Source organism: Ciconia boyciana, chromosome 4 (genome assembly GCF_034638445.1).
Source record: "Ciconia boyciana chromosome 4, ASM3463844v1, whole genome shotgun sequence".
Taxonomy (NCBI): Eukaryota; Metazoa; Chordata; class Aves; order Ciconiiformes; family Ciconiidae; genus Ciconia; species Ciconia boyciana.
Genome location: NC_132937.1, coordinates 87,297,169 through 87,428,058, shown reverse-complemented (window position 1 = coordinate 87,428,058; position 130,890 = coordinate 87,297,169). Strand labels below are relative to the sequence as shown.

Sequence of the window (130,890 nt, the reverse complement as noted above, 5' to 3'; positions counted from 1 at the left end):
ATTACTAACAAAAATACCAAACGGCATCAGATGGCAGGAAGAACCCTGCAAAACTCTTCTCAATAAATCCTCACATTTTGATAATTAACTGTCACATAAGGTCTCCTGTGTAGTTTCCTCACCAGATTTACATGTACCTTACCATAGACAGGTGTATCTAGTGCATGTTCCCGTATATTAATTGTGTGGGACAGCACTGAACATTTTCCTAAAGTCAAGATAAATGACATCTCCTGCTTCTCCACATCCACCGGGCTCACCACCCTTTGCAAGAGGAAATCAGCGTGTGTTGACGCGATTGGTTTTGCCATGTTCATTCTGCCTCTTTCATCTCATTATTTCTCCCATGGTGCGCTTTTTCTTGTTGTTCTGATATTCTCCTTACGGAGAGGCTCAAGCCTCCCTCTATCTAGAGCTCAGGAATCTCCTCCACCCCCTCCAGAGTCCTCAAAGACAACCTGCTAATTGCTCTGAGTTAATTTTGGACAGGTCTTCATGTGTCCTGCAGCCCACACTGACTGGGGTCCCCACACATCTGCCATGAGCACTGCCTAGCCTCACCCGCCCCACTGTAGCCCAAATTACCACTCATCCTTTCTTGCTGCTGCAGAGGAATTTATCCAGGTTTGGGAAGGGCTCTGCATTTGTCCCTCCAAGAAGCCAGTATGGTTGGAAGCTGTGAGTCCTGCCAGCCAGGACTGTGCTGCTGAGGTGATCACAGAGCATGCCAAGCCTGCTAGATAGCAACTCACTGGCTAAGCAACCAGTACGCCAGTACCCACTGGGGTCCAGGGACTGGACTGCATGCGGGACAGAAAACGGCCTGTTGTTCATAACAGCCTACCAGGGCTGCAAGTTCTTCGGGATCTCCAAGCTTTTGTTCTCATGGGGCTTCAGAAACAGGTTTTTCCAACACACGAGACAGAGCTCCAGGTCCAGCACACTAAATATCTGTGTTGTCAGCAGGTCACTCATGGAAAGTCTTACCTGCAGCAGGAGGAGAGCTCCTGTCTCCCCTGTGACTGGAGATCTGGAGGAACACCCAGGAGTCCAAATTCAAAATCAGTGAGCCAGGACACCTCCTGTCACAGCACACCTTCTCCGGCTGCACAAAGTCTTGCTGCTCCTACTGTGGCAGGTCAGGCCTGCAGTGCTGTGCGTCCTGGCAGCTCTCTGCAGGACAGGCTGTCTCACACCCCTGCCTGCACTGGGTTTTGCTCAGCACACCAACAAATGCTCCTGTGCAGACATGCTTATCTACAGGCAAGATGGGGATGAAGAGCATCTTCACCTTTTCCCCTGTGAGAAGTACCCCTTTTGGATTAGTTTCTGCATGCCAAGGTGGACCAGCAACACTGGTGAGATTGTATTAATATAATTACAGGCTTTAGCTTCTACTGAAAAAGTATGTCCACATAAATAAGCCTGGAAAGCCCATTGGTAGTAACAGGGTAAGTAAAGGTGTCTGTGCTTTCCAGTACATGGAAAGCAACAGCTCTAGAAATCCAAAGAGCAATCACAGCTCACACTTTACAGCTCACCAGATAAACACTACCAATCCCATTTTCTTTTCTTCTTCTTTTTATTCCAGCCATAGCTCTTTAATTTCAAAACAGAAGTTGTCTTTTCCTGCACAGGAAAGGGGTGGGAGAACCTTCTCTGGGAGAAGCCCAGAGAACACTTTATTCAGAAAATGTACGCATGCCTGCCAATTTGATTGCTTTTGCAAGTGATCTATCAACCACCTCTTAGGTCCAGCATGTCTGACTGTTGCCTTTGCCAGTCGTTTCCCTGCACCCAGCAGCACAGTCAGAGCACACAGCAGCTATGCCATACGGCCCTGCTGGTCTACGCTAGGCATTTCACTTGCCCCGGTGTGTGTACTTGCCACAGCCATGCCACAGGCTGGCATGCTGGCTCCAACCCTCATCCAGGCAACATTTTTCACTAATTCAAGGCTCTCAGGTTTACATTTTTGAGTTTGCATTTTTTTTTTTAAATCCACTTACACGCTTCCATCCTCAAAAGTTTCAGAACCTAGGACGACTACGTCCTCAAAAAGGCAACCCTGAAGGCAAACAGAGGAATGTCAGTGTTACCTACAATTTGTAAGACACACACATATGAAACAGTCTCCTGCCTTTTACAGATGTTTTATCACAGTTTGTGTTGAGCTACTGCTTCAAGACAAAATCGAAGCCCTCAGAACTTTGACACCAGCCATGAGTCTCCTGGGTTGGGTGCCAAATAAGCACAGACTATTTCATTTCTGGTCCAGCTTCTCTCAAACCTGCCACACCAAATGGTTTGTGAGCCTCAGAGCTTAAGCTGGGCTCTCCTCCAAGCTGTGGATGCTCTCCTAGGCACACCTGCAAGAGAGCAGGTCACGCACCCCTGGACACACCTCGCCGTCCAAATTCCACTTCTGCTGTGTAATAACACTATCAAGGAGAAATTATCAGTAATAAATTCCTTTGGATCCAAAGTCAACCAGATAACATGTATGCAGCAACCCAGAGCTTTGAATACCATCTGTACCTGTCATCTCAAACAATACTACAAGCTCAGAAGCTACAGATTTATTGTTAGGAGAGTAATAAATGGTACAGATACAGTGGTTTTCACCTCTTGCTTCACAGCTTGGTTCCACCTAACGCAGGGCAAACAGAGGCAGTTGCCTCTTCCACAGCTGTAGACGGAGAAGCAAAATCCTGCCTAAAAGGATGTTGCCTTGGAGGTGAGGTTTGTCAGTTCAGAGTCCCCAGACAGACAGCCTGAGCACTGGACCATGGCCTTGACCATGTCACTTGACAGCCAGTTGCTAAAAGTCGGCAAAGGAGCTGCAGGAAGAGATATGTTCCCAGGCTGGCTTTCTGCACATTCAGCCCACAGACTAGTGCAACTACATTCAGTGGCCACAACTGGGAAACAAAGCCTGCCTTGCTGAGTCCAGCAAGGTCTTCTCCCTACCAGATGTGGTGCAAGCAGGAAAAGCATTTTGCATCTTTGACTCCAGGGTTTGCAGTATAATTTAAAGCTGTTTCTGCAAGAAGTGCACGCTGCTGGCTGCCAGCAGCTCAGAAGGGGGCTCAGGCAGTCCACGCACAAGCACGCATGCTGCAGTTGTGCCTCTTCCCACAAAAAGAGGGCCCTATATCTCAGAGCATGGCACCCTGAACCCTGTGTGAGGTCCTCCCACTGCAGTCAGCATGCAGAAACGCAGGAGCTGTCTCCCACAGCCCTGCTGCTGGTGGTGGGTGCCCCAGCATCTACCTTCAACAGCAGGAATCTTCACAGGTAAGATTACTGAATATGCATTAATGGAGAATCCAACGTGGGGCACTGTTACTGCAGACACTCGGTTTTCAAACTGCGTGTTGGCATGCATACCGCACCTCAGACACTTGAGGCCCGTCAGGGAAGCAGTTTAAGTTGGTGCCACAAGAAAACTGAGTTACTGGTGAAATCTCACAAACAGGACCAGTCTAGCAAGCAGTTTTGTATGAATAATGCATTTAAAAAAAAAAAAAAAAAGCTGGTAATAGTTTGTAAATGAGAAAGGAGGTGGAGAACCATTAGCTAAGTGATCTCGGATTCCTCGATTTGCTTTATCAATCTCAGTATTCAGAAAAAGCTGAAAAGCAGTCCAGGCTCTCCAGTGAATCAACAAAACCACACAAAGGACTGTACCACTTCTCACAGCCTCCAGGCTGTGCATTAGCTTTTAGCAAAGGTATCTACCACATGAATAATGCAGCACGTCTTCCAGAGCATCTGTACTCCAATCAATCTACAGTAGCAAATAAAAACCTTTCAGCACGCCTTTCTATCAGGCAGCAGGACCTTTTTACAGCTGCTCAGAGGCATATCCTTGGAAAAACAACCCTATCTGCTACCAGAGCTGGAAGCCTTTAAATCGGCCAGCTGGGAGCCAGCCTTTTAAATCAGCCGTCCTTGCGATGGGCCTTGATGTTATCAATTGCCTTTGTCTTTTGTTCCTAAAGGATCCACACCCACCGTTACAAGGCTCAGATTAAGGGAGCTCAGACTAAGGTTTCAGTCCATTTTCGGAAACAGACACGGGACACCCCAAAAAAGCAGCAGCTCACAGCCTGCAGCCTGCCCAGGTGCCCTCTCCTTCCCCAGAGGGACAAGGTAGCCCCACCAGCCACACAGCACGCACACCGCATCCCTCTCCTGCACTGCAAAGCAGCCTCGTAAATCAAAGTACCCTTCCCCAATGTGGCCATACCGCCAAAGAGCCTTCACCAAACCAAGCCTCAGTCATACGTATCCTCAAACCTCTGTATTTGCAGAGGCAAAGCAGGTGATGGAAAGCACTGCTTTGTCCATGTCTATCACGAGCGACAGTTTGAACATCAATCCTCTGCAGAAGCACGAAGGTCCCTTCTCCTCGGCAGCCCTGGGAGCTGTGGTGCTTCTGTCACCTCATTTCAGCAGCACAACCTGCAGGCTGCTGGCTGCCTGAGGGAGGGCGTGCTGCTGGTGCGGACGGATAGGTGGTGTGGGACAAAATGACAACAGCGAACAAGATCTCAAAGGAGGCCATATTCTAGAGATGTGTTATCTTTTATCAGAAAATCCAGCGCTAAATAACACTCCAAAATGTTTGCAGTTCTCCAGCATGGCAGAGATACTTAAATATAGTGTCCTGGAAAGCCGGTTGTGAAAAAACACCTCTGCCTGTAGTATAAACATTGCACAAATACAGAGGACGTGAAGCAGGGTGTGAAAGAGTCACTCAAGATGGAAATGAGTTGATTTCCTCATCCACAAAACAGCAAGGCCCAATCTTTCTGTGAGCGGGCACAGCAGCCCCTCTTGCCCCTTGTTTTTGGTGCACGCCGGCCAGGGCAGGACGCGGGCTCTCACACGTGTCCCTGGGAGGAGGCATGTCAGACCTTTCCCCATGCTATCAGTAGGTCAAAGCTTATGCAGAGGGTACCAGCTGGACACAGCCCCGAGAGGCAAGACAGTGGCTCCTCTGCTGACAAAGGCATCATCTGCTTGGACCACAAGCAGAAGGGGATTCCAGTACTTCTGCCTCCCCTAAATATCTGCTTGGGCTGGGGAAGGCAAACATCGCATAGAGACCTGGCCTGTACTGACCAGCAAGACTCCAGCAGCCCACTGCAGCCCTGCACCCCACAGACATCATCACCACTTGGTACCACATCGTCTCAGAGCATCCTTCCAGTGAGGGACCCCAAAGCAGCCCACCAAGGGCCAACGACGTATCAAAGCCCCAAACCTGGCAAAACGCACATCGTGCAAATTTTGTTCATGTTAGAAGATACACCAAGTGTTGTGAACCTCAAAATAATTTTAAGCACATATGTCCAGGGGCAGGCTACGACTGCCACGAGTGAAACAAGACCACTCTCCACAAGGCAAGGTTGAGACAGCAAAAATCCAGTGGCCATCCTGGACGAGCTTTCTGACTGCTTTTGTATTCAGTCAAAGCTGAAGCCACAATGCACTCCCCAAGGCAGGCAGCAACACCCAAGAGGGTCCAGCATAACAAGTCCCTGATGGTGACACCTGCTCATGGTATTGCCACATCCCCACCACCTGGTATTACTCCATGGCTGTGCTCTTCTGTCACGCTGGCACAGCAGGGAGATGGACAAGGGAGCGTATGTGCCTCACAAAAATAGCTCAGCCAGGTTATTTTTAACTGGGTCATCCCAGCACAGCCAGCAGCAATGCCAGGAGCAGGTAAGAAAGCAAAGAGAAAAACTGGCAGAGACCACAGCCTTGGGCAGCTCCCAAAAGGCTCAGACTCTCCTATCACCTGACCTGACGAGGAGCCCAAGACTGTATTTTGGGTAGGATCCCCCAGAACATTGTACAGTGAAGCCACGTCATGAAGTACTGGCTGAATTGTCACCCGTTCTTTATTTTATTGCTGGGATCACTTCCAAGCCTGACACTGAAGGTGTACTTGAGCCTCCCCTGGGACAAGTGGGAGAAGCAAAAAGAAATTACAACAATAAAGCATACAGAATCACAGGAAAAAATTAGGCCAGAAAGCACTTCTGGAGGTCCCAAGTCCTATCCTCAGCCCCCAGCAAAGCTCACTACAAAGGCAGGTCATGTTGCTCAGACCATCCAGCTGAGTCTGGAAGACCGACGAGGATGGAGATCCCGCAGCCTCCTTGGGAAACCTGTCTGCCTGCAGTCTTGTGGAGAAGCCTAGGCTGCAGTTGGCTTGCAGGGCTTGCAAAGTTACCCAGATGACCCTGGTCAAACTCGCTGCCCACCAGGACCCTCGTGGCCTTCACTGAAGAGAGGCTCTCTTGCCAGTTGGACCTAGCCTGCATCACTGCAGGAAGCTGCTGCAAATCAGGGGCAGAACGTTTATCTTTATTGAAGTTCATGAGGGGTTGTTTTTCCCCTCATGAGAGGCATAAAGCAGGCTGGGAGCCTCCAGGTTGCTTAGGAAGCCCAGGGGCTGGGAAGTGCCCATGGAGGGTCTGTTGCCAGATCTTGGACTTCCCTGCAGTGGCCAGACAAGCATCACTCTTCCCATGAGCAACCAAAGTGATTCACCCTGGAGCAAGGGAGCCTGAGGCACCTGTGGCACCTTCACTGTCACCCCGCTGACAACGGCACCTGGAGCTCCACGTCCTGAAGGTTCACACCTCTCACTCAGGCACGGGGAGCGAAACACCACCTCGCTGCACATTAATTCCCCCAGGCCGCAGGAGAAGTTGCTTCATGAATATTTTTGAGCCTAGAAATCAAGCTAGAAATAGCTAGATAGCTAGATAGCTAGAAATCAAGCTGAAGAGCATGGCCCACCCTCCAACAAGTGTGAAGAAACTCGTGGTCGGTCAATGCAAAGTCAGTTTGTGCATCCCAGGAGGGACAGGGGAATCCTCCAGGGATGATCCCACACTCGCTTGGCAACACCATTTTCTGGCAGTTCAACCTCCCCCTTCACCACATGCCCCGTGTCTGCTGCATGTGGTGCCCCTACTCTGCAAGCTCTGACAGAAAGAAAGATGACGTGTTGAGGACACAAATGGCTTCGGTCAACATGGCCTTTAAGAAATACAGTAGGGGGTCGGAGGAGTGTGAAAGGCTGGCAAAACCCAAAATGACCCCAAAACTCAACTCAGTTCATTAGACTTATCAGAGATCCCAGGAAGGGCAGGAGGCAGTATGACTGAAGCAGAGGATGGGGCCACCCCAGCCCCTTTGAAGAGCAAGCCCCTCCTTCCTCTGGTTCACCTCCAGCTTTCCAAGATAGCCTGTGTACTCCAGCAGAAAGATAAAGCCGACTTGCCTGCATTCTCCAGAGACAATACCCTCTTTCACTCTGCCGGTTACCTGGGCAGCAAAGAAAATATTATTGCTTATCAACTTCCTTGTGAGTACTAACATGCTTCTGAATTCAATGAGAGGGCAAATTCCACCTTACAGAGCTTTTCTACCCTGGCAAGATCCTGCTCTGTTACGAAAGAAAAGCAAATACAACAATCCCGGTTCAAAGAACAATAAAAACTGGAAGCCTCCTCTGCCCCCCGACCCTGCAAACACTCATTACAAAAAGGAAGTGGTGAAACGCACAAACTTTAAGAGACATTGCCACATTTCTTGTCAGAAAGGCAGCCTTGAAAAACTCATCATCTGACCCTCTGCAAGTTCAGCAGTTTCTCCTGAAACCAGAACACCATGCTTTCACTCTCCTATTTCACAGGAAGAAGCTTCCTGCTATTCAAGGCCAAGCCAGCTTCCGAGTTTCAGGAACCAAAGTTCAGCTCCCCATCGAAAACATGCAGCTGGGTCTCAGTAGCCTGCCATGTTGTTTGGGAAGATAGGGACGCTTGGTCCCGCTGCTTTTTATCATGAGGTCTAAGCCTGCCTGCAGACATCTGGCAGATGGGGTATCGCTGCTAAAGGCTACCATACAGAAGGCTTTCCTTGCAGCAAAGCTGAGCATTCACTGCCCTGGGGGGCTTGGCCACCTTCAGGGAATCCCAAGACCTTGGTTAGTTGCCCACAGGAGTCCAAGTGGGGTACACTGGGCTAGCCAGAGTTCTTCCCAAACCTCTTCTGCCTATCTGAGGAGTTGTAGCTGCAACCAGGACATATCTATGTCAGGAAGTGGCCAGCAGGATGGCAAGGCAGTGGAAATAGACCAAGTGCAAATGTTTCTCCTGAGTTCTGTGAAGGCTTGGAGGCTACATGCTTCACTTGAATGTCTGAAGATACAGCCCTTACATCTAATGTGATCGAATGTAACCACATTCCCCCATGACTGAAGGTTTGTGCACTAACCAGCCCACAGGCTAGAATGCTTACAGGACATGAGATTCTGGCCAGCAAGACCAAGCGTGGCCTTAGGATCTCATCTCCAAAGCTACCTGGGAAAAATGAGAGTCTGATCAAGCAGGTGAAAATGGAAACTGCTACAGCACTGGGGCATGAACCAGGCTCTGACTGCCTCGGCAGGAAAGCACAAGCACAGATACAAGGACACAGTCTAGGGGACCCCGCCTCTGGTGGTCTCCAGTCCAGCCTCGCAGTGAACCTGCCCATAGCTCTAAATCAGGGCAGATGCAGAGCCTTCAAAACACCCAAGGATGAAGGCCTCCACCTGCCTGGCCCCAGGGCTGCACCTCCCTCCTGGGGATGCAGGTTCTCTAACGTCTGACCTACTTCCCTCCAGCTGCAGCTTGCGTCCTTGTCTCCTTGCTACGCTATCTGTCACTGCCAAGAAGAGTCTGGCTCTGTAGCTGCCCTTCCAGGAGTTGTATCCCGCTGTTAGTAAATTGGTTTGGCAGCAAAAGACACAGGTACCTACTACCATGGACTAGAGAAGAACCAGCTGTGGGTTTCCCAGTCATGAGCCAGGAGCAAAGGGAAATGGTCCCTGTCCTTCTGAGAGCAATGACAGCAGGACCTTGTTCTTTGAAAGGTGGTGGGCAGCATCAGAGGTCTTCTCTGAAGCCCATAGCTGCAGAGTTCTTCCACCTCCCTTGCAGCATCATCTGCATGCAAAAAACGTTTAGGGGGCCACAGAAAAGACAAGTGTGGGGAGCTCTCCCGCACCCATGCAGTGCCTGTGGAATTGCTTTATGATTCCAGTTGAGGCTTTTCTCTTTGACTGGCTGATTAAATCAGAATTGACATCTCTCTGTTCTCCAGAAAACTCCTAACACACTTTTGAGCTCTCTAACAGCAGGCCCTATTTATCTGATGCATGACAAGCCAGCAAGAGAGTGTGGCAAAGGCAAGTGTTCCAGACACAACAGCCAATGCTTTCTTCTACTGCATCACAAGTTTTAAAATCAATTCATCATTTACAGCAGAGATAGCGGGTTCAGTTTTCCTCTTTTTGGTTCTTAGTCTGGCTTTGATTGATGCTGACTAAGTGGGAGGACTACCCATGCTTTCCCTGCCAGGGAAATTAGATTCTGTGCCCGTTCATTCACCCGCTGGGCTTGGCAAATGCACAGTCTCTGGGAAGCCAGTGGCATCACTCTGAACCAAAATCCATCGGTGCAAGTGCAGAAGTAGTGTTTGGTTCAGACTGGGAGAACGCTTTTGAAGCCAATCTCCTTATTGCTGCCATTTACTGCACTCCAGTTTGCATTGTAAAGCCGCCTTGGAGCACGCAGACAGGATTCCCTCCAGATGAAACTAAAATCAGAACCCAGTGCACTCCATCTGCTAATGGGACCAGCTGGGTCAAATTAAAATGTCCAGAATGCCTGTGGATATGAAGTCCTGGTACCACCTCTTTCACTCCACAGGTCTACTCCTCTTGCACTGTAGATGTGGCTATAGTTAACAGAGAGGTGAGGTCAGTCACTGCACAGACTTTTCCATAGACATCCCTCTCTGTTTGACCTTCAGCCTTGCCTTGTCTTTAGATAGACTATTTTCTTTACCTCCTCTCCTCCAAGTATTGCTATCTTATACTGGTTTTGGGTGTTCCTCCATCTCTAATCATTTCATTCAGCATCACTGCTCTCCTCTGTGACCAGTCCCCCTCTTCACACCTCCCATCTATCAGTGATGAAGATCAGCCTCTCCTCAGATATAGTAGTTTATTTCCTGCGTACTTCATTCCTGCCAGCCTCTTTGCATCTCTCCTCCAGTACGAGTTTTGATTGCCTTCCAGCTCTGTCCCTCTGCACCACCCCTCTTTCCAACCCTTCCAGCTGGGGAGCACGCTGGGGAGCAGAACCTGCACATCCCAGCTGAGCTCCCTACAGGCTCACTCTCTCTCCCTCTACCACTGCTGCTTTCCATGCCAGCCTATTTCTCCAGCATAGCTGATATCCACGCTGGCAAGCTGATCTTTTCTCTGCCTTTGAGACAGCTCTGGGCATCTGTGCCTCAGGGACATTTTGAGCCAAAGGTTTATCTGTCTGTTCAGCCAGCCCTAATGGATTTTCCGCCTGCAGATTCACTAATGGCTTTTCTTGAACCACATCCCCAACATCCTGTGTCAATGAGTTCCACTGTTTATCTGTATCCTGTAGTTCCTGGGCAGTGATAAACAGAGGAACAATCACTCCCTATCTGAACTCTCCATCCCATCATCCTACCATATGTCAAAGGCCATATGTCATATCCCTTTTCAAGCATACCTTTTCCAAGCTAAACATTTGTCCCTCCCTGCCTTCTCTTCTGCACTACCAGGTCCTCAATGAGCTGCAGAAAGCTAGCATTGCGTGAGGCATTCAAGACACTGCTGCACTGTAGATGTATCCAGACAGTATTTGATCTTTTCGCAGTGCCAGTGGAAAGGAAAAAAAAAATTGGGAGCGGGGGAAGGAAAGGTAGCACAGCCCTTGAAGCCTGGCTGTGAATTAAAACAGCATTTGAACTCCTGACATAATGCAGGCTAGGCAGCTTGGGACGCGATTTCCATGCCTTAGGCAGCAAAAACAAAGACTGTCTGTGTGAAGAAGAGTGAGAAGAAAAGCACTGGGTAGGACACACTGGGCTACACTGCACCTGACTGAATATGCAGTTTTCTATGGATATCTTGTATGCGTTCCTGAAATCACATCTGCATCTAGGGCTTTTCAGTACCAGAGAAAGTCTTCAGACTCCAGGAAACTTCTGCACATTGCTCAGAGCCAGAGCAGAGTCAGCACCATGCTCCCAGCTCTTGCTCAGCCAGAGATGACAGCAAGTGGGAACAGTCCCACAGAGGAGTCCCCGAGCAGGCTTGAGGGCCGCAGGTGAGTGCTACCGCTGCCCCACATGACACCCTAGGCACCCCACGATGCCAGGGAACTCCAGGTACAGGAAGGACAGCAGACAATGACACAGGCAGATATGGAAGTGAAGAAAGGGAAGAGAACGTAGAGAAATTGTCACTTCAGTTCCCTCTTTACACATCAAACAGATCTACTCTCAATTAAGCTTAAGAAGTCCTGTTCCACTAACAGCCCGCAAAGGGCTGGGCACCAAAACCAAGTTCTCAACAGTAAGAGATTCCTCAAGCTAACAGCAAGATGAGCTCTGTTGAAAGGTTTTTTGAAACCTCAAGGATGACCACAATATACTCAAGGACATCTTTTGATATTTTGCCTCCATCCAGTGGGGGATCCATAAAGCAGGTATGTGTGCTGCAGCAGAAAGTTAGCTTTTGGCTGTGAGCGTTGGAAAAGAATCATGGGAGATAGAGAGCATGGTAGACTTTCCAGGTGGACTTTAGCTATGGGTCTCCTTGGTTTAACTCCTTGGAACTTTGGTTCCTAATATCATTACCAGGTTTTCACTTCTACTGTCATCACAGAATCACAGGCAAATTGAGCCTGGAAGGGAGCTCTGAGGGTCTGTAGCCCAAACTCCTGGTCAAAGCAGGGTCAGCCCCTAAGTCAGGCCAGGTTTCTCAGGGCCTTGTCCATGTGAATTCTGAAAATCACCAAAGGTGGAGGTACTACAGGCAAGCAAACCATCCTGCTAAGCCCCTGTCTGGCTAGTAACTGTGACCTCAGTCAGCCAATGCACACCAGCTGCAGAGGCAGGTACCAGTCCTACGCAGTGCTCTGCCTCCATGAGGATGAGTCACCTACCCCTCCCTCTCCAGATCTCCAGCCGACAAAGTCAGCGAAGTCCAGTTTCACTTACAGTCAATGTCCAAAGTGGCTCAGAGGACTCCTGCCTTCAAACTGTCATCCCTCCAGTGACCATGAAACATAACTCAGGAGAGAAAGTTAGCTGTCATGTTGGGGAACAAGAATACCACCTTGGGGCCCTAAAGGTAAAGCCCAGCAGAACATGCTGAAAGCTTGGAGAGAGGAGTATATGCTCTCCACCGTGGTGAGACAGGATGCTTTGGGGGTGACAAGCCGGCGAAAGAAATCTCTGCAAGATGCCAGGTAGCTGCTGTTCAGCTAATGGCAGGCTGAGAGATGTCACCTACTTCCAGAGAACACTGCTGTCTGCACTGAGTGACATTATTTAGAAGATCATCCTGTTCAAGTTTCTAGCAATGCATCATCCCGGGAAGCTCTTCCCACGATTCCTCCTCTTTGCTGCTAAAAACACAACTGCCTTATTATTTTGCCAAATAATAACTTCTGCTTCCAGCTAGCGGCTCTCGTTCTGGTTTGTCAACCAGATTGAAGAATCCATTATCTATAAAGATACAGAAGGCTTCTGATCTTTTCAACTCCATAGGAACCAAGAGTTCACCAAAACACAACCTGGACACCAAGGAAGACGAAAGTGTCAACTTTCCAATTGAGCTTTTACTTAGAAAATCTCAGTGAGGGGTTGGGTTTTTCTGCTCCAGGACTTGGTTTGCCTGGCAGGGTGCATCACACCCATAGCTATTGCACAGGGCTTAATGTATGGTGGGGGGCATGAGCCTCAAGTAGATGGAAGGGGCCGTAAAGTCAAGCCCTTCAATCCCTATTAAGCCTTTAAATGAGTGCCATGATTTTTAAAACTGTGAGACACTGAACTCCTATTGATTTCTATGGAAGCTGTCAGATGCCAGGCTATCATTAGCAAAATCAATCTTTTCAATTAAGACTTTAGGCATCAGTTACTGCCATCAAGACCTTTGCAAATTGAAAGAGAAACATGAGCCACAGCTATGACCACAGGCTGGAGGGGTCAGAAGAGAGACTCTGATCCTCCCTGACTGTAAGGAGAAGAGCCTCTATACGTAGGAGGAGCTGAATATTATGAGAGCAGGAACTTGGAGCAATGCTATTCTGATTTTGTTTTTGTTCCTCTGTGTGTGTATTTTGGTATTCAAATTAAATTAGAGAAAATGGCAGAGAAAAGTAATGTGAACTAATTACATTTAAGTAGATGTTAGCAAGGCAATCTTTGACTTCTTCTATTTGTCTATTGCAATTAAAGAGCTGTCTGGGTTCTCTGTGCCTATTACCCTGCAATTTTGTTGCCAGCACAGGCTCCTTTTAGGGGCCAGATAGAATGGAAGAAACCAGGGGATGACAAGGAAGATTGATCCTTCCTGGCATCGTTCACGTTACCAGTATTCCCAATAACATCAATGTGAGGTTCCTTAGAAAGGAGCACTGCAACTGTGCCAGCAGTTCAGCCAAAACGGTAGCTACACTTTTCTAAGGTAATACGTTTTATATTTTTCAAGGTTTGTGTATTCTTGCTCAGGGCAAACACTGTGAAAAACTGGTTTAAATAACTGGTTTTAAATAACCTCACACGTAACCATGTGGAAGGTGGCTGAGAGCTGAATGGTGCTGGCAGAGCTGAACTTTCCACAGCCTGGAAAGCAAAACTCCACCGAAACCCAACGGGAGATCTACCGTGCTACAGAGGGCGGTGAAAAGCCTATTGCTGGATTCAGCACAGATCGCCGGTGTGACAATGACACTGGGTGGCATTCAGGGGCAGCACCACTTCAAGGGTGCTTTTGGCAGATAGGCCAACGTGCTACGTGTAAACGCTCCCTGGCTGTACGAGACCCAGGCAAGGCTGAAGTAGGACAGGCAGCTTCGGGAGAGATCCGCTGCTCCCAGTCCCGCCCTTGCACATGCTCTCATTCACCTGCTGCATCAGTCCGTACCCCAGCCCAGGGAGAAACGACGTCCGAGAAAAAGGCACTTGCCTACCGAGCACTACTCATGGACCCTGCTTGTGGTTCTCCAAAAACCTGGGATGGGACCCAGAGCTTTCTGCCTCTCTCAAGGAGGATTTCAGCCCTCTGCACAGGCACCCTGCAAGGAGAGTTTAAATCATGGTATCTGTACAGCAAGGATTGCTTAATTTCTGCTCTTGGGAGTAGGCCCAGTACTTGCCTTGGCTCCTGCCTGCACATTTTTTCTGACCATCCCTGCTCTACTCTGTGTACAAGCTGGAGCCACGAGGCTCATATTCGCTTTACTAGTGTAACCCTGACCTGGAGAGCCTTGCCCAGCCACCTTTTCCTGGGAGGAGCTCTTCCCCAGCATTCCCTCCTCTCCTGTTTAAGCACAGCTCCCAGAGCTGCAAGAGGAAGAACAAGACAGAGTTTGGCCTCTCCTGCTTTCCTGGAAGCTATCTAATCAGTTTCCATGGACTTTGTCTCGATCTCAGTAATAAAAATATCACAAATGCTGGGAGTTTCTGCTGCTTTGTCGTTCTTATCATTTTCCTCAGTGACTTTGTCCCACAGAGGGAGAGAGGCAGTGCAGAGTCATCGGTGCAGAAGACCTCCTCTCTGCAGGTAGGAATGTCCGTGTTTCCTGGCACAGAGATAAAGAGCACAGCGACTCACCAGACTGGAAAGAAACCCTTGCACAAACCAGAGCCCAGAAGGATGCTCGGAAGAGAGAGGGAGAGGCAGGCCAAACTTTGGGCACTGTTCTGGAAAATGTGAAACCATGGGAAATAGAGCAGGGAGCAGGTCAACAGGGGAAGAGAGAACTGGACTTGGAGCTGCACACTATCATTGGTCCTACCATGGGCAGCAGCATGTCTCCAAGCTTTAGAAAGGGCTTTGCTTGGCTGAAGGTCAAAAAGTCCTATTTGTGAATTTCAAAGTGCTTTGGAAATAGTAAGCATCAGAATTACCCTAAGAGAGCCCTTCAGGGTGTATTTTCAAAATGGAGAATTGATGGTGAGCCTGTAATACCGCAGAGGGGAAATCCCTGGAAATAGTAGGCCAGTCTGGCTTCTACTTGCAAGCCAGTATAACCCTCTGAGTGTCAAACCCCCTCAGCCCACACAGCCTCCTGGATGATCTAAAGGTCTTTCCTGTTTCTCCTGTGGAGAGGCAGAAGGCGCGTCAGCATAATTGCTCTGTGCTGCAGGCAGCTTGCCTCAATCAGCTCTCTGCAGCCAGAGCAGCTTAACATGCACTCAGGGGAAGCCAGGTAATGACTACATGTGAAACACCTCACCGCATTATTGCTTCGGTGTATTCCTGCCATGGGAGCAAGAGACCAGACCGACTGTGGCCGTGCTGTGCATCAAGAGGTGGCCAGCCCCGGCTCTTTCAAAGAGCAGCCGCTGTCCAGCCTCACCAGGGATGGGTCCGCAGGTCCCCTTGGGTCTGAGCAGGAGGTTTAGCAGCAAGTTCCTCAGCAGCTGCCCAGACATCAGCCTACTGGCCACTGCAATACTGGGTACCGTTTCATTGCCAAAAAAGACTACTGCTGTTTGTAACCGGCAGATAGGAATACTCAGATAAGGTGGTGGGTTTTTTTTTCATTGAAGTAAACACTTCAAGCAAACTTTCTTGGAGAAGGTTTATTTATGAAAGTGGAGGACGGGGTCTGGCCGTTAAGGATCAGAAGTCTGCTGAGGTCCCCTTGCACCAACCAAGAGCAGATGGTGTGGAACTGATCTGGGACAGTCTCCCTCCACTCTGTTTCTTCACAGAAGGTCTCTGTCATACCCTGTCACAACCCACCCTCCAACAGTTTCCCCATCAAAATCCCTGCTGTGGAAATCAGGGCCCACCAGAGTGGAAAGAAGACTTCATGCTGAGCAGCTGCTGCGGGCCGAGGAATACAAAAACATCAGAGGCAGCGAACTGACCACAGCATATGAGGAGCCTGCAAGGCCACGCGCAAAATGTACCTTAGCTTGCCCTTGAGGCAGCTGTCTCCCACTCCAAAACATCACCTTCACTTCTGGGGATCTTCCAAAGCCTTCGTTCTCTCCCTAAGTCTCTGTAACACTGAAGCACCCATGTGCCTGGACAACTGCAGCTCACAGCACAGGGACCTGCTCCGTACTCGAGCATACACTCCCAAAACACAGTCCACACAGCAGTCAGGCATCTGGCAGTCCAGACAGCCCACAGGCAAGGGAGAACTGCCCTCGCACAGGCACCACAAACCAGTTCCAGAGACCAGCAGTCTGCCCAGTGCCAGCCCACCTAGAAAGGGACTCACAGAAACCTGCCACGGAGTCAGAGAACCCAAAATCCACTCATTAACCAGCTGCTAACAAATGTAGCAGGTGTAGAAACATTCAAAATATTATCCATTACTGACATTTTCTGAGCAAGAAATCTGCTCAGAGGGGATAAACCAACATACTCAAGAGACAGGCAGAAATTACCCAGGGGAGAAAAAGAGAGTGAGAAACCCACCACATCTGGAGATACCCTGACCCGCTATAGGGAAACCCACCTGCTGCACAGACAGAGCCAGCAACCAGTCTGATCAATGGCGCGGAGGTGAGCAATGCTGCCGGCCAGGCTGATGCAGCTGGCGCACAGAGGGCAGCGGTCTCCCTCTCCCCCTGGACTTGCAAAACCAGCACACTCATGCAGAGCTGCTTTGCCTCCCAGGAAGAGAGGTCAGGAGGAGCTCGGGGTGGAGCTGGGGTGCAGGCAGCAGAACTGTCTGGCTGTTTGTCCAAACATCTCCAGTGCCTGGGCCTGGCGTTTCCCAGGTCTACGGCAGCTCTACGGAGATGACGGGGTTTTATTTGTTGCCATGGCCTAATGGACTGAATGGATTTGAAATACCTCTCAGTGATGGAGCTATAGCTTGTCTGCAATAATGCTAATTCACCAAACAACATCAGCACAGATGAAAACACCTCCTTTTTGTCTTGTCTCTAAGAAGCAACCAGCTCCCCCATCCCGCCTCCCAAAGCTTTGCTCTAGAGTTTCCCAAAATGCTCACACCAAAACATGAACTCCCTGCGTGTCTCCATCAGTCACACCCTATCTCTGATCAAACTAGGAGAGATCGGAGCCCTCCAAGGAGGGCACAGCCAGTGGGAGAACAAAGGGAACAGCAGGGCTGCACAGGCTGCTCCTTTGTTAACCACCGGGGAGCCTGCGCTGGGAAGCTTAAAAGGCAACCAACACCCAACCTCCCCCCAAGTGTTCTCCGAATCCTCCTCAGAAATCACTTCCCTTGAGCACCCAAGAGGCCAGAAGAGGTCAAGCCTGTCCAGGCAAATTCCCTTTACAGGGACTGCAGCAAACACGGTGCCTTCTTAGGAGGTGTAAGTGAACGGGGGGATTAGGAACAGCCAGGATGCTGAAGGGCTGTTTTTTCCACACTCCAGAGCAAGACAAGGAGGGCACCACTCCCTGCAGGATGAACAATGGATGTTCGGCGAGACACTGCACATAGCTGGCCTCCCCAGGCCACCGGGGACTTGTTTGCAAAGTGCTGTCATCATTACATATCCCTTCACAACAGCCTGCCTTCGCCCCCAACAGAGCTGCGGCGTCAAAGCCAGACCCATGGGAAGAAGCCGTACTCCAAAGCTGTGCTGCCTGAAAGTAAGACCCCTTCAAGAGATTGCCCTGAAGGGGGAACTGGCACCAGGAGGCCCCGCTGCCAGAGAGCATCGCCCAGATGTCGTTTATGTGGCTGTCATCGTGCTCTGCGCACGATGTGACCTGCCCTGACATCAAGCACCCAGAATCCCCATGTCTCCAGCACAAAGGGGCCATATTCAACCACTCACAGACACACACAGAGCCACAGATGAGGCTTCTCTCTCTATCATCAGCAAAGTTACACAGACGCCAAACCGTGCCAGCCGTGGCACCGGCAAGCCGGGTTGGCAGGAAGAGGCGCAGCCTTCCCGGGCCGGCAGCAAGATGCCGACTCCCACTGCCCCAAGTCGTCGAGAAGCCCTGTTGCTCCGTGCACCGGCCGCGCACCTCGGAGCGGAGCCCGGCCCGCTGCAGACCCCCCCGGGCCGGCGGGCTCCTACCGAGGGCCGGCTCTCGGTCTGTCACGCTCCGCGCAGAAAATGCCCCCTGCGGTTACCTGCGGGAACAGCCCAAGGGCAGGGCGCTGCTGGGGAGCGAGTCCTGCCCGGGGAGGGCGCGACCAGCACCGGCTGCCCCGACTGCGGCCAGCGGGGAAGACCCGCTCCCGCTCCCGCTCCCGCTCCCGCTCCCGCTCCCGCCGCACACGCCGGGGGATGCCCGAGGCCCGCGGCACCGGCAGCCGCCGCATCCCCCGTTCGTCGGTGCCCCCGCGGCTGCGGCTGGCGGCGGCGGCGGCGGCTCCGGCTCCGCACAAAGCGGGGTGGGGACGGCGGGGGCTGCGGCAGCCCCGGCGCACGGCTGGGCAGGCGCCCCCGCCTCCGCTGCCCGGCACCGCCGGGCTCCGCAGGCCCCGGGCTGTGGCAGGTGCCCCGGCCGGCCCTGCCCACACGTGCCCCGACCCCACGACCCCCCACCGCCACCCCCGGCCTCGTACCTTGTCGCTGGCGACGGGGGTCCGGCAGCCCGCAGGGCGTGCTCATGGGAGCCGAGCCGCACCGCGCCGTGCCGCGCCGTGCCGCGCCGTGCCAGCCCGGCCCGCCCGCGGTCCCCGCCCCGGCCCGCCCCCCACGCCGCGCCCCGCAGCCGGGAGGTGCCGGCGGGGCTCGGGGGCTGCCCGCCGCCCCCCGATGCGGGAGCCCGAGCCCGCAGAGCTCCCGAGCGCCTTCCCGGGGAGGTCCGGCCCGGTCCGGCAGCGCGGCTGTGCCCAGCCCCTGGGCGCGCTCTGCCGCGGGAAGCGTGGAGTTTGCTCTGCGTCTGTCGTGGGGAGAGTCCCTCCGTCACCGCAGCAAAGTGCTCAAGCGCCTGTCCTTTCCCTGGGCTCGGGCAGCCAGCCCGCCCGGGCAGACGTGCGCAGTTCCCCGTCACCATCACCGCTGCAGGTCGGCCCCCCAGGTCTGTTCCTGGAGGTACGTTGTGGAGGCTGGGTACGTTTTCCTAGCAGATCATCCTGACAGCATCAGCGCTTTGCTATCATCTGCGCAGAGGGTACCCGCAGGCCTTGCCTTAGCTCACAGAGCTGCTGAGGACATGGCGGCACGTTCCCGTGTCCTCCGGGCGACCACCAGGTACTGGGCACTGCACCCTGAAGGCACACAGCCCTGCCACACGTATGAGTGTGCCAGCCTTAGCTGGCAGCCTCTGGCTGGCTCAGCAGTCCCTGGCAGATAGAGAGACACTGGCCCATGTGCGCCCAAAGCTGGAGGGCCTTCACTGATGGCAAACGGCTCTAGAAAGTTTCTCATGCCTGCAGAGCTCACACTCAGACTTTGGGGTGAGCCGGTACCTTGGCAGCACTACAAGCCCACCCTGGATGAGAACTTGGCAAGTAGACAGCAATGCCCAGGATCAAAGGGGAGAGGAGATTTCCTTGGCCAGGTTACCCACTCAGCTAACACCACTCTGGTCCTGTCTGAACGGAGCTTGAGACAGGTGGCTCATCTCCATGCTTTAGTCCCACCAGTCTGTGGGTCGCAGTGGCAGCTCTGGGCTGAGCCAGCGGGTGTGACAAGACTGTGAGACGGGGTGTCCTCCGCAAGTGAGAGGCTGCAGTTCAGGTGTCTCTGCTTTGATTCTGTGGTGGTGAGATGGGAGTCTGCCAGTGCCTCCAGGCAGCTGAAGTCCTTTTGGGGAAGGAGAAGCAGGCCCTTGACCAGAGCAGTCCCACCGAATCCTTCGAGGGAGTGGAGCAGAATTTCAGAAGCAACCAGCAGCCCCCAAGAGTGATCTCCATGCCTTGCTGCCAGGTGCCAGGCTGGGACAACCCAGGAGACTGAGGCAGTTGAGCAGAAGCATGGCTGTTGAGAAGCACTGTCCATGGATGGAGCACAGGAAGTAATCCAGCTGTGGACACAAATCATGGCTTTGTGCAGCAGGTGTCCTGGACCTGCCCTGCCTACAGGAATTGAGATGACTTCTGGAGCCCCTCAGGACCCTCACAGCACATGCTCACATCTGCACCACGGAGAAGTACAAGACAGGTCAGGTGTTGATGCACAGATGATCTCCAGTGCTTCCTTTCATACACGCTGTGCTCCAGCCCTGATTGAGCTGTAGAAGATTGTATGCAGGACTGACGGGGGGATAAAGATGTCTTTGTCTGACGTTATTGGTGGGAAATATTTCTACTGCCTGCAGCCCAGTCCACTGTAGGTATCTAGCTATGCTAGTCATGTGCAAGTTCCTCAGAGCTGTTTTAGGTGCTGACAAAGTGAATGGTTTTGCTGCCCATTCCCCTTTGCAGTCTAAGACTGGGTGGCTGGGACTGGTGTCTGTACTGGGGTATCCTTGGTGACTGGGGAGACCTCTACTCTCTGTCTACTTTCCTGTGACTTCTCAACTGGTCATCCAACAGCAAGGGCCTGCCTGAGCAACTGCTGCTGACAGCCTGTGTCCACAGAGGTGGCTTGTGGCAAAGAGCAGCCTCGCACAACAGTCATCCTGTTGTGTAGAGGGCCTCCAGCAGCCCCAAAGAAAACACTGTTGTTAGTGCTGTTGGGAATCCCACAGCAGAAGTTGGAGCAATGTGCCCTCTAAGTCTCTGCCATCCCACATCCTTAAGTGCCAGAGATCAGGCCAGAGGCAGGCTAGTGTCACCTCTGGGCACCTCTTCCCAGCCTATGCAAATTAATGAAAAATGGAAAGCTACCACTGCAGACAGCAGAGTTCGTTATGGAGGGGAGCCTGACAGCAGCGCAATCGAACACCACCACTGCCCCACTGCTAGCCGGAAAGCACCTGCAGCACCGCAACCTGCAGCGAGCCGCTGGGAAGAGCAGAGCCAGCACCTGTTGTGGCTGCTCTGCGTTGCCGGAGCTACGTTGGTGCGGCCGCATTCGTGGTATCTGTGCAGCTATAACCTCTCACTTAGCTGGGTGCAGCTCGCAGGGAGCAGGGTCCTGCCTTGCAGGAAGCAGTTGCAGAAGCAGATGAGATGAGACAGAAGCAAAACAGCTTTCTGCTTAGCAGTACACCTTGCAGCCCTAGGAAGGGCATGACAGGTTTGCAGACACAATATCCTCAAGTAGATTTAGTTCAAGGCTATGTTATACTGGCGCACAGCCCAATACATCTGCACTGAAGAGGAGGTGCTGCAGCAAGCACTGTACGCTGCTTCATCCCAGTCTGCTGAGGACAAGGGGCCTGACATGCCCATGGTAGGTTTGGATGGAGCTGTGTGGAGGAAGCCGCTAATTAGTTATACCCAATTAGCATCATATTTAACAAGAACTTCCCTAGTTCCCACCTCTCCTGCCGTAATTATTTCCAGCCCCGTGGAGTTCAAGATCACTGACTGTGCCACATGTATGGGGGCAGATGGCACAGAAGGGTGGGGTGGAAGCTGGGCCCACGCAACGCCCACCGGCTTCGGGGACTGATTTAAAACGCCATTGTGATGGCAGTGTCAAAACTGGAAGTCTTTTAAGAGTCTGTGGCATCGGCATTCCCCCTCAATGTGCAAGAGCTTTTATCATGTTGAAAAATCTTAAATTATCAGAAGATGAAGCAAAAAATATCAGTTGGTTTTAATTTCCTTTTGGAACTTTTCCTCCCTGCAAAATGCTGCCATAAACAATACTTTTGCACTAACAGAATAACTTTATAAAAGAAAAAATAAAAGCATTCTATTCAGCAAGGGGCTGTGATGTTGGGCTGAGTACTATTTTTTCCCAAGGGACCTTGAAATTTAATTTTACTCACCTTGGATGTTGTCTCAAGTCAAAGCTTCCTACCAGCTTGACACCAGACGTGCTAGAGAGGTTCTGTATTATGAAAATTAAGCTTAAAACCAGAGCAGATACTGATCCACCTGGAATTCCAAAGCCAGACTTTGCACTTGGCAGGAAGCCATCAGTTAATAACAAGAAGAAATGGGGTCTTTGTCTCAATGGTAGCGGACCATGCGCCTAAAGCAAGCATCTGGCTGCAGCAGGACAGGGGACCCCCTCACCCCAACTGTGCTTGCCATGGTTAGTGATATCTCCTCTTCCCCTGACTAACCTGGTGTGCTGTTTTCCTCTCTGGAGAGCTCCTGAGGCTGAACAGAAAGCACACAGGGGTATTCCCATGGTTTAGCGTCCCAGTGTGGCCCACAGCCTCTCACTGATCTCCAGGAAAGGGGTTAAATTACCTCGGAGGGCATTAAATTACGCCAGCTGCACCACTATGGCTCTGGCCTGGGAAAGTGGTTTGTCTTCTTGCACCTGGCACGTCCCTAGGCCAGACAGAGCTAATGTTCTGTAGAGGAGCTCTTAGCACTGAGAAACAGCTGGAGAAGTCCCAGCTTTGGCTCAGGCCACCAAAGTGAGCTCTTAAAAGGGAAGAAAGCCAGCCCCAGGTCTTCTGTGATGGTGGCAGGAGGTAGCCCCGCCTGCAAGCTGGAGGAGAAACTCAGCACTGTGGGATAGCTCCTGCTACAGGGTGTTGTTGCTTCCTGCTCGTGGGCAATGCCTTGTCCTTTAGCTCTCTCCTTCACCCTGGATGAGAAGCTCAAGCTTGGGATAAACATTAACCCAACACAGAAACAACCTCCCTGGGAATGCCTCTTTCCGGGGCAGCATGCCAGGATACAGCAGTGGATCAAGTGTCTTTGCTGTGCACTAACACTTTTGCATGCAAGGGCTTAGCTGCGGCATACAGACCTAATGCTGGTTCAGACCAGAGATCCTTCCAGCCCAATACCACCCAGGGCCAAAAAGTAGTGAAGAAGGGAAGCCTCCTGGCCTCTAGCTGTTTGCAGCTCAGGGATTTACTGAGCCAGCAGTGGCCTTCTGTGTGTTTGGCCACCCTCCACCATTTGTCCTCTCAAAACCGTATAAACTCTTGGTCCAAAGTCCCACAACAAGGTGATCTACAGATTAATTGCACAGTCGGGGGGGGTGGAATCGAAACCATCTTTTTTAGGGTTGCAGTTGGTATCCCAAGGTTTAGATTAATGCAGAGACAGATGGCTTAATTTAACAAGTAACGTTATGCATACAGCAAAGCTCAGCAAAGGCTGACTCCGGGGTGGAGACACTTGTTTTATCCACAGGCGCCAGCACAGGCAGAGGGAGCTACTGGGCTGCGCAACCAGGTCAAACTGTTTTCCAGCCACAACAGTTGGCTGTGCCAGCACAGATTATCCTTGTGCACTTCATGCAGGGGTAACCTCTATTCAGAACACCCCCGGCACTGACTGATACTCACTGAAGGTCTTGAAGAGGCCTGAGGGACTTGCGCAGGGCTAAGCTAACCTCTGGGCCCAGCTGGCATCTTGTGACACGAGTTCAGTGCTTTTCAGTAGCCCTAAAGCTTGTGGAGCAGAAGGGAAGTAGGGTAGGGCCCATGAGGACATGCTAGCGTGGCTCCAAGGTGCAGGCCTCCACAGGCCTTGCACATTTTCCTGCATCCACCCCATTTTAGTAAAGAACGACCACAAGTGACTGGTTGGCGGTATGACCAGAGGAAATGGCCCTCAGCAAATACACATGCGGTACAAAACCAAGAGCTGGTGAAGACACAACAGAAGAGAAACTTCTAACAACCCTGAGATGTTCTTCCCTTATCATTTCAACTAAAAATTATTTTCAGAATTTCCCATCAGGGACAACAGCTTGGTCCTTATGTCTTCTTCAGAAAAGTTTATTTTTTAACAGGTCATTATATACCACGTAGACCAGTTTATTTATTTACCAGTTTATTTATATACTGTAGACATACATCTGTCTACATACTGTAGACCAGTTTATTTATATACTGTAGACATACACCAGGCTATGATTTGGTCTAATAATGCATGTTTCAAATGGCTTTTTTAAAAAACATAAAGGCAGGATGGAAGAAAAGATTTTTAAGCTGTTGCAAAAGGCTCTAGGAAAAATACAATTGTAAGTATACTTCTAATTTCCATGGTCTTGATTTAAAAGATAATGCCTTTCAGAAGTCTGTAACAGTAGCAAAACTCTGTATTTGTGTGCAACAGTATGAGTAAATTACATTAGCAATATCATCTGTAAAGAAAAACCTTCTGCCTTTTGAGCTTCTCTAGCTAGGTGGCATCATTTTAAAACCAGTGCATTTTATTGAGATACTGTGGTAAGACTCCAGTAACATTTTCTTCTCATCCCACACTTTCAACGTGTATAGCTGTCGGTGACATGCAGGGAATCTACCTTGCCCATCTATCCACTCTTCCCAAAACCTCATTTCCACTTTGATTACTTCCATACTGTGTGGTTGGCCTCCACAGCTCTCTCCCAACTCAGACTTCCATAATTCTTTGAAACTGGCTGATTTGTCCAGTTGTGCCTAAGGCAGAGTCGAGGCAGACCACGTGTCTCAGGCGAATAGAGGCTGGTGCCATTTCCACTAGTCTGTGATCTTGGCTACGGCCCACCTGGCTGACAACAGTACAGGCTATGAATGCTTCTTTTCCCTTCCTCTGCAAGCACTGACAACTTTATACCACAAGAGGTTTAAAGGAGGCATCATCCACTGTACGGGCTTGGGTTCGATGTCAGTCTAAAAACATAGCACAGAGCCCTCCTTACAACGGGGTCTGCTGCATGCTGTCAGTGCCAGCACTGTGGGCACACCTGGAATAAAGCACTGCTCAGCAGGAAAGCGGGACAGCAGGATCTGGCACCACGTTAGGGAAAAGAAGTTGTATTTATCTGAAGCACTTGACTCATCCTGGGTCTGTGGAGGACTGAGCTGCACAGGCAGGGCATCCAGCCCAGGGGATGGGCAAGCCTGGGAGGCAGGGGATGAGGCTGTCAGACTCCATTCCCAGAGGTAGACAGGGCATCTCTGTGTGATAGACCCATGGAGACCAGCTCCTTGGTTCAGGGGAAATGAATGTTTTTTCTAAAGAATATCAAAGCATCTTTTGTGACCTAGTCCAACTGGTTTGCAGGTTCAACCCCACAGTGCCACATTCCATGGGTCAAACACCTTCAATATTGGAAACTCCTACAGAAAAGACCTCCACCCTCCCATTATGAACAGGAGTCAGAGACAGGGATATCAGCGTAGAAACCCAGCACAGGAACATTAACTGTGAGGCAGAGAGAGATGGCCACACACTCATCCTGGCTAAGTGTGAGGTGATCAGAAGACCCAGGTCTCCCCAGTAATCAAAGTCTCCATAACATTAGGCCCTGCCAGCAGCCAGGCTGCGGCTGGCTTCACACTGAGATGACAGCTCCTCTGTGGAGCAGACTCACCTCTGAAAGGCACAGTGCTGCCAGGGTCAGGCCATCCCATAGATGGCTCTGCTCAAAGCTAAACAAAGAGGAGAGGTAGCTCCTAGCATTTCCCAGCCAGGCAGGGAGACACACCTTGTGCTCCCATGGACTTCCATAGGAACCAAAATAAACCGGAGAGGCAACTCCACTCTCCCACAACCCATTTCACTTGTCTGAGCCTGAGTCCCAGGGGAAGATGTCCTCCAGCTCCCAGGACATCCTCAAGCCCAACACTCATCTGGAGACAGTGTCATGACTCAGTAACTGCAATGTTAAACACACGCTCTCCTGGCAGGCTAGCCACTGAAGGCACCATGCCTCCAAAGAGCAGGTTTCCTTCCTGACAAATTCAGAAGCTTTAGGTACCAATGAGGAAGTGCTCTCAGTTTATTATTTCTGGTAATTTTACTTGTACATAAAGATCTCTTTCAAGCCTCCATCAGAAAAGGTAGAAAAGCCCTGCCTGGCTGGGTCTTTTGCACCATGTCGATTTCTGTCATGGTACCACAACTGATATTTCCTATGGACTTTCAGCTGTAATCCTGAAGTGCACAAGACAGGGTGGGCTGAATGGGGAGAAGTACAGAACAGGATAAAAATCCCTTGACACCTTCCAATCCATTACAAAGTCTGGCTTGGTCCCCAAATGGTCCTATACCTACAGCCTTGCTTCCTGGGGCAGATGAACTCCTGCTGTGACCACCTTTCCCCCTCTGCTCCATCTCTTACAGGCAGTTGCTACTGAAGACCTTCTGCAAGGCAGGAAGGAAGTGATGAGCTCTGTTTTTGTTAAATCTCTTCTTCCTCTTCACTAACAACCTCCTTCAGGTCCTGAAGCCCCTGCTCTGCTCTCTCTTTTACATAGGCTGCCTTGATCTGTTCCAGTTCACACAGCTCTGCCTCCAGCTCTTCCCTGTGCATTGACCGCCGGTTCCTCAGCAGTTTCATGGGGAAGGGGTTTAAGTCATTGAAGGCAATGTTCATCAGCTTCCTACAATGGAAAAGACAGGTCTGGTGAACCAATTTACTGGCTGGTAACAGATGGCAACAGATATGCCAAGTGCATCCTGGGGCAGGCAAAGAATAGGGCTTCAGATTTCAGCTCTCCGAGCTCAAAAGTCACCAAGCAGCAGTCTTAAAGGAATCACAGCCAATTCCATCTCGCACAAACGCCAACCCAAGCAACACTTTAAAGAGTCTTACACCACACCCCTTTTTAAGGTACCAGTGTGCAGCCACCAGTCAGGAGACGGCGGATCCAATGCCAATTCTGATGGCCCCTGGGGGAGGAGTGTTCCTGATGTTGAGCTCTTCTGATCACAGAAATCTTCCTCTCAGACACGTTGCCATTAAAGTGAGTGGTGCTGTGTTCCCAAATACCCCAACTACAGCTGAGAGAAACCCAGCAAGTGGCAGTACAAGTTCCAGCTGCTGCAAAAAGGAGGCTGGCCCAGACTTTGTGGCCTGCTCTGCTATAGCATGCCTTTGCCCAAGCCAGAAAGACTTTAAGTAACACTGTGAGGGACAGTCAAAAAGAGACAAACTGATCCGTGTCCCATGGACCTGCCAATGCGCATGCATCTCTGTTAAAAGACTGGTCATAAGTCTTTTTAGGCTGACCTAACAGGCAAGCAAGTACAAACCCAGGATGGAAGGTTGTCTACAGCCCGCAGTCCTACCTGCCATCCGTGATCATTCTCGTGAAAAAGCGTAGGTACTGGTAGATCTCCACACTGTCATGAATTCTTAGGATTTCCTCCTCATTGTATTTAAAAATTGCAAGAGCATAGCGGAAAATCACCTGGAAGGTTGAAAGGTATTTGAGTTAACAAAGTCTTAGGCAGTTGAGGGACCAGGCCCTCCTGGCATGAAACATGGGGTGGGGCACACAGCACTGCAGTACAGGCTGGACACTAGGCTTCTCCTGCTCTCAATAGGCTGCGTTAGGGCAGGCCTAAAGAAGCACAGAGCTAATCACAAGAGAATGACCCTCTGTAAGCTAATTTACAACCCCAGAGCATACCAGGTCCTCCAAAAGGACTCCATAGGGATTTCACAAGGGTTCTCCAGTTCTCCCTATGCACAGGGGCAATGCAAGACTCAAGTTTTCAGATACTATCTGCCCATCTTCTGCTCCCTGTATCTGTCATACCCTCAGCTGTGGCCACACCACAGAGCAGAAGAAACCATGGCCTATCAGGGAGCTGTTTCATAGCAGAACTACCTGCTAAAAAGTGCCAGGGATACTGTGCACAGTACCAGGGACTAGGTCTACCTGCCAACAGCAAGTACCCAGGCAACACAGAGGCTGGGAGGCATAAAGGCACCCCACCAAACAGGCAGGATAGGACACGAGGCTCAACCCCACATCTCTTTGACACGTGTGTATGTCCATCACCCTGCCATCATGTCACAGAGGTGGTGCGGATGGGAGGGAGGCCTAGACTGAGAGTTGCACCTTAGTTCCCTCGTACAAGAAGGCATCCCACACTCGCAGGAGGATGTCGCTGACCAGGCTGTCCACAAAGGCCACCAGAAACCAATTGAAGGTGATAAGTGAGACATCAATCCGATACTGCTCAAAATGAGCCATAAGGCGAGGCAGCTTCTCTGACAGGAAGTCTTTGAAGACTCTCTGATCTACCTAAAGTTGACAAAAAAGAAAACAATGACGTCCTAGTCAAGAGCAGTCCTGGTGTTGGAGGAGAGGAGCGGTGCAACAGGACAGTGGCCCACACATGCCACGGTAATCATTGGTGCTACCTTCTAGCCTAACCACACCTTAGGAAGAGCAGAGCATCCTTTATCTCCCAACCCTTCAAAATTACTGAGCAGGGTACTTGTATGCTGTCCCCAGTGCAAGGTGTGGAGCTGAAACAGGGCCAAGACACAAGCAGAGATACGTACATTGTTCTCACTCAGAGGATCATATTCCTTCCCAACCTCAGAGTCAAGAGGGAAAATGCTGCCACATCTTCCCGCGTTGGTCTTACTAGGATTTTCTGTGATGTCATGAGCATCCAATTGAATGACAGGGATTAAAACCTGCTCAGGTCTGAATGACTGCACATGGCCCAACAGAATAAATACCTAGAATCCCTCTGACTTTGCAAGCAGGACCTGATCTTCTCACTTAGCTTCTCTTTGTGGTCTGAGTACTGTCTGTGCTCTGCTTCTGGTTGCATGAGCCAAGACACAGATATGCAGTTGGTGAGATCCTTGACCCAGGTTTATAAAGGCTTCATCTCAGTGAAGCCATAGTTTCATGAGGGGAAGTGCAAAGGAGTAAGATCATGGTAAGGTCTTCCCCTATGCCATATCATACTACTGCCCCAGCTGTGTCAGCCCACTTAGGTGTGGCCCAGTGGTACAAACCAGATGAGGTGATATGCTTGGTCTTTAAAATCTGCAAGAGCTAAACCTTAAGTTTTCCAGCCAACTCAGAGCTTTCACTTTATCAAGCCAACCCACAAAGCATCATCCTAGACTTTCCTCTTTATGTGGCTCCTGGCTAGACTTTCAGAGACCAACCATAAGGTCAGGAAGTCTTTCTAAAAAAGGCTCCCTCAGCTGACAGTCTTTTCTCACCAAATGCAAGGGAACCTCTATGTCTTCAGTCTGCCATGATTTCCCTGTCAATCACTATTTGTGAAGTATTGAGTGCTGCCTGTTAAATATCACAGCTAACACTCCCTGCTCCAGATAGACATTCTGCTATCTGCACAGTGATTTGGCTGCTTCCCCAGTCTGTGTGTTAGCCTCTCCACCAGCACACCACTGTCCCAGTAAACATTAGGCAACCAGTTCAGTGGCACAATCAGTCACTCTCAGCTACTGACACTTGTAGCCTCATCTATTGCGGGCCCACAGATACAACCTTCTTCTCTCTAAAAGGACCACAGGCAATAAAGACACCAAGGTCATGTCCAGGCTCACCAGCCTCGGCACTGCTGGGTGTGGGTGGTATGGGCACACAATTATAATTCCATTGAACTATATGGGATTTGTCTTGGTTCTGTGTCTGCCTGGGAGGATGCAGTATATCTGACACAAGACAACACATCTTGAAAACCTTGAAATCCAGTGACTTTGAACCAGGAGGGTAGTTCCTCACAGAACAACATTTTACATCAAATGGCCAGAGAGCTTTCTGATCTGCAGGGAACCCCAAAGCCAGAACTAATGCTGTATTTGATCATGAACTGAGGCAAGTACAGTGAATATAAAAATCTCAGTATTTTCTTCCATCTGCATATGGCACTCCCAAGATAGGGTGCAGTTTCCAAAGAAACATCTGAAGGGCTCCAGAATGGTGCCTTCTTCATATTTAGTTCTACACATGTTGGAGTTTGCTGCTTCACCTCTAGTAGGCCCTCCTTAAAATAAGTAACTGTGCAATTAACGGGCACCTTCTTTCTGGCTAACCTGACCTTCAAGTGATTACTCAGGAGTGGTGCCCGATTTCCTAGTGCTGGGGATCAATTTTGCTGCTCCTGTGTGTGTAACAACTTTGTACTCTCAAGCCTACAACACCTCTGCAATGGAAGGGATTGCAAGGTGGTATCACGGTCCTGCGAGAAATCAAACACACTGCAAGATGACTGCTTGCTTTTAAACCTTTACTGTAAATCACTGTATCAGAGTCCAAGCAGATATGAGGGTGCCCAGCTCACCTGTGATGTTATCAGTGTGTCACTGTAGTAATCTGCTGGCATTAGGTTCTCCACAATATGGACTAGGCACCAGAAAGCACTTTCCTCATCTTCCAGGACCAGGAGGGCAACAGCTGCCAATCTGTGATGGACAAGACACGGTGAGGCAATGCAACACTGCAGGAGGAGACATAGGCCAGCACAGGAGAGTGGTTCTGTGTCTCTTCCTCCCAGGCAGACACAGAACCACAGAGAATCCAAGATTCCTCTTGGCATGTCTCTAGCTCCATGAGTGTCCAAAACATCAAATGTGGCAGGACAGCTAGTCAGAGAGTCAAGTGATCTGTTCTGTGGGTTTCTGAAGGAACCATGGGGCTGTGATTTTCTTTCCCATGTGCCTCTGTCAGCAAACAGGAAGCATCAAATATGGAACTGGCATGACAAAGACAGACTCCCCAGCTAATGGGATGTTCTGTAGATCTGCTGAAGTTAGCAGTATGCTGATTTTGGCTATTTCAGTACAGGAAAGAGCTTACTCAGAGATACTCCATATTATGTGACATAGCTCACCTTCCCATACATTATTCTACAGCCCTTACCCCCTTCGGCTCTGACTTACCCCCTTTCAGCCAGACTGGAAAGATGATATTAGATACCAAGGGCTCTCTAGAGTGGAAAATGTCTTTCTGAAGACCATCCAAGAACAACAGGAATAGCTTACACAGACTTTCCTCATGTGAAAAGGTCCAACCAGAAATTCCCTTCTTGCAGCTAGTGCGTGGTGCCTCTTTTACTTGGCAGCACACGTCTAAGAAGTCTGGTTTTATCTTTCCTATAGCCTTCTTTGGGAAGTGAAAGAAGCTTTTAGATTCCCTGAACCTTCTCTTCTCCAGACAGAACAATCCCAGTTTCCTCAGCCTCTCCTCATGTCATTTGCTGCAACTCCCTCATCTCTAACACTTCCTAACATTTCCTCCAACTCTTCTCAGCAAAAAGGGGAATCACCAGGGTGTTCTTCTGCCAAGCGCATTAAGACTTGGAAATTCAGCCCCAGCCTCATGCTGCTATTCTGGGACTGCCTCACTCTACCTCCTACAGCTGTTCCTTCCTATTCTGTAACTATGGAAGTTAGTGCATCCTGCTGCTTGCTTGATCCCAGCAACAACACTGGGTGACAAAAGACACCAAATGCAGAATTCTGCAGGAAAATACCCAGAGCCAGGACAGAACTCTAGAGAGGCAGGAGCCTGGGGTTGCTTGAATCACAGCCTAGAGTATGTGTCTACACCTTCTCAGTGCTATCCTAGGAAGAAGCAGCATACCTGGCTCCTCACCTGTTCAGTCCCTGACAGTATCCAATGGCAGGATTGTGCCAGGAGAATGCCAGCAACACCCTCCGAAGCTTGGGAATGAGCTGGGAGGTGGGAGAGGAAAAATGTTTGTTATTGGTCAGTGTGCGGGGCAGGTCGAGCTCAATCTGCCGGCAGGCAGGGTGCTCAGTGCTCTTGCTTTGCCGTAACAGCCGCTGGTACTGGTCAGGCAGATGGCTGCAGTGCCGGCTGACAATCCATCTCCAGACCCGTTGCCGATGCTCCACTGGAATGCCACTTCGGATCAGGTTCTTCAGCTCTGCAGAGGGGCTCAGCTCTCCAACGCTGTTCCACCTGTCACGGAGGGGCTTCTCCACTACTTCCTGGCTCCGCAGGTTGTTGGACTTTATCTCCAGGGCTTGGATTTTGGCCAGAAGTTTCCAGTCCTCAACTTCATAGTCAGGTACAGTCATAAACCCATACTCGTCATACTCACTGGAGGGTCACAAGGCAGAGGTTAGTTCAAAGGACAGCGCTGGTACCTGCGTCAAGGGCCACTCACTGCTTGGGGCCACGCCAGCTACAGCCTGCTGCCAGGTTCCTGTCACCCATGTCAGAGCACAAGTACTCATCCTTCACTCCTCTGGCAGCTGCATGTGAAAGCCTGACATGCCCACTGTCTCAAAGCCTCAAAGACAATTGAGAGCCTGCAGCAGTGGCATACACACAGGAACTCAAGGGTAACTTTGCTCTGAGCTACAGCCCAACCTCATCAGACCTCTCTCACCTCACCTGCTTCCCTGCCCCAAAGGGAGTATCTAGCTCAACCTGTGTACCTTCTCCCTACTATGTCCTAGTGCACAGACAGTTCTATAGGAAGGGACTTCAAAGGCTTTGGGGCATCAGACCAAAGAACAGAGATCCACAGTCCCTTCTCATGTCTTCCTGTACACAATGCAAATCTCCTACTGACTGGAAAACACCAGGACCACTGACAATACAGCTCATTGAGGGTTTGTGCTTCATAAGTCCACAGGCTGGGATACTTGTAAGATATCATTATATTCTTGACAAAGAGACGAAGCCTGGCTTTGGGATATCATCTCCAAAGCTACCTGGAGAACCTGCGAGTCTGACCAAGCAGATGAAATGGAAACTGCTACAGAACTGGGGCACTAACTGAGCAGAAAGTCATAAACACAAATGCAAGGACCCCCGCAGTGCTGGTGGCAAGGCTCACTGGAGGTCTCCAGTCCAGCCCCCCTTCACTGCAGGATTGTCCCCAGCACTAGAACAGGGCAACAGTGGCTTTGTATGGCTGGGACTAGAAAACCCCAAAGGATGGAGATCCCCCACCTCCCAGGTGGCCTTCTCTCCTACAAAAGGAGTTCATCTTCATGTCCACTGTTTACCTCCCATGCATGCCATGGCTGTTGTCACCTGCCATACTGTCTGCCACTGCCAAGAAAAGTTTAGCTGTACCATCTTTAACTTCCCTTTCCTACAGCGATATGCTGCTATCAGGTACTTATGGTCTCCACTCACCGAACCAGCCTCCTCAACATCCACTCCTAGGTCATGGCTCAAAGTCCCTGCTACAGAAATGTCCCCGGATCTTTCTTGCCTGTGCATTCCCCTCCACGGCCAGACTCCTACAAGGGTGTGAATATCACCATGCTGCCTCTTACCTTACAGGGTTCAGGTTAAACCCTTCTTCTGCTTCTTCCTTCACATCCCACTGGAGTGCTTCCTGGATGAGGTTCCTCACCAACTCAGCATAGGAGCTGGGCAGGCCAGGCACAGCCTCCTGCAGCTTCCGTAAGACTGTCAGGTATTTGCTCTCCATCTGGCAGTTTCGTGCTTGCAGGCAGGCACACTGATGGGGAAAGAAGAGGGAATGAGCTGGCTCATTGATGGTTCTTCCTGCATTGCCACTGCTCTCTACTGGCCTGGTCTGCACATAAAGTGAAGACTCCTGAACAGCAAAGCCCCAGCAAACACATCCAGCAGCTTTCTACAGTCAGTGGAATTGCAGCCATTAATGAATCACTGTGGTCTATGAATAAGCACAAGCTGCAGTAGCTAGCATGCAACAGAAGTTGCTTATTGAGTGGGAGAACTACTACAGCATCACCTACTTTGGCTACTGCCTTGCATCAGTGGATGGCCATATCCCAGCCAGCTCGGCTCAGGACACAACCGAAGAGCCACCACTGCAGCTAAGTTCTCTGCAGGCTTTTTCTCTGCTCCTCAGACTAGTTCTCTACTTCACATGGGGCTGTATCCTGACAAAACACACCGCTCCTGGGACTCAGCTATGACCACACCATTTTCAGGATACATGGTAGCACCACCACAGACAAGGTGACCACATGCCCCTCAGCAACCCCAGTCCCATGGCGCTGGTACACAACATTTCTCAAGCACAGGAAGCCCAACTGAGTTCAAACAGCAGGACAGTCCCTGCCACCACCATACTGCTGGGCACACAAAGCAGAAAAAAGGAATGAGGACTCTTATCCCCACTCCACAAGTGGGGAACTGAGGCCACCCAGGTGACAAGACTCACCCAATGCCTCATAGGAAGCTCAATGAAGACTCCCGCTCAGTGGGAAGCAGCAGTTGAAAACAAAAACAAAACTGAAACCACAGAGAGAATTAGGCTGCCTATAGAGGGGACAGAAAGGAGCATGGGATATTGTCGTACTACCACTTTAATCAGCATTTTGCCTCACATTGAGCATGTCGGTCTGATTACTTCCTTTCTGAAGGTTACATCAGTTTCAGGATCAGAGAAGGGCAGTAACTTAGGAGGTAGGCAGGGTTTCAAAGGACTAGAAACCAAACAGATGTAAGAATGGCAGTAAGACTTCAGAAGCAGCTTTTTGCCCTGTTCCAGAATCCAAGACTGTGGAGACATACCTTAAAACCCAGGAAAGTAAAACCCCAGGGAAAACCCACAGAACAAAGGCCAGCACACACCACCAGCCTGAGAAGTGGTTCAGGACCAGAAGGTAGGATTAGACAAGTCTGAGAGTAACCAAGTTATGCACACTTACAAGGCTAGAAATAAAAACAGAGCTTAAGAAAACATAAGAACTCTGATCTAGCTGCAGGACCTGGGAGTGCTGCCACCTGGCAGTGCCAAGCCGGGTAGAGAAATCAAGACTAGATGCAGCCAGGGCTCAGTCAGTCTGCCAGCTCTCAGGAAAATGTTCTGATTCCCTACACATAGTGTTGCTTTTTTATTTGTACCCAAAAGTGTAGCTGAAATGCAGAAATCTGGGTTAAGTTTCAGCACCCTTAAGACTGAGCTTTGCAGGTATTTTACTTTTATTGAAGAGTGAAATGATCACGTCTAATTTGGCAACAACACAAAGCAGAAAAAAGGCCACACTAAAAAAACCACATTGCGAAGAAAGCTTATTCCTGATGTGTTTTGGACCAAAACCCATTCCAGTGGCAACTTTGGAAAGAAATTAGTAACAGCTCTCACCAAGGAAAAAAAGTAATTTTGCCTTACCTTCATCAGAAGGGCTTTTTCATTCTCAGCAACGCTTGTCCAGAGTCGAGTAACCTGGTGGATCTCCGAGTTGAGAAATTGGTTCTGGGTTTTGTATGCATCAATATCATCCTGCCATGAAGCAAAACAGTCACACAAGGAGAGTTCTTGAGGGGCTTGGAATCCCCTCCCAGTTCAGGGACCTCAGGTGTGGATTGTGTTAAGGACAAGAAAATATCTCAACAATTTTGTGTTCTAGGGAGAAGACAGGACTGACTCCCCAAGACAAATATTGCCTACAAAGGAAATCAAGGCACAACATTAAATAGAAGTGTCATGCATAGACAAGACACTTGAAAATGCTAAGTGCGCTTTCTAAGCATGTACATGCTTAGAAAACACAGACGTCTGGGTGATATAAAGCTACAAAAGCACCTAAGTAAGATGAAGAATATATGTGTTTTGTTCTATTTTTTTAAAAACTGACACAAATCTCAGCCCCATGGCTAGCAGCAAAAACAAACACTCTCCCACAACACAGTAAGTGGCTGTTTTGGCAATTCTCCACCCCACGCTAACTGATCCTTATAACTGTGCATATAGTGACATACAACAGGCTGGATTTTAAAGACCAGGATGTACTGGGAAACTGTTTGCAAGAGGAAAACACAGAGGAACAAAGCTAGTGAAGGCAGCAAGTGAGACTGCAGCTGTGAAACAAGAGAAGAGCGAAGAAAGAGGCACACACTGAATGGTGACACGAAGTCAAACAAAACAGGCTCTGAGCTGAAGCTGAAACTGACCCAGATGCTTTTGAGCACCCTATTGGTATCAGGCGAGTCCCTTCCAGCCTGTCTCTGGTTTGGAGACACATGGAGCAACTAGCAGAAGTATATTCTGTGCTTCCCACAAGGAACACCCTCCCACTGAACCAGACGGCAACAGAAATGGGAACCCCCAAATGACCTGTGCCATCTCACACACCTTCAGGTGCGCAATCTCCTCCTGCTGCTTATACAATGTCTCTGCAGTGATAGTGTTGGCTTCTTGCAGGGGGTCAGAGAGCTCTCGGGCCATCTGCTCCGTCAAGGCCATGATGACTTCCTGTTTGGCTTGGTTCTTCTCCATCAGAAGCTGCACGTGCTCTTTGAGTTCCTGGATGTGGCTGTCTCTCAGAGTCAGCATCTGCTCCAGTTCCTTCTTTTCTTGCTCAAGAGCTTCCAGTCGACTGGTGAGATCTGTGATTTGTCTCACTTTGTGGCGCACCAGCTCCAGCCTGTCCTTATCTTCTGCTGCAGTGAGATACATGCTAGATACTCGCTTCTCCTGCTGGGCTGCCTCCAGAGCTTTGTGGAGAAGTTTAACCAGCTCCTGGAAAGGGAACGCAAAGCCATTACACCACAGTGCTGCCCAAGGCAATGGCAGCACGGACAGCAGACCCAACCAGTAATGAATGAACAGTGAAAAGTCCTCAGGATCTTGAAATTTACTCCTTTCAGAAGCAAAACTGAATGCAGCAATCTTGAAATCACAGTGCTTACCCAGTAGAGAAGCTCTGCTCTGAGCTGGGCCCGAAGGGTCTCTGGAGCAGGCCACAGATGCCTTGACTTTAGGTGGATTGCTAACAGACAAGCAGCTGCTCACACTGTCTGAATTCTGACTTTCTACAGTCATCCTTCTTGGGAGGCCCAGCAGAAACCAGAGAAGCTGGAGATCTGGTCAGCAGTGTGGTAAAATAGGAGGGAGGGAAATAATGCAGTCTGCATCTATTTGTGCTACCAGAAGCAAACTGCTGTATCCATTTTAACCTTCCCTCTGCCAGAGTCCTCCCTCACTCGATCCCACATGAAAGAACAAAAGCTTGCCCCAGCAACATGCTGCTGATTCAGGCTCTGCCATCTCAGCCATTTAAGGAAGCAAATCAAGGATGCAACTGATTGCCCACCATGGGACCTGGCTCTCCTGCCTCTTCTGCTGGAAGAGCTACCAGCATCATTAGTGGAGAGCCTGGCGTTGCTCCATGCTTGTGAAGTATCATTTAGGAGAGACAGCCCTTGCAGTGATCCACGTGCTGACTTCTACAGTCAAATCACTTCTTAATGGTGGATCACTGTTCAAAAAGAATGACCTGCTGTTAACAGCATGACTCAGCCTGGCAGCTCCTGCCAGTGTTACAGTACATAATCAGGGCTGTACTTCGTACATTCACTGAGCAATAAAGACGCACCAGCAAGACACTTGCAGAGCGCACTTGGATTTGTTTTACCTCCCTTTTACAGCCCATCTTCTAGCTGCACTTCCTAGCAATGGCTGAGGGACAGCCCATTCTCCCTTGCGCTGGGCACAATCAGGCACACACAAAGGGGTGACACCAGGAGCTTCAACTGGTCCCCAGTGAGTGCCTGCTGCGGACTTCCCAGCCTAACACCAAGGTATACGGGAGTCCCTGTGGCCAGTCTCAGGGCCCTGCCCGTAGAAGTAGCAGACTCTTCGCCACACTCACCTTCTGTGACTTGACTTCCTCTGTGAGTGTCAGGATCTGTTGCTGTAGGACATTCACTTTATCCATTGGGTTCCTCTCCCTGGGCAGTTCTTCAGACAAGCCTGGGAAGCCACTGTTCATCCACCTGGCTTTCCTAACCCAGTTCAGCCTGGGCTCCATCCTTCCATCCTCCAGGATCCCCTCCTTAACTGGAGAGAAACAGGGTTAATTTACACAGAATTGGGTTGCTACTATGGACTCCTGAGTCTTGCTATGGGGGGACTCACAACAGCTCAGCAGAGAAGACTGACACACAGGACAAAGCAAATTGACCTGCTGGGATCCACAGGCTTGAAGCACAGACAACTGGGATTGCCACAGGTACCTCCAGAATAAACAAAGCTGTGATGTTTTATGGTACCTGTTAACCCACCTTGCACCCTGCCCATCTATCTTGCACACAGCAAATTCAAGTTACCATACTGGAGAGGTAAATTCCCAAGTATGCACTGGAGCTGTTGAGCTTAACCTGTGATCATGCAGCAATTTAACTTCTACCTCAAAGAAATACCAGTATTGGCTGGCACCATGGATGGTATTTTTGCCTCTGCAGAAGGTTCCAGAGGTAGGAGATAGACAGATGCAGCCTGAAGCAGAGCCAAAAGAGTCAGTCTTGTGCCAACAACAAGGGAAGGGACCTGAGACAATGTGATAGAGTCTTCATGTCCCATGACAACTTGCCACCCTCTCCCTCCCTCTCCTGCTAAGTCTGACTCCCTGCTAGAAGGCATCATGCTCAGACCAGCTCACACAGTTCAGTAACAAGCACCTGCACATCCTGCCTCCACTTCTGCTTTTTGCTCCTCATCTGGGTTCTCAGGATGCTCCTGGAATTCACTGAAGCTAAAGATGTTCCCATTGTTTCCCCAGAGCTGCTTGGAGCCACAGATATTGTAGACAGTGTTTCTGAAACAAGAAGAGATCAAGACAGCCTAGTGAACAAGAGAAGTCATGATCACTGCAGTCAGTGCATATTCAAACTATTCAATGCCTTACCTCTCCTCATATCCTACCCCTCCTCCCAAAACCTATCTCCTTCATGTGCTGAGAAAATGAACTGTTCACAGCACTGGTGGATCTGAGGGGAGCAAGGTTGTAATAGGTGTAAATCAGGAAGGTGCCACAAAATCAGTACCAGCACAGCAATGTAAATCAGCTGGAGATCTTTCCCCATGTGCTTGAGCCCTGTACATAAATGCATCAGGCTGGACAGAGGGATCTAAGGTAACAGTAGAGCAACCCCATCCCTCCCTTCCCTCTCTTCCTCCCTCTCCTCCTCCTCCTTCCTTCCCCCTCTCTCTCTCTTGCCCTCTCTCCCTCCCTTCCCTTCCTTAACTCACCGCAGAAATCCCCAGGTGCCAAGAAAAGCTCAGCTATCTACAGCACAGCCAAAACTGCCACAATGATCACATTTGAAGCAGCCACAGGTCCTGTGCTCTGAACCACATTTAATAACTTTGCCACCACAAACTCAATAGACTTTGATGCAGTAAAGAGATTCAGGAACAAAACTGCAATCAGACCCAGAAACAGTTTGTTACAGCTGCTGCTATCAGATACTGCCAGAAGCACTAAGAGATGACTTTACAGCATCATGCAGAACCACAAATGCAAAAGTATTTTCTGTAAAACCTATAGAGGAAAGTGAGACAGTTGCCTATCTCTATACAGGTCTTTTCCCTTCTCCTCCTGTGTTGTCCATCCGCTCAAATAAAACAAGCCCCTTTTTTTGAGATCTACAAAAGACTCAGTGTCAGCTACTTCCTAACTGTAAATGAAGTTGGCATTTAGATATTGTTCTCCTTTTGCCTTGTTACTGTAAGACTCCACAGCAGAAAAGCAGACATTTCTGACCTCAGGGAACATATTGGTACATAAGATCAGCAGACCTTCATTCCATGTAGTCTGCAGTTGGCACTCATCCAATGCAACTTCCCTACTTTTCTCTACCTTATGCTGCGCTTTGTTTTTCCTCTGAGACAGCAGCAGCTCAGGGATCTGATGAACTTAGCTGAAATCAGACATGCTACACTCATGAAGACCCAGCCTGATAGTGATAGAGCCTGAAGAAATGTTCACAGAACCAGGAGTCAATACAATTTGAAGCTGAAAAGAGGCAATTGTTATTCAAGCTAACAAAAGCAAGACTGGGGAGGGGGGAGGAGATATGATCATATTATTTTCAGTCAAAGTGAGGAGGAGAGAGTGCATAGCCTGAAAAATAGTACAGCTGACTCTGATCCTCTTTGGTCCTATGGGGGATCTTTCTTCTTATTGGCATCAGATTGTAGCCACAGTAGTGGTAGTAAAAAACTATAGCCAACCTCCCCACAAAAAACATTTGGCAGGTGCCAGGCTACTACCACACCATTTTTGATTATATGTAAATAAGTGACTAGGACACATTTAAGGAGATACTGATGGGGGTTGTCTTTGTGCAACTGTATCGGCCCAAGGCTTGTAACTTGTAGCCCTGATGGAGCTACACATTACAATTGCAGATAGCCGCATCATTGTAGGCATTGGGAATATTCACATACTTGAAACTGAGCAAGGAGTAGCAAGCTGTGCAGTGTCGGGCAAATATTACAGGCACAAGCCCCTTTTGCTTGGAGTTCCTGCTTTAGAGAGTGCATTACATTGAAAGGCCTTTGAAACCACTGGAAAGTGCTAATGGGCTTCTATCACTAGCCTACAGAGCACAAACTGCCCATGTGCCCTTCCAAGAGCGATGTGCAGATGCATCGCAGTAGGCATGCAAACCACTGCCCACACTGAAGAAAGCTTAACCAAGCCCTAGGTCTGCCACTAGGGTCTTTGCCTAGAGAGCTAGATGATTTGAAATGCATTGAAACAGGGGGATGTGAAAGACCCTCTGGCAGGAAGTTTACTTTCACCTGGAATATCCTTCAAAAAGCTGTTTCATAATTCTTCCACCTAGGCAAGAGTCCTATTTCACACAATACAGACAGGCAAGGAAGGCACAAAAGTGGCAGGCCAGCATGTCAACTGCACTGCAGCTCTCCTCATGCACTTACTGTATCTCTGTCCAAGGGTGCTTAAGGGAGATGTTCTGCAAAGCAGTAGATGTTTGGGGTGCAGGCAAAGACGCTGCCTTTAAACCCACTGCTTCTGTTGGTGTTTTCACCGGAGGCAGAAAGTCTTCATTGTCAACAACATCTATGTAAAAACAAACCAGGACACAGAAGCAACTGAGCAAGACAGAATTCCATTGGACTTTGGCTCCTTCGTGTAACTTGAGAACCACAACATTTTACTACAGGTATACATTCCATGTTCAACTGGCCAAGTGGAACAAGGACAGCAGAGCAGGTTTCCTTAGTTTTACATCAAATTACAGAAGGTTCCATGTGCAAATAGAGTAATCTATTCAAGGACAATCAAGTGACTTCAACCATTTGTATGTGAGAATGACTAACCCTAAACAATCAAACTTTAACCCCCTTAAGGAATAAGGAAGGGAGCTGTTGCTGTTCTTTCCCCACATCCCAAACAGTGTTTGATAGTTTTAATGTGCAGATAACACTCCACAAACACAGTCTGTTACCAAATTATTGCCTGCTGGAGCAAAATGCCAAGGTACCCAGAACCTTTTAGAGCAAACACTTACTAGAGAGGGGGTTATTTGTTTCAAACAAAATGTGCATCTAGTCATAACTAACCAGGTGGACACCCTGCTTGTGCCCTCGCCTGATCCACTGGCCTGTGTACTCCCACTAGTAGGAATGCAGATCTTCATTCCACCACCACTGAAAAAAAACTTGCTTGCTGTAAATTTCCCAGGCTTTGCAAGAGGAAGGGTGTATACCAAATATGCACACTTCACATGCCTGAGGAAAATCAAGAGGGAATTCATGATCATAAGACACCTGAGCATCTCCAACCACATGCTGGGGATTAGGACATAGACCATTCACATTCATCCATAATAAGGCCAGAAGTTCCAAACATTGACCAATCATTGATAGCTGGCACCTGCATTTAAAAACGTGGCCAAAACCTCTGCTCATTTACAGATGAGGAGCACCATTCATCACTGGGGTGGGGTACGGGCTGAAAGCAAAAGAAAGGCTGACATAAGCAACACCTACTTGTTCTGACAGCCAGAGGTTCATTCACAAGCTGGGAGCTGCCCACAGGAAATCTGCTCTGAGCGTTGCAAAATTCCCAACGTCTCATTTGTAGCTGCTGCAGCCAGTACATCATTGCCTGTTTGCTGATTGCCTAACAACACAAAACAGGAAGGGGAGGGGAGTAATCTCATCAGCACAAGACACATCCTGAAGGGCTGACCACCACTTTGCTGCCCAAGTCAGCAGACATAAAGGCCAGCTGTGTCAAGCCTATACTATATCCTCTGGTCTAACACTGATTTGGAAGGACAAAGTAAATCTTCAGCATGGCCTCAGTAACAGAACCTCACTGGACCGCTGACCTAATTTTAAACATTTTTTGGTTTACTATGCTCGAAGGCTAAGCAGAAATGTCACGATTATTTTAGCCAGGAATCACCCACAGGGCTTCTTAATAGTGATTTTCACGGAGATAAAAACCTAGCAAAGGTTCCTGCTGAAGCAACCATTTTAGACAGGGGAGCTCATTTCTGTTCAGCAAATTCCATGTGGACTGCAGGACTCCTCAGTGATTTTCATTCATCGCCCAGTTCAGCTTTTACTCCTTTTCTGTTAAACAACAGCCATCTCACAGGTAATGGAGTCCCAGTCTTGCCAAAACAATACAAGTAATTTTGGTCCAAATGGTAACAGTCCAGGCTGGGAGGACTAAAGTGAAACTCAAGCTAAGAGGTATCTTAGCAGAGATGTGTCTGTCCTGATTGGGAATGTTTCGTAACATCCCCCACAAGAAGATGCTGCCCCTTACCTTCAAAGTAAAAACTCTGCTTGGTGTTCTGATCTCAAAAACCCCTTCCCCATTTTCCACCTTGCAGTCAAAGCTGGCGCTGGAGAGATCAATAGACCCCAAAGGGTTGATGTCCTGTGCAGTTCTGTAGTATAGTAAATGACATTTGTTTTCATCGTAAAAGAACCAACGAGACTTCCAGGTCTTGATTGGCCCCTTGATGCCCAACTTATATAAATAGCCACAGAGTTTTTTTCCGGATGTTTCTCTGCTGGGTTTCAGCTGTACATTTTCCAGTTCTCCAGAAGAGGAAAGCAGGTCTTTCTGTTTTGCTGAGGCTCCATTGCTCCTGTTATCATCTGGATTTGACTCCACTAAATTGCCTGGAGTGGCAAGGCGACAAGCTCCGCTTTCTGGTCCTTTTTTCATCTCTTTCAGGAAATATACTCAGAATCAGATTGAAACAGGAAATTCTCGAGGTAAATAAGTAACAGCAGATCTTGACTATATCATCGTTATAGAACCTGCAGCAAATGAAAAAGGAGGAATAAGCTCAGGTCTGGCATACAACAAAAAACATTCCCTAGCTTTCAAACTGCCCAGCCAAGGTCTCTGACTTCTACTTTTGGTCACTGCTCCCTGCCTTCCTTGGCTCAGATGACCTCTATATATCTGTTTTCTCTGTTTTCCATTCCTAAATTAGCCTGGACTGGCAGCCAAGAAGCAGTACCACAATCTCTTGAGTGAAAAATAATTACAGTCTGTGGGCATACCTAATCAACAGCAATATCCAGGGCATTTGAAGCCACAGACAAGAATGTTAAGTAACAGTTGCAGAAAACATGGCAAGGTAACAAGCACAGGGGGGGCCAAATAGAATCACAGAATCATTTAGGCTGGAAAAGACCCTTCAGATCATCAAGTCTAACCCTTAACCCAGCACTGCCAAGTCCACCACTAAACCATGTCCCTAAGCACGACATCTACATGTCTTTTAAATACTTCCAGGGATGGCAACTCAACCATTTCCCTGGGCAGCCTGGTCCAATGCCCGATAACCCTTTTGGTGAATAAATTTTTCCTAATATCCAATCTAAACCTCTCCTGATGCAACTTGAGGTCATTCCCTATTGTCCTATCACTTGTTACTTGGGAGAAGAGACCAACACCCACCTCCCTACAACCTCCTTTCAGGTAGTTGTAGAGAGCGATAAGGTCTCCCCTCAGCCTCCACTTCTCCAGGCTAAACAGCCCCAGGTCCCTCAGCCGCTCCTCATCAGACTTGTGCTCCAGACCCTTCACCAGCTTCGTTGCCCTTCTCTGGACACGCTCCAGCACCTCAATGTCTCTCTTGGAGTGAGGGGCCCAAAACTGAACACAGTATTCGAGGTGCGGCCTCACCAGTGCCGAGTACAGGGGGACAATCACCTCCCTAGTCCTGCTGGCCACACTATTTCTGATACAAGCCAGGATGTTATTGGCCTTCTTGGCCACCTGGGCACACTGCTGGCTCATATTAAGACAGCTATTGACCAACAATCCCAGCTCCTTTTCTGCCAGGCAGCTTTCCAGCCACTCTTCCCCAAGCCTGTAGCGTTGCATGGGGTTGCTGTGGCCGAAGTGCAGAACCTTGCACTTAGCCTTGTTGAATCTCATACAATTGGCCTGGGCCCATCGATCCAGCCTGTCCAGATCCCTGTGCAGAGCCTTCCTACCCTCAAGCAGATCAACACTCCTGCACAACTTGGTGTCATCTGCAAACTTACTGAGGGTGCACTCGATCCCCTCATCCAGATCATTGATAAAGATATTAAACAGGACTGGGCCCAACACAGAGCCCTGGGGGACACCACTTGTGACTGGCCACCAACTGGAGTAAACTCCATTCACCACAACTCTTTGGGCCCGGCCACCCAGCCAGTTTTTAACCAGCAAAGCATATGCCCGTCCAAGCCATGAGCAGCCAGTTTCTCCAGGAGAATGCTGTTGGAAACAGCGTCAAAGGCTTTACTAAAGTCTAGGTGGACAACATCCACGGCCTTTCCCTCATCCACTAAGCGGGTCACCTTGTCATAGGAGATCAGGTTAGTCAAGCAGGACCTGCCTTTCATAAGTCCATGCTGACTGGGCATGATCACCTGGTTGTCCTGTATGTGCCGTGTGATGGCATTCAAGATGATCTGCTCTATAACCTTCCCTGGCATGAAGGTCAGACTGACAGGCCTGTAGTTCCCCGGATCCTCTTTCCAGCCCTTCTTGTAGATGGGCGTCACATTTGCTAACCTCCAGTCAACGCAGACCTCCCTGGTTAGCCAGGACTACTGATAAAGCATTGAAAGTGGCTTGGTGAGCACTTCCGCCAGCTCCCTCAGTGCCCTTGGGTGGATCCCATCCAGCCCCATAGACTCGTGTGTGTCTAAGTGGTGTAGCAGGTCGATAACCATTTCCCCTTGGATTATGGTGGTTTCATTCTGCTTCCCATCCCTGTCTTCCAGCTCAGGGGGCTGGGTACCCAGAGGACAACTGGTCTTACTATTAAAGATTGAGGCAAAGAAGGCATTAAGTACCTTAGCCTTTTCCTCATCCTTTGTCACCATGTTTCCCCCCATGTTCAATAAAGGATGGAGGTTCTCCTTAGCCCTCCTTTTGTTGCTAATGTATTTATAGAAACAATTTTTATTGTTGTCTACTGCAGTAGCCAGATTAAGTTCTAGCTGGGCTTTGGCCCTTCTAATTTTCTCCCTGCATAACCTCACAACATCCTTGTAGTCCTCCCAAGTTGCCTGCCCCTTCTTCCAAATGTCATAAACTCTCCTTTTTTTCCTGAGTTGCAGCCAAAACTCTCTGTTCAGCCAGGCCAGTCTTCTGCCCCGCCAGCTCATCTTTCGGCACATGGCCTGCTCCTGCACTTTTAAGATTTCCTTCTTGGAAGAATGTCCGGCTTTCCTGGACTCCTTTGCCCTTCAGAACTGCTTCCCAAGGGACTCTGTCAACCAGGCCCCTAAACAGGCCAAAGTCTGCCCTCCGGAAGTCCAAAGTAGCAGTTCTGCTGACCCCCCCTCCTTACTTCTCCAAAAATCGAAAACTCTTATCATTTCGTGATCGCTGTGCCCAAGATAGCCTCCAACTATCACATCACCCACAAGTCCTTCTCTGTTCACAAACAACAGGTCCAGCAGGGCGCCTTCCCTAGCTGGCTCACTCACCAGCTGTGTCAGGAAGTTGTCTTCCACACTCTCCAGGAACCTCCTAGACTGTTCTCTCTCTGCTCTATTGAATTTCCAGCAGACACCTGGTAAGTTGAAGTCCCCCACGAGAACAAGGGCTAGCAATTGTGACACTTCTCTCAGCTGCTTATAGAACTTATTATAGACTTCTTATAGCTGCTTATAGAACATTTCATCTGCCTCTTCATCCTGGTTGGGTGGTCTATAACAGATTCCCACCATGATATCTGCCTTGTTGGCCTTTCCCCTGATTCTTACCCATAAACAGTCAACCCTATCGTCACCATCATTAAGCTCTACACAGTCAAAACACTCCTCAACATACAGGGCTACCCCACTGCCTCTCCTGGCATACTCAGGTCTCCCGCCATACTCGGGTCAAGGGATTTCAGGTAAGTGTATCGTGGCATTTCCACTGAATGTTCAGCTAGTATTTTAAACCATGGTGTCTGGAAAAAAATCCAGCCTCATGCAGCATCCTTATAAATCACTTGTGTCAGCTGAGGATTGCTGTTGAAAAGCCTGCATGCTGTGTGTTAGGTTTCCATCCAGTAGGCCTCATATGATGATTATGCACCAGAGAAAGTAATTCTGTGATCCTTGCAAAAGAGACTTGATTGCTCAGTGGCCAAAGTAACCTGCTGGATTCCCAAGAGGAACACAATGTGCAAGGGAAAAATAGAAAAATAAGGCTGGAAGGGATCTGTGGAGATCTCTAGTCCAACTTCCCTCTCAGAGAAGGGGCCAACCTCAAGGCTGTTGCCAGCTACTCAGGTCCACATTACGATGAATTTTGATCATATGCAAGGATGGCAATTCTGACACGTTTCTGGGAACTTTTTCAAGTGCTTAACCATATGGCAGGTGTGATTTTTTGCTCAGAGCTGCAGACACCCATGCCCCTTGTATAAAGAAAGCTAACAACACTCCAGAAAAATACCTATAAATAATTTCTTATATTTTTTCTTAAGTAAAAACATGGTTTAAAGATCAATAAATGAAAAGACTACCAGACATTCCAGTTCAGACACTAATGTATCTGAAGCAAATATGTAAGCAAATAAATTGTTGCAGTGTTAAGTTAGTGGGAATCCAACTGCAGACACAAAACTATTGAACACAACAGCCAGCTGTGTGACAACAGGTGAACAGAGATTAATACAGTGGAGCACACAGAGATGTTGCCCAAGCTCACGCTCTTACGAATGACTTATCCTCATGACTGAAAGAAGGCTTACCCATCCTAGCACTGGCTAAGCCCCATCATGTTTACTGCTGGTCCCTCATGTGCCCACATTAGCTTTTTAGACTACTATAGATAACATTCATTCTTTTTGAAAAGCTACTGAACTTCTTTTAGTTCACTCCCCTGACACCATGGATCCTGCTGCTGAACGCATTCACAAATGCCAGGAACAAGCACACTTCATGAAAAGTGCTGCCTCAGCTAAGCTTCTGAAACACCCAAAAGCTTAATTTCCAAGCTAATTTTGCCTGGCACAACGGAACCATCATCAGGAGGAAGAAGCAGTCTCAACTCTCCCTAACAGACCCTCGGGCTTTTATGGCACTACCAGCATAAGGACCTCCTGTATCATCTGAAGGCTCCATCACACTTCTGCCTCTTACCAGGATAATGGTCCACGGGTCCACACCATGAACAGGATCAAATAAGCATTTTGGATTCAAACACCAAGTTATAAGGAGTCTTGTCAGGTCTGCATTGCAAAGCACTCTAGAGGAGAAGATCTCACCTCCTTAAGAGAAGCGGAGAGATGCCCCTGGAAGTCACCGTTTGCTGGTGTAGAGCTACTGCTGCAGGCACCACCAAGCAGGCAACCACAGCCTCCAAAACAAATCCAACAGCGACAGAAGAGGTGCTTCTGCCTCAAGTTTCCCTCCGTCCAGTTGCTGCCTGAGAACTGTCTGAAAGAGATATTTAGGTGAAAGCAGCTCTGACACTGACTCATCAATGAAAAGAGAAGATCAGGGTGAACCCTGCACAGACCCTTTCTGGAGCTGCTGATGTTACCAGCACAAGGCAGCCCCCCCGCCCCTCCCCGTGCCTCCCCCAGCGCCGCAGAAGCGCCTCCCAGCCCAGCTGCACCGTACTAGGGCACAAGCCGGGGCTGCTGGAGCCTGGCACAGGGCTGCGCTGCCCGGCGCCTCAGGGACCGGACCCTGGCACCACTTGTACCGCCCGGCCCGGGGCGGGGGGGACCTCAGCGCCGGGCTGGGGGGGGCATCCGGGCCGCTGGCCGGAGGATGGCGGGAGTGGGGTGGTGCGGGGGACCCGCAGCCCCGGCCGGGGTTACCTGCTCCGGCCGCACCGGCTGCGCCGGCCGCCGCCCCGCGCTTCCTGCCGGGCCGGTTTGGCAGCGGGGCCCGGCGGGGCGGGGCGCGGCGCAGCCCGGGGAGGGCGGCAGGGACGGGGGAGCGGAGCAAGAGGGGTGCGAGGCGGTGGACGCCGGCTGCAGCCGCGGAAAAAATAGTAAAAAAAGGACATTTCAGCCGGGCATCGGGAAGAAAATGATTCGTCAGGGTGATGCGGCACGTTGAAAGCAAGCCCAGAGGCGGACAGCTCATGGGCTGGAGGGGACCAGCAGGTCCCATTTGCTAGGAGGGACGCGCCCCAAGCCTGCAAAACCTCCACGGCAGTGGATGCAGACCCTGTGGGTGCAGTCAGCTGGGGAAAATCGGGTAAGGCAAACAAATTTCACACGGTAAAAATGGTAGTACTTGGTGCCACAGGAGATCGGAGGCTGGTAGGATCAAGCTGGGCCAAAGGGTCTAGACTGACCCCTGAAAAAGCTCCGAAAGAGGTACTGCAGGGAAGAGGGGTGTCAGAAACTATCCTAGCCCAGCGGCACAGGTCCTGGGGCAGCGCAGGGGGTCAGGGCACGCAGCACAGCCAGGCTCACACGCTCTCTGGCAGCTGCCTTTCCTCCTGCCAGCACTGCCAGGCCCTGCTGGGCTTGGCGAGCGCTGGGCAGGTCTGGGAAGGCACTTCTTACGCCCTGTCCCCAGGATAAGAAGTCTGTATGGCTTTGATTTTCTCTGCATGCAGCGATAGCTCAGCCTTGATGATATGACTCATTTCCGTTGGTCTGAAGAAACCCCTCTGCATTTAGAGGGGTTTACTGAGTTTCATTACCAACTTTAGCCAAGTTTAGTACCTGAGCAGCAGGAAGCAAAACCGTCCAGAAGTCCGGTGGCCCATCCTTCCACTGGCCTAAGCTCCTAAACGGTAGCGCACATGGAGCGGATTACAGCATGCAAACTCTACACATTTCTGCAGCCAAAACTGATATGACCCAAATTTCGCTTGCATGGTGGTTGGCCATTAGACTAGATCAACACTGATGGAGTCTAGCTCCACTAGGCAAAATGGAGAAGTGTGAAGGCTATACCTGTGATTGAATGAAGTCCTTCTCCTCTCTGAAGCCTGAGCTGCCTTCTCCTCCCCCTCGGCTGCAGCTAGAGGGAGCAGACTGAGTGTGACACAAAGGGTGGTATCAGGACAGCACTGGCCTGTCTACATGTAGGCTGCCCTAGAAGCGCCTTAAGCCTCATCTCGAGTTCCTCAACTGGTTAGTACCAGCATGGCTGCAAAATAACCATCCCGCTCCCAGTGTTACATTATACACTGGCACAGACAAACGCAACCGCATAGAGAACCGAGCTGGTGAAAAGTCACAGCACTGGTTTTGTTGTCTAAACCACAACCCCACGCGGCATCCAGACCCAGCACGTGCTGCATGACTCACGAAAGGGAAGGTAGTTTAGGACCAGCAGCAAAGGCAGCGCAGGAGGAGTGCAGGGGTGCCTGTCACGCAGCCACCACAGACCCACCTGCTCCGCGAGGGTCCCAGTCTGACACGGGTAGAAAGTGCCAGCCCTTCGTCCCGCACAGCCGCCGATGTCACGGCAGGCCACGAGAGATGCTCGGGGAGGGGCTCAGCAAGAGACCTGACAGGACCAGCAGGTAACAGTAAGCGATCTGCACTGAACACGGGCAACGCTGCCAGCTCGGCCTGGCCCTGGCGGCATTGCGGGGCACAGCATTTTCCGGTGGCAGTGCCCCCCAGCCCGCACCAGGAACGCTCTTGGGAAGGGTTTGATGCGAGGCCGCGGTGCGGAGCGGGAGGCGACGGCGGCCGCGCCCGGGGGAAGCCGCACTCCCGCTCCTGTCAGGGGCGCCGTCGCCGACCCGCGCCTGCACAGGCGGGCTGCGCATGCGCCCTCCGCGCACCGCGCCTGCGCTTGTGCCGGACTGCGCCTGCGCCCGCTGGACTGCGCCTGCGCCCTCCGGACTGCGCCTGCGCCCGCGGTCCGCGCATGTGCCGTCCCTCCGGCCGCCCGCCGCGGAGAAGATGGCGGCGCCGTGAGCGACGCAGCGTTGCCCGGCATCCCTCCACCATGAGGAACCTGCGGCTGCTGCGGACCGGCGGGCGCCGCTCCGTTGCCGCCCCGGGCACCCCGCAGTGCTTCTGCCTCAGCTCCGAGCCCGGCACCGTCCTCGTGGGCTCCCAGCATGGCCTTCTGGAGCTGGGCCTCGCCGGGGACTCGGTGAGAGCCGCCGCCGGGCGCACCGGCAGTCGTGCCCTCTTGTCGCTGTCAGGCTCGGGCCAGGGCGGTGTCTTCGGGGAAGGATACCGGTGCCTGTCGGCTCTCTCGCATCGCTGCAGGCGTGTTGTTAGGGGCGGCTTTGGTCCGCCCGTTGCAAAGCTAGGATGAAACGTTTGGGCCTCCGTCAGCCGGAGCGCGACGGTGCCCGCCGGGAGCTCGCCTCTGGGCGGGTCGCGTCTGCCCTCTGATACGGCTCGCTCTTTGTAGCGATGTTTGCGGGGTCTTAGAGCCTCCTGTTGCTCTCTGCCACCGGTTGCTGCTGTCTCATGGTGCCTAGGAAGTTGGCTGTGAGGCTCCACTGTGATTGTAGTGGCTGAAGTGATTTGCTGTGCTTTTGACATACTAAATCTGCCTTCAAGAGGGTGGTTGTATTTGACACGGGTCATTCCTGTGGTTTCATCTTAATCATAATCCAGTGAACAGTTGCATCGGAGACACAATTCACAAAACAGAAGCAAACAGGCAAAGGGATAGTGAAAAGTACATGAGGAAGCTTTTGAAACCATGCTCTAGGGGAAAAAAAACACATATCACTAAAAAAAAATGCTATTGAACCATGAATTCCTGTTAGAGCCAGGTTTTAGTGTCTTCTCTGGAAACACACTGTGCAACTCTGAGGCATCTAATTCCTTCAGTATGTTCATTTCTGAAGTTAGCTGACAGAAGAGCTTTTGGGCTTTCTTGGGATCACATTTTTAAAGAGGATGTTTTCTGAAAATCTCCATTGTGGTCTGTTTGTGATGGCTATCAATTAAAATCTTTTTAGAATTAAAAAAAAAGATTCTGAAGTCTATCTGAAGTTGCTAAATATGTCAGCTTCTTTTTCTGTTTTTTTTTGGGTGGCGTTATTTCAGGTCTTTATTAGTGTGGTTTTTTCCCTCATAATTGGATGTGTAAAACATGCATGCAACTAAGCTAGAGAGAGCTATTTTACCTAAAACTTTCTTGTTTTGCTGTACCTGAATGCATATCCAAATGCTTTTCCTTTCATTTTTTTTTATGCTGTGGCTGTAAAGTCTGAATGACTCCTTAAAAGTATTGGGACACTTTAAGCAGCTACCCATTCACCTCTTAATGTTGACACTATGTGGAGAAGTATGAAAAGGGGGTTGAAGGATTATTAGTAAGACAAATTACAAGTTGTAGTATTGCCATTTATTATTTGCTCCCTTACTGAGTTTTCTCATTGTCTGTCTAGCACTATTAACATAAGCAGACCTCTACTGCTTCCTATGGATAAGTGAAGATAAGTACTTGCACACTGGCTGTTTCCTGGTGCCATTCACATACTCACTTCTGCTGTGTAATGCTTTGTGTAGTTGCAGTAGGATGAAATACACCCATGGATGTTATTCTGTCATTTCTGAAAAAATCCCAGTGAGGTGAGGTGTAATAAGTCATTGGCCTCTCTATGTCAAGGTGACAAGAGAAGTTTCCTTGACTGCGGAGGGTTTCATGCCCGAGGATGGAAGTGGCTGCATCGTGGGTATCGAAGATCTTCCAGAGCAGGAGTGTGTGTGTGTTGCTACAGCAGCTGGAGACATCCTACTGTGCAATCTCAGCACAAAGCAGGTAACATGGCAGGAAAGACACAACAATACTGAGGGATTTAAAAGGAAAGGGTGACACTTTTAATTTATTCAGGGGGCAGTTATATGTTTATAACATACTGAGCTGTGGTTAGTCTCCCTTTTCAGGGCAGGTGAGCTGATTTTTGTGGGAGCCTTGAGCAGGATTAAGGACAGAATACACACTCAATAAAAGAACCTGACTTGAAATGTTGGCTCGCCTGTCCACAGCCCTAGTCCTGTATGTTTGCTCAGGGGACTGTTGGCACACACCCAGCAGCACAGAATCCAGTGGACAGTCTTACAAAAATAGGCTATTGCTGAGACTAGGTACAGAATAAAGTAATCCATGACTCACAGTGTAGCTACCTTTTTATTATTATCAGTCAATACAGAACATCATGCTGACATGACTTAACTGAAGAGGGGAGAAAGTGTTGTGTGTTGTGATTTGAAGAACATTTCAAATAAAAAAGCCCTAGAAAACAGTAAAGGGAAACCAAAATATCTTAACTGAGTAAATATGGCAGGAACTTGCTTTCTGTTCCTTCCTCAGTGACAGATTTATACAATCTTTAGCAAGACACTTAAACACCACAGCAGCACCCTCTGAAATACGCATCAGCTCCCACAATACCAGCCCAACAGTGCAGGTTTAGGTAGGCATGAGATGACAGTCTGGGGTAGCTGTCAGATTGTGGTTATTTGCAGCTCACCTGTTTTGGTTCTTGTTTGGGTTTGATTTGCAGATACCACTTAAATATACAATCAACTGTATCTGAAAACTGTGTCTTGTATTGCAGCTTAAAACACGTCATAAGGGAATAGAAAGTAACAGAAGATGTGATATGTGAGACTTTTCTTGCACTGATATATGGGTCAGAGTTGAGGTTTAACTTCAGATCCTTTATTTCAAGGCTTTTTGGCTTACTTTCTCAATTGTAAAGTTGTGTTCTTTTGGTGCAGTCTGGGTACCAAGAAAGAAGTCTTGAAGGTTACTCTGCTTGTTCTGAAACCGTTTGCATGTGAGTGATGGTTACTCTGCCCACCAGTGCCCAGTCCCACTTTGTTTACCTGAAAAGATTGTGACACCCAAGCTTAATTCCTTGAATGGCATTATCTTGCTTTTTATCACAATTGTTCTGTTCCATGCCTTTTGCAAATCAGGATAACAGTGCATAACAGCAGTTCTCTGCCCACTGCTATTGTTTATATACTCATGATGGCCCAGTAAAACTGGCCCAGTTTTTCGTAAACTTTGAAGTTAGTGCAGCTATATACAATTGTCAAGTTCAGCATGCCCAAGCTGACAACAGTTTTAATGGATATAATGTCCCTTAACTTCATGTTGGAATTATCTAGGTAAGAACCATTATGTCTGTGTTTTGTGACTTTGATATGTTTACCAATGTAACCACAGACCAGATCAGGCAATGTAAGTATTAACACTATACCTGCTGACATAAGACTGAGAGTTGCAGAATAAAGCTCTTATTAAAACTGTGTGTGGTAGAAAATGCTGATCTCTAGTTTATCTGGGCTCTCATATATAAACATTCTGGAACCATCTTTGGTTAGAAATGTTTCTTTTGTTTCATTCAACACAAAGGGTAAAGTAAGACTTGTGCCTTTTCTAAGTAGGAGAGGATTTCCTTACCTTGGTGACTGATTGCTTTTGTGCTGGGTTGGTGCTGCACTGGTGTTCCTGCACTTCTGTGGTCCTATTTTGGTCTTGCAGGTGGAATGTGTTGGAAGTGTGGACAGCGGTCTGAGTACCATGAGCTGGAGTCCTGACCAAGAGCTTGTTTTGCTTGCAACAGGTATCAACAACAGCCTGTAAGCTTTCTGCCTTCAGGAGTGAAACTCACTATGGCCAAAATGTAAAACACAGTTAAGTTTAAGACAGAAGCAGCAAAATACAAAGTTTTTAAACTGGGACTAAGACTTAAAGAGAGAAAAAAACCCACCTGATCCTATATATGAGATTTCATTTCATGGTCCATGAGGTGCTTTGGTGATCCAAGCAGAAGCTGTTCAGGCCCAAAAAAATGAGTTTTATAGAACAGTAATTAGTCTTTCAGATCTTCCAAGGAAGTATATTTGATCTTGCCTCTAAAACATAAAGACTCTTGCTTTATATCCCCATTTGATTTCTTTATATCCCCCCTTTGATTTCAAAAACTGCTTCTTGTCCTTTGGTAGGAAATGTATGTGTCACAGGCTCAACTTAGCTACAGATGTGTGTCACCTAGAAAATAAAGTTAGCCTCAAGCAAAACAGAATCACAGAGTGCTTGATGTTTAAGGGGAACTCTGGAGATCACCTATTCCAACCCCCTTGCTCAAAGCAGGTTACCTGGAGCAAGTTGCTGGGAACCGTGCCCAGTCAGGTTTTGGATACCTCCAAGGATGGAAACTCCACAACCTCTGTGGGCACCCTGTTCCTGTCTGTGACCACCCTCACAGTAAATAATTGTTTTCTTATGTTTTAATGGAATTTGCTGTATTTTAGTTTGTGCCCATTGCCTCTTGTGCTGTCACTCGCACCACTAAGAGTTTGGCTCTGTCTTCTTTACTGTACCCCACCTCCCACATAAGATATTTATACACACTGATGAGATTCCCCCTGAGCCTTCTCTCTGAGCAGTCTGACTTCTCTCAGCCTCCCCTCATGTGACCGATTCTCCAAGCCCTTAATCATCTGTGTGACCCGTTCCTGGACTCATTCTAGTATGTCCTTGTCTGTCTTGTACTGGGAAGCCCAAAACTGGAGACAGCATTCCTCATGTGTCTCACCAGCACTGAGTAAAGGACGAGGATCACCTCTGTCAATCTGCTGGCAACACTCCTAATGCAGCCCAGGATGCTGTTGGCCACCTGTGCAGCAGGGGCATACTGCTGGCTCATGTTCAACTTGGTGTCCCCCAGGAATCACAGGTCCTTTTTTTGCCAAGTTTCTCTCCAGCCACTTGGCTCCCAGTCTGTCCTAGTGCCTGAGATTATTATTTTCCAGGTGCAGGACATGGCTTTTTCCCTTGTTGAGCTTTATGAGGTTCTTGACAGCCCATCTTGCCTACATGACAAGGTCCCTGTGGACAGCAGCACAATCTTCTGGTGTACCTGCCACTCCTCCCAGTTTTGTGTCATCTACAAACTTGCTGAGGGTCCCATCCTCCAGGTCATTAATGAAGATGTTAAACATTGGCCCTAGTGTCCAGGGGCACGCCACTGGTGACTGACCTCAAGCTGGACTTTTTGCCACGGATAGCAAGCTTTTGAGCTTGGCAATTCAGCTGGTTTTCAGTCCACTTCACTGTCCTTTTATCTATCCCATCCTTCATGAGTTTGTTTATGATGATGTTATGGGAGGCAGCCATATGTCAAAAGCCTTACTAGAGTCAAGATAAATGACATCCACTAGTTTCCCCATATCCAGAAGTTTGTCATCTCATTGTAGAAGGCTGCCGGGATGGCATGATTTCCTCTTCATAAATCCGTGCCGAGTGCTTCCAATCACCTTCTTGTCCTTCATATCTCAAGAGAAAATGTTTAAGAGTGCCAGGTACTTATTTTGAAGGTGGAAAGAATGTTTTAAGGTTATGCCAGGAGGTATGTTTTTGAAGAGAGAGACTTGAAAGCATTCTTCTGTTCCAGTTTGAGATTCTCTGCTTTGAAGGATGTGTTCTCTTTAGTATCATATTCCCATTAGAAATATTTCTATATTCAAGTCCATGACAGAACAATAGAACAACACAGGAGAACATTTGAGTTTTTATTTGCTGGAGATGCCATTACCAATACTGTATTTAATGTCTACCCTGCAGGTCAGCAAACACTCATCATGATGACAAGGGATTTTGAACCAATTACTGAGAAGCAAATCCACCAAGATGAGTTTGGGGAAGGTGAGAGGTGCACTGAAATGAAGGTGTTCAAACTGATGTTGTTGGTGTGTTGTAAGCATGTAGAAAGTAAAGAAATGGAGCTGAGCACTTACTGGGCCCCAGGAGACATTTTAGACCCTCATGCTGCTAGGCAGCTGAAGGGGAACACCAATATTTTACTTGTCAGCATAAATTCAATGAGTTCCCCATACTAGAGGACTCTCTGGGCTATGTAAATTGCCTGCAGCTTTTTAGAATTAAATGTGAATGGAGGGTGTGGGTGGCGTGGAGCTGTGGTCATGTTTACCACGCTGTGCAGAGTAGTGCTGTAAATCTTCCACTACAATGATTATTTCTTCTTCAGGAAAGTTTGTTGCTCTTGGCTGGGGTAAAAAGGAGACACAGTTCCATGGATCAGAGGGAAAACAGGCAGCGCATCGCAAACAGACGGTATTATACTAGTTCTCTTATGTTAGACCCATGCTGTCTCTGGGAAAACATGTATAAAGAGAGTTTCTGTTATTCCTGCAGTGTCAGTTTGCCACTGCCTTTCTGGTAGTTGTCTTCATAGGCTGCTTCTGTTTCTGTTGTTGTCTGAAATCTAGCATTTTTATCCTCCTCCTAATTTATCCTCCTCCTAAAGACAGTAGCTGGGATTTCTTAGGACTGTTCATACAGAGCTCAAAGCAAGAAGATTTGCAAGTGCTAGTGCTTGCAGAGGTAAAGCCACCCTTAAATCAGCATGACAGATTTTGCTGAATGTGTGCTATATATTAAAGTGTTTATACCACCAAGAGAAATAGCATGCAGTTTAGCTGAGAGGAGCAGAAGTAACAGTAGTTAGAGCTCCCAGAAGACAAGAGTAGAAGGATTTGGGCTACTGAGCATCACCAGTCATGTGAGGTAGCTCCATGTGCCTGCACATTTTAGCTCTTCACTCCTTTCTCTGACACTTCCTTGTTTGGGTCTTGTTTTCTCTACTTTTTATTTGGTGAAAAGTCAGGTAGCTAAAAACACTCCACTGCTGGATTTTTCTTGTGTTTAAGTTTCAAAATTAAAACTGTTCTGCTGAAACCTGGCAGACTAGAGTACAGAGACATGAAATGTGGTCTGTTGGGAGAGACAGGACGAGGCTTGGCTATATCTGGGAAAATATGCCTGGTTTGACAAAGTTAAACCTTTGAACAGCTGCCTCTTTATGTGTATTCTGTTGACTTTTTTTTTTTCCTGTGTTGTTCTGTGAAGAACCTGTTTGCCTCGAAGAACACCTCTTCTCATCCCAGCTTTTGTCTGCCTTTCAGACTGCCTTTCTCGCCTTTCTACTTCCAAGGGGTTGTGACTCCAGGCATCAGTCATGAGCAAACCCTGATTCACCCTTGTGTCCAGCTTATGCACAGCTGTTCTATAAGCAGAGACCCTGATAGAAGGGAAGGATAGCATGTGATCCTGTGAATAGACAGTTGTATGCATTTGCAGGAGGAGCAGATTGAATTTACAGAAGTTTTAATTCTAGTATTTCCTAAAATAACATTCTGAGTAATGAATTCTTGCAGCCTTTGCAGCCTTAAGATTTTTTAATGGATTGATTTCATGCCAAGGCTCTTGAAAAAGCTGGCTTAGCAATGTAGTCTGTTTAGACAAAGACAGCAGTTGCCTTCCCAAGCTTTGATGCAGCTTTCTTTTGTGTGACTTCAGGAAGTGTCACCTACTTCAGCCTGGGATGACAGCAGGCCTCGGGTGACGTGGAGAGGAGATGGGCAGTTCGTTGCAGTGAGTGCTGTCTGTCCAGAGACAGGTATGGGACCAAACTTCTTTGAAATACCAACATGTGTAAGAGGCTTCTTAAGTAGAGACTAGGCAAGGCAAGGCAGCTGGCTGGCATTCATGGTCTCTTGGCCACTTAAAGCAAGGGTGAGTTGAGCTAGTTAGTTGTTCTTTTCTCTGTTTTGGTGTTCTCAGAGACATTTTATAGACACGATGTTTTGAACACTTTCTTTGCAGTTTGGTTTTCAGTCCTGTGAGAAGCCAGGAGAGGTTACTACTGAGTAGTTACTATCTGAACTGCTTCTTTCACCAGTGTGAAAGAAGCTCTAAGCAATCTCTGATGGGCTCCCAGTGCCAAATGAATGAATCTATTTGGGTTGCCTTACCCACTGTTCCTCATACTAGCAGTTTGGCCTTGCACACTTTTGTTTAAATACTGGTAATACTTTTCCCTAGGTTTTGCCCTAAAGCCAAAGAGGTGATGAGCAGATGCATTTCTTGTAAGACTGTAATTGATGTCTTCCATGATAAATATTACTAAGCAGTTTAAATGTATTGGTCAACATACTGAACTGCACCAAACTGGACTGCTCTTCCACTAGTTTGGGTTTTTACCTTCAGTACTTCAGATTAGGGAGGATCTTGCATTTATGGGAAGATTTTAACATTTCTATGGTGAAAGTTGGAGAGGGAAATGGCTATGACTGAGCTACATCAGACTGAAATTCCTACTCAGTTCCTTTAGAGTCACTCAATTACTATGGGAGAACTGCCTGAGACAGAGGAAGTTCTTACCCCTTAAGGTGTACAAGAGAAATCTCCTTTTTATTTATGTGCAACAAAATTTGCTCTCCTACCCTCATAAAATTAGAAAAGTCTCTTCCCAGTGCTTTCTTACACCTTTGTCTCATTTCTCTCAACATATAGGTGCTCGGAAGGTCCGAGTATGGAACAGAGAGCTTGTGCTGCAGTCAACAAGTGAGCCTATCTCAGGATTAGAACAAGCACTGTCCTGGAAGTAAGTTGCAAAGCAGTCTGCATGCTGGCAGCAGAGTGTTGCTTTTTATTCCCTGGTCACAGTCTTTGATCAGCATCAATTTCATTTCTCCTGTGTTCATTTATTTTTCCCAAAACTTGAAGAAAGCTTCATTCTGATCCAGCATGAGGAAGAGTAGCCCTTTAAACCCTGAAAAGCCTAATACTTGCATTACATGTGGGAAGAAGAGATAGAATCTCTGCACAGTCTCAATGTCAAGTGTTTTTGGACTCAACTGTATAAATAGGAATATTACAGGTCTCTTTGCCAGTGCTGACATTTACTTGCTCACCTGAGAATGTTGTGAGCCCTGGAAAAAGTCTGTGCTGGACCTATGACTTTGTCTGAACAGTGCTGAGGAAAACACATCCTCTGCTGCCCTTTTCTTCATGTCTCTGGAGAAAATGTGAGATGATTGGTGTTTAAAATGACAGCTAGTGATTATGTGAGCAACCACTTTTCATTTGGCTCTTTTTTAAGGCCCTCTGGAAACCTGATAGCATCCACGCAAGAAAAACCCAACAGACATGATGTGGTTTTCTTGGAGAAGAATGGACTTCTTCACGGGGAGTTCACCCTCCCGTTCCAGAAAGGGCAGGTCAAAGTAAGTGCTGTATCTGGGCTTCTTTGATTAGAGTGCAATGGAGAGGAGGACTAGATCTTTTCCAGGTTCTAGGAGGAAGTTTTTAACTTAGTGCTGGTCCTGATGGAAAAAGTGACCTGAAAAGAGAACAATGAAGAAGCCTGTGGAGAAGATGCAGTGCCCTCTTCAGGCCCGTAGTACAGGAGGATTGTAGCCCAGGGGTGCTTCTGGACCCTGTATACTTTCTACCAGGCAAATGCTTCAAAAATGCTGTTCAGGATGTCAGCTGTTGCAAGAGTGAGGTGAAATACTCACATTATCCCAAGTAAGAGAAGTGAGAAGCTACTGCTAGTGTTTTACTTCAACTTCTGCCTTTGGATGCTGAGAGTTCTTTTGGCAGATGCTTCCTCAGTGCCAAGGAAAGCAAAGGGAACACTGCTGTCATGTTTGTGGTTGTATCGCCTCTTCAGCTGTGTGGAACTGCTGTGACAGGTTCTGCTTCAGGATGCTTTGCTCCAGCTGTCGGGAGCTTTGCAATACATGAGGGCTATGTTAGTGTATTAACCCATGCATCTTACATTGTTGAAAATAAGGAGCAACTCATGGTGTTGCAGGCCAATTGGGAGCATACCCACCCTCCACAGAGGCAACAGTATCAGTAAGAGCTGTGTTTGTTTCTGCAGGTTAATGAACTGCTTTGGAATGCAGATTCTACAATCCTGGCTATATGGCTGGAAGACCTGAAGGTGGAAAACTCCAAGCCAAACAGTTATGGTGAGAGCACTATGTGAGGCTCTGGCTCTTACACTTGCCTGCAAATGTGGTTAGCAGTGGGTATTCCTCTGCAAGTTAGGAGACACTGGGGAGGCTTACCTACAGCTTCGAGACCCCTTTGCAGGCCAGGAAGAACTGGTAGTTCAGCCTGAGCTCAAAGCGTCTTCCAGGCTGCTGTGACTGCAAGTGGTATTAATGGAATGCTAAAGGTGTGAGCCCTTTGTGAAACATGGGTGCCTTCTCACAAGGGGAGCTCAAAGAATTCTAGGATTGACTCTTTTGCACAAAGTCTGTTGTTAAATTTTCTTGTGCTGGGCGTTATATGACACAGCCCATGGGCTGAAGGCTAGAACTATTATTTTCCTTGCACTTAACCCACCCCTAGAAGAGCAGTGGTGGTGGGGAGGGTTTGTTTTGGGTCTCAAATAGTAGTCTGTAGTAACCATTTGTTTTTCTGTAGTTCAGCTGTGGACCACGGGGAACTATCACTGGTACCTGAAGCAAAGTCTACATTTTGGTAGCTTGGAGGAAAATCAGTTGGTGTCACTGCTGTGGGACCGAGAGAGCCCGTATAGACTGCATGTACTCTGCCAGGGTTGGCATTACCTCTCCTATGACTGGCATTGGACCACAGACCATGGGATGGGGGAGAGTAGCCAGCACATGGCAAATGTGGCTGTCATAGATGGAGGTAAGCAGTGGGACTGCTTTGCAGCTCTAGGGTCAGAAAAGGTGGCGTAGTCTTTTGGATGCAGGCTGGGTGGGATTATGGTAGTTCTTCTGTTAGGTGCTGTTTCTACAAAGCTGTTAGTGAGGGGGACCATGTAATTGATGCAAGCTTCAGAGGTGGTTCAATGGAGTTAACTGCTAAGGGCACAGCAACTATATTTTCCTGTAACATTGTTCCTACTTTCAGTAAAGAACCTAACAAGAGCCTCACTAACATTGGGACTGGATTACAGCTTGGTTTTTTTTCTCTTTTCTTTCACAGATAAAGTGCTTGTCACAGCGTTCCAACATGCTGTGGTGCCTCCACCCATGTGTACCTATGAGCTCCAGCTCCAACAGGCGGTTAATCAGGTTGCATTTCACACAGATCCCAAACGTAGTGGAGACATGGCTGTCCTGGATGCTGATAACAAGATCTCTGTGTACAGATATGGTGAGAGCATGTTGCACTGTCTTGTTAAAGGAAACCCTCTGTCCTTGAGAGCAGTACCCTGGAGGACTAGTAGGGTGACGGTCACTCCAAGCCTTTAGTAGACAGGAGTGAGATATATCTGGTTCAACTGTGGGTTCAAGCTCAGTTCTCTCATCTCCAGTAGTCTGGGTGGCACAGGAGCATTTTGGTGGTGCATTGGCTTTGTGAGAAGGCAGCGTTCAGCACTTGGCTATGTGCTTAATGCTGGTAATATCCCCCTGCCTAGCTTCGGCTTGAGTAGAGTGCAGCAAGTAGTACCTTGTGTAATCTGTTCTCATGGCATGTTGCTATTGGCACTGGAAATGTCTGGGAATAACTACCTAGGGTCTATGTGAGGCACCTGGCACTTCCCAAAGCAGTCCTATATACAGTGTAATATTCAGTGTGCTGTGAGACAAGACTGTTGCTGCTGTCTCTGAGTTTTGTACTATGACATTACGAGGTAACTGTGCTCCTCAGGGTAAGTGTTAATGAGGATTAGGTGTTGGCTGTACATGTAGGGATGGTATTTTCTGACTTTTATAATAGTTTCCTGTAGCATCTGCTTTCTTCTGTGTTTGCTAGGACAGAGCACAATGAATGACCCAACTGTCAGGTTTGGAGCTGTGGGTGGAAATGGATTTAAAGCAGCTGTGCAAACACCATACCTGGATAAAACCTACAGGTAATACAGAACTAGTACAGCTGTAGTGGGGAGAAAAGGGTAGTGCCTGGCTGGATGTTTTAGAGGTCACAGCTCTGACCACTTGTCTCAAGATTTTGAAGAAGTTGTCAGATAACATGGTTTCATTTTGCTGACACTGTGGCTGCAACTAGTGCTAAGGATTGGGCAACACAGTGGGCAGTTTATCCTGAGAAGTGCCCTTGACTGAGGTCTTGATCTAGTGGGAGCAGTGACTGTCAGTGACAGCACTGAGATAGCCTGCCTGTGCCTGGTGCTCCTGGCATTGTGGTGCTGCACTTTGTGCTCCTGCTCTCAGAGCCAAAGGAATGGCTGTGCAGTGCCCAGGCCCATGATCGTGGCACACTGAGCAACAGAGCTGTTTGCATGGCAGGCACAATGATGAGGTAAAAAAAAACAGCCTGCACTCCATTTGTTCCTATACACAGTTGGCATGGGAGCAGTAGTGCCTGGGGAAAACAAATGGGGCTTCCTGAGTCTCATCCTTCATCTCCTGCCCAGCCTGTGGCAGGGTTCATGCTTTGAGTGACTGTGTGTTTGTGCACTGGAGCCCTCCTAGCCGTGCTGTGTGTCTGAACAGCCAGGCTGTGCCTAGGAAGACCTTCGCCTCTCCAGTGAGGTGGCCTACTGAAATCAGGTTCTATTTGCTTCCCAGTCTCTCTTATTTTGTGACAGAGTTGATGTGGGCAGTGACCACAATGAAGTGATGAATTCTCTGGGCCTCCGATTTCTCACCTGGCTGCCAGATGACAGCTTCCTGGTGGTTGGTCAGGGTCAGCATGCTGCTCAGTCTGTCCTTTACCATCTGACTGCAGTGCCTCATGTGTCTGGAGCTGAAGAAGAGCGCCTGAATTTACGGTACTAGAGATCTGTCAGTTGTGGGTGCAGTCTGAGAGTGCTTCTGGACAGTGCCTAGAAGGAATTAAGTCTCTCAGTAGACATGCAGCCTGGAGGCTGTGGGTTGGGGAATTTGGCTCTCTTCCTGCAGGAGAACCAAACAGCTCATGAACCTGCCTACTGGTCAGCACTTGCCTGTAGTCCTAATGCCTACACCCAGCCTGACAAGAGGGTGTATGCTAGCATGCTTGTGTCAGTACAGGGTAGCTCTGTTCCTTGTCTGAATTCCAGGCCCTCGTGGTGGTGGGGGGGAGGGTGCTAAATTCCTCCATTCTACCCTTTGCGCACCATTATCAAGGTCCAGAAGGGGACTGGTAGCCCTTGTTAATCCTGTCCTCCTCCTCCTCACCAGCTGGGCTTTGTGGCATCAGTTGAACTAAAAGCAGATCACAAAAGGAAGCCACCTGGGGTACAGAAATCTGCTTCCCAAAGGGGTCCTGACAGTTGCTTTCTGCAGCACTCACACAGCAAAGACAGGCTGATTTGCATATGAACTGTAGAGTAGAACAAAAGAAGTGTGGGCTCTGCAGAGTGCTGTAAGTATGCACACAGTGACTAGCACAGTTAGGCAAATACCTGTTGGCTGCAGTTGGTGGTGCTCTGTGGTGGCAACGTCAGCTGACATAGGTGTGAAAAGACTGCAGAACATCCTTACATGAACAAGGTATCTGTCCATGCTGAAGATTTGCATCCTTCCATCTGGCCACAAGAAACGCAGGATCTAGGTGTTAAATGTATCTCCTGTGACTGGTGTTCTGTGTCTTCTGTATCTTGCTCCAGGTTGTCTGTGCCTGTAGATGGAGAAGTGATCAGCCTGTGCACCAACCCAGTGACCAAAACAGTAGCTCTGCAGCTGGCTCATAGACAGATCCTGAAATACCTCTGGGGTAAGCTGGGCCCTATTAAAGTACCTGGTCTGAGGTGTAGTTATTATAGATTTCTCAAAAGGTTTAATGAGATTATTTGACTTTCAGAGACACGGGTGACTCTTGCTGGTAGTTGGTCCTGCCTTTCATGCTCCCTCTGCTCCCAGAAGTGGGCCAAAATTAGTGATTTGCATCAGAAAGCAGTTAATGTTGTTGAGAATGATAGTTCAGACTTTAGGATTTGAAAAGAAGGTGACTGTTTTAGTGATGTCAGAAATGCTGACTGACTGCCACATCCTTGGCCCTTCTGTCTTGTTCCACAGTGGAATAAAGCTGCTGCTGAGCCCCTAGTTACCAGCTTCTTGTCTGCTATGTCCTGGACTTCTGTGTCAGCATTCCTTCTCTCTGTCAGACGGTGTAGCTTATTCCCAGCTCTAGTTTTCTTGAGATACTTGTCATGTGGTTGTAATGTCTGAATCTTTGATTGGCTGGAAAACAGTTTGATCTTCTTTGCTCTTTAGAGGCTTCTACTCCGGTCCTTGAGCCCTGGCGGACTAGCAATGGCTCTGCTGTTCAGTTCCCCTACCCTTGCATGCAGACTTCTATCACGAGGATCAATGGTGAAGTAAGTAAGACTGGGAGCAGATTAAATTCCCTACTCAGTTGTTCTCTGTGTCAAATGTGCACATAATCCTCTGCCCAGCATCCAATGATACTTCTTACGGCATTCTTCATAAGGCCCTGTGCAGAGCTGAGAGCATATCTTTCCTTGTCTTCTAGAGCATTTCTGATGGCTTGCAGTTAACACCCAATCTCCCCATTCTATGAATACAATGAATAATGTCATTGAAGAGCAAGAAATTCAGATTTAAAATTTCCAGCAGTCACTGACTTGCTCTTTTTGAAAACGGCATTTTGCTCTGTTTTATCTGAACTTACCCTATTAGCAAATATGGCTGCATTGAGTTACTGCAGATCTCCTGCTACTGGTGTTTCCTATTGGTCATGGTTTCTTGATAGTTATAACAGCTTAAGGAACGACTAGCTGTTTTGCTGGTCGTTTCAGGGCTTCCTTCCTTCAGTGTGCATCCAGGTGAATGCTGTATGGAGTTGCTTTGCTCTGCTCTGTACTAGTGCTTTTCCTCTGGTATTTTGGACCAAATGCTGCTGAATAAAAAACTAAATTATCTGGCGTGGTCTCTGCTTCTATTTTGTTACCGTGCAGTTTCTGCTACAGGGTAGACCACGCTGGGTTTCCAGCCAGAATTTTTTAAGGATACTTAAGTAAGCCCTCCTGGTATAGAGGTTGCATGACTTCCTGTCCAGCTTCTCTAATTCACATGAAGTATTCAGTACCTAATTGTAAGGTACTTCAATCCAGTGCTAGTCAGTGTTGTGAAACACTGGAGGTTGTGACACTGATAGCTTATAATTGTCATCCTTTTTATTTACAGGAGGTGATCTTGGGCCTCACAGATCGATGCCGGTTTTTTGTTAATGATACTGAGGTACCAAAGTTTTTGCCCTTCATTGCATGCCCTTTTCCTCTGCCAAAGGCAGCTTTTCTGTTCTGTTCTATACAGCTATAAACTTCATTTTTCTACAGGTCGCTTCCAACATCACCTCATTTGCAACATACAATGAGTTTTTGTTGGTGACAACCAACTCCCACACCTGTCAATGCTTCTGCTTGAAGAACATAACAGTGAAAGGTAAATGCCAGCTCTGGCTGCCTGCTGCTGTCAGCTCATGGCGATTGTCTTGGAACCACAAGATGTCCCCATTTTTCACATCCAAACCTGTTGTATTTGGGTCACTCAGAGCAACTGCTTAAGAGACGGAGGAAGAGAGCTGCTTTCAAAAATCTATCAGAGAGCAAGGAGCACAGGGAACTGACATTGTATATCACATGCTTCTCCCAGGGAGCAGGATTTGTCCTGTAGTTGTTGTCCCTTCACTGTTTTCAACAGCTTAGCCCTGCATTCTCTCCCTCCTCTCCATATCCAAAAAAAGAAAGGGCTGTGTGCTATTTGAGGGTGTGTGGTGGAGGAGGGATCCCAGTAGAAAGAGTTTCTGGTGGCATCTGGCTATGAGAGCTATGAGGACCCTGGGAAAGGCAGGATGACAACTTTTTGGTCCTTTACATCTTTCAGTGCTCCTCTCATCTGGTCTGTTGAGCTTTGTGATCCTGTTGTATAGAGGACACATCTCTACTTTGAGTACAGCAGTGCTTAGCACTAAGAGGTCCTCTTCCTATCTGGAACCGTTGAAGATCACTGGTGTATTGTTAACTCAGCTGGTCCAGTATGACCTTGCAGGGCCACATAGGAAAGCCTGACTGGGGCACTGTGCTGCGGTGTGCCATATGTGCTGATAAATATGCTGTCTTCAGCCCTTCAGGCTGGCCTAAGCAGTGCTGCTGCACCCAACAGGGAGACCCTGCGCAAGGTGGAGCGAGGTTCGCGTATCATCACCATTGTGCCCCAGGACACAAAGGTTGTGCTGCAGGTCAGTGCTTTTCCCATGTCTGCTGAGGTCTGCTATCAAAGTCTAGGGGGGCCGTCTCAGTGGGCAGCTGGCCAACCTGCAAACAATGTGTGCAGTGCTACAAAGCTGCTGCCCTGTACTGCTGCAGCACAGCACCTCACAAATCTCCAGCTACCTGGATGGATGCGGAGGGACTTTGGGCATGCCTGTGGGAGTTAGGTTCAGCTACGTATGTACAGAACTGGGAAGGGCTATTCAAATTCCTAATGGTGGAGGTAGTGTAGTGCTACATATTGTGGCCTCTCACAGTGCATCTCAGACTCATCTCTTAGTACTTGCTGTATCTGCTAGCCACCCTCCATTAGCCTTGGCAATAAGTTTGTATGAAGTGCTGAGATCACTCTTTAGAACCAGGAGAGGTTCACAGAATGGAGAAGGATGTAATTTGAAAGGCACCTCTGGAGGCGTGTAGCCCAACATCATTCTTAAAGCAGGGCTAACCTGAAAGCTTGATCAGGTTGCTCTGGTCTGGGTCTTTCCCGGTTGAGTGGAGTCCAGCCTCCTGAGGAAGGAGTGTTTCTGAGCTGAGAGAATTTTCAGATACTTTTCCACCGTCATTGAAACTGCATGTCCTTTGAAGTGAACAAACAGGCCCATACACAATGAAGTAGCAGACAGGCCTAGAAAATTGGCCAGTCCTCACTTTGCCTCCCTGTGTAGGCAGAGTAACTAGAAATAAATAATTGTGTGGATCTTGTGTTACAGATGCCAAGAGGAAATCTGGAGACTGTTCACCACCGAGCTCTGGTTCTTGCCCAGATTCAGAAGTGGCTAGACAGGTAAATTGCACTGGTGTATTCTGGTCTTCCATCCCCCAGTCTGAGCTGTAGAGGCTGGCTGGCCTGGTTTTGTTGTGCTGGAGAAGGGAGGGAGGCTAACCTCAAAGGAGTTGACTTCATTAGTGGGAATTAAACTGATTCTGGGGCTACCAGATAGAAGTCCAGCTTTCAGCAGTCCCAGGTGCCTCTCACTTCACCACTGAAGGGCTTACATGTGTGCTGAGACTGTGTGGGTGGGAGAAATCTTTGTGTGCTCCATGCTGCAGACATCTCAATCACTTCATGATGAAGCTTGCTGGTTTTCATGTTTTATTTGTTTAATTGATTACATTGAAGTTTTCTGAAACAGAAGTTGGTCCATTAGATTAAAATATAGTTCTGTGTTTTAAGAGAGGAAAGAAATGATGCAAGGCCTTTATTGCTTCCTCAACCTGGCATGCTGGTCTGTCCCACTGCAGAGGCTGGCAATGAACAGGATTGACCTTGCACATTTTTTCTGGAAGGCAATCTATACAACTTACTGCCTAGGCTATTCCCTTCCCAGGGAGTCTGTGCTTACCTCTAGTCAGTTGCCTTTATTTGCAGACATTGCACCTATCCACTATGTAAACTGTCCCACTTGACTCATTCCTCCAGGCTTATGTTCAGGGAAGCATTTCAGTGTATGAGGAAGCTGCGAATCAACCTCAATCTTCTCTATGACCACAATCCCAAGGCAAGTATGCCCAGTTCTGTTGTGTTGTTTTCCACATTCATCTAGCCTGGAACCCATTAACATTGAACAGTGGGCTCAAAAGAGTAGGTGGTGCTGTCAGTTCTGCTTTCAGCAGAGATGGCTGTTCTGCACTGCTGCATCCTCATGCAAGCAGGTCGGATTTAGCATTTCCTTCATCTTGTACATTCAGAGAAGGTCTTTCAATTTGTTGTTGTACTTAATGTACTTGTTCAGAATAACAGTAGTAATACTCTTGTTCATTTCAGGTATTTCTGGAAAACGCAGAAACCTTTATCAGGCAAATAGATTCTGTGAACTATATCAACTTGTTTTTCACAGAACTGAAGTGAGTATAATTCTGCAAATGGAAGCATGCATGTAGTCAGTGTTGGTACATTATTTTGTCAAAATATTGGCAGCTCTTCAGTGTGGGTGCAAGGAGTCAGTCAGAAATCTGGCATCTGGTCATAAAGACTCAAGTAAGCTCAATATTTTCAGGGATGGTCAGTCGGGAATTCCAGCTTGCAAGCAGCCATTAGATTTTTCCAGCAAGGGATTAGTACATCATCTGACTGCTTTGACTTGTCTTCTGGTTTGCTGTACAGGGGTAAATGTGAACAGAGAAAGTTTTGTTCCTTCATAAAGAGGAGCAAGACAGCACTGCTTATCTGAAGGCTGAGGCCAAGATACTCACTTAGATTCCCAAATCAGGTCCCCGACTTCTTTCTCAAAGGTTGAGTGACAAGAGGCTTTAGGGCATTGGTAGCTTCAGGACTTCTCAAGCTTGCTGAAGTAAATAATTGTTTAGGAGCTGGAGCTTAGGTGTTCTGTTTTATTTTCTGTTTTGACCTGACCTTAAATCTTTGTCTATGAATAAAAGCAAATGGCTTAATTTTCAGAAGTGCTTTGTGCTCGGCATCTCCATAGTGGATTTAGTAGAAGACAGCTGTATCTTGAAAATTTTGCCTTCTGATTTTTTGTGCAACTAAAGTAGTTGTTCTGACCAGTTTTTTTCAATAGCTCTCTTGACTGAGAATCAGATGGGACGGATGAGAGATGTTGGAGAGCTTTCTGGTAGCGTGGCAGGTTGTGTGTCAGTACTGAATGACATATGAGCTATTTTGTTGAGTAGTTATTTTCTTCATGTATTTGTGTTTCTTAATGTTACTGTCTTTGTGCTGGGTGATGTGATGAACCATGCTGGTATTCATGGTACCTGTTTTTATTTAGAGAAGAAGATTTCACTAAGAATATGTACCCATCTCTGAATGGGAGCAGTAATGCTCAACCACACCAGCATCCTGATCAGAAAAAAGTAAACCTCGTCTGTGATGTGATGAGAGTTGCCATGGAACACATTGACCCTCAAAAGTGAGCATTTTTCTTATTGTAGGTGAAGGAACCATTAGAGAGATTTCTGGTTAGCCATTTGCAGAAAGCGAAGCTGCCCTTAACATCAGTTGTTTTGCTTCAGATTCTGTGAGGTCAGCCTGGCTCCACAAAACTTATGTAGCCATACCTTCCATCTGCTGAGGATGCTGTCCTGAAGACCACAACATTAAATAATTCCACAGATAGCAAAACAACTTTTTACTACAAGAATTAAAGTAATAGATGCAGGATGCTTATAAGGGTTTAAGAAATACACTCAATTTAGAAACAGTCTGTGTGGCATAGGGGACAGAGAGACATGAGCAAGATTGTCATCTCAGGGAGATGCTGGCTTTTTGGAGCAGCTGGCCTTTCAGAAAGATCTCAGCAGTTCCATTTGAGACTGAATTACTTTTGTAAATCTTCAGCTGCATATTTCTGAATTATTACCTTTTTGGTAACCATCCTTCTTGGATGAATCAGCACCAGACAAGGATAAAGGGTGGGGAAAATAGGATAATAACAGTGGTTAGTGAAGCAATGTTAAACCATTGGCAGCTTATATGTGAAACAGTGGATAGAGGAGCAACAGATGGTGGGTTGCTGCTGAACCCTGAAAATTTAGACACTTTTCAGCAAACAGTTTCAGAAAACAAAGCATCCCCTTAGCTAGGAAAGCTATTTTGAAATAGTATGTGTGAAATGTATGAAAGTGGAAATAACCTCCTAGAAAGCTTTTCTTTTATAAAAAATACCATTTTCATGCCAAATTTGATTTGGAAAACTGTGTCCAGCTATCTGAGCTTTCAGAGAGAGGTGTTCTTTCTCCATTATGCTAGCTGGCATGGTAAGGAAGTCCATTCTACTCAAAATACACCTCCAGTCTTGTGACATGTTTGGGGAGACATGCCGAGTAGAAAAACCTTTCTGATATATTCTGTTCTCTTCCCATTTTTACTGCCTTCCTATAAAAAGATTGAAGTACCCGAGTAGTTTTGGGTTTGGTTGGTTTTTTTTTTAACTAAAATGTAAACTAGAACTTGCACAAACTGTGCTAAAATAGGAATAAGCAGTGTTTCTGCCTTCTCGCTTTTATTTACTACTTCTGTTTTCTTCAGATACTGCCTATCGATACTGACAGCACATGTAAAGAAAAGTCCTCCAGAACTGGAAATTGCTCTTCAGAAGGTTCATGATCTTCGAGGTGGTGTATCAGGAACTCAAAAGTTTTGAAAATGGGTGGTTTGCAGGAGCTTTCATTGTTGACCCTGAAAATTATTTCATGGTTCACCCTGAAAATTATTTTAAGGTGTCTGTTCATGGAGTCAGACAGAAAACAGAAATGTACTTGAAACTAGTTGTGTGTTAATGGAACATACCAGCTAAGATATGCTGCTGTACATGCCCTCAGCTCATCCTTTTATCTAAGTATGTCAGCAGATAGCCCAGAGTTGGATCTGTTTTCTCTTTCCAGTCAGAACTCTGGTTCTCCCAGCATGGAATAGGAGGTTCCCATTCTGGACCCTGGTATCTCAAACTGGCAAACTTTTATTTTGTTCTATGCTGATACTTCTGGCTTGTCACTGTTGCACACTTAACAAGTTACCAGCGTTGGGCTGGTCCTTGAAGTTGCCCAGGAAAGGCAAAGTAACCCCTCCTGCAAGACAGAATGACCCATTAGTTTGATGGCCCCTATCCGGTATCAAGGATGTGTTTGATAATGCATCCCACCCTCAGAGCAGGGTTCCACTGCTGATGGTGTAACTGATCGTATGCTTCTTTATCTTGTTATAGAAAGCATTACTCCAGATGTCAAAGCTGTGAGTGCAGAAGAAGCACTGAAGTACCTGCTCTTCCTTGTGGATGTCAATGAATTGTATGATTATTCCTTGGGGACGTATGACTTTGATTTAGTCATCATGGTGGCAGAAAAGTCTCAAAAGGTCTTAGCTTATAGTTCCAGCCAACGAACTATTCTTCTGCTTTCCCAAAGGTTCTTTGTAGTCTGCAGATCAGGATTGCAGTTGCTCAGAAGTTCTGTGTGTGCCTGGGATGATGCTGGGAAGGTGGCATGTCTCTGCATCCCTTAGTACTTCTTGAGCACAGCTTTGGAAACTTGCTTGTGCTGAAGGTGAAATAGGGCTCTTCTAGAGCAGCACAGCAAAGTAGCTCTGGGGAAGGGAGGGACTGTGGTCTGAAGTGTTGTGACTGCATGCCTTATGTTCCCAGTTCTGTACTCTTTTGATTCTTGCTTATTTGGTGGTGGCCATGATAACAGTGTGTATATTCCAGGGGGTTTAATTTGAAATCTCTGAATGGAAATGCACATCAGGATCTTCAGAGTTTCCTGATGTTAGAGCAGAGCCTGCTGTCCATCAATTAAAACACCCTATTCATATTAACAGGTTTTATGACTTCTGGTGTGGGGGAAATTGATCAGCTTTACAGCTGCAAATTTATGCATGATAATAGCTAATAGAAAACAATATTTGACATGATACATAGCCTTGAGTTTTAAATGTCGCCAGCCTTTAGATACTGCTGAAGTCCTTGTGGGAGCCTGGTAATTTAAGTTAGTCATTCCTGGCAAGAGTACATATACAGAATTGATTCTTTAAGATGGCTTACATTAAAAAAGAAAAAGCCTTTTTAATGTATTATTGTACAGTTTCAAATACGGGACTGTCTGTTGGTGAAGATGGGGGCAAATAAGGGTCTTACCAGATTAGCTCAACTGCACTTTTTATTGTTCTTTGCAGGACCCAAAAGAATACTTGCCCTTCTTAAATAGCCTCCGGAAAATGGAAACCAACTATCAGCGATATACAATAGACAGACACTTGAAGAGATACACAAAAGCTCTTGGGCACCTCAGCAAATGTGGTAGGTGTCCTGCACATGCTGCGTCTCTATGGAGAAATTCTGCAGTGGAACATTTGTGTTTTGGAGGGCCTTTGGGGGGAAATAGCTGAAGAAAGAGAAGGATTGCATGAGGTCGTCTTCTCTCCTGGTAGTGCATGGTTAACTTACTTCTGTTACATGTTTTTTGTATGTAGCTTGGCACAGAGAGAAAGGAGTGAGAATGTTTACTGCTCTGTGATCATGAAGTATAGCTCTTGTTTTGTTTCAGTTGTAGGTGACTTGTCCCCAGTTAATATTGCTGGCAAAAGTGGAGGAAACCTCAAGAAAGTGAACACCTTGATTTTACAGGAGTAGAATAGGTGCTTCTGTGCTCTTCCACCCAAGCACCTCTAGTTGCTTCTTAATGCAATGAACCCAGGCTGGCTGGGAGCCATGAGAGCCATGTGCTTTCTCTTTTATTGCTACAAAAAAGAAATTATTTCTGCAGGTCCTGAACACTTCTCTGAATTTCTGAACTTGGTGAAGGATCAGAATCAGTATTGTGAAGCCTTGAAGCTGTACCCCTCTAGCACTCAGGAGTACAAGGTGTGTAAGCACGTGGCACTGCAGCGTGCAAGCTTTTTATTCTCTCATGTTTGTGTTTGCATGTCCTTGGCACCTTGAGTGAGGGCAGGAATGAGCAGCTGCTTGCATTCAAGTTTTGCATGTCATTGCTATTCCTCTGTTGTCTGAGACCCTCCTCTGACATAATAGCTGGAATGACACTTGGCACTGACCCTGCCAGGTCTGGTCATCGAAGGAGAGGCTGTTAATTTCATTGATCCCGTGACCAGGAGAGCACCTGGGAGTCCAGTTTCTGCTGCCCTATCATGTGTTGTGCTGAAGAACTCCAATTACTGGAGAAAGACTTTTCTTCCTGACTTGACCTTTGTGATACCAGCTTTCTGTCTGGCACTTGCAGGTTGTGTGCGGACACTTTGTTATCCTTAAACTGTTCTGAAGAGTGCTAGAGAGCCTGGGGCACTTGTAGATGTGCTGTTTCCTAGCATGTAGTGTCCCTTGTTGGTTTCAGTATTACTGAAGAACTTGAGCTTGCCCAAGGCTGTGGTAAAATGTAAATGAATGCATTTAATATAGTTTAATTTAGATATTGTAAACACACAACACACAAGCCTTTGTAAAAGAAGTAGATGAAGAAGTAAGAGGGGAAATAAAGAAACTCAGTCTGTTTGCAACACGGTGAAAGCAGAAAGGACTCTTTCCTCTTGAGGGAGGTCTGTTCCTGACTCTGGCTCATTGAGAGTCTTTCTTTATTCCTTCAGTATTCTTCCAGTCAAATCCACCAACCCCTTCTTGATGGAGATGGTGAGCTTTGAACAGCATAGTGAAGCTCAGGATACTGATTCACCGCAGCCTGTGCCTATAGAGTTACACATCCTCCCTTGTGCCAGTGTTTGACTCCTGGAGTACAAGTTGGTTCAGGGAGACATTGTAACAAAAGCTACTCATGTGAGTGGGGAAGAAGGGGCTGATTCCCTGCAGTATGTAGCTTACCCAGCCTCTGGCTTGGAGAGTTACATGCCTCCCCATGTCTCTTCCTTTAGCTCTGTGAAATGTCTACATGTGCTAATCATCAGCCCTTGGCTTGATATGAAGTTCAAAATGGGGTAGGAATATTGTGTCTGGAGGTTCCTTGGGGGAGGGGGAAATAGGCTTTTGTTGATGGGCACTTAATTTTTACTAATGGAGGACTGCTAGTGACTCTACAGCTGATTTCTTATTTCTCTTTTGTCCCTTTCTTGCAGGATATCAGCGATGCGTATGGGGAGTACTTGATCCAGAAGCAGCTATATGAACAGGCTGCATTGATATTTGCTCGTGCTGGCATCTTTGCAAAAGCACTTGATGCTTTTCAGAACAGTGGCAGCTGGCAGCAAGCCCTGTGCATGGCGTCACGGCTTGGCTACACAAAGGATAAGCTGTCCAGCCTGGCACGGAGCATGGCAGGTAGGCCTTGAGGAGATAGAATTATGCAGAGCAAAACTGGCTGCTGTTATTTTTGGTTCATTTTGATTTTTTCCTAAAATTTAGTGAAAACTTCAGTCTTCAGCAGCATTTTTCTTAAAGAGAGAACAAAGATCCCTTGTTTCCCAAGGGTTTGTGTGATTGCATATCACCTTTGGTTCTCAAAGGAACCAAAAGATGGAGCCGAGCTGGTAGGCACCCAGGAGTTGCCAAGCTAGCTATGGCCTTGGCTGCCCCATGCTGCCTGCTTCTTGCGCTTTTTCCTTGCAACAGATTGATGAACTGCTATTCCAAATTGCATCCTTGGTTAACCTCAGGGAATGGAGACTCTTTGAAGTGTCTGACATGAATGAGGCCTCTGGACATCATTGATATCAGTACTGTGCCTAGTCACAGACCTTAAAGGCTAGTGGATAATTCAGAGCTGCATCGTCATGTTCCCCTTAAAGCCCGCTAGCAGCTAGGACCAACTGGTACATGTAAAGCTATGTGCCGTCCTACTGCAGGAGAAAAAGGTAGCTGGTCTCAGAATTTGTGCTCACTAGGACATAGCGGACTGCATGTGTGAGATGTGTTGTGGACCTGGCATATATTTCAGTAAGAGAAGTGGAGCATCATCCTGACTTCTGCTTTACTCAGAGGCAGAGTTTATGAAGGGCCCACTTACACAGTGGGAATATGGCTCCTGGGAGTGTAGTCTTCCAGGGTCAGATATTCCAGTATTTTCTTTTTCTGTCACTTAATGCGATTTAGATCCTTCATGTCTTGCCTTTAATACTTTTTCTGCTGCCTCTCTTAAATCACAACTGTAACTTAGCAAAATGAGCAGACACAAGCTGTCTTGGATGAGATTGCTTTGCTTGGGTAATTTCTTTTTTTTTTTTCTGGTGTGGTGTATCACTTGCTCTCTTACATTGCATCCTAGCATACTAACCAGTGCCAAAGCTGGTTCTGACTTTTAGAGGACTAGAAGCCCTGAATCCCACAAGCTTGATGGTTGCTGTCCACACCACAAAGAGCAGGCAGCAAAGTGCTCCCTGCAGATAGCAAGGCTGCAATACACTGAAGCTTTCAAGAGAGATTTCCTTTTTACATCCTGGCTCCCTCCACTTAAGAGACTCTTCACTATTTATGTCTCAGACTGGGGGGAAAACATTCTCCAGCTGGCCTTGAGGGAGGTGCACCAGCAATTTCACAAGCAACTGGCTGATGATGTTTCAAGTTAATTAATTCTTGGCATCAGGCAGCCCTGCTTTTTACAGGGCAGATTAAGTGTGTGAGCAGGTAGAAAGTGCCTCAATGAGTGGGATTTTCCTCTACTTTGTAGTTTTGTGGCATAAAATCCAGCTGCTTCTGAAAAGCTGAACTCCACCTTTTCTTGCAGGAAAACTAGTTGAACAGAGAAAGCATGCAGAGGCAGCCATACTCCTGGAGCAGTACACTCAGGTAATATAATCACCCTCCTGTCTGTGCCCCAGTAATATCCTCTGCAGAGAGATACACCATCTGTTTTCTCTGTTCTCCTGGGCCACATGTGACTCCATGCGTGCTGACAGCAAAACAGTCTGTGCCATGGGCTCTCTTGAGGAGGGCAGAGCAGGTCCAGGTGATGCAGTGAGCAGGGTGGGAATGAATGCTGTGTCCCTGAGTTTTTCCACTCATGAAGGTGCCTCTGCTTTGGTATGAAAAGCTTTTGTCTTGGAGAACTCATGCATGAGGGCTCGAGTAAGGAAGACAGAGTTACAGAGGGATTTCCCCTGAGCGTGGGAAAAGTAACATAGTTTGTTTTTGGGATTTTTTTATGTCAGCACTTCAAAGTACCTGACATAGTAGTGTTTTCCTGTCCTGACTGTGATACTGCTGTGTAGAAAAGTGCATCTGAATAGCTGCTACCTGAATGTGTATTACTAGCATCAGTAGCAGTACATGGTTGCTCTTTCCTTCTAGGACTATGAAGAGGCTATTCTCTTGCTCTTAGAAGGAGCTCTCTGGGAAGAGGCTTTAAGACTGGTAAGACATTTCAGAGCTCAAGAACCATAGTGAAAATATTTCTTTAGAGTGCAAGAACAGAGGGATGGGATTGGGGTTAGATCCTTAAATGATACCTTGTTTCCTTTCCCTTATCCAGATTCACAAGTATGGTAGACTGGATATCTTGGAGACCAACTTCAGACCTGCTATTCTGGAAGGTGAATCTGTGCAAGAATCTGAGACTTCTCTGTGCTATAGAGACTGAAGAAGGTCTTTACTGAATCTGTGGGAAGTCACAGCACTCCAGAACTGGAAGCTGTATGGAAGGTTGCTTTGATTCTGCCTAATTGATGCTGCCCAGTTAGCTGCAAGCTGCTCAATGCAGCTTGAAGCTCTGTAGTGTCATGGGCTCTTTTTAGCTTAGTCAAGCTCTCTTTGAGCTTTCAGACCTCACAGTCACAAACTGAAAAGGGTTCTGTGTCTGCATGTCCATGAACAAGCAGGACAGCCCTTGTTCCAGAGCATATGTGGCAGCAGAGCTGTGGATGAAGAAAATGGCTGGCTGTCCTATAAGCTTTTATAAGTAGTTTTTGAAAAATATGATTTGATAGCTGTGTTCTCCCTTCCATCCAGGAAGGATGGTTGGTTACTATTGGTTGTTTTTCCTTTTCATGCTATGGGCAGTAGGCTTTATGAGCTGAGGGATTTTTTTCTTTAACTTGAACCTAATTAATGTAAAGAGATTTGGCCACAGAGCTTTCTGCTCTTCCTGTATCAGAAGCAGACTCTTATTCTAGAAAATGCTTGTCTGGCAGGTTAATTCACTCCACATCCAGGTGCATCTTGTTTGGTGGGCCTCCTGTCTTATGAGCTTTGAATTTCCTTCCACTTGAGTCCTTTTGTGTGCTTTGCACCTGACTTCTGAGCTTGTTGAAGGACTGTGCTCCTTCAAACTTCTTGTGTAAAAAATGCTTTTCTGGTTCTCTTGCACAAACGTTCATGTTCTGATTTTCTTACTGAGCAGCTCAGAAAAGTCAGCTGATCTTCCTAGATTCTCAGAAAACAGGATTTCTTCGCCATAAGAGCCGCCTGCAAGTGGTCCGAGAGCTGAAGGAGAAGGCTTGTGAGAGCCTGCAGGGTTGGTATTGAAATGCACATGACTTTCTCCTGCATAAGTAACTGTGATCATCTCTTTCTTTGTGGTTTACATTTGTCCTGGTGGAGCTGTGCTCTCTTCTAGCTCCAGTGGTATCTACAGCAGTAGAACAGCATTCTTCTCACCCCCTCCTCACACCATACTGGGACTGTGATTGTTTGACCTTGCTCATTCTGTAAAGACAGCTTTATTTTCAGTGCTGTCTGTGTCACAGCTTTCATGGCATCAAAATGCACCTGAAAGCTCTTCAAAATGACATAGCATTGTCTCCACAGTGCTAGCTTGGCTGGGTCAGACAGTGCTCAGCATGTCCTTTGTGCTGAGCACGTACTAGGCGTATTCACCTGCCAGCTCACACAGGCTCAGGGAAGGTTTCTGAAAGCAGAATGCTTTGTCCTGGTCCAGATTTGCTGCACTGAGATTGTCATCCCTCTGATTGTGCTGATTAATATCACAGTCCCCACCAGGGCAGAGGAGCAGTGTTCTTCTCACAGTTGCTGTTTCTTCTTGTGTGCTGGCTGAGTGGGGTTGAGAGCCGTAAGCCTCTGAAATGCCAGCAAGTAAGATGAATCTGTTCAAGCTGCTTCTCCAACAAGCTACACAGATTACCCAGAGAGAAAGCTTGGAATAACTGTGACCTTTTTCCATACTGTGACAGTTGTTAACATGTTTTGCAGATTATGAAATGCCGAATTGCCCAGAATTGGATCTTTTCTCTGAAACCAGCAGCGTTGTGACAGCCAGCGACATGAACAGCAAATATTCACACAGCAATTCAAGAATATCAGCGTAGGTATCTGCCTCCAAATTAGGTAGTGGCTGCCCTGGCATCAGCATTTGGGAGGGCAGCTTGCTTATGCTTGGCATGCTCCTCCTTGCAGCTGTGCGTGCCTTAAAGCTGCTTTAATTACAGGCATTTCGTGGTTATTTTAACTCTTATTGGGAGGCAGAGAGCAGAAAATGCCAGAAGCTACTAGTGCAACAGGAACTGAGTGCCCAGCAGAGGAGCTGTGAACACAGACTCTGGGCAAGAGCTGGCTCTGTGGGTGTTGGGCATGTTGCCAGAATAGCTGGCTGTAGGAAGGTTGACACAGAATGTGGGCAGAGCTCCTCAAATATGAACATTAACAGCCTGTGCGCATGGCTTGTGCTCTTTGTCCTAGGTTTTGCACTTGATGGGTGGGGGTTGCTACTAAATCTCATACCGGTGTCTTCCCACAGTGGGCGCCTGTGTTGCTTTTGAGTGCTGTTAAGAATGTGAGCTACAGTGTGGGGTGGGGTGTGTTGGAGGCCTGTGTAGTCTGTGGGACTGCTTCTGAAATCCCTAGCTGAAATGTGGAAAAAGGCAGTTGTGGGAAAAGTGTGGGCTTTTTAGGGCACTTTCTGTGGTCCAGATGAAAAGAAGAAGAGAATGCAACATTAGTATTCAGCATACCTGTGTCAGAGTGTGGTGATCATTTGGGGACATCATGGAACTAGTTCTGGCCTATGATTAGAAGTTGCTTTCCTGTGATAATGGGCAGGAGCTGAGCTATATTAGTGCACAGCTTGTGGAGACAGCAGAAATGAAAATGTGCACAGGCAAGCACAGACCCTGGCACCAAATTGTTTTAATTGGAGCTCACCTTTGCCTGACAGTGCCCACTGCCAAACAATTTACCCTACTTTGTGCTTAGAGCAATGCTTTAACCTTGCTGGAACACAGATCACTCCTTTTTGTAGTAGAGAAACAGCCCAACTACTGACTTGTGTTTCAGACCACAAAGGATATTGGTTGAGTAGCATTGAAAACATTGACACAAAGATACATAAGCTTACATGCAGTCCCCTCTCACTGGAGAGAGTAAGGACTTGAGTAACAAGTTTCATGCACATTGTTGATGTTCCTTCAGACTTACCCTGTTACAGCTAATCCTGTTGTGCATGTTATAATAAGCATCCTCCTTTTCAGCCGATCCTCAAAGAACCGGCGCAAGGCTGAGCGCAAGAGATACAGCTTGAAGGAGGGGAGTCCTTTTGAAGATATGGCCCTTCTGGAGGTCCTGGGAGAAAATGTTCGTGCTGTTGAGACTGTGAAGGGTAGGACACTTTATGATCTTAATGCACTCCACAGCTTGTGAGGACAGCTGAGGACTGCAAGCGTCCCCCCTCTTGTTCTTAATGGGTATGCTGGGGAGAGAAGCTGCCTGGTCCATAAGACCATCTGTGTTGGACCTTGATTTAGTTCATCCAGCTCGGGGCCTGGAAGAACATGTGATAGTGCAAGCTCTCCACATTTGAAGTTCAGGAACAGAGAAGCGAGGCCTTGTCAGTGCCGTGACAGATTTGTCTCAAATTTGTACTCAGGCACTGTAGGGGCTGGGTAGGAACAGAGCCAGTTCTGATTTGCTGCTCCCCTTCCTGTGCCCTGATACCAGAGAAATACAGCTGTTTATTTAACATACCTGTATTAATTGCTATTGCTTGTGCTTCTCTTCCCTCCTGCAGGAGACACACACATGCTTCTGAAGCAGCTTGTGCTGTTTGGTTATGATGAGCAAGCTGGGGCACTGCAGCAAGTCCTGGAAGAGGTTTTGCAGTTGATGGAGACCTCAATCCCAGAAATCTGGACTCCAGACCTGCAGCAGAGCTCTGTCAACCCGGTCTGTGCTCATCCACAATACCCATCATGCCTGCTATACAATACCAAGTATTTAGCAGTATTTTGCATTCTCCAGCAAGAAGCCCAGAATCATTTCCTGGCTTTCCAGATCTGCTTTTTCTTCTGTAGAGGTCAAATAGATATTCTGTGAAGTACCTGCCAAGTCAGTACACTCTAGACATGTGCAATAGGTATAGCCTGCTGTGTCCCATGCACTGAATGCCATGTTGGACATGATGAGGTCTCATAAGGCTTGTGTTACCTTGTCCTAGTGGTGACTTCTTTTTGTAAGCTCTATCTTAAGCAATTTGTAGAACATAGGAACACTGTTTTCTTTTTTAGGCCTAATGGTTGAAGTGTTAGCATAGCTTTTACATACTGGAGTAGGGGTTGTCCAACACGGTGTTGTGAAGTGAAAAGCTACCAGTCTGGTCAATTTAGTCTGAACCAGCATATCGTAAGGAGTACATTGCAAAAAGAAGGGTTATGTCAGGCTTCTAAGCTTCAGCTTAATGCAGAATAAGGAGATCACAAGGACTGCACTTAGTTCCCTTCCAAAGTAAAAGTCTTTATTTCTAATAAGTAGTTTCTCAGCATTCATGGTGAACACAAGATATTGCCCAGTATCTTCTCCCTAACTACTGATTAGCAAGACTCTAAGGACAGATTAAAACTGTTCTATGTGACAGGGAGCTGAGACTCTCAAATGAACCTTAAATATTGCTGGCACTGTAATGAAAGTAGTCCTGCCAAGTCATGACACTTACAATGCTGTGAAGAAGTAAGTGCTGGGATAAGGGTTCTGTGTCCTGAGAAGCTGTCCAAAAGCAGTTCTCTCTTTCTGCCTCTCTCTTAACTTTTCTGAGACATTACTGGGCTTTGATCACGTATTCCTGGTCACTTTGTACTGTGAGGTCTCCTGCAGGCAGCTGCTTCTGCTTTTGGACACTAACAGCAGAGTTTTCTTTGTAGGTATCCCTGCTCTTAGCCTTGCTTTGTGCAGATTGGAAATGGGTATTGCTTCTTCCTACAGGTCCTGGGACCCAATTCAACTGCAAACAGCATTATGGCTGCCTATCAGCAGAAGAGGATGATGACTCCTGTTGTACAAGGTTAGTTAAGGCTCTGAGTTAGGTGTGGGTGTGAAATGTCAGTGAGGTCAGTGGGCTTTGAGGCTCTCCAAGCATTGCTACCCGTCAACAGTTGTAGCGTTTATTTAGTTGTAGGATTTTCTTGCTTTTCTTTATGGTGTACCCTCCCGCCTTGCAGCAAGTGAGCAGCCTTCTTAATAAGGTTTTGCTTGCTCTGAAATCCTGTGCTAAAACTACTGTCTGAATTGTGCTCCTGGATTCCTGTGTGTGTAGTGTCTGTCTGTTGGGAGAGAATTGCAAGTCTGATTTCTTAGGGAATGTGTTAGATAATTCTGCTTGCAACTTACCCGCTGAATTTTTCTGTCTGGCTTTGGCAGCCAGGCCGGGCTCTTGACCAGGCCAGGCTACAGTCTGTCATGATGCTTTGCCATCTTGAAGTCCTTGCAGCTAATACAAACTTAGGGTTGAGAAACCTAGCAAGGACTGGTCCCATCTCCCCTTTGTCGCCCCTATTCCCCACTAGTCCTACAGTCTCCTTCCCTACTAGTCCTGGAATTGCCTGGAGAAATCCTCTAATAAACTTCTAGATGCAACCTGCCTATTGCCACTTGCCAGGGCTGGCTCCAGGGGAAACCTTGTGCCTCTTATTCACACTTAACAGACTGTTGTGTATGATGTCCCAGTTATTGGTGAATGAACAGAGTTCTGCTTTCTGCTATTGATTGTTGCCTCCTCGTGCTGAATGATAACACTTAATGGAGAGGGGACTTGATTTGCCCCAGGGATTTATTTCTGTAAGCAGTTCTGCTGGGGGCACTCTGCTGTGCAGGCTGGTGATCAGTCACTAAAGGGAAATGCTATGTGTCAGAGACTTCTCGGGGTCCTTTGATGTAAAGAAAAGTAAACTAAGTAGTTGACAGCTCCTGAAGAAACCTTATTGCTGTTAACCCTCTGTTCTGACATTTGTCCTGTTTGCCTTTCAGATCCAGAATTACTTATTCCACCAAAACTCAATAAAAATCTACAGTGGAAAGTGCATCTTCTCCAATAACTAAAAGCCAGGGAATCCCAGTGGACTCTGAACTGTAACTTTTCATATAATTTCATTACATCTTTACAGAAACCATTGTTGTCCTGGCGTTTCTGATACACTGTTCTTAGTGCTGTGCGAGTGAAGGGTCCCTCCAGCTGATGCAACTGTGACTGTGACCTGTGTGGCATCATGCTGATGGGGACAGCCACTCACAGCCCGCTGCAGAGGTGGTTTGTGAGGCTGGGGAGTAACAGGGTGTGCAGCTCTGAACGCTGCTAGTTGAATCCAACATCTCCCACCGCTGTTCCCTCCTTTCTGGATGAAGCAACCCCACCAGTGTTGAACGGGCTATTCTCTCTGCCATCACTCCCTCCGGTGCATGGTGCCTGCCATGATGACTGGTCACATTTTAAGCTGTTCAGCCTGGTTTAGAGATCTCACCAGTAAGTCTGTACCAATAGCAAATTGTTGTAGTTGCTAAACAAATTAGTTGTGTTTTCTCTGTTGAAGCTGGATGTTGGTAATACCAGATTTTCATCAAAACTGCTTTGTTACATCAGAACAAACCCTGCAGTACCAACAGTCGTTACTGTTCTGAGTGTGCCCATTTGCACCAGGGAGATCTTGGGTAGAGGAAAACATGAATAAAAGCCGGGGGGAGGGTTGGGGTGGGAGTGTCAGTGTCACACACTGCTGGGTAATACTACCCTAATTATCTGAGTTTAAAGATGATCAGCTAATGCTGCTGTATGGCACTGACAGATCAGCAGCTGTACCCTGATAATGCTATGCACTATTGCAGAACTGTTTCAGCTGGAAACTGATCTAACCTGACACCTGAGAATTGGGTTTTACCCCAGAATACTCCTGCAATCTGACTCAAGAAGTAACAGCAGCAGTCCTGGGAGCAGAGGAAGGGGACAAGCTCTGGAGGAGAGGCTGGAAACCCTGTCAGCAGTAGCAGCCCCCCTCTCCCTCAGTTAATTTTGGCCTGGCAGCTGCTGTGTTCAATGCGAGCCATTTCAGTTAGGTGCTGTGGAAAAATGCCAGCACGAACAAGGCACTTCCTGTCTGTTGGAGGTATCTAATGACACAGCAATGGGCTGTGTTCTTACTGCACAGCATTAGCATGTCTCTAGTGCTGCAGATCATTGGTTTTGTGATGCGAGAACTCCATCATACTGGGATGGCCATGTGGGCTTGCACTGTATGTGCTGTGCTGGCTTGGGGTTGTTGAAGTGGAGTGGTAAAACAATCCTTTGTCAGTGTTGCATGAAGCATTGGAGTGGTCTTATTTCCAGCTGTTCTGAGTTATGTGGCCTGTTCTGGGTGGTGTGGTCTGGATGGCTTAAGCCTGTTGTCAAGTACTGTGACTACACTGGAAAGAGATTCTCCAAGAGTAAAGCCTTGAGATGGCAAAACACATGAAAGGCTGCAGAGGGTAGGAGTGTTTTACTGGATCTGGGTCTTCAAAATGGTAGCAGAACATAGCCCAAGATGAAATACAGAAGCCGTCTTTCAGAGCTAGAGAAAGGGGTGATGAGGGAGTCTGTGGTCCTCTCCAGGGTATGGAGGGCTCTGGCCCCGCAACTGAAATGCGACACTGCCACCGCTAATTCCTAACATTCCTAAATCTCATGCCAGGAAATGCCGAGGTCTTGCTGCAGCCTAATCTATTGTCTAGAAAGAGATTTCCTCTTTAAAGAACCCAAGAAAAGGTAAAACTACTGCTGGCTTACTGAGGATTCATGCTTGTGCCTAAACACAGCAGTTCCTTTAATGTATGTATATGGGTTCTTCTGCTTTTCCATCATAGTGATGGTCAAAGCTGAAAACCCTCTGGTCTTAGACATGTTTTTCTGTTCTCCCGTCAAGGCAAAATCACTTTAAATCTGCCATCCAGGTGGAACACCAGTCTTCTCAATCATTCGTATGGTAATTCACCACTGAACTCCATTGTCTTCTCCTACCCCTCTCCCTCCTGAGTGAACTTTGACTAAGGAGCAGTAGAGCTGGAAGCAGCACCTGGTGTCCCTGAGCCTCCAGGGCGGATGTCCTGCCTGCTGCTCCCTACTTCTGCTATTGCTGAACCTTAGCTTCTTTTCAGCAGCAGCCAGGATTCTGCTTTCCCTTTATTTCTACTAGGATGCTCTTTTGCTTTCTTAGTGATGTGTGTCATCTTGAAATATATTCTGCCTTAGCTGCTGTCTTTACAGACACGCTGAATTTGCTCTTCTGAGTTGTGTGGGGGCTGTTACAAACAGATGCAGTAATCAGGAATTGAACTAAGCCATTAATGCAGAAATATAGCTTAAGAAATGTCCCGATTTCTGAGCAAACATGGCTGTATAGAAGCCTGATTCTCTCGTTAGAGTAGAAGTTTGTCACCTGTCTGCTGTCTAGCTTCATTAAATACACAACACAAATGAAAAAATCTTTTTTAGGCACACAATTGTCACAAAAATAATACAGCTCCAGCAGAAATCTCTTAATTAGAGCAAGGGGTGGAAGGGAGGTGCTCTTGAATTGATTCAGGTACCCTTTGTCAGCACTGGTCTTTCTAAGGCACCCAGTGTCTTCCTCAGAAGCACTTCTTAAAAATGCAGGAAGGACCACATTCTTCATATTCACTCCTGTAAACCCAGAGCTCCTGGAAAGAGTGGAGTGAGGCCAGAATAGATCCACCAATCCAGACAGAAGACTTTCTTTGAGGGGACGCAGCTGTGATGAGGATGTCATTGGGGCACATCCTGGCCAGTTCCTTCTGGAAGCGGTCAGCAAAGCCCTCCATCATAGTGCTACCCCCGCACAGCAGGATATTCCCCACCATTTTTTTGTTTACATCAGCATCACACTTCTTGAGACAGGTGAGCGTCAGCTGCAAAAGCCCTGGCTGCTGTGAGCCAAGTAAGGCTGGTCTGAAGAGCGCTTCAGCACAAAGGAATCTCTCCTTGCCTACAGAGATGAGGTGTCCATCTGGAAGCTCATAATCCATTTGTTGCTTCTGAACAGGCAAACTCAAGTCCTGTGTAAGGTCCAGAGAAGCGTAACAACACTTCTCTTTGATATCTTGTACGATGTTTAGCTGGTGTTCTGCAAACACATTTCCAGACTCATTTAGTAACTTCATGAGATAACGTGTGATGTCCAAGCCAGCATAATCTGCTCTCCCAGTGATGCTACGTATAACATAACCTTCATAGATGGGAACCACATGCGAAACACCATGGCCACTTTCCACCACAAGAGCTGAGGTTTTTCCATAAGAGTACATGGATAAATGGGACTGGTAGGCAATGTGGACAGCAGGCACATGAAGTCCTTCAAACATCATCTCAGCATATCTCTCCTTGTCAGTGATGGAACACAGGGGAGGCACTGACACCAGAACAGCGTGGTCCTCTGGCTGAATCTTCATCTCTGTCTGGAAAATACACTCCAAAGTATCTTGCACACAGTTCCAGTCCACCACTGTGCCATGTCTTATTGGGTTGATGAGCGTTAAGGGTACACTGCTATTCTGAAGCTCTCTTCCAACAAAGGTTTCTTTTTGATTGCTCCCAGTCTCCCGTATGGGCTTACCAACTGTAGATGAAACAATGCAGGAAGGCCATGGGTCCCCTGCAAAGCCACACTTGAAGTAACCTGTGCCAATGTCTACGACTACTGCTTTAGTTTCTTTCATGGCCTTGAGGCTACCCTTGGTCGCAGGTACGTGGCTGTCCCTTATAGGCTTCAAATGGCTTGCGTCCACTGCAGCCATTCTTGCAGACCTTTCTTGCACAGCTGTGATGAGTTAATACAGTGAGTGCTGGACATGCTTCTCAGTAGCATTGCCCTGCCACCACTCCACCTGGGGTCATCACAAGCAGCAGGTGCGTGCCTGGAGCCCTGGTGGCAGTGGTTCTACTGATGCCACCGACTTATGACATCACACATAGGCTTGCCCCTCAGGAAGCAGTGCTCTGCATGCAAGTGTGTGACAATCGTGACTTGACAGCTGTGCACTGCTTCTGTATAGATGGATTGCAGGTGTTTGTGCTTCACTTTGACCTGCTCTGAGAGGTACCAAAAAGCATGACACCGACCCAGATGTGGGGCATAAACAGTGCATTTAACTGTGAAGCAGCATGGCTTTCCTTTCTGGCCTGTGTCTGCCATGTGAGGAAGACCACAGTTCTCCAGCACTTGCAACTGCTCTTGGTCCGAAATAGTTCCTGTTGCTAAGCATTAGCACTACATCACCTCTGGGGCCAAGTGGAGCCCTAGTTTGACTGTGTCAAGAGTGAATCCCGAGGCTGCCTGTGCTTTTGTCATTGTTTCTTTGGTTTTTTAAGTTTTGCTTTCTAAATTAAGGTGTAATATTACTAATGTCAGCAAAAACTAAAGCGTGACTGGTGTTTGACATGAAGCCACAGCCAGCCCCTCACCCTTACTGTCCCCCATTCCACCACAGGAACATCTTTGTTCTTTCCCAGCAGCAACAGGTCACTGTTTGCCCCATCAGAGTGTGTGTAGTAACACGCTGCTGCATGGGGGCACGGAAGAAGAGGACACCCTCTCCCCACAGAATACGTTATCGAGAGTTACGAACAGCATTTTCCTTTTATAACAAAAGCTCTGCGTGCTCTTTTACTGAAAGCTGTTTCACCCAGAGGGCATCTTACTTACCAAGCCAAAGCTGGGCTTAGAATGAAATTGAACCCTACAAACCAGTTCTGGACCCAGAAACAGATTTTTATTACTACTGCTCTGTTGCCTATCTGGGAGTTCACATCTTGATGATAATCAAATGATAGAGGCTCACCAAAATCCCAATGTGGAGAAACAGGGCAGCGTTAAACCACACAATTTCTGTACCAACCTCAACATAAACAGCCAAGCAACTGCAAGCCTTGATAGTTTATTACTCTGGGGAGCAGTAAAGCTGGTCATTGTGTATTAATTATACATGTATTTTTACATACAAATTAGTAAATACATCCTTGTACATGAAAGAGATGAGCTGCCCCTCTTAGAGCCTGAGCAGTGACTGGTGTGGGGCGATGCCTGCTCCATAGCTAAGGGAAAGTCATCAGCACTGAAATCTTCAGGCCATGCTGTGGCACAGCGAAGTTGGGACGCTGTAGCTGATGCTCCTTCCCATACACTCTCAGTACATTCCTTGGACAGTTTTCCTGTCAGCCACTTAAGAGGAACTTCAGTGACAGACAGAAGACATCAAGAGAAAGACCTCTAAATCATTGTTTCTTTCCTTTCTCAGCAGAAACCTAGAGAATGCCTCAGCTTCTGAATTAAAATAAATCCTTTCATCCAAACACAACACTTCTTCCAGACTTGGGTTCACATACAGATAAGTGTGGCAGTACCACAACAAAGCTGCAAACACACCTTCAGTTTCAGAAGTCACTTTATTTTATGTCAGGCTTTTTTTTGTCTAAGCTATTACAAAGTTAGTATGCTGCTGTTTCCAGGCTACCTTTTCCCACATTACATTTGTCATTCCACTTAACAAAAAACATACATGTCCACTAACATTTCAAGGTCTTTGTTGTAGCCTGAAATCTGAAGAGAGGTTGTAAGATGATTTTTTGCAAAGTCATTTTGGCCAATGTTTCCCAAGATGTTCCTTTAACTGTGGGATAGTGGACAGCTGTCGTTTGCAACGATGGCATCTGAGGGGCAATTTGAGAAGTTCAGAGACATGATCTTTCACCGTCACTTTTCCCTTGCTTCTTACCATCTCTATCACATCTGAAATAAAATAAGAGACAGGAGGTATTGGGACCAGGTAGCGTCATGAAACACATGACGCTGCAGAATCTCTGTGCACTGCTTGGCATGCACAGCATGTCATTGCTGCATTCTAATTTAAACCAGTCACAAAATTTGGTTGACTTTTACCTAGTGCTATTCCCCAATATCTGAAATTACATAAAACTTTTCACTTATTACAATAGAATTTATGGCTTACACATTTGTTTCGAAAAAAAAAGCCCAAAGCCAGAACCCACAAACAGGATTATGTGTTATGAAATACCTCTTCTAATCATTACCTTGAGAGTTTAAGAAGTAGTCTGTAGTAAAAGAGTTCCAGTGCTTTTTGGTTTTCAGGGCCGGAGAATCAAAATCCTGGCTGATTACATGCAAATGTAGCTGACTGAAATAAATATATTATGTAGATAAGAGAGAATAATAATGTTAACACTTGAAGTTCTTTTGCAGTAGTATCAGTTGCAAACATGATTCAGCAGAGTCAGACTGCCAGCCTTATGGGTCAGTCTTACCAGGTTTGACCCACAGTCCTGCGACAGAAGAAACCCAGGCTGTTCTGGAAGCACCGTCTCATGCCAAGCGTTTCATTTAAACAGTTAAGGTCACTAGTCTGCATATTCCACTGGCCCTCAACTACAGTCTGTATTCCTGCTAGTTTCCAAAAAGGCAGAGACAGTGGTTTTAATAAACCAAAGGTTTAAACTTTGTAAAGTACCTGAATGGGACTTGATCAGTGACTCAAAGCTTCGTCCAAGAACTGGAGAACAACTTAGGAACACTGACTGCAGTATCCACAGGCATTTGGACAGTGTAACATCTGGATTTACTTACACACAAGATTCAAATCCTTGCTCAGTAGCAGGCAGGACTTGATAGGCTTACGAGTCACTCTCTGATCCCAGATCAGTGCGCTGGGACGGGGGAATGCCCTAGCACTTGGCCATTGGCAGCGCCGCCTCTGTCGCTGGGACGGGAGCACAGGCGTACCATAGCCCCAGCTGCAGACCTCTGCTAGGGGAACCCAACAGGCATCTCCCAGCGCACCCACAATGCCTGTGTAGCCCATCGGCGTGTACGCAGCAGTGTGTGCAGAGCTACACCCAAAGGACTTGGACACCAAACTATGTGTAGCGTTTAGGAGGATAAGTTGTTCTTTAGCAATGCCAGATCACGTTACAGGTTTAGCCCCAAATCTGTATAACCAGAAAAACAGGGTCTCCACCTGATGACTCATCTAGGTCTTACCTCATACTGGGGATAGCATGATAACCCAGTCTGAACTCCAGACTCTCTCTGGCAGGGCACTGTTCGATCATTTTTTGCCCAACTGCATGCATATGTTCCAGGAGTTCAAGATGGTCCCTGGTGACTGACTTCAGGCTTGAAATGGGGTCCCATGGTAAGATAAGCCAGTGGTAACGTGCTTTGGGATATTTATCCTTGATGACTACAGTCTTTTCATCTTTGTAAACCTTGCAAAACAAATAACTAGATTATTTACTGATTGAAAATTAAATATCTTATTCCTATAAACACTATATTAAGTGGATTTTGAGATGTTATCCATCTGCATGTCCCATTGTGGTTGCAGAAGTCTCTAAGCACACGTATGTGTTACTAGTGCAACCAGAACCGCCAGGAGAAAAGCCAGGAAAGATTACTAGCTGGGGAGAAATATCAAGCAGCAGAACATTCCACTTCAAGACGGACTTTTGCTGGAACTAAGCTGGTCCAGGATATGCGCTCTCTTCCATACCATGCACCAGGCAGCTACAGAGAGATGTTCCAGCATCCCTGTTTATACACTTTAAGGAAAAAGCTTTCTTTTCTTACACAGCAATAAGTTAACCATTGCTACAGGTGGATATGAACTCTCTTGAGAATCACTTGGACTCAGATACCAGTGAGGTCTAGGAAACTCTACTTCCATCAGGCTACATTCAAGCTTTGCGGTCACTGAAACAAAAATCACGGCACTGTGCTCAATATAGAGCACGCAGGAATGCACTGGACTGCCTCATCCTTCGCAGATTTCTGGAGTGAAACCCAAGTCTCAGAGGTGCTACAAATACTGTGCTCAGCACTGCAGACCTCCGCCGGTGTTAGAAAGACAAAAACATTCAAGTGGGAGCTATTTCAGTTCATGCTACCCAATGTGCTACTTTGTAAGATCACTCACAAAAAGAGGAACACATTCCTGTCTATCATGCCCTTCTTTTTCATTTTGTTCTGCCTTCTGCTACAATTTGATGTAGCTGATGAAGAGAAACAGTAGCAAAGCATGTGGGGAACAGGGGGGACAACCTGCCCCTGGCAGCAAAAATCTGGCAGGTTCTGAAGCAGAAACAGTGTGCTGTGTCTCTGATCTCTTAGCAGTGCGTCTCACAGTGAGAGATGGATCATGTCTTTGCCGTCTTTGCTAATTATTCTCATATGTTTATACACAGAGCTGATCAGTCTTGCTCTACAGGAAGGAAGATTAAAATTTTATCAGCACACAAATCATAGGACTGATTCAGCAGCAAGACTGGCTGATGCTGTCATATTTTTATATATACACATTAGTGTCTGCATATACAGCCAGTGGGAACGGGATCACAATTAAGTGTTTTCAGAAGAAAGAAATATTGCCATTTATTTAATATTTGATTAAAAAGCAAAGACAGCACATTTAGTTCAGCAACACAACTAATAAAGCTAACACTAAGTCACAAACAGTTATTTGTGTTCCAGCATTCAAAGAACAGTTTTAAAACCAGCTTATCTTTTGGGTCAAGAAAGCACTGTCTTGATAAGGTGCTATATGAAATTCTGCTTAAGGGATGAAGATTAAGCTTCATGTTTAAAAAGTAAGCAAGTATTTCAATAGCTGTATCATTCCCCATAGAAAGACTCATTTGAAACTGCTGGCATTTCCAGGAGAATGGGCATCCAGCTCTCCTACAACTCTACACAGTTCAACACTTTAGACTTGAATTTAAAAAAAAAAAAAAAAAAAAAAAAAAATCAATCAAGAAATAGGGACCTTCTGATTAGTTATCAAGGAAACTGTTTTCAGCCTGAGGGTGATCACCATCTGAAGGGGCCCAGTGAGGCTTTGGAGATCTTTGCTCTTGGAGATCTCTAATGTCAAGATGGCCATGCAGCAGTCAGCCAGCCAAAACCCACACTAAATGGACCCAAGCTTCAGGCCTTCCTCTGCCAGAGAGTGGAATATTGATGCACAGGATTCTCCCTATTTTGGAGTTGCGCTAAAAAGCTTGTTTTTGAGAAGGAGTTGTCTATATATTTGGCATAACTTTAAAATAAAATGAAAGTAGGTTCTATACATGGACAGGGAAGATTCTCTCAAGGTTCTCTCAGAATACAATAATGAGAAAGGGTGTATACACAGCAGCCACAAAAGACATTTGTCAGATTTCTGCATCTTGAGTCTGACCTCCCCAAAAGCAGGCAGCAGACAACAAAAAAAGAGCTCAGGGAAAACAATTATGCAGCCACAGGGAAGCAGAGAGAGGGAGGTGCATCTGGAGCATCTGCAGAACGTTAAAAGAAACCACCCAAGAAATTCCTGTTGGCACAAAGAAACCGGGTGGAGGAGGAGCCAGGGGTGACATCCCATCAGCTGGCACAGAGGTGTTGCAGTTAAGAGTTTGCTAGAAACCAGGAGACTGCACCATGCTTGGAAACAAGGCAGTGCTGACTGCCAGGAAACAGGAACCTCCACTACTTGCTCAGCTTCAAATCACACCCCCATTTTACTTGGTTTCCTTGAGGAAACAAAGCAACTGCACTGCTCGCCTGCTCTCCCAACAACCTTTTTGAAATCTGTTGGCCAAATTTGGCAGTGTAGAGAGCTCAAAGATAACTAAGATAATTACATTCTGCAAAATCAGTATAGTAGAGACTCCCAAATTAATGCTACTACAGAGAGAGTGCAAGTACAATTCAGCCCTTATGCAGTACTCCACTGGTTAATCAGATCGAAAAAGTAAGCTGCAGAAGGAAGAAAGCTCATTTAACTTTGTTAGACAGGAACTACTGTAAAGTGCAAGTGTACAGCTCTCACCTGCATTTTTGGATCTTGCATGGAGCTCTTTAGACCCTGACTCCAGTGTCCTAAATGTTCCTAAAGCACAGAAGGAAAAAAAAAAAATTTATAAGAGAACTAAGAATCCGATTATACGTTTTAAAGCATTCAGTTAAGTACTTTAATTAGTATACAACAGTAAAGTAACAGCTGAATGACAGCTGAATTACTTCCTTTCTATAAATGCCAACACACCTGCTCCAGCTGTCCCCACAAAGCTACTTCGAAAACTTTTAACAAAATACTGTTAAGATTCAAAGTTAAGTCTTTCAAATGTTGGAAATTTAACAACAGGGAGCTCTAGATCTGTTTGAATTTAATAATTTGCAGGCACATGTTATGGCATAGTCCTTCATTACTGTTGATGACAGATCATTTTACTAAAGACCCTCTGCTTCATGGATCACAAGGGCCAAAGGAAGTACGAGGATCTCCACTAACTGTCCTATCACATGCTGCTCTGCACAGAACAGAGAAGTGGTTGTGGTGTGTGGCCCTACTCTTTGATTTAGTTTTTGATATTGTGCAAGGAGTGCCTTCTACAGAAAACAAGAAAGGCATAGGAAGATCAAGCCGACACTAGCAAATATAACTTGGCTACTGAACACCTAATAGAAGGCACCTTGAGTGCACTTTTTCCAAAATAGATAATGTTTTATCTGTTCAGACCACTATATAGGCATTACCAACAATCATCTTCATCCTATTCTTATAGAGGAAGATGTTCAAACATTATTACAGTGCTGACAGAGAAACAGTGTGAATTGTCTTGTCTCCCTGCTCGTACCACCACAAATCTGTCCCTAATATAACTAGCCTGAGTTTACAAATGAAATAAGTGGTCAACCCACCACAACCTGGGACTGAAATTTTGTCCTGAGGGGTTTCATTTCTGTGCCTTCTCCTCCAGCAGCTGCATTGTTACAGTTCCAGATGCACTAAGCAGTCTTTTATTTTGTCCATGTCAGCAGGGCTAAAAACTCCCTTTCAAAAGATTTTGGCTGGTAACATTCATTAATGTACATATGGTTCTATCATAAAAGAATGACCAAAGCAAGAGGGGAAAAAAACGAGGCAAAAAAAAAAAAAAAAGAGGGTCAAGTTATTCCATTCTTGGTGCATAAGCTTTTAGATAACCCCTGCTGTATTCATAACACAGCAGATTTCATCTCAAAAGCCAGCACACTATCTTTGTGTGACTCCAGCTAAACTGAGCTCATGTGGACTGTCCTCCTAGCAGCAACTGCAGCAGGAACCAGAGATTAAATCCTCACTCACTACAAGCAAGCCCCTTCACACACACACACCCCCCAGCTCAGGTTAGAATGGGTCCCAGGTAACTTTCTCAGGATCTGGGTGATGTCAGGAGCAGACTCCTTGCCTCAGTGAATGTCAGCTCACATGCTCTGAATACTCTGAGGATCTGTGTTCACCTGAGATGCTTCCCCAGCAATAGTACCCACAAAAGTAAAAGACCGAAGCCCTGATGGAGGACACAACCCCAGGAGAAACTGCAGAAACAGCACAAGCACTAATATCAATACCCGTGCCTTTTTGCTCGAAGTTCCTTCATGTGGAGATACACCAGTATTGCTTAGCTTGGGATTTGCAGAACTGCCTTGTGTATCCACCACCTCCATCTTCATTGTTTTTCTGGGAACAAGCTCTACATCATCATTCTCGCAGGAGTCCTCATATGGCGTCTTGTCGGTTTGTATTTTCTCTTCTGGTTCTGCAACAGTTTTCCCTGACTCTTCAGCAAATTGCACTGTGTAGGGGTAAAGTTTATTCACAATATGCAGAACTTGACCCGGCTTCATTTTCACCTCTTCATCCTTGCCAATATTCACAAGATCAACACTAGTTGGGTTGACTCCTATCTTTGGTAGAAAGAAAAAGGACAAAAAATAGCAAACGATGTTGTAACTGGAATCTCCAACTACTCCTCCATTGTCCTGCCTGGAATATCATTATCCTGGAAAGCAAATGCGTTTTGTGTTCACTGCACCCCCTCCCCACACCGACCTGCTCTAGAGGATCAGGGAAGTCCAATGCTGGAGACACCTCTCTATCACCCAGTCTTGCAATCACAGCTGTCAGCACACAACCCTCAGGGGAATGGTGTCACAGGGACCCAACCGTTCTATAGCAGCTGGCAACAGGATTACAGCAAGGCCTATGCTGTGCTTTGCTCAAAAAAATTAACAATCTATTGAACAACTGTTAAAATAGTAACAACCTTAGTAACAATTCTTTCTGAAGAGTAACAGTAGTTCTAACAAATTATTTCAGACCAGTCATCCCCAGAAAGTTTCCTGTTTTCAAATTATTTTACTTTCTCCTTTTTCTCCTTTTTATTACATTCATTTTGTTTTCTGTTTCTACCAAACACTGTCCCATCAACACATGTGCCTTCAAATACACAAGCACACTCTTCTGGCTCATTTCAAGAGAGAAAGGAGTTCAGGCTCACAACCGCTGGCTCACCAAGCACAGCCCACTGCTAACACTTGCAACACACTCCCCCCCTACGCAGGCAAAAAAAGAAAAAGAAAAATCAGGAAAAAAGTCTCTCTGAGCCCCCAGAAGAGTCCACTACACAGGGGTCAGCTCCTTGCTCCTGTCTTTTTTTATTTTCCCAAGCCGAATGTGATAACTTTTCTCCAGCCCACAGAAGACTGTATTCAAACGTGGTGACAACACTTGCCTGTTCCTTCAAGAGAGGCTAAACCTCTCTGTCCACCTCAGCTTGTGTAAAGTATATACCAGCCTATCTGTATTTTAATGCTTTTATTTTCATTTTGCATCTTACACTTTCACAAAACCAACTCTGTTATTTATTCTGTTCTAGCAGAAAATGAGGACAGCAAGGTCAAATTTTTACCTGCCTCTCTTACTGCATCAGTTTACAGCTCTATGCAACTCTAAAATAATTTTCCCCTCAAAACAGCATTTTAAAGACTGAGAATTTACCTCAAGTTTAGCTGATAATTGAAAAGCAAAACATTTTCCTCTGTGTCAGGCATAACTGATAACACAAAGTGGCATAGGCAACCTACAGTGACTGCCTGACAGACAGATTTTGCCTGATCATGAGGGTGACTCCAGGGAAATTAGGAGTCTCCAACTTCAGCAAAATGCTTTCAGTTAATGTCTATGCATGAAACAAGCTTTAGGAAACCAGCTCTTCCCTGTGACTGATAAACTCTGTCACAGAATGTTTCTTTAGCTTTGTCACGGCGATACCTGCCTGCTTCACGAGATAGTACTGTGCCTCTCATCACTTGGTGTTCACTGCGATGAAGCACCTGCCTGATTCCAGCCAGGATCTCTACAGTTCCGCAGTTCCACTCAAGTCAAGTACACTTCACATACCCCGGGCCAATACGCTATCAAACAACTGATCACTGGAACCCTGTGCTGCACACAAATCACCTGGGAAGCAACTCTAGGCAGCGAAAACATGCTAGCGCCCAGTGCCAGAAAGTATTCTCAGCCCGGGGATTCCAGTAACACAGTATTCAAACTGCGGCTAAGGCTGACTTCTGTGAAAAACTGTCTGAGAGATCTTTGCCAGATTCACCAGATACTGGTGGGGTCCCTGTGCTTACTGAGCTCTGGAGGCATTTTGACAGAAGATGTTACTTCTCAGTAGGCAGAACATGTTGACGTGTTGTCCACACATGCTGGTGCTGTGGGTGCGCATACATGCCTCCAGCACCTGAGGCCAGAGACTTTTCCCTTCGTATTATCTCAGGGATACTGGTCCTCATAAGTATGAGAGAGTAGGCCTACATCCATCCAGTTAGTAACATGAGAATGCCCTCAGTGCTGTCTCACATCCCATCCTTTCCCAGAGGTGACCACACCTTTGGATCTATCAGCCATCAAAACAAAAACCTTCCACAACTGCCCATTAACACAAAAACCAATTTGACCTTAAATGAAAGGTTGCCTCAGCTTTAGCAGTTTAAGGCTCAGGAGGCAGATCATCAAGTTTAGGGCAAGAACTCCAAAATCTCCCAAACGTAGCACCTGGAAGAAGAGGTTGAGGATTCACAGAAGTGTTCCCTGATGCTGCATGCCTGGCTATCTGAGACTGGAGCATATCTAGAAGGAATAGTGTAGTCTTTCCATTGAGGTACACAAAAAAAAAAAGACAGATCCCTTCCAAGGACCACTCACTGTGCTCTCCTTGGTCATAAAACAGCTTCAGGCCCTTCAAACCCAGTGATCAGAATCATCACTTGGAGCATTTGTGGAGTTTAAGTTCAACAACCATCCCAGTAAGTATCAGAAATATTGTACACCCATTTAAAAACATACCTGCTTAACTGTGACATACCCCTTGTTACAGTCTGCTTTTAACTGAACTGGAAAGAAAGAACAAAGTGTCACAAAACAGTGTAAATAAAAAGGCCAGAACTCTGCTGAACCACCCCTTGCAGAAAACACTCTATTTTAAGATCTGCTACCTTCTGAAGCTGATCTCTGTGAATGTATGCAAAGAATCCTCTCTTTCCAGGATCACAGGTAAAACAGAACCAACCCATACACTGAGTCACACCCGAGTACTTCACATAATGGATCAGCAAAATTAATTCAGAATAAAGGTGAAATCTGTGGAAGTCTTCTACACATTCTTGCTATTCTCATCAGCCCTCTGTGACAACAGGGCATGGAGCAGGACTGTGTCCAGAGGGAAGAAAAATAAGGCAGAGAAGATGTGAACGTAAGATCACAGATATTTGTATATATTCTCCCAGCGCATCGATAAAATAACAAGTCAGACTAAAAATCAGTTGGTAGAAGACTAGGGAGATGAAGTGCCGCTCATAAAGCAAGAGTGCAGGCAGTGGAACAGGACTGCGGGCCTGGGGACTCATGTTAAAGTTCAATGCCTTAGTTTACAAAGATGAACTTCCTGTTATTCAGTGTCTCCTCTGATTTTTTAGGACCCAGAGATCTCCATGAGTGCTTATAAAAAAAGCTTGATGACTTCCAGAATCAGGCAACACCATGGACCAGGCAGAGAAAGAAGACCATAAGCCAGTGACTGCAGAAGCAAGCCTAAGGAAAGCCTGCTTAGATTTCAAGGAAAAACTGTGATTTCCCATTTAGACTCTGCTCAAAGCAGTCTTATGAATTAGGCCAAAATGTTGGTCCATTAGCTTCACTGTAATTTAGCCAAACAGAAGAATGATGTTTATTGATAAACATGAGTGCTGTGCTTGTTATCTCAGGCCCTTCACAAGTTTGGTTGCTGCTGCATGTAGAAAGCGGGGTTTGAGCTACACCTTACCTTGCTGCCGTGAACACTTCTTATCCGTTATCCCAGTCTCTGGGCCGCGCCCAATTACCACTGCTTCCAAGTGTGGCAGTTTCATTCGCTGACTGCATTTCTCTTTCCCCACGAGCCAGCACACACGCATCACTGTGCTATAGAGCAAAACAAACAGTATGTTACTAACACGCAGCTTCCCGATGGGTCACCTTCCTGTGGAAGGGGGTCCAGGAGATTCTGCTGCCAGCCCATTCATTATCTGAGCCACTTCGGCTAACTGGGTTCATGTTTCTGAAATTCAAGGCAAAGGATAGCATTAACACTAGCATAATCTAAGAGCAAGTTGCTCTTGAAAGGGCAGACCTATTTTCCTTCCTTCTATATCACCATACATTGTCACATCCAGGGATCATATACAGGAAAAATCAACTGGATCAGCAGTTCCATCTGACAGAAAAGCCAAAAAAAGTGATTTTTTTTCCCACTGAATCAGAGTTGATCTGAGAGATTAACTTACCCACCAAACCAAAGAAAGTGGCAGAAAACAGAGAGGGCAAGAGAGGGGGTTATATTTATCCAGCAACAGTCTGCAGATGGACTATGTTATGAAACCGGACCCCCAAAGTCTACACCAATCCGTCCCTGGACAGCAAAGATCCCGCACCCTCCCCCCTGCCCGGTGCTTGGCGCTAAGCGCTCCTCCTCTCAACTCTGTGGCGAGCTTATCCCGGTGGAGAGCAACCCCCCCTCCCCAGTGCAACACCAGCACCGTCACACGCTCAGAAACGTGAACGTGCGGCGAGGCCCGCCCAGCTGCGCCTCCCGGTCGGCCTGCCGGTCAGGACGGGCCCCTCCACCGCTCGCGGCACACCCCGCCTCAGGGCGCCGCCTTTACCCTCGACGCCCTACCACCCGGCCGGGGGCCTGGCACACGGCAACGACCGCCGGCGCCGCACAGCCGATGCAGGCGCGAGGGAGCCCGGCGGCCGGCCGGCAGCACCCAGGCCCCGCCGGCCCCCTGCCCGTCGCCGCCGCACGACGGCAGTCGCCGGCCCGCGGCGCCGCAGGCCGCCGGCCTGGAGGGGGGCCGGGCCCCGTCCCCACGGCAACGCCGGGCCCCGCCCTTAGCGCGCGCGGGCCGCCAGCGCCGCAGCCGGCCCAGCCAATCGGCTCCTGCAGCTCAGTCCCCGCATGACCAGAAAGCCGGCGAGGCGCGCGGCCCAGCGCAGGCGCGCTGAGCCCGCGCGCTCCGGGGCGAGAGCCACGGCTCGGCGCAGGCGCGGTGGTATGGAGCGGGGCGCCGAGCCGGGCCAACGGGCATGCGCGGTCGGCCCACCCCGGCGGTGCCAGGCCCGCGGCCGGGGGTGCGGAGCGGGGCCGGAAAGGGGTGCCGCTGCGTACCCGCCTACAGCTCGGTGCCTCCCCGCAAGGAACGGCCCCGCGCCGGCAGCGCTGAGCGCGGCAGGTGCTGGGGGCACGGCCCGCCCGGTTCCTACGCGTAAGGCGAGGCCGCCGCGGCTGCTCCCCGACACGCAGACAGCGCGGCCGGGCAGAGCAGGACAGGGCGGGAGCCACCGCCCCCCCCGAGCCTCTCCCGGTGCACGCCGGGAGAGGCGGAGGCGGGCGAGCTCGCCCGCCGAGGGGCGGCGGTGATTGGCCAGCCGCCTTCCGCCTCCCGCCCCTATTGGCTGGCCGCCCTCCACAGCCCGGCGGCCGGCGGGGCGGGACTTCCGGGGCGGAGCAGTGCCGGCTCAAAAGCGCCCGGATGCGGGACCGGCTCGGAACTTTCCAGAAAAGTCGGGATCGGCGCTGGGCGAGGAGCCGCCGCGGTGTGCGGGACCGCCCGCTGCTCAGGGGCCGGCCTCCGCCATGGTGAAGGAGACTACCTACTACGATGTGCTGGGCGTGAAGCCCAACGCCTCCGCCGAGGAGCTGAAGAAGGCCTACCGAAAACTAGCGCTCAAGTACCACCCTGACAAGAACCCCAATGAGGGCGAGAAGGTCGGCGGCGGACGGGACGGGGCTGCGGGGCCGGCTGCTCCGGGGGGTACCGACATGGAGGGCGAGGGGACCGGCTGGGGAGGGTTTGGCGGGAGCAGGAGGATGGCTGGGGCGGGGGCCCCGCCGGGGTGCCGTTTGGGGTTTCAAGCCCCGGGTCTCTGAGGGACGATGTTATGTCTCCCGCAGTTTAAGCAGATTTCCCAGGCGTACGAAGTACTGTCAGACCCAAAGAAGAGGGACCTGTATGACAAAGGAGGCGAGCAGGCCATCAAAGAGGGTGGCTCTGGTGGTGGCTTCGGGTCACCCATGGACATATTCGATATGTTCTTTGGCGGCGGTGGGAGGATGCAGAGAGAGAGACGAGGTAACGTGCCATCTTCCGACCCTTTCCCAGACTTTACAGCCTGATTACTGTGGTAGACAGGATCAAAGTCTCTGAGGAGAATGCCATAGACGTAGGGCTTTAAATAGCGTTAAAATGAAGTTAGAGGCTTGATCTCAAAATCGGAGAAAACATTGTCCCTAACCTTTAACACCTGCAACGAGCAGGGGAGGGTATTTGTTTTATATGGTGGTGGTTTGGTCTCTTGTGCATTGTCTTATGTTAATAGCTAACCAGATTCCGTGTTTGGAAAGCCTTTAGCTGAGCGTAAGCCCAGCTGCTAAGAGGCTGAATAGGAAACGGAACAGTAATATACCTTAAAATGATTTTTAACTGAGCTACCGTAAGTGTCGTGTCTAAATGTGAATTTGGTCTGTAACTGCAAGTAACTGTATCTAAATAAGATAGCCAAATCGGATTCAGTCTGTGAAATCTTTTTGTTTTCCTGTTCAGTGGAATTGAGTTGAAGCTGCAGTAAAATGCTGCTCAGAAGTTAAAGTGCAGGTTAATCACACTGGGAAAGACTCTAGTGTTAATTAAACTGATTAAGAGTAGCGCTGACCCTGTCACTTCTTAGTGTAGACCTGGTGACAAAGGGAAGAAAATAGGGTTTGTATCAAAATGTTAGTGTTTTATCAAAGTATTCCTAGTAAGCCAGAACTTGGTATCCTTCACAAAATTAAGCCTGCAGTAGCTAAAGTTCTAATTAATTCCTGAGTGTAAAAATTTAATTACTCAGTTCAGCTTCCAGAAAGTCCCCTGGTGAGAGGAAGAAGGTACTCTGCTGCCTCTAGACAGCATCTCCCACTTCCTTGTAGGAGACATGTTGAGTCACTTTGTTAAAACTGAAGTCCTGCATTATGAGACTTGAACATCTAAGGTTCTACATATTTTGTTTGTGTTACTGTTTGTGCTTTCACAGAGGAGTCTCTGATTTACTCTAACAGAGAAGTGTTACTGACAAAGCCATTAGAATTGTTACCTAACTTGACATCAGATAGGAAGGGGATATTGACTAATACAAGCAAAACAAGATAAAGCTGTATTAAAACAGGATGTTAAAGCTCATAGACTTGGTTTATTGTGAATTGAGCGTAATGACATGGGAAGTTTACTGTTCCTTGGACACCAAGCTTTCAAACTGGAGTAAATACCCATTTTCTTTTACAGGCAAAAACGTGGTCCATCAGTTGTCAGTAAGTTTAGAAGATATGTACAATGGTGCAACGAGGAAACTTGCACTGCAGAAGAATGTAATCTGTGACAAATGTGAAGGTAACTGAAACTAAACACAAGTTGCTTCTAAAGCTTTCAGGTTGTTTTTCTGGCAGTGTATAACCATCTGTCTCCAATTTTAATTCTCCTCAGGTCGTGGTGGTAAGAAAGGTGCGGTAGAATGCTGTCCTAATTGCAGAGGAACAGGCATGCAGATCAGAATTCACCAGATCGGGCCAGGCATGGTGCAACAAATCCAGTCCGTGTGTATGGAGTGTCAGGGGCATGGGGAGCGTATCAGCCCCAAGGACCGGTGTAAGAGCTGCACTGGCAGAAAAATTGTTAGAGAGAAGAAGATCCTAGAAGTTCACATTGACAAAGGTGAGGTGTCTTACTAAGATGAAGTATTGAGCTCGGATGTACTGACTGACTTTGCAGCACTAAAACAGAAGCTTTAGCAAATGCATGATGTTGATTCGGTGAGTAACACTGCTGAATACATACACAGTAAAATTGCCCTTTGCTGCCTTTAAAAACTAGGAGACTTGTTTTTAGGGAAGGTTGATTACTTCTATGTTTGCATCTAATACCTGTGCACATAACTAAGAAAGAATTCTGAAACCTGCAGTATTGTAAGCAGTGAATTATTTGTGCAAACTCATAGGCATGACTCTTGATCAGGTAGCTGGACCAATTAAAATAAAACTCATCACTTGTTGGCTCAGCTTACCTACTGAGTTTTCCCTGCCTGTAGGGAAACCCTGCAGACTCCGATCACTTCTACTGTGTTTCAGTGTGAAGGGGAACCAGGTCTGCTATAGTAATAGGGTGCAGAGACAGTGCTAAGCCTCTCATGCTTAGAACTTGTTTGCTATGCAACCCTGACAGTGCTGCTCGGTGTGGGTATTTTTTGCCTGGCAAAATGCAACTTGATACACAAACCCTCACAGTGATGGGAGAACGTGACAGTGTTGAGTGACAAACACATCTCTGTTGAGGAGGCTGCTCAAAAGCTGGTGGGAGAAGTCTCTGGAGTAGTGCAGCTTGTAAGATAGAGCAAGCTGACAAGCATGTGGCTTCTGCAGACTTGTGCCTGATTATCACCTGCAACTTCTGTGTATGTAAGCACGCCTTATGCAATGCCTGGATTTGTTTTTAACAGGGAATATCCTACAGTAATACTAAATACGAATGCTAGTAGGAATGTATTACTGACATTTTAAATAGGGAAATCGCTGAGAAGAGTTTCTTTTCCCTTCCTTGTAGAAAAACACACTGTGAGCTAGCATGAGGCAGCTAGAGTTTATGGTAGAGAGACTTGCGTGTGGGTGAAATGGGTTTCTTACATGACGGTTACAGTCCTAGGGAGAGCGCTTCCTGCATTCAGCAGGCACTGAGATCATGTTTCATAAGTAGCTCTGTCACATATATTTATAAAACTGAAGAAGCTGATTGGTCACTTGCTTTCAAAATGTATTTTGTACGCAGTGCTTCTGTTTTCTTTTTAGTGCTTGTGCATATAGTGAAAGCTGTCTTGATAATGTTTCCCTTAAGGACTGTCTTGGCAGGTGGCTGTTTTGCGCTACAATTAAGCTTAATGATCTTGAGACATAGTTCAGGTTGGCACCATTAGAATCTGTTGGACATGTGAGTGGATTAAAAAAAAATTTGAATCCTTCAAGGGAAGGTCGTGATGTTCTAATTTAAAGATCCAGAGATCTCCTGCTACCAGCTTGTGCCTATAAAAATATTTTTTACTGCTGCTTTTCACTTAAAAAGATGAAAAATGTTTGTTTGTTTTCTGCAATAGGAATGAAGGATGGTCAGAAAATAACATTCCATGGTGAAGGGGACCAAGAGCCAGGACTAGAGCCAGGGGACATTATTATTGTTTTGGATCAAAAAGACCACTCTGTATTTACAAGGTAAAAACTCTGGAAGTCCTTTGTGTTAACCCTTGAGTTGCTTGTCCACATGCTTCCTTGGTTACTGCTCACCTTTTATCTACTGGAAATATCAGTAGATAGGATCGTGTGGCTAGAACTCACCTGTGAGTTTGTTGGCGTGGTCAAAGGAGCACTGACATGTGCAGGAATCCTGGCACAACTGGTCACAGCCGCTTGTGTTCTAGTAGCACAAGGTATTCTTATGTGAGTGTTGGCAGTGGATGGAAGGCAAACAAAACCAGTTAGTTGTTAAGAGGTTACAAATCTTGAATCTTAAGAACTCTTAAAATGTTGAGATTTTGTTTAATAGATGTGAATATCTGTGATTATCTCCTTGCTCTTTCTAGGATAGCATTCCATCACTTACCTCAGAAAATTACCATTTAGTGTAGGCAGCTGTTCATTGCCCACTTGGCTTCAAGGCACAGAAAACTCCTAGGGTGTTCACTTTTCCTCAGGGATCTTATTTATGACAAACTTACCGAATATAGCATGCACCCTTCTGACCAAAGGTGGTTTCCCACACTTCATTTCCTGCCTGAGTGCACTGGGCAGGGTAATCGGTCCTGTCTGTTCTTTCTTGCGAAAGCAAAAGTGACTCAAGCAGCATTGACCATGTTTCAAGTATTTTGTCTTACTGGACAGTACTGCTTGGTGTTGCAAGTCTCCTTCTTTCAAGTTACTGTTTGTGAAATGAGACTGTCCAGTACATTTTGGTCCAGTTAAAAGCAGCACTGGTCATATTGCAGAAATGTGTTGCACTTGCTGTCTCACTGCTTCTGTTCAGAGCAGTAACAGGGGAGTCAGTGGATTTGGAGAAAGTATTTGTCTCAACACAAACCACTGACATTGTACTTGTAAATAGGAACGGTGAGTCAAAGGTTCTTGGGAAGCCTGCAGGTGGTCTGCCTGACTGTCCTGTATGGTGCTGAGCTCTGGAAGTTGGTGCCAGAACTCTATGCCAAAGAACACTGAGCTCACAGGTTAAGAATCAGCTCTGTTTGCTTTGGATAAGCTTACTCAGCTGATTTTTCTTAACTTTCAGTGAAACCAGATACCAAATTAGCTATGCCAAAGGGACAGTCTGGGCCAAAATGTTTGCATGGTTACCTGGGACTTGAAGTCACAACTCTGCTGGCTTATTTTTGTCCATCTTTCTGCCCACTGCCTTTCAGTTCTAGTGTCCTTGGGTAACCCTTGATATTAACTGATCTTGTGGGGTTATGCTGAGGTCACGCTGCTTCTGGGGCAAGTGGAATGTTCCCCCTGTCTCATCAGAGTCTAAAATTAGCTTTTTGGGCAAGGCTCCTCCCAGAGACCTTTAAAACAGGATGAGTGAAACAATTAAGTTTGAGTAGGCTGGAGGATTTTGTAGCCCTTGAACCTGCAGTATATGCAGGCATCACTAGCACTGCCATATTGAAGTCAGAATAGGCAATTAAAACAATTACATTATCTCTTCTGGATACTCCTTTGTGCTTTCTAGAAGGTACTTTAATCATAACCCTGAGTGGCCATCTCCTGTTCAAACTTCCCTAGTACCAGATCTTCAGAAAGCAAGTGTAACAGAATAATGTAGAGTTAGCTGGTGCACTTAAAGTATTAATCTACATAAAGGAAGGGGTTAATTGTCCCAGATGCAATGTTTAGGAGGCTGAGAGATAACTTTTTCCTAGAATTGGGAAGGAGCAGTGAAGTGAAACTGAATGCAGTTGAGCCTTGCTGTATTTACTTATTTTCAGTAAACATTGCTACACTTTGGATAGCTCAACTTGATCAGTAATGGCTCTTGGCATGGGTATCATTCCTGTAATTGCTGGCTTGAGGTGCTGCATCAATATTCAATATTCTTTATTTAATTGCCTGGATTTCTATTAAAATTACAGCTTTATTGTCCTTGCCAAGTTAAATACTGAAGTTGGGTATGATCCTTTTACTGCTTGTCCCCCTCTCTGACTGTTTTTTATTTATTCTACTTTAGACGAGATGAAGACCTTCTTATGTCTATGGATATTCAACTGGTTGAAGCACTATGTGGCTTTCAAAAGCCTATCACAACGCTGGATAATAGAACTATTATTATTACCTCCCATCCTGGTAAGTGTTGGTTTGCTTTCTGCTAAAATTCCAAGCATGCAGTGAATATAAGCTGGAAGTTTAAAGGAATAGAAGCATCCCATCTTGATATACAAGGGATGTGTGCTGGTATCAAGCTGCTTTTCCTAGTCTTTGCAGTACAAATCTTTAAACAAAAAAGGATTTTTGGATAGCAGTCAGCAGTAACTTTCTCTTTGCGTGATATAGTAACAGACCTTACCTCATGGACATACTTGTATCCTGAGGATACCTCATGAGAATTGAAGGCCGTGGGTCTCTGAAAACCATTTTTTCAGCCTTGGAACTGATGGAGCACTTAATAAATTTGTAAGTATGCTTCCTTGGGAAGCATAACAAGGTTACAAGAATGTAATGTAGATGTCAGCCTGCTTTCCTACTCAGAAGTTACCAGGCAGTAAGTCCCTATTAGACAACTACACCAATATATAGTAGTCTAACCACAATGTAGAAGGTTACATAAATACTGAAGGGAGTTAAAACTAAAGCTGCTTCTGTTGCCTGCATGGGTTCCTTTTTTTGTTTTTAGGCCAGGTTGTCAAGCATGGGGCTATTAAGTGTGTGTTGAATGAAGGTATGCCAGTTTATCGCAGACCATATGAAAAAGGACGTCTGATCATAGAATTCAGGGTAAGTAGATCAACTTACTTCCATGGCACAGTTCAGCACTGAATATCAATCCAGAATTTAACCTCTAAGCATTACCTCAGTCAAGAAGAGATACCAGTTATCAGATGTCCTGGTTTAGTATTTGTTTTTGACAATGGTGAGAACATGTAATCCATCAAACAGAATTACAGTTCAGAACAAAGAGAAAACTTCTGGAACACTCTGTGTGAAAGTATGTTAAGTACCAGAAGAATTTCTTCGGATACCTTGTGAATTTCCATTTGCTTGGCACATTCTTTAGTTTCTATCATCCTGTAGGAAGGATGGATTAGTAACTTCCCCTGTGCTGGAGCAAAGGAGTAGGCTGGAAAATGCTGATTTATTTGGAAAGAAGCTAATATGCTTGGAGCTGTGGCAGCAGGCTCTGGCTGCTATGGTTTTAGAGGAGATTCAACCATATCTCTAATGTTGATATATCCTTTACTTTGCTTCTAGGGTGATTCCAGAGGGCAGCCTGAGGCAGAAGGAATGTTGGATAAGACTTGGTTAAGTTGCCAGAGTTAGAAGATAACTTATTGCAGGCATTAAAAAATAGCCTAGTGACTTAGAAAGCACTGGTTGTAAGTCATCTGTGATAATAAAGTTGACTTTGGCAGCTATTTGACCTTCAGTGGGATGGAAAAAGGCCAATTCAGGCAGACTTGAGTAACCCCAGTTCTTGATGATTTCAGGTGAACTTCCCAGGGAGTGGCTTCCTCTCCTCAGATAAGCTGTCTTTACTTGAAAAACTGCTACCTACAAGGCAGGAAATAGAAGAAACTGAGGAAATGGAGCAAGTGGATTTAGTGGACTTTGATCCATCTCAAAAAAGAAGACACCACTATAATGGAGAAGTCTATGAAGATGATGAGCATCACCCTAGAGGCGGTGTTCAATGTCAGACATCGTAAACGGGCCAGTGAATAACTTGTGATGCTTGTTTTGTATGCATTAGTGGATGAGTGAAGGACTACAAGCAGTTCACCCTCACTTCCTGCTATTTGTTGTTCTATCCAGCCATAGTTGTTTCTAAAAGCATAAAGAAATAAACTAAGTAATTAAACTGACTTTGCAATTTGTATAAAGCTCCAGGATGCAAGCTCAAATGAAGTTGACTGCACTTCACCCCTGCCTCTTGGTCAAGAAAACTCCCTTACCTGCTTGTCTTTTATTCCAAGCCTTGTAATTCCTGTACGTGTGCAATTGCCCGAGCTTAGACTAAGATTCTGTGGTGGTCTTTTTAGGAATTCTAGATCTTATACACTATTAATAAAGTATGCACAAGTGCTTATAATTCATGGTAAGATATAGTTAAGTTTTGTACCAGTTACGATAACATGTTAATGCTTTGGGCTTGTACTGGTGTTTGTTAAATAGGGACTAGCTCTAATGCAACCACATAATACATGAAGCTGACAAGGATGTGGTCAATCTTCACAGGCCCATTAAAGTCATGCCATCCACAAGCTCTCTGAAGCTACTGCACTTAAGGTCAAATAGTCCCTTCCTCTGCCAGCTTTGATCCTGACCCTGGAGCTAGATGTGAAGCTTGCTTTGGTTCATCGCTGACTACTGCTGTTTGGCTGCTGTCCTGCAGCGTACTGCGTATAGAGCCAGTGGTTCCCTGGCTGCTGCAGGAGCTTCCTTCACTACTGCGCATGAGTAAAAGCCTCCAGGCTTTATCAGCACACATGTGGTTTGGAATCTGTCAGCCCGCTGGCATGTGAAGCTTGACTTCCACCTTGATTACTGAAATCAGATACCCCTCAGTGGTGTGTCATGGAAAGCAGTACCAGCCCTGTTGGTGGGCATATGTGAACCTGTAGAGGAGAGAAACTTGCTGTCAGTGAATACAACCAACTGATGCATCTAGGATGTTCTGAAATTAATGTATTGTGTGCATTATTTGAAGCTGACTCTTGAAAATTCTGTATGAATGTTCTAATTATTGTAGATGAAGCATTTCCAATATAATTACAAAATTGTTCATTGCCTCTTTTCTTAGACCAGATGTTGGTTTAAAGACACCACCCCCTTCTTTTTAGACAGCTATTCACAGAAAAATCTTAGCAAAAAACTTCTTTCAGAAAATATGCTGAGAAGACAGGTCCAGATTTAACCTCTAGTGTAGTAGTTTAGTCTTGTTCTACCATCTGGCTTGGGACAGAGCTTACGCTTTTCATACTGCTTTTGAAGCAAAAGTGTCATGAGGAGATCTCTGTTTTTCTTCCTGGAAATAGCTGCTACATGACAGTACATGTGTTGTAGCTTGAATATCTGGAAGCTGTTAGTCTTAGAAAACATCTCTAGGTCTTGTAAGTGTTAAGGGTTTCATTTTATAAAGAGAGCTGGTGCCATGGGTTTTGTACCTCAAATGTAGTTCCGTTTCGGGTACCTACAGAATAGTGATCCCCTGCATGTTTCACCTACTTTATTTATTTATTTATTTATTTGTCTTGGCAGGAATAAAATTATGTAGGCAAAGTGTCTTTCCAAATTCTACTTGAATGAGCTTATCACTGAACTGTACAAATGTGATCAACAGGAGCCTTTGCTCCATCAGTAGGAGAGTTTGACTGAGTCAAGGGGAGGAACAGAAAGCAATCCTACCACTGGCTAGGGCTGAGACTCCAGCACAACTGTCTTGAGGCTAAACAGCACTAAAATATGCTACTTGTTTTCAGTTCAGTAAGCACCCTTGTGTCTTTTTTTCCCTGAACCACTGGATCAAAACAGCTAGGGCAGACCAAGCTTAGTGCAGGGCCTTGAGGATGGCAACAGGACATTATTTTGCTTCAGGTGACTGTGTATTATATAAAGAACCATTCTGTAGCCTTTTTTTCCCAGGGACAATTTAGTTTTTCTTTCGCCACACCCATAGCTGCATCAATACAGTCGAGGTAATGTTTCTGTTCTTGACTTACTCTCAAGACCTGGCTGACAAATTCTGCTTCATGCTTGGTGACACCATAGCTGGTCTAGAGGATGGGCCAGGTCTAGCTTCTGGGAGGGTGGCTGACGAGAAGCCTCCAGTAGCCTTGGCAGAGCAGCCCAGGGAAAGATGCTACTACTCATGCAGGAAGGGCAGCAGAAACACCACCACTTTAGCATTCTGCTTTGAAATGAGCTAGTGACTGACATAAAAGCTATGTCCCAAAGAAATACACAGGCAGCAGTAGAGTAAGCCTTCAGCAAAAAGCACTAGCAAATGACGGCAAGAGCTAGGAAGGAGGAGGACCCAGCCCTTAGACCTTCAAGCAGGATAATCAGTACAATGTATGGCCTCTTCCAAGCTTCTTAGTTCTCCCGTGATATTCTGAGTATCATACAGCTACAGCAAGCAGCAAAACATGTTCTGTGCCACTGAAAAATGAAATAAAACACTATTTTCTGACTTCCTGTTGCTCTATGTAGAATACAGTTTCCCATTTTGGGAATGAACTGAATGGACAGCTGCAGAAATCGAGGACACAGTAGCACAAAGTAGCTGTTTCCACAACTACCAGCGTAGTAATCCAACCTATCATAACCTGAGTTGATGTTTGCAATTCCTTCTGGTGTTTCAGTTTCAACAACACCAAATTCACATCATCAGGCTTATAGTCTTGTCTATTATAATGATTCTTTCCATTGTATGCCGGGCATGTAGGACTTGTCTTTTCCCCAGAAACCTAGCAGCTGCACTATTCCACAGGTTTGCTGTGAAACTGAGAACGCCCACTGCAGACTCATTTAAGAGCCTGCTCTCATTTTTGCTTCTGCCTGTAAGACTTCAGGGCCCTAACTGTCCTCTCCTCCCTGTGGTTTCCCTACCTGCTACCCAGCAGCAGTGGAAGAAGTTTGCTCAGCCCAGGGCAGTAAACTCAATGATCCCAAATCTGCTTTGAACTTGCAGTGTGATGCAAGGTCAAGCAAGCAACTTGCCCTATGACTTTTTCATTAGCAACTTCATCTGGGAAGACATGTTCCTGCTTCCATTTGTGATTGATTGATTGATGCTCAAAGCATTAATAAGGCACAGTGAGAGAAGCAAGGTTTGATTTAAGCCATCCTTTTCCAAAACCACAGATTAAAAAGTGCCAGGTTCCATGTTTTCTTAGGAGGCAAGATGAGCACTATTATAGTGCCCAAAGAATGGGGGACTTCAACCACCCTGATGACAGGACAACACAGCAGGACATAATCAATCCAGGAGGTTCCTGGAGTGCATCAATGAGAACTTCCTAACCCACATGATAGAGGACCCAACAAGGAGAGGTGGTCTGCTGCACTTCATACTCACCAAGGGGTTTATTGGGACTGTGAAGGTCAAAGGCAGCCTTGGCTGCAGTGGCCGTGAGATGTTGGAGTTCAGGATCCTGAGAGGAAGGAGGAAGGTAAAAACACAAGCTCACAACCCTGGAGTTCAGGAGAGCAGACTTTGGCCTCTTCAGCTATCTGCTTGGAAGCATCCCATGGGATAAGGTCCTGGAGGGAAGAGGGGGCCCAAGAAAGCTGGTTAATATTCCAGGATCACCTCCTCCAGGCTCAAGAGCAGTCCATCCCAGTGAATAGGAAGTCAGGCAGAAATGCCAGGAGGTCTGTGTGAGTGAACAAGGAACTCCTGGCCAAACTCAAACACAAAGAGGAAGCATCCAGAGGGTGTAAGCAAGGACGGGTAAGTTGGGAGGAACACAAAGACGTCCAAGCATCCAGGGAGGAAGTTGTAACTAAAGCTAAAGCTCAGCTGGAGTTGAATCTGGTCAGGGATGTCAAAGACAACAAGGGCTCCTATAAGTACCTAGGTGGGAAAGGCTAGGGAAAATGCGGGCCCGTTGCCAAATGAGATGGGGCACCTGGTGACACAGGACGTGGAAAAGGTTGAGGTACCAAATGCCTTCTTTGCCTCAGTCTTACTAGCAACACTAGCCTTCAGGAATCCCAGGTCCCAGAGGACAAGGGGAAAGTCTGGAGCAAGGAAGATGTACCCTTGATGGAGGAGGATCAGGTCAGGGAAGACAAGCAAACTGGACATACATAAGTCCATAGGCCTTGATGGAATGCACCCACAAGTGCTGTGGGAGCTGGCAGATGTCATTGCGAGGCCACTCTCAATAATCTTTGATCAATCATGGTGACTGGGAGAAGTGTCCAAAGACTGGTGGAAAGCAAATGTCACTTCTGTCTTCAAGGAGGGCAAGAAGGAGGATCCAGGGAACTAAAGGCCTGTCAGCCTCACCACAGTCCCTGGGAAGGCAATGGAGCAGCTAAACCTGGAAACCATTTCCAGGCACATGAAGAAGAAGAAAATCATCAGTAGCAGTCAGCATGGCTTCACCAAGGGGAAGTCATGCTTGACCAACTTGATAAAGTTTTACGATGAAGTGACTGGCCTGGTAGATGAGGGGAGAGCAGTGGATATTGTCTACCTGGACTTCAGGAAGGCCTTTGACACTGTCTCCCATGGGCTCCTCATAGAGAAGCTGTTGATGTATGGGATGGATGAGCAGTGACGTGGATTGAAAACTGGCTGAACGGCCAGGCCCAGAGGATGGTGACCAGCGGAACAAAGTCTAGTCAGAGGCCAGTGGCTAGCAGTGTACCCCAGGGGCCAGTACTGGCTCCAGTCCTGTTAAACATCCCCACTAATGACCTGGATAATGGGACAGCATATACCCTCAGCGAGTTTGCAGATGACACAAAACTGGGAGAAGTAGCTGATACAAGAGAGGGTTGTGCTGCCATCCAGAGGGACCTGGACAGGCTGGAGAAGTGAACTGATAGGAACCCGATGAGGTTCAACAAGGGGAAGTGCAAAGTCCTGCACCTGGGGAGAAACAGCCCCAGGCACCAGCTGGAAAGCAGCTGGGCAGAGAAGGAACCTGGGGGTCCTGGTGGACACCAAGTTGAATGAGCCAGTGATGTGCCCTTTCTGGAAAGAAGGCTAATGGTATTCCACTTGCCAGTAGATTGACAGAGGTGACCCTTTCCCTGTACTCAGCACTGGTGATGCCACACCTGGAATACTGTGTGTGGTTTGGGGCTCCCCAGTGCAAGAGGGACAGGGACATACTGGAGAGAGTCCAGCAAAGGGCCACAAAGATGCTGAAGGGACTGGAGCACCTCTCCTATGAGGAAGGGCTGAGACAGCTGGGACTGTTCAGCCTGGAGAAGAGAAGGCTCGGGGGGGATCTCATCAATGTATATAAATACCTGAAGGGAGGGTGCAAAGAAACAGAGCCAGGCTCTGTCCAGTGGTGCCCAGTGACAGGACCAGAGGCAATGGGCACAGACTGGAACACAGGAGGTTCCCTCTGAACATCAGGGAGCAGTTTTTACTGTGAGGGTGACCGAGCATTGGCACAGGTTGCCCAAGGAGGTGGTGGAGACTCCAACCCTTCCAACCTCAGACATCCTGTCATTCTGTAAATAAAGCTTGAAAGAACACTTAGTTGTTGATTTGGCTTTAGAAGCTTCTAATCTGGGAAGACAGGAAAGGCTTAACTAGTTGGCAGCAGCACATCCCCGCTCCCAGACAAGCAAATGCCATTTCTTGCCCAACAAAGCAGAGCCCGTATCAGAATTTGTTACTACACAGGGAGCAGTTTTATAGGCTAAGGGACACAAGGAAACTGAAGAGGGCTTCATTACCCCACTTCATAATGCAAGCAGCACCTGTTATAGGTAAAATTGTTATGGTCCCTTCAGTTCAGCAGCATCCATCTCCTTGTATCTTGCTCCATGGGGAGCCAACGAATTCCCACATATGATTACTACTCTGCTCCTGAAATAAAGCGTTTTGCTCCCTTTCTCCTTCGGATTCACCTGAAGTCTATGCTTTTCCCCCTGACATTCAGATCCAAGTTTGCTCAGCCTCTCTCTCACAAGTTGCCATGATCCAGGAGGCTGTAGGCTTTATTTACAGGTATCCAGAAAACACACACTGGAGTCCACATCACCAACAGGAACTGGAGATGGAGTAATCAGGCTTAAAAAGGACTCCTGAAACCCATGCAGACACTAGGCAGAAAGTGAAGAAAAGCTGTACTTGAAGACCATTTATAACTGACTTTTAGCATCATCTTTCCTATAAATCTCTGCAACATATTTTCTTTCTCTTATCTCAGACTGAACACTGGTGTTACCAGCTGCCCCGAATTAGAGACAGGCCCTCTCACCCACGCTCATGGCTCAAAATCCTCAGCAACATGCAGAATCACAGATTCACACAGGCTGGCAGGCACCCCCAGAGATTGTCTAGTCTCTCAGACCACATGAGAATTTGGCTGCTTTATAAGACATTCACAAGGGATCTTTTCCTTTGGAGATAAAGTCTTCATTTTCAGCTGGTCTCTCTAAATCTTACTAGGACTCATGGGAGGGTTTGATTTTTCTTTGCGGAGGGCAAGCTGGTAGTAGCATCAGAGCAGGACTACACCTCGTATCTACATGCTCACCTTACCTGGACAAAGTATTACCCCAATAACACTAAAAAAAAAAGTTACATCCACCACTTGCATAACTGTGCAGGAACCTAAGCTCACTTATTAATTGCCAAGATGGCAGTAGCTCTTCCACATACATTCTGGAAGCACATACAGCCAGGCAGCTGATTCCACCTGAGCAAGGCTGAAATTCATTGATCTCCAGTTCAGAAACAGGAGCATGCACTTTCATTACATGACGCTCCCCCCACAAAGCATTTTGCACTCCTCTGTGTATGATGGAACTCACCAGCTCCAAGCAAAATAATTCAAGAATAAAGCAAGGCCAGGCCCACGGGTGAACAATGCTTTATTTAATATTAGTTAAATCACTAGATGTTGCCTTGTTCAAGTCTTACATGCAGGTAAGTGGCATAACACCTGGCTGATTCTCCAGAGAGAAAATGTCTTCCTAGATTACATTAAAAAAATTAACATTTGCATTTTAAAAAATTACATTTTACATTAAAAAATTGAACATTTTCAATATTATCATTGTACTTTTGTGCCAACTGCCAGCTATTTTACAAATTACAGCTGCAGCCCAGGAAGTAAGTTTTTATCATTGCCCTTTCATAAGTATTAGTAGATGTAGCTTTTCTGTCTTGAGTATTTGATGCAATAAACTCTGAAACTCTTAAATAAAAAGCATAAGAAATACCAGATTTTCTCCCATTTTTAAGCTAGACAATGTATTTCAATCTTTAAACATTCAGGATTCTGACAGTGTTATTTGCTACACAACTACTTTCTTTTAAAGAACAGTGTAAGGTATAGTTTACATTGAGGATTAGCAGTTCTGTACAATCTGAACACAAAATGAACCATTAGATAATATTAAAAATATTTTGTCAAGATCTCCTGTATTGGAAGTACTAATTGCCAATGGAGCTTGTCAGATATTTCTGACACACCAGCGTCTTTTCAGGCAGGAAAAATAATCACTTTTTGCTACTTCAAAAATAACTTTATTGCCATATCTAAGGAGCTTAGATATTCTTTAGCATTCTAAGGAATTTAGATATTGCCATATCTAAAAAACAACTTAGGAGTTAAAACACTATAGCTAAACATAGAACTAAACACTACAGTTGTAGTGAACAAGCAATGCTATGTGAGAAATTAAGCTGAAATTTTTCTGCATTTCCTTATACCAATATGGACATAGACCAATCAAGTGCACTGGTCAGTGCTGAAGGAGGCCAGTCACCAGCTGACAACGAATACTTGCATTAGGATCAAGCCCTCCAGCTGAAAAAAACTGTGAGGTGATACAAATTGGAACTAATTTATTAAGTCAAAGAGAATTTGTTACTGTTTGAAAGAATTTGTTACTGTTTTGTTTCCTGTGGCAGGAAAGCATTCCACAAGAGAAGAGGACAGGAAACAGTGCAGCAGATGCAAATCTGCATGCATTTGTCTCATCATTACAGACAAAACCTCATTTTTTGCTGCATCCTAGAAAAACTATGGTCAGACTTCAGAAGATTCTGGTGTACATTCACAACAGTGTGCATTAGTGAGGATCTCAAACAGAATCATCATCTGCTCCAAAATGAAGAGCCTGGAAGTTTCTTTTTATCATAGTGTGGGACCTAAGTATCACCTTAACTAGGTCCACAGGTATATGAAATTAAAAAAAAAAATCTTATAAATAATTATTTAAAGCTTAAGTATGCCATGCCCTATTGGGAAAACAGGAAGCTAAACTGAGTACACTGTAAAAAAACCAAAACAACTGCAGTATGTGCAGCATCACAGCACTACGAAGTTGGCCTACGTAAACCTGCTTTTGCACGTTTTAAAATATTGATCCCCTGAGGCCTGCTTCAGTTAAAGCTAGACTGAAGACATTATGCACTTATAGGAAGAGGGCCCAGGTAATAATTCCTTTTAGCCTGGAAGTGAAGTAAAACAAAATAAAAAACCACAAAAACAAACAAAAAACCCAAAACCAGACAAACAAAAAACCACAAAACCAACCAAACAAACAAAAAATCCCCAAAAAAACAACTACCTCTCACTGCCACATTAGGCAGGTTTATAGCAGGAAGTGCTGCGAGATGGGGAACAAGAGTTTCGTTCCGAGGAAGCTGTGTGACACTACTTAATAACTAGAGAAACTATAGTGAAAATTGAACACAGCAAAACCTGCTGGACTAGAAAAGCTTCTGCCTTCAAGCTGAGGGCAGAGTAGCTTCATCTGCATTCCAGGAAAACTGTGCCTTTGTTTCAGCAGTGGAGAAGAGACAGCTTTCCTATTCCACAAGCTTCACGCAAATAAAAAAACATTTTACTGTATTCTAGGAAGTCAGCAACGACATGTAAGTGTGTATAGTTCCTAGCTCACTCAACTTTTATAACCACTGTAGGAAGGGTACAGACTTCAGGAGACAGAAAAAACACTCTCACTGAAGTTGCTTCAGCTACTCTGGTAAAAATAAAAGTATCTGAAATTAACTGATGCTATATTTAAGTATCAATCTACCTAACTTTAGACCAAGAAGTAAAAAAGTCATTCTCTGGAAACTGAAACTGAAAATTGAGCATTAGACCTTGTTAAAGCACAAACATCAATAGCCTGCACCTAACAGGCACACTTCATAGCTCATTGTAAAATCGAGCTATGGCTTCCAGAGCTTGAGGAGGCCATCCTCACTGTAAGTGGCAATCAGGTTCTGGTGGGGGTGATGAGCAATGCCAATGACATCCTTTTCATGAACCTAGAGAATAAGCAGAAAGATGCATCAGGATATTCTTCCTTTACCAGCTTCACACCAAATATGCTCTTCAAACAAGAACTAGAGGAAAGCTGGACTGAGGTTTAACATGCTTTGTGCATACAGCAAAAGCAGAAGAACATACTCCCCCAATATTAAGTTCCAGTTGCAAAGAATTTTTGTAATAGCAGGTACTTTTTGTTGGGCGAGGGAAGGTTCAGTGAAGGTTTACACCCACCAAAATCCATGATGTCTAAGTGTTCCCCATTAAATTTAGACATTCAAGCTGGTATCCCTCTTTAGTTTAATCCAAGGCAAGTTTAAGCCTGACAGCTTTAAATGTGACAGCTTGGTCAGATTCTCTATCAGCCAGAGCCCAGGTCAAGACACAGTCTAGTTCAAATAAGCTTGAACCAATTCACTCTGGCTTGGTGGGTAAGAATTCTCATAACTTTTAAAAGTAAAATGGTTCTAAAAAAAACCTAAAGACATTCTACAGCCAAGTGTTCTGGAATGAGTTTGTTACCAATCGTGGCTGCTAGAGGTGAAAGATTCCTTGATACGAGACTTCTTATGGACTTCATAAATAATGAACCTTTAGATCATCCTTGTGTTTAGAAGTCTGCAAAAGCTCAAAGCTAAGAACTTACAGTCAGAGTTCTCTCCAGCTTGCCGGTCACTGTGCTAAAGCAATAGAGCACAAAATCTTCACCAACACAGTAGATCCATTCACCACGAGGTGAAAGCGCACAGCAGACAAAGTCACCACCTTCTCTCTTACCGGAGCTAAAGCTTCTCACAATCTGTAAAGATACCCCCCCAAAAATATTGGACAGGATTAAACCACAGCACATCGTTACTATGTTCAGGGCAAAAATACTTAGGTAGTACTAGGTCTGTTTAGAACACAGGATCTCTCCATAGCTGCAATAACTTTATACAAGTCAAGCTGTTCTTTAACCTGGGTACAGAATAGCTTGTCATGAAAGCAAACTGGAGAAATCAGGTTTAACCCAAGGCTAGGTTATTAGCTAGGGTTTTAGCATTCTTAAAATGACTGAGATAGACTTGAAAGGACACCAGTAAGATCACATACCTGTCCTTGCATATTCATAATGACGACTGTATTCGATCTGTTGCAAACAACAAAGTGTTCTGGGTTTTTAGGCAGCAGAATGACACTGTTCACAGTAATGTCTGTCCCAGCAGTACTGCCAAGAGATTTGAAGGTGTTTGAGCACTCCGTCGTCTTCACATTCCAAACCTAGTATGAAAAATAAATGTAAAACCAATTAGCTTTAAAAAAAGTAAACAAAAATAAACTGATACAGGATTCAGATTTTTTAAGGCTCCTGAAGGGAAATATGAATTCCAAAAATTGTAGTTTACAGCCGATTTAAAAAAAAAAATTATCACATCTACTTTGATGTGCAGACACCATGAACGATTTCACTACAACTGAACTGAAAGTGAATTTCCATTATCCAAATTCGGCCTGGCTCCCTTTCACTAAGCATATTCTCTGAGGGGTGAGTCCAGACTTGCTTTCTGGTTTTATCTGGTATCTGTGAATATACATGCAGCCTCTGCACATGCAATTTGCCTTACACAAGACAGACATGAAAGTCACTGAAAAAGCAAAGCCTCACTGATATTGGTGAAAGAGATGTCCCAGCTTAGAGCTGCTTCAGGCTCAACACCAGGCTGTTCTAGCTGTTTAGAAAGAGGAAATGGAACTGCTTGTTTAATATTTAACATAAAATGTAACTCACCATCTGTGGAATACGTTTGCTGTTTACATACTATCAAAATGAAAGATACCACCTTCTTATGCTATTCCCATGATTGAGGCAGTCTAGCAAAGAGTGCAAGTTTGAAGTACCACCCCATTTAATATGAGCAAAATCTATCACACTCTCCTAGGCCACATCTATAAACTGGATCTGTTTACCCGCGCCCCCCCCCCCCCCCGCCATGCACTGCATCGATGCCCTACTTAATGTAGCTGTTTCTATATTCATTTATTTATTATTAGTCAGTAATGCCCTGTACACAACAATGCTTTACTCCTCGTAACTACTACAGAATGAGTAGTTCCACTCTTTGCTGAGGCTAGAAGCCAAAACTATCACTTTTACAATCAGTTTCATTAATGCTAGGTTACCTAGCTTGCCCAGAAAGGGACTCCTAAGCACCAAGAAATAAACAGGTGTCCAACACAGTAAGTAAGAAAACGCCATTATTTCAGACAAGGGAATCCCCACATTCTAGAACAAGAGGTGTCATAGTCAATTCTATTTCTAGAATAAAGCAGGAACGGGCAGGTAAGTACTGCACTTATGTCCTCCTTTGATAAATACAGCAGAAACATGCTCTGCAGCAGTCTGTGTGCACAGTATGAAACTTCATCAGCTCTCACAATCTACAGCAAAGGTCACAAGCAGAAAGACTTATTATTGCAGACAACCCCAAGTCTTTCTCCAATGACTGCAACAGTTATAACAAATCAGCCACAACTTGCAAAGAGTCTGAATGTGTTATTTACAAAGAGTAAATGCTATCTTACCTTCACTGTGCCATCAGAGGATGCGCTGATAATATAGTGGCCGTCCTGGGTAAAAGTAGCTTCATTGACGAAGGAAGAATGACCACGGAATTCCTTTAAAGTTTTCCCAGATTTTAAACCATGAATCCTGTCACACAAGAGAGGTCACAGCTGGGTGAGAAACTGAGGTAGTCTGAACCGCCCTCTGTCTTCACCGTATTTTAAATCTGAGATACCTTTGATAGGCAACAATAAAAAGTGCCAAAAATCCGCAAGCCATCCGTCTTTATCACAAGCCCCTTTCATCAAAGACATCATGTGTTCCTGTGAAAAGCTTAGGGAAATACCATCAACCTTCAGCCTCAAGGACCTGTATGTAATATACACTGTACATATCAGAAGACAGGGCTATGAAAGGGGAAACTATGAAGACAAAACAAAACTTACAGAATTAAGTCTGGAAGTCTCTAGTCCAACAGACTCCAACTTTAAGTCAGGTTGGCTTGCTCAGGGCCTTGACCAAGGCCTTAATCCAGTTAAGAAAAATTATTTCCTTACACCCAGCCAGAATTTTTCTCTTTTGAAGCTGTTGCCATTGCCTCTTACTGTGCAACTCTGCAAAGAGTTTGCTCAGTCATCTAGAAGGAAATTATACTGCTAATCTGTATCAGCCTTAAATTGTAGTACCTACTGGCTACAGAAATAGCAGTTTGAAGCCTTGAGAATGAAATTCCTTATTCCATTTGAAGCTTGCTGTACTTGATTCAACATCCAACCTTACATAGTTTCAATTAAAACGCTTATGCTATAGTTCATATATATAGGATTTAAACACATTAACATCTCTCATTAATATGTTTTGTAAAGCGTTCACTGTGCAGTTGCCTCCAGATCCACATTTCTTCATTTTCATCTAAAGCAGTACCATTGATACCATTGGGTTTTACAGCACAGGCAGGAGCCTAAAGCTATTAAACATATTACATAATCCCATTCAATTAAACATAAAATATATACAGTCATCAAGCACTGATCAATCTGATTCACAACGCAAGTTCCATATCCTGCAACTCGATTTTGAAAAATGAGGAAGCTGGAAACCTTGACAAACCAGACAGATGGACTGAGAGAAACCTCATGATGTTGAGAACAGATTGTTACAGAACCAACTTCAGGCATCGGAATCAACTAGGGGCTGACCAGCTGCAGAGGAGGTCTGCAGCAAAGGACCCGGCAGGTCTTGGGGAGAGCAAAAGTGAAAGCCAGCAGCACGCTGTGGCATTGAGGAAACCCACCCACACACCAGACGCATTAGGAGAGGCACAGTCTGCAGATCAAGGTTCCCCCCCCCTTGGCAGAGGCGTAGCCACCTCTGGAGGACTGTGTCCAGTTTTGGGCCCCCACTAAGGGGCCACTAAAATGGCCAGAGGGCTGCACCACATGATGCATGAGAGGGCTGGGTGTGTTCAGCCCAAAGAACTGAAAGTTCAGGAGCATCTAATTGCCATCTTCCTTGTAGACAAAAAAGTTACACAAATTATTATTAAGTGAGAATAACCTCAAAGAAGAAAAATAACGGTGAACTAGGCAAAACTGATATAAGCTGCTTTCAACTGCAGCAAAGAGTCTGTGTAGCAACAGAAGAGCTTTGTGGCAAACCAAATCTACCCAGCAGTGAGCAAATTCCACTCAGTAACAAGACACCAAATAGGTGCAGGATCAAAATTACTGCACTACACAAATGTTAAGCAACACTTTCCAGATGCTAAGAGCTGCAGAAACAAGGGTTTGATGAGGTTGCGCCCATCCAGTAACTTAGATCAGAATAGAGTTTCAGTATTTTTGTGTGTATTCACTAGTATTAAAAGTTCAAATTAATTTTCATTCTTGCTTTTATCCACCCTGGAATGATCCTTAAAAAAAAAGATATCTAAAGTCCTTACTAAACACCTGAAAAATTGTAACTACGTGGTTAACATCACTACCTAGCAAGTTTTCACAGAATAAATGGAGTCAGGTTCTTCTCAGAGGTGCACAGCTAAAGGACAAGAGGCAAAGGGCACAAGTTACAAAGGAAAAAAAACAAACCAAAACAAAATGTCTTTCCTTATGTCCAAACAGGATTTTCTCCAAGAGGGTTTTACAGCCCTAGGACAGATGCCAAGAGAAGCAGTGGGGTCTCCACCCATGGAGATTTTGAGAACTGAGCTGGACAAGACCCTGAGCAAGCTGTCCTAACTGAAAGGCTGGTTGTGCTTTGAGAAACATATTGGACTAGAGACCTCTAGAGGTACTTTCTAAATTAAACTATTTTATAATTTATGCCTAGTCTGCCTCACACACGTTGCACAGACACGAGCTTCTTAGAGCACAGATGCAAGCCTAGCCACCTTCATACCTGTCCCACAACAATCCATTGCATTATCATGTTGTTGCTTAACGGAATATCTGCACTCCAGGTAAGCTGCAGTAACTGTATGCATGCAAGTGTTAGCCGTGGAAAGTGTCAGGTAATGCCAAGTCTGTTCAGTTCAGCCCAGCCACATTAAGAGGGATGTACTTCGTTGGATTTTCTGCAGACAGACCTCATATCCAACCACTGTAACTGAGCTGACACACTATCAACTTGCTAAACTACACTAACTGCATTGCGTACTAAAGCAACTCCAAAGTTTGTAGAAAGACTCAACTCCCATTCTTGGGTTCACAAGATCTCAGCCTATGGGCCTTCAACATCATGAACAGTTTCACTGCCCAAAAGGAATGCCACAGACATTGGGAAACTGAACTACACAGATTGTTTAGAAAAACCCACAGCTCATATCCCAACATAGTGCTGGTGCTACACAGCAAAGGATGGTTTGCATAACAAATGTAAAGAATTCCCATGCTCAAAAGCAGAACTGCAAAGACAGCCTGGAGAAATGAGAATTGTCTTTTGGGAGTGAAGAGAAAAATAATCCTGTCTCTATGGCTCTTTTTCATCACTGAAATAAGTTTTTTTTCTCTTGCCAGCATAAATGTATAAACCATCTGGCCACATGATTTTTCACTAACAGATTCCAAAACAGCAGTACATGTCAGAGAATCACAGAATAACTTAGGCTGGAAGAGACCTCAGAAGACCTCTATTCCACTGCTCTCCTCAAAGCAATGGCAACTTTCAAGTCACTCATGTCTTGTTCAATTTAGCTTTGAAATTCTTCAAGGGCTGAGATCTCCTCCTAGCCTGACCCAACTCTCTCAGCATTGTCCAAGCACTGCTCCTTTCTCAAGGGAAAAAAAAAAGTTTTTCCTTATATATAATCAGAATTTCACTTCCTGGAGGTTGTCTCTTGTAGGAACTGTGCACTTGAGAAGCGTCTGGCATTGTCTTATCTATGACTACCTCTAGATGAGGCAACTAGGTCCCTTCTCAGCCTTCTTTTTCCACGCTGATCAGACCCAGCTCTCTTAGCCTTCCTTTATACACCATGTACCTCTGAAGAGACACATCAAAAACCAGCACCCTAAAGCACAGGAAAGGCTGTACTGCCATTTCCAGACACAAATTGCAACTCCTGTTCTTGAAGCTCTCAGGGTCCATCAGTCTGGCTGTCTTCCAGGGTTGGATCTCTAGTATTCCATGTCAGACTGCTGGGAAGAATAGATGCCCAAATACCAAATATTTTCTTTGGGTCCTTCTTCCTCTTGTTTCCCACTCTAAAGAGAGTTCTCTGGATCCAAGAGAGATAGAGGGGTGGATCTGGAGGCTGGGACTACAGAAATGGATTCAGGGTATGAGCTGGGACAGGAACCCCTTTATGGTAAGGGCTGGTAATGCATGACTTAGGGAACAGCAACACAATGCAAAGTGATCATCCCTGAATGTGTAGGGATGCACCTTCTCTCCTCTCACTCACATGCAGTTCACAGGGACACAGAGACCCTTATTCAAGCCCATGGGAGACCGACGACGATTGCTAATTGAGATTCCCAAGAACTTTCGGACTTTTGGAAGTTTTGCTCTATTCAGCAACTATCAGGAGGAAGCAGAGAAGATGCATCAAAATACTTAAAGCTGCTCTCAGAGATTTCTTTAGATAGTAGAAAAAGAAGAGCCCATGATAGTGCTTCACAAGGAAAATAAACTGGATGGAACCAAATACTGTCATGTCATCTATTAAAGCTAGTGAGTATGATTAGGCTGTTTAAAAAAATATCATCCTGCTATCCACAGATCTTTTTTATCCTAAGCTTATTATAAAAAAAGTTGGTTTTGAAGGTTGACACACCTGTTTAAGCTAGGAGTCTCCCAGAAAGAAAATGTGCAAGGTCAATGTAAATGACAATAGAGCAGAAGAAGTACTTGCCCCCTAGCCCTGGAATAATGCAAGTTAAGCAAGGTGAAAGGTCAAACTTTCAAACTGGTCCTCTCCAACCCTCAGCAGTCATGCTCTCCAATTAGTATTAAAACGTAATGCAAAAGGATCAAATCCCAGGTCAAATAAATCTATATTCAAAAGTTTTAACTGCTTAATGTGAAAATTGTTTTGTTTTCTCCTGCACATTCTCAGTTTATTTACCTGATTGTCTGATCAAAAGAAGCACTAAGAATTTGGCTGCTGTCCTTAGAGAAACTGAGGCACGTAACACCTTTACTGTGTGCTCGTTCAAATCTTCTCAGACACTGACCACTCTGGATTTTCCACACCTGGAGAGGAAACAGCAAAGGAAGTAGAGGTGGTTACTTTGTTATGAGATCACAGAAGCCTAAACATCAGAGCCAATACGTATCTGCTTCTGAGCCATGCTAAACTTCATTTGTTTTTAAATGGAATTGCAACATTACTGCAATTGCAAGTGAATCTTTCAGGTCACCACCTCTACCATCATACAGTACAAAAAGATTTGTACCTTGATCTTTCCATCTTGTGCTCCAGTTGCTAGCATTTCTGTATCTCTACTGAAGCACATGCACAGCACTGCATCATCCATCATCATAAAATTATCTTGTGCCTGGTACTTCAGATCCTAAATGAAAGCAGAAGATCCACCAGTCAAAACAGTGAATTCAGTGAAATATATTTTAAGGCAAAGTGCAAAAGTACTAACAATTTTAAGTTATAAAATATAACTGAAGTTATCATCAAGCAGACCTCACAGCCTTATAACAACAGGGAAGTGCTCTTGTCAACCATTTTAGAGGCAACAATGATGATCCAGAAAGGTAAAAAAACATGTTATTGCAGAGGAAAGTCTATGACAAACCAGACAATTAAACCCATGTAAAGATGCCAGACTGACATTTGAATCACCCAAGCAGACATCCTTTTCAGATTCACAGTCCCCTGAGAAATAAAAGCAAACAAAGTATACTCTCAAAGAATAAAACCAGGTGCTCTGGCCAATGAACTATCCATGTGAAATAAGGCACAACTTACCTTCCTAATCTTTCCAGTAGTGAAGTTCCATACTTCAATAAAACCATCCACAGAGCCAGTAACCAGATACTGTCCATCTGGGGAAAATCGAGCACACTCCACATGCGACTTCTGCCCAAACTGTTTTATAGAAAAATATAAATTAAGCCTAATAAGTAATTTAAAATAAGCAACTCATTAAAACAAAACTGTAGCCTCATTTTGGTGCCAAAAGTACAGTACTTGCTAGAGGTATGCATTCGCAAATTTAATGTTAAGGTACAAAAAAACCTGTCAATACCTACATACTAGCACTTCAAGAACAAACAAAACACCCCCTCATTTTGATCTGGTAATATCTGTGAAACTTACATCAAACACTCCAAGCTTACAGCAGCAGTTGGGTTGGTTGTCTTCATATTTTTGGTTTTTGCAGTGAATTGTGTACGTTAACAAACACCTTTCCAGTACCCAACATATATATCTAGCAGACTTCAGAAATTCCTGAAGTAGTTCAAGTTGCCTCACTTGGAATGATGTTTCTCCAGTGAAATTTTCACAGAGAATGTTTGGTATTTTTTATATACAATTTTTAAATTTTTTAAATTTTTAAATACAAGTGACCATGACAACTGAGTATAGAAAAAAGTTTTCACTAATCAATACAAAAACCCAAGATCAGTAAACAAAAACAAGTTCTAATAAAGCATTTTTACCAAGCTGCTACTGAACACAACAAATTGATTTCACAAGTTCCAACTCATGAGTTACGAAAAACATTATCTTCCATTCATTGTGAGAACTGGTAGAGCTACGACAGTGAACTAACACTTCTCACTGTACAGAAATGCTTGGTGAAGTTGGAAAGCCTTCACAGGCGGAAACTGCCTATTCCATATTGTGAGTGCTGCAAGACAACTATGTCATTACAGCACAGTTTTCTTTCTCTTTTGAAATCTGTATGGTAAAATCCTTAAAAAGGAGATACTGATCATATTAATAGACCTGCTATGTAGTAGTTCATGTAGTAGCAGTAAGTGATTCAACAGAAGCTAATATGGACGCACAGAAGTTTAAGACATGAGTATTTCCTTGCACAAATAAAGAAGGGGACTAAGCAAACAACTTCTGAAAACTGAATGATTCTGAACTGTGAAGTCAAAGAAACAATTAATACATTTATTATATTCACAGATAGCGTAAGCACCCAATCTTGTTAAGGGACATCATTTCAGGCTCTCATAAAAAGTCTCCTGATGAGATAAAGCATGGAGAAGTTGTTAAAAAAAAACGGGGGGGGGTGGGGGGGGGGATGACTTACAAAAAAAAGATAACAGAATTCAGACGGTTTACTCTGTCTCCCAACATAAAGCCCAGGAAGGAACAAGCAGCAGTAACACACATAAAAGGAAACAAAACATCACCTTAATATGTCTGCTCAGCTGTGTGGGGAACTTTTCTTCCTCTACGTCTTTCACAGCTGCTTTGCCTCTGAACAAGTCGATTGTCATACCAGGAGGAAGCAGGCCCTGATGCTGCTGCCATTTCAGTGCCTTTTGAGGAGCAGAAAGCCATACAGTTCGGTATTGGTTAACATACATCTTCCTCATCAAAACTTGCTTCTAATTAACACAATACAGCAATAGTTTCTCGTACCCTTACAAATTGTACACCTCTACTGTGTGTTTGAGATGCATACACTGCAAACAATTACTTGAAACAAGACTTATTAGATTATGCTTCCTAACTCACGACGACAAACAGAACAGAATATTACCCCAAAATTATTTTTGCAAGTGAGAATGACTCAGGCCCACCCTTCTTGTTCTACCTTCACTACGCAGTATACAGTACATACGTACACAGTGTGAGTTTAATTTTGCGTTAATTTAAATTACCCAACCTGTTGTCTATTTGCCTAGAACTGCATACATTAAAATTAAAAATGATACATAAGCTTTCTTGGAAGGCACAAGTGAACTTCATTCAAAAGACAGAAGCTTAGACAACCCCTTCAGCAGAGAGCTGCCTTCAGTCACAGGACACACCTGTTATGCCGAGAAAATGAATACATACTCTAAGTATGCCAAATATGGCAAATATGGCATACTTAGAGGCTTAAAAGGTGAGGTGTAAGCCATAAAACAGCAAAATACATGAAAGACTGTCTGCATAGAGTATCAATGAATACATTCTGAGAATCAAAAAACAGTTGTAAGTACAGCAACGGAAACTGTGTGTTAGTATGTACTTTGAAAATAATCTTCTCTATGGGCTGAGTATTTATTCTATGGGAAGAAATCTATCGCTGGAGTGCTGACTTTTCCTAAAACCACTAAATCCTTGCCACATGGAGAAAACATCATTTTTAACTATACCATACGTAAGTGTGCAATATTTAAGATTTACTTTTATGGCATTGGAGAATCAACTACATCAGTTAGTTGTATGTGGCAAAGAAACTGACATATCTACTAAAATATTTTTCAAGAATTACCTGCCCCAGCAACGCCATAAGACGAGATGGAGGTACCACGCTGACTTCTCCAGCTAAAGCTTGTGCAATAGCAGCTCTCCGCTTCTCTTTGCTACTTCCATCTGGGTATGCCTAGAGAGAAGTTACTTTTGTTAAGTGATTCGTCTAAACTGTTTTCCGTAAAAACATTCATTGCTCTGAATTGAAGTCCCTTCCAGATAAATTTTCTATTAGGCCTTCAAAACAGCCCTTCTCTTTAACACCAACCCTTGAAACATTTGGGATATGCTTTCACTAAAAATGCCTCACATAATCAGTCAGAAATAATGCCTTGCTATTATTGTTGTTATACAACAGCAATTTTATTTACAAAATGTACACTTTCTTCTGCATATATAAGACAGGAAAAGCAAGAAACAGATGTCATCCTGTGGCAGGATAGAGGTATAAATCCCCAACTTCCCACCTGGACTATACTTCAAAACCACTGCTCTGCTGCCTCACGATCAAGTGTTACACATCATTTCCCAAACACTCCATAAAACGTATAAAATCATCAAACTGGGAAGCTGCATGCTCTCACTCCCAGAAAGGAAAAGAAAAGATGTCACAAGCCGTTAGCAACTCGGACCGATGCTAGGGAGGGGTCAAGCAAGATAGCATCATGAGGTCCCTAGGAAGAGCGTAACATACCTCACGAGGATCAAAGTAAGATCTGGCCAGAAGGTTTTCGAGGTGAATGTACCGCTCTGGCTGAGTTTGCTTTAGCATGATCATGGGATCTGTTTGTCTCAGGAGAGACCTGGCAGCACCTAGTTCCCGGAGCTCAATCAACTCCAGCACAACCTGCATCAAGAGACAAACATTTGCATCAGCAAAGAGCAAGCGGAGAACTCCGCAGGAGCTTCCACCCAGACCACAAGAGTCCGTACACAGCCTGCACTCGCTCACCTGCTCGTAGAGATCAATGAGGGTCTTGTCGGGCAGCTTCAGCGACTGTATGGCTTGCAGCACCGTGTCCCAATGCCCGCTGTTGATGTCAGCCACAAAGCTCTCAATACTGTCCACAGTGTTGAGGGACACAGTGGTTTCCTCCTGAAGGGTGGCGAGGGCTCGGTGGAGGCTGTTTTCCTTCAAGTACTGCATGATCAGCCGGATCACACTGCAGGGGAAGGGCGCGCAGTCACCACACCAGCCCCAGGGGCTACCCCCTTCCCCGCGCTCCTCCCCAGCCGCCGCAGCCCCGTCCCGCCCGGGTGCCCAGCCGCGCCGGAGCGGGCACCACCGCCGCGACGGCGGCCGCCCTCATGCCCGCCGACCACCTGGGGACAAACCCTCCCCCACGGCCACGCCGCCCCACAACGGCTCCCGCGCCGGCCCGGATTCACGGTCCTCTCCCGGCACCACCCCGCCGCCGGGACCGGCACCGCCGCCGGGACCGGCACAGCCACCCCTCCCCGCCGCCGCCACACGCACTCGGAGGACTCAATTTCGATCGACATCTTGAGCCGCCGCCACCGCTCAGGAAGGACGCTTCTCCGCCTCCGCCGCGACCTCCGGCCTTGCGCTCCGCCACTTCCGGTCCGCGCCACGCCGCCTGGCACCGCCCCTTCTACCGGACGCGGCGCTCACGTCACGGGGCGGAGGGGGCGGGGAGACGGCGACGGGCATGCGCGCCGGGACATCCCCGCCCCACGGCGGCGGGGCGGGGGGGTCGTGCGCCCCCTGGCGGCGGCGGGCCGTCACCGCGGGGGGTGCCGGGGCCTGCGGACGGGGCGGGGCCCCGGGGGGGGGGGAGGGCGCCCGGTGCCGCCAGGCCCGCGCTGGGGCCCAGCTGGTGCCCCGGGGAGCGGGGCCCCGGGCCCGCGGGCCCGCCCTCGGCAGCGCCGGGAGACCCCGCAGCCTCCCTGTCCTCGTTGTTACACGTCAGGTAGGTAAGTTGGAATGAATATTGGGCCGAAGGCCTGTGACGTTGCACAAGCAGAACGCAGCCTTCCTGGAAGCGGAATTCCTGATGAGCCGAGTACCGTGCTGACCTGACCCGAGAGAACACGTGAGAAAACAAGCATCAAAAAGGTTGGGACCAGTATTCTCACAGGAGTGGCTGTCAGTTCTGGGAACTGAAAGGGGTTTGGTTTTTTTTCTGTCCCTTGAAATAGCAGCACTTGAAACAACAGCCGCTTCAGTGACGCAGCAAGTGTAACATCAAGGCAAGAGCACTAGTGGAGTTAACCTACATAGTTACTCTGCCAGTTTATTTTCTAGTGTTGTCTTAGAAGTATGGTCTGCACCTTCAGCGTAGGCCTTGTTTGAGTGTTTTACAGTTTGAATACAGAACCTGGGTTTTCCAGCTGGTTTCCCACAGAGCTGCCGTCTACCCACTGTCCTCCACTCCTCAAGATTTCAGAAGATTCCCTGTGGTGACACAGACATGTCGGACTGCAGGTCAGGCCTGGCATGATGTGGAACAGCTCCTTGGCCACCTGTTTCTTTGCATGGGCAGGTTTGCAGATGCAAACCAGGGATCTTACTTGCTGTTTGCAAGCCTTAAGTCAGTGTGAGCTCTGCATTTCAACAGTGTGGTTGTGTGTGAAAGAATTACACTGCATAAAGTAATATTTTATTAGTAGGGAAATTAATAGTGTGTCTTGGCTGCTTTAATTATGAACTAAGAATTGGAAAAATGCTGCTGTACCAGGCAGAGCCCTCCCGTGATGAGGGAGAACATGAGAGACAACTGTCCTTTAAACACACAAAGGGTGGCTGTGGCAGTCCGTCTGTGCCACTTGGACTCTGACCGAGGCCAAAAGTCTTCCAGCTTTGGTTAGTGAAGCTCCGGCTGATGCTAGAAGATGAGTAAAGCTGACTCTCCCTCCTGGCTGCATGTAGGTGTAGGTGGCCTTGCCAGGAAGGGAGCTCCTGACTCCCTGGGCAAGCACCGAGGATCTTGCTGCTCACATCTCCCCAGCATGGGGCGCTTCCCACCTGCTCCCAGTAAGTGCCCAGTACCAGTGCTAGACTGCCAGCACACGGGGATGTGAAATCCGCTGTACTCGGCCCCTCTTGGATGGACTTGTTCCTTGCTGTTTTTTTAGGCTTAGCGTACAATTTGCTGGATGAGCCATGGAAAATAGAGCCGTGTGTGAGAAACTGCCTGCCTCTGCCAACGAAAGCTGTTCTTCGCTGTCTCTGTCCCCAGAGTGCTTAAGGAAGTAATCCAATAGCGTAAAGTTGAAAAAATAGTGAGTGAGGCACACAGCTAACATTTTGCATGCTGTTGTTTCCTCTCCGTGATCCCAACTCATTTTTTTTTAACTGCTATTACAGAGGTGCGGGGATTACTGATGGGAAGTATCAGTTACTCGTTCTAGGCATATTTGTTTTCAATGTCAGGTGCATTTATATCTGTTGAAAGTTGTTTTGAAAACAGTTCTGATCCAGACTGTAACAAAGCAAACCCGTAAAATCCAAAGATGGCAGCTATTTTTGTGCTGGCAGCACATAGGCTTCTGGCTCAATCGGTCAGTAAATTCAGCTGGTGCTCTCCTGCCTGCCCTCCCTCCCCTGTTACTGGCCTCTAGCAGGAAAAGCCAAACAGGCAGGCTACCTGGTCCTGAACTGTCACAGTCCTCAGGCTGGCATTTTTCTGAAAGGTGAAACCGGCACAGGAATGCTCTAACAGGCTGGATGGATGTTGGTGGTATATATCCCATCTGGCCTTCCTTCCCTGATAGCTGCAGAGGGAGGTGGTCACCCCAGCTAAATCTCCCTGTGCAGAGTCAGAGCTCGCCATGAACTTCATCCAAGAAAAGGGTCCCAACGCACCAAGTGCTGCACAAGCACATGAGAAACAGACTTTGGCTTTGTGGCTAGACACAGCTATGGCCAACCTGATCTCGTGCTGGCAGCAGTCTTGCGTCTGGAGACCTCCAGAGGTCCTTCCAGCCAACACTTGCAGGATGCCAACTCTGGCAGAGCATTACATAAGGGAAGGAAAGGTTTCCATTTTATATTTTGGCTCCACTGGGAAATGGATGCAAAGAGAGATAAACAATCTTGCTGCAGTTAGGCAGCACAAATGATCTGCAGTAAAACTGGGAGTTGAACCCAGTCCTCATCAGTTCCAGACCCACTCTTTAAGTGAGAACTGAGCGAGTGCCTTGGAATCAAAATTTTTAGGGGAAGAATTTTACCTTTTTTCCTGGCAAAAAATTTAATGAAATAATTTTCACATCCTTCCTGATTCAAAAGTCGGTTTTCTGCACTCCCCTCCTGCATCCCTCCTGCTTTTTGCTTCCATGAGAGAGCAGCTTGAGCACCAAGCCCAGAGTAAGCTGTGCCTTACGCTGACCAGGTCACCCGTCTGCAGTGGCTGGGGAGTGGGACCCAGGCACCGGCTGGGGTGCAGAATCACAGCCCGCAGCTCAGGGTAGCTGTACACCCGTGAGGACCTCACTTTCCCTGCCAGACGGCCATCTGGCTTCGTGTGCGACTGTCTGCTGCCTCGCAAGCTGCAAGGCTTAGTTTCCTATGCTCCAGAGCTGCGCTATGGTACCAGGAGGCCACATAAGCTTACGGTGACAATGATGTCCTTTCTCTGCTTTCTGAATTACAGTCTAGTGACCTGTAGTAGAGTTTGCTTTCCTCAGCTTTCAGACCACAAGGCCGGAAATGAGTCTTTCTGTCGAAGCGCATTTGCTGTAGTCTCAAAATAAGATGCACTCCTCTGAGGCCCACATCTTCAGAGAGGCTGCATAGGGGAAACAGCCTGTGTCATTTCTGTTTCTCTGTTCTTGAGAATATTTTTTGTGGGTCCCCCCAAAAAAACCCACCCCAAGACCTGCATCTTGCAGGGAGAGATGTGTGACTTGAAATCGGCGTGTGGTTCCAGAGAGTCCTTAAACCTGTGTGGAACCAAGCTTTGCTTCTTGTTGCTGGTGAGGCAAACCACATCCCGGGCCATGCAAGGAGACACAGATAGAGGGACATTATTATCCCCTCTGCTGGTCATCCATCGGGGAGGGATGCGGAGAAGCTGGAGGGCGGCCAGCAAACAGCTGCAAGGCGGGAAGGGGTGTGGGGCATGTGGCCTGCAGGCAATGCTGGCAGAAGCTGGCTTGGCTCGTCTGGCCAAGGGGAGGCAGGAGGGGGGTTTAACATCAGCCTAAAACTGCTGGAAGGGCAGTTGCAAATC

The 130,890-nt window shown here is 46.7% G+C and overlaps 6 protein-coding genes across 13 annotated transcripts; 2 read left to right on the top strand and 4 right to left on the bottom strand.

Moving 5' to 3' along the window:
• Window positions 1-23,901: 23,901 nt before the first annotated feature.
• Window positions 23,902-50,870, bottom strand: TBC1D2 (TBC1 domain family member 2). 3 transcript variants are annotated; one of them, XM_072860566.1, is made up of 16 exons: window positions 49,413-50,870; window positions 48,737-48,800; window positions 47,315-47,486; window positions 42,355-42,857; window positions 41,565-41,697; window positions 40,491-40,632; window positions 38,222-38,358; window positions 37,414-37,601; window positions 35,895-36,281; window positions 34,932-35,042; window positions 33,097-33,284; window positions 31,433-31,903; window positions 30,120-30,240; window positions 27,905-28,090; window positions 27,126-27,247; window positions 23,902-26,437 (listed from the first exon to the last, which is right to left on the bottom strand). In XM_072860566.1, exons 4-16 carry the CDS (start codon window positions 42,760-42,762, stop codon window positions 26,236-26,238), a joined length of 2,796 nt encoding a protein of 931 aa, XP_072716667.1. In that variant the 5' UTR covers window positions 42,763-42,857; window positions 47,315-47,486; window positions 48,737-48,800; window positions 49,413-50,870; the 3' UTR covers window positions 23,902-26,235. The 3 variants fall into 3 exon arrangements, with proteins under 3 accessions (XP_072716667.1, XP_072716666.1, XP_072716668.1); XM_072860565.1 differs by lacking the exon at window positions 48,737-48,800; XM_072860567.1 differs by lacking the exon at window positions 48,737-48,800 and having other exon boundaries at window positions 47,315-47,482.
• Window positions 49,916-82,234, top strand: ELP1 (elongator acetyltransferase complex subunit 1). Of its 2 annotated transcripts, XM_072860563.1 has the most exons (36): window positions 49,916-50,129; window positions 51,609-51,761; window positions 53,496-53,577; window positions 55,581-55,661; window positions 56,005-56,090; window positions 57,336-57,435; window positions 58,332-58,422; window positions 58,921-59,044; window positions 59,707-59,797; window positions 60,258-60,488; window positions 60,789-60,959; window positions 61,563-61,662; window positions 62,356-62,538; window positions 63,358-63,464; window positions 63,965-64,068; window positions 64,898-64,951; window positions 65,050-65,155; window positions 65,836-65,951; window positions 66,696-66,769; window positions 67,406-67,484; window positions 67,751-67,830; window positions 68,715-68,855; window positions 69,974-70,059; window positions 70,650-70,798; window positions 71,615-71,738; window positions 72,205-72,302; window positions 73,523-73,724; window positions 75,127-75,188; window positions 75,690-75,752; window positions 75,871-75,931; window positions 76,738-76,851; window positions 77,547-77,658; window positions 78,821-78,948; window positions 79,357-79,511; window positions 80,544-80,622; window positions 81,585-82,232. In XM_072860563.1, exons 1-36 carry the CDS (start codon window positions 49,980-49,982, stop codon window positions 81,650-81,652), a joined length of 4,005 nt encoding a protein of 1,334 aa, XP_072716664.1. In that variant the 5' UTR covers window positions 49,916-49,979; the 3' UTR covers window positions 81,653-82,232. The 2 variants fall into 2 exon arrangements, with proteins under 2 accessions (XP_072716664.1, XP_072716665.1); XM_072860564.1 differs by lacking the exon at window positions 62,356-62,538 and having other exon boundaries at window positions 81,585-82,234.
• Window positions 82,235-84,026: 1,792 nt separating this feature from the next.
• On the bottom strand, window positions 84,027-85,397 carry LOC140651280 (actin-like protein 7A). The gene has a single exon (XM_072860556.1). It carries the CDS (start codon window positions 85,395-85,397, stop codon window positions 84,216-84,218), a length of 1,182 nt encoding a protein of 393 aa, XP_072716657.1. The 3' UTR covers window positions 84,027-84,215.
• A 1,236-nt stretch (window positions 85,398-86,633) lies between these two features.
• APTX (aprataxin) lies at window positions 86,634-98,340 on the bottom strand. 5 transcript variants are annotated; one of them, XM_072860558.1, is made up of 8 exons: window positions 97,301-97,817; window positions 96,802-96,938; window positions 95,826-95,872; window positions 93,044-93,379; window positions 91,479-91,538; window positions 88,655-88,881; window positions 87,691-87,794; window positions 86,634-87,388 (listed from the first exon to the last, which is right to left on the bottom strand). In XM_072860558.1, exons 2-8 carry the CDS (start codon window positions 96,929-96,931, stop codon window positions 87,234-87,236), a joined length of 1,059 nt encoding a protein of 352 aa, XP_072716659.1. In that variant the 5' UTR covers window positions 96,932-96,938; window positions 97,301-97,817; the 3' UTR covers window positions 86,634-87,233. The 5 variants fall into 5 exon arrangements, with proteins under 5 accessions (XP_072716659.1, XP_072716661.1, XP_072716658.1 ...); XM_072860560.1 differs by having other exon boundaries at window positions 86,635-87,388; window positions 97,679-97,889; XM_072860557.1 differs by lacking the exon at window positions 97,301-97,817 and adding an exon at window positions 98,185-98,340 and having other exon boundaries at window positions 86,954-87,388.
• Window positions 98,341-98,360: 20 nt separating this feature from the next.
• DNAJA1 (DnaJ heat shock protein family (Hsp40) member A1) lies at window positions 98,361-107,064 on the top strand. The gene is made up of 8 exons (XM_072860555.1): window positions 98,361-98,784; window positions 98,971-99,148; window positions 100,337-100,441; window positions 100,535-100,762; window positions 102,192-102,306; window positions 104,309-104,424; window positions 104,972-105,072; window positions 105,783-107,064. The coding sequence occupies exons 1-8, from the start codon at window positions 98,653-98,655 to the stop codon at window positions 105,999-106,001; spliced, it is 1,194 nt and encodes a 397-aa protein (XP_072716656.1). The 5' UTR covers window positions 98,361-98,652; the 3' UTR covers window positions 106,002-107,064.
• Window positions 107,065-112,845: 5,781 nt separating this feature from the next.
• Window positions 112,846-127,311, bottom strand: SMU1 (SMU1 DNA replication regulator and spliceosomal factor). The gene is made up of 12 exons (XM_072860553.1): window positions 127,173-127,311; window positions 126,648-126,858; window positions 126,390-126,542; window positions 125,718-125,828; window positions 124,645-124,773; window positions 123,242-123,361; window positions 122,715-122,831; window positions 122,384-122,511; window positions 117,840-117,966; window positions 116,370-116,537; window positions 115,924-116,076; window positions 112,846-115,276 (listed from the first exon to the last, which is right to left on the bottom strand). The coding sequence occupies exons 1-12, from the start codon at window positions 127,196-127,198 to the stop codon at window positions 115,178-115,180; spliced, it is 1,542 nt and encodes a 513-aa protein (XP_072716654.1). The 5' UTR covers window positions 127,199-127,311; the 3' UTR covers window positions 112,846-115,177.
• Window positions 127,312-130,890: the final 3,579 nt, after the last annotated feature.

What these genes read in the sequence shown, in the direction of transcription:
- TBC1D2 (XM_072860566.1), bottom strand. Translation starts at nt 42,762, where the DNA reads ATGAAAAAAGGACCAGAAAGCGGAGCTTGTCGCCTTGCCACTCCAGGC. An exon ending in ACACACTGATAACATCACAG is followed by an intron (nt 28,091 to 30,119) that starts GTGAGCTGGGCA and finishes TGTCAACTTTAG; the next exon opens with GTAGATCAGAGAGTCTTCAA. An exon ending in AGAATGATCACGGATGGCAG is followed by an intron (nt 26,438 to 27,125) that starts GTAGGACTGCGG and finishes TTTCCATTGTAG; the next exon opens with GAAGCTGATGAACATTGCCT.
- ELP1 (XM_072860563.1), top strand. Translation starts at nt 49,980, where the DNA reads ATGAGGAACCTGCGGCTGCTGCGGACCGGCGGGCGCCGCTCCGTTGCC. An exon ending in ACACAAAGGTTGTGCTGCAG is followed by an intron (nt 65,952 to 66,695) that starts GTCAGTGCTTTT and finishes CTTGTGTTACAG; the next exon opens with ATGCCAAGAGGAAATCTGGA. An exon ending in GGGAAGAGGCTTTAAGACTG is followed by an intron (nt 75,753 to 75,870) that starts GTAAGACATTTC and finishes TCCCTTATCCAG; the next exon opens with ATTCACAAGTATGGTAGACT.
- LOC140651280 (XM_072860556.1), bottom strand. Translation starts at nt 85,397, where the DNA reads ATGGCTGCAGTGGACGCAAGCCATTTGAAGCCTATAAGGGACAGCCAC.
- APTX (XM_072860557.1), bottom strand. Translation starts at nt 96,931, where the DNA reads ATGCGTGTGTGCTGGCTCGTGGGGAAAGAGAAATGCAGTCAGCGAATG. An exon ending in GAAGTGTTCACGGCAGCAAG is followed by an intron (nt 95,873 to 96,801) that starts GTAAGGTGTAGC and finishes CTTTCTTTCCAG; the next exon opens with TTCAGTTAAAAGCAGACTGT. An exon ending in GGTATGTCACAGTTAAGCAG is followed by an intron (nt 93,380 to 95,825) that starts GTATGTTTTTAA and finishes TTTCTACCAAAG; the next exon opens with ATAGGAGTCAACCCAACTAG.
- DNAJA1 (XM_072860555.1), top strand. Translation starts at nt 98,653, where the DNA reads ATGGTGAAGGAGACTACCTACTACGATGTGCTGGGCGTGAAGCCCAAC. An exon ending in AATCTGTGACAAATGTGAAG is followed by an intron (nt 100,442 to 100,534) that starts GTAACTGAAACT and finishes AATTCTCCTCAG; the next exon opens with GTCGTGGTGGTAAGAAAGGT. An exon ending in TATTATTACCTCCCATCCTG is followed by an intron (nt 104,425 to 104,971) that starts GTAAGTGTTGGT and finishes TTTTGTTTTTAG; the next exon opens with GCCAGGTTGTCAAGCATGGG.
- SMU1 (XM_072860553.1), bottom strand. Translation starts at nt 127,198, where the DNA reads ATGTCGATCGAAATTGAGTCCTCCGA. An exon ending in CTACTGGAAAGATTAGGAAG is followed by an intron (nt 122,832 to 123,241) that starts GTAAGTTGTGCC and finishes GCTTTCATTTAG; the next exon opens with GATCTGAAGTACCAGGCACA. An exon ending in CCTCTGATGGCACAGTGAAG is followed by an intron (nt 116,538 to 117,839) that starts GTAAGATAGCAT and finishes TTTTCATACTAG; the next exon opens with GTTTGGAATGTGAAGACGAC.